The 144,179-nt window shown below is 45.8% G+C and overlaps 2 protein-coding genes across 4 annotated transcripts; one reads left to right on the top strand and one right to left on the bottom strand.

The window, feature by feature from the left end:
* Positions 1-26,756: 26,756 nt before the first annotated feature.
* On the bottom strand, positions 26,757-72,608 carry Rprd1b (regulation of nuclear pre-mRNA domain containing 1B). 2 transcript variants are annotated; one of them, XM_032904643.1, is made up of 7 exons: positions 72,074-72,608; positions 65,494-65,623; positions 58,175-58,308; positions 53,491-53,600; positions 51,781-51,907; positions 46,393-46,568; positions 26,757-29,130 (listed from the first exon to the last, which is right to left on the bottom strand). In XM_032904643.1, exons 1-7 carry the CDS (start codon positions 72,222-72,224, stop codon positions 28,981-28,983), a joined length of 978 nt encoding a protein of 325 aa, XP_032760534.1. In that variant the 5' UTR covers positions 72,225-72,608; the 3' UTR covers positions 26,757-28,980. The 2 variants fall into 2 exon arrangements, with proteins under 2 accessions (XP_032760534.1, XP_032760533.1); XM_032904642.1 differs by having other exon boundaries at positions 53,491-53,603; positions 72,074-72,605.
* Positions 72,609-72,647: 39 nt separating this feature from the next.
* On the top strand, positions 72,648-120,793 carry Tti1 (TELO2 interacting protein 1). Of its 2 annotated transcripts, none has more exons than XM_032904640.1 (8): positions 72,648-72,751; positions 93,246-95,584; positions 100,898-101,086; positions 103,956-104,113; positions 107,165-107,305; positions 109,145-109,349; positions 109,633-109,720; positions 120,100-120,793. In XM_032904640.1, exons 2-8 carry the CDS (start codon positions 93,286-93,288, stop codon positions 120,284-120,286), a joined length of 3,267 nt encoding a protein of 1,088 aa, XP_032760531.1. In that variant the 5' UTR covers positions 72,648-72,751; positions 93,246-93,285; the 3' UTR covers positions 120,287-120,793. The 2 variants fall into 2 exon arrangements, with proteins under 2 accessions (XP_032760531.1, XP_032760532.1); XM_032904641.1 differs by lacking the exon at positions 72,648-72,751 and adding an exon at positions 83,201-83,324 and having other exon boundaries at positions 120,100-120,789.
* The last annotated feature ends 23,386 nt before the right edge of the window (positions 120,794-144,179 follow it).

The raw sequence follows: 144,179 nt of genomic DNA, 5'->3' as shown, positions 1-144,179 counted from the left end.
TAGAAGTTGCTTTAGTCATTGCATTTCATCCCGGCAATAGAAAAGTAACTAATACAGTCCTTAACCCACAGAAGCTTAACGGGGTCCGTTGTCTTCCTTTATGATGGTGTGGCTCTTTTGGAACTGTGACCCACCCAGTCACTGCCCAGGATCTCCGGAAAGGATTACATCCCACATCACTACTCCACAAAATAACAAATTTCAAAGGTCAAAGTATAGTCTACTGTGTTCTGTTTTCACATCATCACAAGGCCAGAAAATTCCAAGTCCAGCTACCATGGGCAGGGGACTGAATACATCTGTTTTACCTCCTGAGAGTAAAGACTCAGTCCTTTGGTGCCCAGTCCTTCCTCCTTTATAGCACTGGTATGTGGTAGGAACTCAAGGAAACTGCCAGGGACGCATTTGTGTGGTGTAGGCAAGCTCTTGTGAACATGTAGGGGTGACCCCTGTGAAAACAGATGACTCCGCATGCATACAAGCAACCATTACCAGAAGAGTTCAGGCGGGGACAGGACCAGCTGCCTTCAGAGTTGATAGATATGGAATTGGGGGCCACCAAGTGAGAAGTTGGTTCTTCCCCAAGCAAGCCCTCAGCTCTTCTTCAGAGGCCACGGGAGGCAGCCTCTGGCTCCTCTCAGAGTCCACTTAATCTCCCTAATGCTGCCAGGAAAATGAGCCAAAATTTATGGCTCTGGGAAGCAGAGGCAGCAACCCCTCATCTTGTCTCTGTCTAAACGGCCTTTAGTTTTAGGGGAAACCGCACCAGATCATTCCTCCACCGTCCCCCAACTCTCACCACAGGGGCTGCCTCCTAGCTCCGGTGTGCACCATTGGAGGTGGCTGTTGAGCTGGAGACCTCTTCACAAGTGTAAGATCAGGGAGGTCTCCATCAAAGCTGCTGCCTCCCTCCCAGAGCAAGACTCTCCATATCACACCCTGTCACAGGGCTTTACAAACAGCAGCACCACTCCAAGCATTTGCCCCATGCCTTGCTTTGCGCTCAGAGTTTATCATGCTTGACTTCCCGGAGTCCCCACCATCACAAATCTCCAGGACTTGGGAATCACTTTAGCTCCCTCGTTACACAGAACATAGAGACCTGAGACTTGGAACATTCTCAGATCAGACCACACACTCTGAAAAAGAGAATCATGCTGCCTGGTTTGGCTTGGGGTTTTGTAGCTGATTCAGATGGAACCTTCCATGACCTGGCGTGGCCCAGTTGGTTTCACAAGAGCAGGTGTGGATGAGGAATCCTGCCTGTACAGCTCTCCAATCTTACCCCAAAGTAGCTCTCCTCAATTGCTTAAAGCACTACTCCTCGCTAGGGAGGAGCTAAGGAGGCTGAACAACTTTGGGTCCAGACTGACAGATGGTCCCAAATTTTGCAGTCTCAAAACCCATGGCCCATCTTCTCCCCTATAAAATGGGTTAGGGCTGTGCCTGCCTCACCAAGGAAAACTGGTGGAGCTGGCCACTATGCAGGCTCCCCATCCCACAGGCTTCCTTCTCTGATGTCCCTCTCCTGACTCATGGCAGAAGACCTTGGGCTGGAGCTGATGCCTGTTGGGGACCTGGGCCAGGCTGCTCCGCTGGCTCTGTTCTCAGCTGGCCCATCATGAACAGATGGAGGGTGGTGAAGCCTCTAATAAATGCCAGCTTTCAGAATGTCCCTTTCCCCAACAAGAGCCCCTCCTCTGACCAGCACCCCCAGAGAGCTGGAACTGGCTCGCTAGGAGTCTCTGAATAATACCTCGTGGCCTCCCTTAAAGTGCAGGCTCTGGGCTTATCCCTTCCATCCCCAGCCTGGAGCCGGGCAAAACCTGAGGAAGATGAGCTGTGGTGGTCTTCTACTGCTGTACAATCAGTCCCTCAGGACACAGCAGTCTGAGCCATGAACTGAACCTGGCTTAGCTGGTGAGTCTGACTCACCAGGGTTCTGAGAGACTGCACTCAAGGCATTAGCCTTACCGACAGTCACCTCAAGGCTTGCCTGGGGCGAGATCATGTTCCACAATTCCTCACTAGCTGCTGACAGGTCTCAGAAGATCCACGTCCAACCCTGTCACATGTCATCGCAACACTGACTTCTCCACGTGGTGCTTCTGCTTGGTTAGTTTCCGGTCAACAAGTGAACTCATGTATCTCAGAAGCTCCAAGGGAGCAGTTGTTGGGACCTGGCACCCATGGACTCACAGAGATTGGAGGGAGATTCACCTTCACGGCACTCTCCAGAGAGTCAGGCATTGGTTTCTAACGTGCCGGTCCAGCTCTTCCCAGACCTTGCTGGCCATACCTTGTATGGCTTTCCTTCACCATGGGAGACGATACAGCCTTTCAGACTTTAACTTAACCTTGTATTCTCCTGATCCAGACTTGCCCACATTGTTGTTCCTTTCCTAGGATGACTTTTCTTGTTCTGACTAACCCCTAATTGCCCTTTGGACCTGAATGTGAGTCACTTCCTCCAAGGAGCTGTCCCTGCCCACCCCATGCCGGGTTTGAGTTACCTGTGAAGAGTTATCTGTCTTGTCACAGTACATTTTGTGAGCATCCATTCTTTGGAGGCCTGGTCATCACATCTGCCTCAAGACTGCTTATGCCAGACAAACAAGGACTGTGGGTTTTGTTTCATTTTTTTGAGATGGGATTTCATGTAGCCCAGGCTGGCCTCAAAGTTGTCATGTAGCCAAGGATGACCTTCAACTTCTGATCCTTCTGCTACTATACCCTGAGTGCTGGGGTTCTAGGCATATACCACCATTTTCTATTTATGGGATGCTAGGCAACACTCCGCTAATAGCTCTGATCTCAACTCCAACCATGTTTAGTTTTGCTAACTGTACCCATCATGCCTCTTGCCTAGTGGCTGATTAAGAAACATGGGCATTACTTTTTATTTTAAATGAGTACAGTGCACATGCCTGCAACCCCAGCACCTGAGAAGCTGAAGTAGAAGGATGACAAGGTCCAGGCTGAGTGTGTTCCACAGGGAGACCTGACTCAGATAGATAAAACAAACAAACAAACAAACAAACAAACAACCCAAACAGGCCTGCAAGGATAGCTCAATCGCCAAAACTCTCCTATTCCAACCATAGTGACTGGAATCTAACACCTAGGCTGGAGTGTCACTTGCAATCTGGGCTCTAGGGAGGCAGAAGCAGGCAGGTCTCTGCAGCTTGAAGGTCACCCAGCTCAGCCTTCTGGGAAAGCTCCAGCCAGTGAGAGACCCTGCCTGAAAGAAAACTGGTGGATTGGAGCTGAGGTGTGACACCCGAGGCTGCCCTGCGCCTTCACATACACCCACATGTAGGTGCTTATGTGTCCATGGACACAAGCACACACTCACACACTAACATGTTCTCTTACACACGGCCACAGTTGAAATCCTGATGATTAAGAACAATTTGGAAAAGGCAAGCCCATTAGAATGGCCCAATTCCTGGGTGAAGAGGGGACTCAGAAGTCAGCTTCATGTTCAGGAGAGGAAACTGAGACCCAGAGAGTGGACGGGGCCACCAGTAACATAGCCAGTAAAACCTCTGTCAAGAAGCCATGGCACTGGTGTGGCTGGCTTCCCTGCCAGTTTCCATGTTACAAGCCCTGCCTCCATCCATTACTGCCCAGCCTTAATGTAGCAGACAAATGCCAGGAGATCACCCTGTCAGCCTTAAGCCTCTGGCACCAGGTCTCTGCAAGCCACCAACAGAGCCTCCTCTTGGCAAACCCTTCAGGTGCCAGCAGTCCCTAAAGACACACAACCAATCAGGACACAGTTGCTTTACCCCAAATCAAGAACCACCTCCATGTTTCTAAACTCTGCCTCTTTGAGGTCCCTTCAGGAAGATTCTAGATCTTTAGAGCGAGTCAGGGCCTGGGATATTGTAGGTCAACTCCAAACAAGGATATGAACCTTAAGAGCAGGGTTAAGCTCCAAGTCTGGGCCCCTTGCACTCAGGTAGGATGGTCTCAGCTCTCCTCAAAGGCTAACAGGTTGTTCCTACAATAGAGTCCTCCCCAGACCACAGCTCACTGTGTGGACCTCTGTCCCTGACCTCCAGAGGAGGGGACCACTTCTAATAAGAGGGGCAAACTGGTAATGTGAAGCCAAGAGCTTTCCCAGGAAAACCCAGGATTTTCCATTAGGAAAATCAGACCCTCTTTCGATGTAGTCCAGCGTGCCGACACTTGGCTGAACTGAGTGTGGCTGGCCGTCCAGCAGCCACATGCTATCCTCTTCTCCAGCCTGCGTGCTTCCTTCTTTCATCTGTTTATTATCATGGATAAAATGGATTTTTTAATATGCATACAAAATAACGGGTCTTGTTAGGACATCCTCACACCAGCACGTCCCCTCCTTGGCTCATGTTCACCCCCATTATCCATTCTTGCTCAACCCCATTTTTCCACTTTTAGCAACAGACCCTCTTCTGCTTTCATGCTTACACGCACACACACACACACACACACACACGCGCGCGCGCGCGCACACGCACACACGCTCATGCACGTGCATACACACATACACACACATACACACATGCACACACACTCATGCACGAGCACACACACATGCACACACACACACACATACACACATGCACACACGCACGCACACACACACACATACACACACACATGCATGTCTAGATCCTGTGCACTAGAGAAAACACTCTATTTGTCTTTTGGATTGGGCATGTTTTACCGAAGATCACACCAACTCCCCTGCCAGTTCCATAATCTCATTCTTCCTCATTGCAGAATAAACTCCAGTGGGGGAGTAACACACTTCCTTTATCTGTCCTTTATCCCCTCTTTGCCTCCCCAGCCGTAGGGCATTTACAGCCTCTCTTCCACCACAGCTGAAACTTTTTTCCTCTGAATCTTCTCCCAGCGAGTTCGGTTGACTGAAGAGGATGCCTCTAGCAACAGGACGATAACTATGTCCCCTTGGGGGAGAGGGTTGGGCAGGTGAGAGACAAACTGGTTTAAGCCATGGCTTATCAAAAACAGATCCTGGCAGAATGTTGTTACAAGCCGCACAAACTTAGATTGCTTCCTTGCCAGTTTCTCTTGCTCGTGTAGGCTGAGGCGGGTGAGAGAGCCAAAGCTGGGGATGGCTTAGGTCATGGCGATGATGTCCAGATGCCACACCAGGGTCACATCTGCTCGGCCCTCTTGAAGCTCCGCAGGCAACCTCGGTGAATATCAAAAGTGTTTGGAGGGCCTCCTCTGGATTCCTGAGTAATCACCAAGTTTCCCATATGGTGTTGATCTGGGTTGACTCCCAACTTTGTCAGAAACGGGCAGATCCTAAGCAGTGTCAGGGCACTGAGAGCTTCATCAGGATGCAGCCTGGGAAATCTGTTAGGACGGCATTTATCAAGTTCTTGGTGAGTATCCAGCTTTAAAATAGAAATGGTCTCATCCCTACCAGGATTATTATTAATTAACCCCATCTCGAGGCCAAAAAAAATGTTAGGAGTCTAGACTATTGGATCTGGGAGGGGGTCTGGTATGTTGTCGTCTATCTAATTCTCTTTGGAAATAAGGGGCCCTGTTAGAGCTCCTGGCTGAGAAGGGCAGCCATCTCAACAGCTCTTCCTCCCAGAACTTCTAGCTCTTGGTCCCAGGTTTATCTTCCACGTAAGAGATATCTGCTTTCTGTAACCCGTGCACACGCATGGGCCCTGAGCACACTCCACTTGCTTTCTCTTCCTCTATGAGCTATGATCTTCCAGATCCTCCAGCCCTTCCTTGGAGGTCTGTCCACCCTCCTGTGACTGGCTGGCGTCCCTTTCCTCATCTTGTCAGAACAGCCGTGACCTTAAAAGCATGGAACTCTTGCAGCAACCTCTGCAGAGGAGAAAGGCTGCATCCAGCCGGAGCTCATCTTAGGCTAGTCTCCTACCCTCAACCCCCCACCCCCACAATCTGCATCAGCAAACAGCTTCCTCAAGAAATACGTAGCTTGGCTTAGGTGAGCAGTATGAATTGAAGCCCCTGCTGCATACACCTCCGTGATAGGACAGACTGTCATTTTTATTGTTTGAATAAAGAAACCCGCTTAAAAGTCGGTTTAAATGATGAAGTTGGAATTTGAGCCCACCAGGGTCCAGACTGAACGATTGCTTCTAACTTCCTGTGTACTTCCTCTCTGCATAGCAGGCAGTGATCACCTCCAGAGAGAGCTTCCAGGGAGGTCTGAAAGAACTTAGTAGCAGATCTGCAGTCATCCTGGTGGGGCTTCCATGGAGGCCAAGGGCAAGGCCCTTTGCCCTAACCTTCTGAGTGGACTAATCTGATTAACGTGAAATGGAAACAAATCCCACAGGGAGGTGGTGTTATTGAGGTCCTTTCTAGGGAAACCAAACACATTTGAACCTGGCTTTAAGCCTAGCGTGTATCTACAGGCTATGTTTCACAGTAGGGACTGTAGTTCCTTAGATCATTGTATTACACAGTAGTTCCCTAAGCCAGAGTACAGAGATGTACCCACTGTAAGTACCTGAGAGTCTGAAAGTTCACGTGTTGGAAAGACATGAAGACCTCATTAATTAACAGCAAGATAATTCAGGGCCATCACAGTCTCTGCTGGTGTGAGGAGCATGTCACTTGAAGGCAGAGCTCAGCAAAGCCTGCCTCATAAAAGGCCCTGCACAGGGGGTTGTGCCACGCTGTAATCCATTGCCCAGAGCTGGTCCCAGGCATAGGTCCTGAGGGAGCAGTTTTTGTTATGGAAGCCGAGTTATTCTCGTGTAAAACACTGTACATCAGTGCCTGCACGGGGCATGTTTCTTGGCGGCCACACAGAGGCTGACATCCTCAGATCACTGCTCTTCACGGCAGGCACCGTGCTAACTGCTGTCATCCACCCTGGGATGTGGCAACAGGACTCATGAGCTAGACAAAGTATTTTAAGGTATGTGGGACATAGTGTCTGCCTAAACTGTCCAGCTAGGCCATTGGGGCAAAACAGCTGTAGCCACATGTGGGCTTCTATTCTTGGAAAACCATACTTACAGAGGCAGGTGAGAGCAGGTTGGCCCATGTGCTGTGCTGTGGAAAAGGCATCACTGAGCAAGTCAGGTCACATAGTAGCTGGGCCTCCTCAGAGCACATGGACCACACACACACATACACAAACCACACACACACACACACACACACACACACACACACACACACACCACATACATACACACACACATATGGGATGATGTCACAAGTGAGGCAGTTACAGGATAGAATGAGGCCTGTCATTGGACGAGAAAGAAGGATGGGCGGGAGAAAAGTTTAAAGGAATAGGAGGAGAGGAAAGGAGACTGCAGAGTAGCTGCATGACAACATGGAAGCTGACGTTAAGATTCCACGCTGTACCTTTATAGGTTGTTATGAATGTTCTTAAGGGATGGATGTGTACAGGGCTTTGTATGTTTAGGTGAGCAATTATATCTTATCAATGGAATCAAGGGTTCTGTGTTGTGTGTTCTTTCGTGTAGTGATTTAAGGGTAAGAAAGTGTGGGGCGGCTGGTCTGGGCCACCGCAGAGTTGGGAATGTGTGTTTCTGTCATGGAAACCTGCCTTGGGAACTAGATAGGTAGAGAGATTGCTGCCAGGCTCAGAGAGAAGCCTTCGGCAGTGTGATATGGGATGGAGCAGAGCGGGTGAGAGGCTTTGCGGACTGAGACTTAAGATAATCAGCAGATATCTTGGGGCACTGTGGTGCTGGATCTAGAGTGGGTAAAAAGATGCTTTATTTTTTTATAATTTTACACAACAGATGGCGAACCAGCGTGATGGGTGAGAATCCACTAGTAATCCTAAGAGTTAAGAGAAAGTCTTATTTTCTAAGTAAAAGGAGGCCAGCGCCATGTTGAATCACATGATGTCTCAAGCGTGGGAACTTTGAACAAACACTGAAGTAAACCGTGCAGGCAGGTTCTAGGTCCCCTGCTGTGTGATAAGCACTGGCAGCTCAGAAAGTTAGAGAAAAAGCTGCTTTATAAAGAAAGTCTTTCAGGATACTCACAATCCTTCTAACGTGGGCTCCACGGGAATTTTGGGTTGAAATTCTAGTTAGACAAACTACTTCTTAATGACAGGTGTTATTAGACAGTGGTTAAGTTTGTTTTTAGAAAGAAGAGAATACAGAGATTACCTGAATCACGTGGTGATTTTCATCCATGGTTCGGAACTTAGATAGGGAAAAATTAGTCACTGACTTCAAGTAGAGTATTGTGATATTTACAAGTTATTAGGTTAAATAAAAATCCGTGGCTCTGGGCAGAGAGCTTAGCAGATGGATATATTTTGGGCTAAAGTCCTGGTTTGATATGTTGCTTATTGGTATTAGAATTGTTAGAAGGTGTTTAGTTTGTTTTATGAATTACCTTGCTAAAGGCCATATGGCTCCTTGATGCCAGCTAGCGAGGGTTTGTGGTTATTTTTGATATTTACCACAACAAGAAGCTCAGATTCTCTTAACGTGGGCTCCACGGGAATTTTGGGTTCATTTCCTGATATCACAGAGTACAAAAGCCTATCAGGCTCATTGTTTAACACTATTGTTCAGCTTACTTCCTTTTTAAAAAATTGTTTAATCTTCATAATGGGTGTGACTTTGAGTTTTATTGTTATATTTACTCTGGAAGAGAGTGCAAGATACAAGCTTTTCTGGTTACAGACTGAGGAACACAGTGTTTTGGGAGAAAGATTTTGCCTTTGTGTTTTTAAGAAGTGTGACTAGCCTCTGGACACCTCACAGAGTCATACTGATCAGATTTGATAGAGGGAGACCACCTGAAAAACTAGATTCAGGAGAATCAAACAAACAGCTATCTCGATTCTAAACTTTTGCCTTGAGAGTTGTATTTTACAGAGTGTGCCTACTTGGATTCCTGGTCTCAAGGACTTTCGGCTGGGTCCAGTCAGGACACATCGGCTACAGCATTTGCTTCATTCTTCTACCCCCTACCCCCAAGGATATCTCAACGCTCATGTACAGCTTGAAGAAGTTATAGAAGAGTAGTTGCCTCAATTCCCTGGACTTTTGGGGGGCTGAAAGTGGTTATTTTAAGGTTGTTTTTATGAGGAACTTAGAAATGGTTGTAATTTAACAGGGAGGAATTAGCTAGATTGAGTTATACAGTCATAATCTCATTTGGTAGCTAAGCTAGAATCATATCTTTGCTTGGTATAGAATTTATTTGTTAAAAAGAATTTAAAAGTACAAGGTTTAGAGCCAGTCCTTCTATTGATGTCATTACAAACTTCTGAGTTGATTACACATGTGAGTTAAGGGCCAAATAGCAAACTCATGGCTCTGACTTTGTGAGAATGCTTTCAAGATAATATTGAGATATAAAGACAGCAGTCCAGATTGCCTTATATAGATAGATGGTTTTCAAAAATGTCAGAAATCGGGAGGGTGGGGAGGGGAACACCCATAAGGAAGGGGGGGAGGGAAGGGGATGTTTGCCCGGAAACCGGGAAAGGGAATAACACTCGAAATGTACATAAGAAATACTCAAGTTAATAAAAAAAAATGTCAGAAATCCACAAAATATGAGATTTAAAGTTATTTATCTTTTGTTGAGACATATCTGCTCCTAACAGTTCCCCTTTGGCGGATTTAATGAAGAATTTAAACATCTCTACCTCCAGGTGAGGCAATACTTTGTGGCTAGGCAGCCACTGGACAAAACTGCCTGCTTCATCTGCAGACTAATACTGTCCAGAAAAGGACAAAATATGCAGAATAGTTGACTGATAAGCTCTGCCAAGGCTGGGTGATCAGCTCTTCAAAAATCTGCATTTCAAGAGTCTGTCAGTTGATTTTGGGCCAGAAGGCTGAAGACTTGTGCTCACATGTTGCTAACAGAGGACTGTGCTAGTGGAGATTTGCCTCTGCAACCTCTCAGTTCTGGAAGCCGTATTAGGCTTCCTATGTGTATAGATATTTGGTCATTCTCAGATTTCTGACGGGGTTGAAGACTGATTATAGTCTCATAGTCTATCAGGCTGTTTAACTCTGAAAATACATATTTTATTAGATAGTTATCAGATTGTATACAAGCTAGCCAGGATATAACATAGATTTTAAGCCTTTCTTAGGCTGGAATGGATAACTAAATGTTCTATTTGACTGATAGAGTGTTGGACTGGGTGTTAGATATATTTTATGCTTTTAATTACAAAATGATAATAGTTGTACTCAGCTTATATTTGAGAGAAAAGTTTTTTTTTTAATTAGACAAAAAGGGTGAAATGTGGGATGATGTCACAAGTGATGCAGGTACAAGATAAAATGGGGCCTGTCATTGGACGAGAAGGAAGGATGGGTGGGAGAAAAGTTTGAAGGAATAGGAGGAGATGGGAACGGAAGAGGAAAGGAGACGAGAGAGTAGCCACGGGACAACATGGAAGCCGACGTTAAGATACAGGTTGTTATGAATGTTCTTAAGGGATGGATGTGTACCAGGCTTTGTATGTTTAGGTGGGCAATTATATCTTATCAATTGGGTCAAAGGTTATTGGGGTGTGTGTTCTTTCTTGTGGCGATTTGAGTTGGGAGAGTGTGTGGTGGCAGAGACACTGGGCCTCCATGGAGTTGGGATGTGTGTTTTTGGCAAGATATCTAGCAGATATCTTGGGGCACTGCGGTGCCAGATCTAGTGGGAGTAAAAGACAGTCTTTTTTTTATAATTTTATACAATACACACACAACATACACATATCACATACATATACACACATACATGCACACACACATATACACAGACCACATACATATACACACACCACATTCATATACATACATACACAGCACATGTACAACATATACACACATAGCACACACATACCACACATACACACACTACATACAAATACACACATACACACAAAACACATATACATACACATACCACACATATACATACACATGCCACATACATATACATACATACACACAAAACACATATACACATAACACACACCATACCACAAACCACAGCCAAAAAGACTACAGCCTGAGTCCTCTCACCATAAAACCGTGTCTGCATGTTCTTTACTCCATCATCCTGAACACATCTTGGACGCTCTGACCTTGCTCTAAGACATGCCCAGAGCACAGCCCTTTCGGGTGAGAGGTGAAGGTTCTGGGGCACAGCAAGGGCACCAGACATAACCCAGGCCCAAGATTGATTGATAATTGTCAGCTGGGCTAGAGATGGGCCTCAGTGGCCCTGAGTTCCATGTCCAGCATATCACACATGTGCAGACACATACCTACACACACCCCTTCACACCCAATACATCCACATACACATTTCTACATATACATACACATCCCTATGCATACATACACATACAAACCCATAAACACACAATAAATCTCTTTACACACATATACACATACACACCCCTGCACACATATACATCTACACACAAAATAAACCTACATGCACGCCCCTACACACACACACACACACACACACACACACACACACACACACGCACACGCACACTGTTGCTCAGCAGCTAACTCTTCTCTCACAATGCTAATAGAAATATGATTATCTGTTTTGGAACAGCAGTTACGTGTCATGGTAACATTACACTACATAAGTCAGTTCTGTCTCTCCGCTCACCTCAGAGTGGCTGTAACAACAGAGCAATAAATCGGGAAGCAAGAAACAGCTGCAGGAGCTCAGAGAATTCTTTGCTTTGGACCTCAGTTTCCTCCTCGTGTAAAACAAAAGGCTGTGTGTTTCCCAAGTCTAGTCTCCATCGATGGAGCGCGGCAAGAGGAGGCTGGAGCCAGGCAGAGCTGGGGATTGGATTCCACCCTTCACACTGTTGGGTGAGCGGTGACCTCTCGGATCTTCTGCTTACCCATCTGTAAAATGGGACTGTTGTGCAGCCACTGAGATGCTCTGAGAGAGGAAGGGGGAACGCCCACCTCCCTAGTGCAGAGGCACACACTGCTCATCTGAACCTTCGTGCGTGTGTGTGTGTGTGTGTGTGTGTGTGTGTGTGTGTGTGTGTGTAGTGCGCTTGCCCATATATGTGTATGTTGTATGTTGAGGCCACAGTTTCTCTCTTAAAATATTTATAGTTGACATTTTGTGTGTGTGCATGAAGGTTCGTATGTGTATAGAGGTGTGTGCACGTGTTATGTGTGCTTGCCCGTATATGTACATGTCCAGGCCAGAGGTCAAGGCTGGGTGACTGCCTCTATTATTCTCCACCTTTAAATTTTCTTTTTCACATTTTTGTTTATTCCTCCGCATGCACGGCCATGCCACTGCATGTGTGTGGCGCTCACTTCTCTCCTCCCACCATGCAGTTTCTGGGGATGGAGCTCACGTCCAGCGGCAGGATGCTCGGCGTGTGCTCCAGTCACAGTCCTGGGTTGTGAGATAGGGACTTTCTCCTGGAGCTCGCTGTACTGCCTAGAGCGGCTGCCAGGGAGCCTCTGGAGCCTGGCTGTCCCTCCCCTGGGCCAGGGCTATAGGTGTACACTGTTGCATCTGGCTTTTCCATGGTGCTGGGAGCCCAAACTTAGGTCTTCGTGCTTACATAGAACGCTCTTTACTAGCTATCTCCATAGCTCTGGTAGTTGGGCATTTTGATGGGGCCGCCCGATGAACCTCAGTGATCTGCCTGTTTCCCGTTTTGCCCACCTCACTGCTGTGCTGGAATTACAGGCCAGCCTCACGGACTTTTTAATTTTCTTTTTTTCCGGAGCTGGGGACCGAACCCAGGGCCTTGCGCTTGCTAGGCAAGAACTCTACCACTGAGCTAAATCCCCAACCCCACAGACTTTTTAAATGTGGGTTCTGGGGATCCAAACCCAGGACCTCATGTTTGCGACACTGAGTTTTCTGCTGCTTTTTCTGAGGCTAGAGACCCGCCTACTCTCAGGAGATGGAGTGTGTCTGTGAATTTGACTTCTAGTTTCCCTTTGATTTCTTCGCGAAGTCATGTATATTTCCAGATATTGGAGGGGGGGGGATTCCTTTTTGGTGCTCGTTTCTAATTAGCTCCCCAATGGTAAGAGAACATACCTCCTAGGGCTTTTACATTTGACTAGATTTGTGGGGCATGGTCGTGCACACCTAACACTTCGGAAGCAGAGGCAGGTGGATCTCCCAGTTTGAGGTTCACAGTGTAAGTTCCAGGACATCCAAAGCCACACAGTAAGACCCTGTCTCAAAACAAACAAACAAACAAACAAACAACTACACAAACAAAATGACTGTATTTGTTTTATGGTCTTTATTGCTACCTCTGACCTGGAGAAGTTTGTATTCTGCAAGTGGTTGGGCGACAGGGCTGGAGAGACATCCCTGGGCCAGATCAGTCGATGTTCCAGTCAGCGTCGGCCCACTCAGGCTGCCACAGAAACAGCACAGGCAGTGTGGCTTGAACAGCAGAAATGTATTACTCTTCGTTTTAGAGGCTGGAAATCCAAGATGGAGGAGGCAGTGCGGCTGGGTTCTGGAGAAAGCTCACTGCGAGGCTTGTAGACAGGCTTTCGTGCTGTGTGAGCCCTCACTGGGAGGCCAGAGAGAGGACACGAGTTCTGTCTAAAAGTGTTTTTCCAGTACAACTGTATCTTGGCAATGGGGGGGGGCAAGGAATACCACAAAATCACACCGCATAACAAACCTCAAACAAGAGAAAAACACGGAATCGCAGCTGTCTCTCTCTGACTGGGAAGAGAACAGCAGAGGGCTGGGTGAAGGAGACGGCCTTCATAGGCTCTTTGGAGCATGCGCAGTGGACTAGTGAGCAGTGCGGTGGGTGGGAAGTATCTCTTGGTCCGTAACTCTGAAACAACATTTGGCTGTTAATGCTGAGTTACGGGGGTGGAGGTGGTGTTGGGGGGTGGGGGAGGGCTGGATTTCCAAGTCTCCAGGGTCAAGCAGGGGGCAGGGCGGTTTTCTTTTGATAACCATTCAGAAGTCGGGAACGAGGGCAACATTATCATTAGACTACTTCCGGCCGTATGGGGACATCAAAGTCCTTGGCAAGCTTGATCTTCACCATCAGGGCATTATGGGGGTTGTAGTCTGATTCCATGGGCAGGGGGCTGATAATCCTGTAATAGCAACTGATTTAAGGTCTGGTTAGACATCTTTCAAATTTATTGAAAAAATCTAGACAAGAAGTGTATAAGGCAGGAAAGAATTAGGATTTGGAAAAGGAGGAGAAGGGATGAAGAAGAACAACACCAACTCCATATTGGATTGTCAAGGATCCATCTGCTGACCAGAGGTAGTGAGCTGTTCCTTATGTTTTTTTGGAGATCTGTCCGGTGTTGTCAGATCTTGTCTTTTTCTGTACCAGAAGCGGCATTCCTCCCTGAGAAAGAGGTAAAGGCCACCCTTCCCCACTGTTAGTGGACCTAATCCTAGCAGGTTCTCTCTAATGGTTACCAAGTGCTTTGTATAGAACAAGGCTTTTTTTTTCCTTAGAGCTACACAATAATCCCCTTGCCCTGCATAAAGCAGGTAGAGTGCCCTATCGTATTGTAGAACTATTTCAGCTAAATAATCTACCTGTTGATAGATTTGGGTCAATTTGGTTTTTTTTGTTTGTTTGTTTGTTTGTTTTTGTTTTTTCGGAGCTGGGGACCGAACCCAGGGCCTTGCGCTTGCTAGGCAAGCGCTCTACCACTGAGCTAAATCTCCTTTTAACAGGTACCTTCCCTGGTATACTGACAGGCACTAGAGGTAGTCATTTTGTCCCCTATGCTGGGAGTTTCCTTTTGACCTAGTACTCCAGCCTGTTAGAAGGGGCGACATGCTCTCTCCTGTAACCACTTCCTACTGAAACTATTGTCAGGGCCCAGGAAGGCTGGAAGGCTAGTCAAAGGCCAGAAGGGGACTCATGCAATGGGGCATCATCTGGTTCGCTGGCCCAGCTGGAGAGACGGGGTAATCACATTGGCTGGACTGGTTCATATCAGCTTTCATCGAGTCCAGGGCTCGAAGCCATTTGGGCACTGGTAGTCCACGGCTGATGGTGTTTACCAGTCGAGTGGAACTTTGCTGAGATAGATACAGACTAGGGACAGAAGTTAAAGTTTAGGAACTTAAAGGAAGAACATATTTTTGGAATGTTCGGGCCCATAAGTCCTGGTAATTGGGGGAGGGAGGTGCCCGCCCTCAGGAATAGGCAGCAGGGAAACTTAGGCTGAATTTATTTTTAGTCCAGTTGACCTATGAGAGGTGAATCCAAGTCTTAGAACTCTCTCAGTTCCCTGAAGCTTACTTTATTGAATTTATTGTTTATAAGAAGAGACATAAGTTTTAGATACATTAACATCGCCACTGTTTGTAACTGTACTGAGATCCACACCGTAGAAAAGGCAGCTAACAGCTGGGGTGGATTCACGCTTTCCAGTCATAATAGAGGCTTCAGGTTAAAAAGCATGAACATTTTTCTTCTGTCTGGAGGGACGGACATAGAAATTGAGCAGAGATCCTTTTAGCACAATGAAAAGGACCTCTAAGTCTATACTTAGAATTCTGACAACCGAAGGAAATGTAAAATCTTGAGTTTGTGATAGCAGTCGGTATGTTATCAGCTTATCAGAACGCCATTGATCAGTATTGAAACTCACCTTCCAATAGAGGGGGAAAGGAATCTGGATATTTTTCATACCTTACATTACTTTCTTATACCGTGACAACTTGCATTTCCGTGTCTCAAAACATCAGCTTCCCCACCCTCAGACGCTTTCTTAGACCTTCAGAACTTATTTAAGCTTCTCCATTGCCATTTGACCACTGACCAGAGGGAGGCATGAGAAGTTATTGCTGACAGCCACAGTGCAAGGCAGGTTCCTTTAAATCCTTTTGTCTTCTTTTGCTCTCCTTCCTCTGTCACAGTCAGGTGGCCCTCCTGACACAGGACAGAGGCTTTGGAGGAAACCCTTAAATAAGCATGCTAGGGTCTAGAGGAGGGGAGCCGTCACCCAACCCCAGAGCCAGCTTTCCAATAAAGTGGAACAAACAGCATAAAGCAACTTTAATATTATCCACAAAATTTGAGGATCTGCATTCTCAAAAGACACTTGAATCCGGCTATACTGAATCCAGAAAGCTGAGAGATAAATTCTGAACCCTGGCTATCAAAGCAGCCACGGTAAGCAGCATCAGTGATGGTGGCTGGTGGCTGGCAGTGACAGAGATAACCGGTAAACACTGAACGCAGAATGCTCACACACCCCAAAGGAGACCAGTCAGAAACAAAACATGCGGCGGCCACTCTCGTTCACGTATTTAGCTGAGCCTGACCTGGTTTTGGCTCGGCTCCCATGTTTGCCACAAGATGGATGGACACACTAGAAAGCACAGAGCCATCTGCACACACAAAACAGACAGACAAAACTTTCCAAACAACCAGAACAGGCGGGAGTGTGGGAGGGTGACATCTTGCTTTTTGCCGTCAACAGGAGTGAAAGGGTTTTGTAGTTGCATGAGAAGTGGGTGATGTTTGGCTATAAAAGGGTTTTGAGTGTCCCAGACTAAGTGCACTTGGAAGTCAGTCTGGCAAAGGAAAAGGTATGTCAGAATGTGTGATTCAGAGGAGAAAGCAGAGGGGAATGGCCGGCGACCCTGGGGTCAAGCAGATGAAGGGAACAAAGGTAACAGAGGCTCCCACTATGGCCCGGAGTTCTTCCCCCTCCCCCAGCAAGGGGATGGGATAGGTTGGTACCACTAGGGGTGGGTAAGTGGAATACCCCTAAAGATACCACTGAGTGGTGTGGTTTGGTGAGGTTGGTAAGACTGTCCCCCACAACCCTGATAACAGGGGAATAAAAAGGGGAGGTGGGTCCTCAAACCTCTGTCAGATCAGAGTAAGTGGCAGAAGGAAGGAGATCGGTCACACGGATACCATGATGCCTACCCATGGCTACCTGTCGGAGTGTGGTGGTTAGGCCTAGGAAGTCCAGGCTCCTTTAGTCATTCATGATCAGGCCTAAGAGATTGGCTAGAGGATGATCTGGGCCTGATGTCTCCACACTCTGAAGGACACAGGGGCAGACAACATGGACACGGGTGAAGTGGTTTACGAGGGCTCCGTGACCTAGGCCTAGACCCAGTGACCACCCTGACCAGATCTAAAGCAGAGACCAGGAGGTTGGTTCTCAGGCCATGGCAGGCAAGGGAACCTGGGCAGTTGCTATGACCAACTGAAAGGCCTTAGCTAGCATCAGGGTTTTTAGTTTGGGGGCCTTTTCATCTCTCCCGTGGTACACCTTGAAGTCCATCGCTAAGACTTTTTGCCTGTGGAGTCAGGGTGCCCCTTTCTACGCATTTAAGTTTGGCTCCAATATCAGGAAACTCTGGGAGAAGGAGGAGACCATGAGGAGTTGTTTCCCATCTGGGGTCTTGGGATCCAGATTGGTTCATTGTAGTGGGGCCTTCGTAAGGTGGTCCAGGATTCTAGATGCGGTTTGTGCTTGTCCTGGATAACATCTTTAGGTTTCGGAGGGGTTTTTTTGTTTGTTGGTTTTTTGGTTTTTTGGGGGTTTTTTTTTTTTTAAATATTTACCTCTTTTGAGACAACCTTACAGTGACCAGCCAGGAGGCAAGCTATGAGTTAAGCTCCAGTTAAAATGCTCCCAAGGCATTGTTCCATTCAGGATCCAGGTCAGGGACTGCCTCAGTCCCGATCGAGTGGACAGCGTTAATTTGGTGGACTCTGCCTGTGCCCTGGCCTACTCCCAGACTCACTAGTGCTCTCAGGGAGAAGGTTGTTGGTGAGAATCATATAACCCTCATGGAAGGTGAGGTTGGCAGATTGGGTATATATTGGAATTCTTTCATAAAGGTGGAGGACTAGTAATATAGGACCCAAATCCTTTCTGTCAGAGAAAGTTTGCTAAGTGAGAAGAGGAAGAGTATACTGATGAAGCCGTCCATCTGAGAAACTTCCTGCAAAGGGAGACAGACCCACAGCCAGGTTAGGCTGGGGAGGGAGAGGGAGCGGGCATCCCATGGTGCAGTGGGAGTCAGCTGTGAGAGGACTAAGGGCTGATGCTAGGTAGAGAGTGAGCCCCAGGGAGATTCCATTAGCATGGCCTGTTGCTGAAGAGGAAGAAGGGGAGACCAGAGAGAGGCCAGAGGAGGAGAAGGAGCTGTGGGCTGATGCAGATAGGGGGAGGCTCATTAGCTGGATCAAAAGTGGTGGGAGGGTCATCTGGTTCAGGATTCATAACTAGGAGGAGCTGCATGGAGGAACGGGAGGAACAGAGAGAGGACTTGGAGAGGTGAGAAGAGAAAGCCTGGGCACAGGGATTCTCTTCCCATTTCTCTGATTGCTTGCAGCAGTTACACAGGTCCTGAATCATACTGGGGTCTAGGGAGCATTAGGTTGCCATTTGGGTGGGTGATCTAAGGGTCATTGAGGCCAAATTTAGGGCTCTTCAGGTCGGGTGCCTGGTGGAGCTGTAGGAAGTTTTCTAGGAGGCATCTCAAGGGGGAATGAAAGGATATGGATGTAACCGTCCAGTGGATTGAGGAGTTGGGGGTATAGGAAAAAGGGTCATAAAAGCCTGTAGTTGAGGGCATCCCCAGCTTTCAGGACCTGAATGAGGACCAGGGCTTTTGACAAGTTCTAAAAGCTTGCCAGGAGGCAAGAGAAAAACCGAACTCCAGGGGATCTAATCCACAGGAAAGGGACAGGGAAGGGGGTCCAATAGTATCATAAAAGCCACGAGAGTATAGAGAAGCTGAGGGAATACAGGCAGCTTGGAGGGTGGGAGTGGGGTGAAAATAGAACTGGAGTGGGGGTCGGGGGCAGGAATGGGCCGCAATAGCCCAGTCAGGTGTAAGGAAGCCGCAGGATTGCTGCTATGGTGGAGGGTTGGGGAGGGCAGAGAGAGGTGCCTCTCGGTAAAGAGGGCCAGCCATAGCCTGAAATACTATGGCTGGGGTACCTCCACTTCAACAGTCACTTCCTGGGACTCAGGAAATTGTTTTACGCTGACTGATGGGAAAACTTCCTGAATTACTGCTGGGGGATGCCTGCCGATAGGTGAGTTCACTGTAAGTGGACTGGAGATGAGGGAGGGATAGGTCTTGGTGTGGCTCACATCTGACACCACAGGCAACAGAAGAACCTGAGTCGAGCCACCAGAAAGCGTTTTTTCTGTTGCAAGGGTATCTTGGCAATCAAGAGCCGAAGAATACCACAAAGTCACACCAAGCAACAAAACTCACAGGAGAGATTTATTTTGGGAAAAACACAGAATGACTGTGACTGGGAAGAGAGACGGCAGAGGGGCGAGTTTTTATAGGGTCTTTGAAGCATGCGCAGTGAGCTATTGGGAAAACACAGGGCAGCCGGAAGTATTTCTTGACCTTTAACTCTGAAACACTGTTTGGCGGATAAATCACAGGGATTCCCAAGTGTCTAAGTTCAGGGTCAAGCCAGGGCCAGGGTGTTTCTCCCTATGCTACACTGTTGCCAGTGAGCTAGTCAGCTCTGTAGGGAGCGGGGTTGGGGGTTGCGGGTGTAGGGAAGCCAGAGGTGAGTAAAGTCCTGGGTAAATGTATATTATTGGCATGGGCACAGCCATGCCCAAGGCCTCGGCCCCATGGGTTCCCCGTATGCCCACACTCAAGAGGCCTGGCAAAGCTTTCCTAGGGGGTCTGGGTGTGAGTGTTTATGAATAGTCGATTTGTGTGTGCAAAGACTGGCAACCCCAGCTCACCCCTCCTGGGTGTTCCCAGCCTGACAGTGCTCCCTTAGAGACCTCCCACCGAGACCTCAAACCTTATTGTCAGATATCGTTCTGGGGACCAGGTTTCTCATCCGAGATGGATGAGTACACAAACCTGTACTCCTCGTCCTGTCAGTCACTGAGAGTAGGTATTGACATGTCTATCACAATCGTATGTTTGCCTATTTGCTTCTCAACGTCAACAGCTTTTGCATTATGCATCTTCAAGCTGTTATTAAATGCACAATTGCTTGCTGAGGATTACACCTTTTTATTACAGATTATCTTTTACTATTACAAAATGAACCGTTCCACCGATAGTAACGTTCTTTCTTTAAATGTCATTTTCCCAATGTTATTACCCAGGCTGGTTTGGTATAAGCATGATATGTATCTGTCATCTTAACTCCTCTAAAGAACCAAAACAGAGACAGTCTCATGTATCTCAGGCTACCCTTGAACTCAGTAAAACAAAACAAAACAAACAAACAACTCAGCTGAGAACGATGTTGAATTTCTGATTCTCCTGCCTCTGTCTTCCCAGGACTGGGACTAGCCACGTGGGGCTTGAACTCGTGGCTTCATGCATGCTAGGCAAGCATCCTACCAAGCGAGCTACATTCCCAGCCCCCATTCTTTACTTTTAAACGGTTTGTGTCTTCTGTAGTTGAAGTCTGTTTCTTCCAGGCAGCCTACAGTTGGGTTTTGCTTCTGTCCCCTGAGATGCTCCGACTACTCACATTTTTTGTGATTGCTGACATGGTTGAGTTTGGAGTCTCCCATAGCAGCTAATTCTTCATTGGTTAGTTATTTTTCATTATTAATTTTTATTCAAAATGCCGTTTAACTATAGATGATGCCCTTACTGAAGATTGGTCGAGATTTTTTTTTTTATTTTTTTGTTTTTTTAGTGTGTCTAGAGTTAGTTCATGACTAGTCTTGAGTTTTACAATTTTACCAGGAAGCAAAGCTTATTATTAAAACATTCTTATTAAATGTTGAGCTGGAAAGAAAATCCTGAAGGTAAACCTGGGTTGATTAAGTCATCACATGACCAAATGAACTTTTAAATTCCCATTTTAAAGTGTTTAGCACCAGATGTGCTGATGCACATCTGTAATCCTAGAACTCAGGACGAGAGAGTTAGAGGCCAGCCTGGGCTAGATAGTAAGACCTTGTCTCCAGGGTCCAGTAGGAGGGAGAGGGTAGCTCTGAGGCAAATAAAACAAGATTGTGAGAAGAAACCCAAACCATTCAAATGGAAAGAATACTTTCTTCCACAAATACTGCCAGGACCAGGAAACAAAACCAAAAATCGACCGATGAGATTATATCAAAGTTAAAAGCAATCAACAAAAGACGACTTAGAGAATGGGGGAAAATATTTGCAAACTATTTTTCCAGCAAGGGATTAGTGTCCAGAACAAACAGAAGTTCAACAGTGAAGCAGTAACAATCCAATTAAAAATTGACAAGTGCTCTGAACAGACATTTCTCAAAAAAAGGACACCAAAGTATTTAACAAGTATATGAAAAAAATATTCACCAGCACGGTAATGTAGACCAAACCCACGAGATGCCACTTTACAGTTAGAATGGCTCTTACAGAGGAAATAAATAATGCATGCTGACAAGGATGTGGGGCAGAGAGCTCTCGTGCACGGTTGCTGGAAACACAAAAATTAGTGCATCCATAATAGAAAACACCGGGGAGAGTTCTCAAGAGTGGGCTGGCTACACAGCTCAGCGTGTAAGGGTGCTTGCCACACAGGCTCGGAGACCCAAGTTCAAGTCCCAGAATCCAGAGAACCAACTCCACAAAAATCATCTTCCAACTTCCACTTGTCCCATGGCATACTCTACCTCTCACAACACACACACACACACACACACACACACACACACACACACACATACACACTATTAAATACAATTGTATAAAAGAAACCAAAGGACGGGAGAGATGTCTTAGAGCCTAAGAGCAATGGCTACTCTTCCAAAGGACTTAGGTCCAATTCCCAGCATCCACATGGTGATTTACAACGCCTCTCTCTCTCTCTCTCTCTCTCTCTCTCTCTCTCTCTCTCTCTCTCACACACACACACACACACACACACACACTAAGTATTTGAGGTCAGGGATATTCAATGCTGGGAGTGGGGGAGACATCTTTAATACCAGCACTCAAGAGACAGAGCCACCCACATGGCAGCTCACAACGATCTGTAACTCCAATTCCAGGAGATGTGATGCCCTTTTCCGACCTCAAAGGGCACCAGACACACATTCTACACAGACACGCATGGGAGCAAAATAATAAATAATAAATAAATATTAAAAACTTTAAGAAACTGTACCAACTTGGTTAGGCCACAGGCTCTGATACTCAGACATCATCCCTGAGAGTTCTGAGAAGGTATTTCTGGACCAAGTAGAGCTGGTTGCCTTCCATAACAGGTGTGGGCCTCACGTGGTCCACGGTGGCCTTAGTAGAAGACTTATGGCCTCCACGCACAAGAAGGAACCAACTACTAATAAAACAGCAGCCTCTGCCATTATCTCTCTCCTCTGTCTCGTGTGTGTGTGTGTGTGTGTGTGTGTGTGTGTGTGTGTGTGTGTGTGTGTGTGTTCATTTATAGTGGTAATGACCACTCTTTATAAAGATTATATCAGGGGTTGGGGATTTAGCTCAGTGGTAGAGCGCTTGCCTAGCAAGCACAAGGCCCTGGGTTTGGTCCCCAGCTCCGAAAAAAAGAAAAAAAAATAAAGATGATATCAAATCACAGTAAGGAATGCTAAGAATCTGGAAGGTGCCAATCGCTGGCACAGATGGACACCGTCAGGTGCTGTGGAAAGCTGCTCATGACGACTAATCTCGTCACCCTGACTGGCTGGAGAGCAGCCTGCATTCTAGATTCTGCGTGAGAACCTCTCAAGAGAATGACGGTTTGTATGAGAACAACTGAAGGTAAACGGTCAGCTTGAAGGTGAATGGTACCGCGCAACGGACCCAAATGGAACCAACGAGGAGAAGGAAGCAGCACGTGCACACACCACGCTCGCTGCTACCGTGGCTACCATCACCCATGAACATCTGACCGCTCTGGATGTGATCAAGCCTGTGACTCCCGGAAGCCTCCAGGTCTTCATTCTCCGACTGGGACTGTTATCAGCTCAGTCCCTCTTTTTCTGAGGCTTCTAGCTTCTTGGGGTGGGCAGATCCGGGGTCTCCGGGCTCTCTAGCATGCATATAGCCAAGGACCAGCCAGCCTCCAAGTGTGTAAGCCAATTTAATAGGTTCCTTTTTACACTACAATTCCTTTCTACAGGTTCTAACCCTCAGAGAACTCAACTCACACCTTCCATGAGAAGTTAAGCAATCGATTATCCTGTGACCAGGCCACTGCGCTCCGAGGCACATACCTGAAGGATTAAGGACAGGTGTGCAAACCAGGACATGAGTTTACAGCAGCTCCATCAACAAAGCCGAGGGGAAATGAAACAAACAAACCCAAAGGTCCACCAGTTGACTGGCAAACACAACGTGGCTCGCCCACACAACAGAATGTCACTCCGTTCTAGAAAGGAATGAGATCTGACACCTGGGACGAAGGCAGATAGAAGAACCAGGAAGCACTGTGCCAAGTGCAGAGAGTCAGGCCCAAAGATCACGTTTGTACAAATCTGTTTATTTTAGATATCTAGATTAAGGGATTCAAAGAAATTAAAAGCAAGTTGTTTGCCAGGGGAGCGAGGGATCGTGGGGGTGACTGCTTCGTGGGTATCTGGTTTCCTAAAGGTGGGTGAGAATGTTCTGGAACTGGAGAGTAGTGCTGGCTTCACATCGGTCACACACGCAGCAAACAGCATTAAAAATGGGCCAGGCGATTAATCCTGTTTTGTGTATCTTATCACAATAAAAAGAAGAATTGACGTAACACACAGAGAAGGGTAGTGTGTGAGCATACTAACAGCTTAGTGCTGTGGAAATGATTCCGGGTAATAAAAATACAGCAGCGAATGGAGAATTGAAGGTCCTAAAATAAACCACCAACTGGATACAAGGAAGGTTGGTCGGACTCCAGTCTCAGCAGCACTGAAATCCACTGAGGGGGCAAGTGCCTCAACCAACGGAAGGCTGAGGACCCCACATTTCCCTATAGAGTATTAACTAAGGTGCAAGCAGCCCCAACCCAACTGTTTACACACAGAGCTAAGCTCCTGGTCCGCTTCAGGTGAGACACTGGCACAGCACAGGGAGACCTCGTTTAAGGCTCTAACCCCTCCAGGACTGAGTGGTGCCAGGGAAGGGGAAAGTGAGAAGCAGCCCTTTCTGAAGGGCCCTGTCACAGCCTGCCTGACCGAGGCTCCTCAGCTTCCTCTGGGGTGTGCTCACCTCGCCGCCCACCACCCAAGCTCACACCATCCCAGTCTTCCAGAGTGATGTCCTCTCCCTGGCTTAGCTCACTATGGCCCTTCCCCAGCATATCCTGACGGACCATGCCAGAATGTGAGCACTGCTCTCGCCCATCTTGCCCTCACAGACTGGAGGAGTGGAGGCCTCACCACCAGGCTGGGCCACACCTTTTCTTGGACTGCTCATCTGTGCACCGACTACTGGCACAGCTGCACTGGACTGGCACACTACAGGGCCTACTCTGAGCTCATGGAGGCCTCATATCTCAGTCTTGGTGGAAGAGGCTGCTGGTACCCATCCCTCGATGTTGGGAGACCCCACGCATTGACCAGTAGTATCTTTGAAAGAATTCTCACTCCACATATCTTCCTTTGGTTCTAATGTGTCACCCTGAGGTGAGGGGGTTAGAGTATGGCTCCCTTTACTAGAAATATCACCTATGACATACAGCCTTCCATTGCCTGTGTATATAAATATCCACATACATTATCTAACAGTCACAGCCATCACTGCACCCCTAGTTTGTCTCAAGAGCTGGTACCAGTCGCACCTAACGGACCTTGTGCTTAAAGTTATCAATAGGTATGTTTGTAACTGTTTCCTAAGCCTTGAACAGCCAGTGTTTAAAACGTGTGAAGGGCATCATGCAGACTCCAAGGTCACTAGTAAGATCCTCACTAGGTAGAAATCTTTAGGAAGTCCAGGGGCTGAACTTCAGACCTTGAAAGGACCTTAGCAGTTACTTGGCCAACCTAATGAAATTCAGCCAAGTGCCTAAGTGGCTGCTGGGAGACCTGCCCAAGGTCATCACAGGAGACAAGACAGCAATTTCCAAAGCCGCCCTTTATTTTTATTTTTGTTAAAGATGAATTGACTCATAATGCTAATTTTAATATTTATCAAACCAGTCGTGGAATGAATTTTTAATGCAAAATAACTATTTTGGTCTAAGAAAAAAATTGAACAAACTGGGCTTTCAACACTACGTCAAGCTATATGAATCCCAACCTACTGGGCCGTGGAATAATGGATTCTTAATTGAATCTGTGCCTGAGAGTGGAAGACTGATTTTTTAAATGGGAAACCTCACAGAGGTGGTGAGAAATAAATTCAGTCAGATAAATTATTCCAGGAGAAAGAACAAAACCAGGCCAGAGAATGGCTTTTTCTAGAAGACCCCAAATAAACCCAGGACAGCTGACAGCTGGCAAACCACAGTGCTCACCCCGTCTTCCTGGCCTCAGCAGACCCTAATCTCCAAGGTGTCACTGAAGCCTGTCTAGCAGTTCAGGACCCTAGTCGTTTGCCACATTTGTATTACTGGCATCCCAGGACATGCTACCCAGAGTTCTCAAAGACCATGGCAGCAGCAACTACCCCTAGCTATCGAGGCTGGCATAGAGCCTGGGAATAATCTAGCATTTCTCAAAGACAGGAAAACGGAGGCCCAGAGGGGCAGGCACCTGCTCCAGCAAGGTCTCCTGGAGTTAAGGGCACTAATCATACAAGGTAGCATTTTGGCAGATTTGGCAGAGTTGCTCCATCTCCAGCTGTGAGGGCCTCAGAGGCATGCGAATGAAAATCAAGAGAGAATTATGGACATAGTATTTATAGGCAGGAGGGAAGGAATTAACAGGGTCATGAAAGCTGGGACACAGGAGATCTTGTTTACTGAGATTCACACTTTACGCTCAACCTTTATTAATGGTTTATTCTGGTAACACTGGGTGGGGGTTGGGAGGAGGGCTGGAGAGATGGCTCAGCAGTAAAGAGTATTTGTGGCTCTTGTAGAAGACACAGGTTTGATCCCAGCACACAACTGTGACTCCAGTTCCAATGGTTCCAATGGCACCTTCTGGCCTCTACGGGCGGCACCAGGCATATACAAGGTGGGCACACACACAAGCAGGTGAAAACTCACTTTCCTGACAGTGGACTTGAACTTTAGCTGCAGATGGTCTTGATGGACCACCATTACTAAGAAGGACGTTCCTTGCATCATGAGAAACAGGTAACCACGCCAGGGAGGTACCACCACCGTAACTTAGTGGGAAGATGACAACCATTTCCAAACACATCAGTTGCTTCAGAGGACACTGTCTCCAGGGCCTTTTCTATTACTTTGAGTTTTAACCAATAATACTCAGTCATGGGGTGTTTCATAGGATGCCAACGCCAAGAGAAGTCCATGAAAACACTTTAAAAAGATGGTGTTCGATTATTTTCTATTTTTCCAAGAGCAGCTTCACCGTACTGCAAATCAAACAATTCCCACGAGGCCGGGTGGTGTGACTGACGATGCTGCAACCAAAGACCTCCCAAGCTATCTTGTGTGTCTGGGGGAAGTCACCAGTCCCCCAGCCCCACCCCAGCCAGTCTTTACTCCTGCACAAGGATGAAACCCAGTTGGCCCTCTCTGTCACAGAGCGTGGACTGCTAACTGGCCAATCAAGCTCCAAGACTTGGAGGGTAAGTTCATCCTGTTGTCGTACGTATGTACCACTACCAGTCCCAAGGGGAAGATTCTGTGTAGACAGCACGCTCCTTTGATGACCACTAAGGTAGGGAGAAGAAACATCACGGAATGTTGTTCAACAACACCATCTTTATTCAAAAATATATATCTATGAGACATTTCAGAATATACTGCTGTCACCAATGGCAGCCTATACTTCTAAATAAAGTCCTAAATTAATATACAAATTTAAGCTTTAAAAATATCCTTTAGGAAAAACAAAACAAAAACAAAGAAAGACTGAAGACTTTCTGAGGAATATGACCCTAAAGGAAAGATCCTTGAGGCCTATGGATCCCCTAAAGAAACACAAAACCAGAAGTCACCCACCCCACCCACCAGATCAACTCTCAGGGACAAAAGTTTCACTTAAGTTAAACAAGGGAAGTAAGCACACAGTTGGGAGACTGAGGGAGGGAGGAAGGAGAGGCAGACAAGAAAGATTAAAAAACTGAAGCATTTCATTAAAACAAAACTAACTTCCTTACAGAAGTCTGCTAGAAACTGGTGTTAAGAGACCAACACATTCATTTACATAATCGCTACTGGTTCGTGTCTTGATCCTGCTCTAAGAGTTACACACTGATTGCTGTCAGACTCCAAAGAATAAAACACAGCACTGAGACGACTCCATCAAGTTGTCATCAGAGCAGAGCCGCTACAATCTTTTGTCTGTCTCGTGGGAAAGCAGTGTCTGGGGGAGGAGTTGAGGATGGTGTGCACGTGACAGTATAGTGGCGCTGTGTGTGGGGAGGTGTTCTGCAGCAGAGACGGGATTTCACCCAAGTCAGTGCTGTCCTGTAGCCTCTGGAGGAAAGGATGCTGACAGAAGAGGCAGAGTGAACAAGCAAACAGCAGCCTGCATTCGATGTGATAACGGTTTCCACAGTGACCAGGCTGGACACAGTGGAACTGAGTCTCACCTCATAGCAGGCAGGGTGGCTTCTCAGACTGAAGCCTGCCTACAATGACACAGGTTTGCTTTAACATGTAAAAAACGATGTGTGCTTTTTTTGGTGATCCTGAAAACAGCAACTTAAAGTAATGAAGCTTCTCAAGGTCCCTTCACTGAATTCCTTCTCACAGCTTTTGGACTTCAGCTCCAGGCAACAATTCCTATTACACTAGGAGGACAAAAGGGTTTCTGCCCTTTCCAATGTCAAACAAGCCTGCCAGATTACAATCACTTCAGGTGCAGGCCCAATCTTTCCGAGACGTAAAAATCTCAACTACATCATTCAGTCACAATGTCAGCTGGCATGATAATGGAATTAAAACCCCAAATCAGTCTCCCTCTGCTCCTTCCTCTGCTGAGGAGAGTTCTTTGTACGAGTTCTCCTCTCTCTGCGTGGGAGCATGGATGCAGAGAGCGGCGGGATGCTGGCAGGCTCAGTGTCCTACCTGTAGAGATGTTCAAGGTCAGTCCCCATGCTGGGGTGTGTGTCCACATGGTGCTCTTACTGTAAGCTCCAGCCCCAATGGGGGGGGAAGGCCCGGACTCCAGCTGTGGGGCTGTGGAGGTGCATCAGCCTGGGGTGCGCTATTCGGGGCGCACTGTCCCAACAGCTCCCTTCCCAGCACCAGGGGCAGGGGCCTGCTTTAGGAAGGTGCTCTGAAACCGGGAACCTTGAGAAGTGTGGCAGGGAAGGCTGTGGAGAGAAGCCAGGTAACGACTCGTGACCCCTGCCTCTCTGTACCTGTATTCTAGGTCTCAGATCAGCCTCGAACCTTATGGCAGATTCTCTAGAACATTCACAGACACACACACCTACCCTCTCTACTAGACGTGCTCAGGTCGGGAGATGTCAGCAATTTGGCAATCTCTTTGTGGCAAGCTGTGCTGCCGACCTTGTGAGCAGAGGGTGGCCAGGAAAGCCAAATCCTGCAGCCCAGTCCTCACTGGAAGCCTGTTCTGAACCTGGTCAAGGCCAGCTCAGACTTCCATGACATGTGCTGTCACCGAGGCAAGCTTCTCTCAAAGGCTTCCAGAAGTACACATGATTTTCATGGCTTGTGGGTGTAAGAGAGCTAAGAATGGAAACGCAGCGGTGGAAGAGAACGTGAGTGGGAGGAAGAGTCTGTATTCTTAGCAAATACGAATCAAAACTGAGTCCATCTGCACGGTTCTGAACCATGCCCAGGAGGGAGCCGGAGGAGAGTGAGAAGTCAGAGTTCCCCGCTTCATTACTGAGGCAGACGCTGGCTGAAGAGAAGGAGCTGGGCGGGGGCTGTCTCCAACAGCGACTCGCTTCTTTTTTCTGGCACACACGGGAACCTGGAGCATGATACCTGTCTTAGTCAGTTGAAAAGAGGTCACCAGCAGAGGGCAGAGGTGCCAGGCCCCCTGTGACATTAGGCAGCAGTGAGAGGTCCGGCAAGCTCTGAATGTGGGACTTGAGTTCCTTGCGGACCTGGGTTACTCGAGCAAGCTTCTGTTTATATTCCTAGAAAAGCCAAAGGAGAAAGAGACCCCAGGTTACACTGCTGCGCTGCCCATGCCACTCACCCACCAGCTTGCTCCACATCCCCCAGCAGACTGGCAGAGCAACTCAGCACCAGTACCACACTGCGGCTGCCAGGCACCCACGGCCCAGCTTTGCCGTAGTGCTGAGAGCCTGTGAAGGGACGCGCAGCCCAGCACATGAAGTTGGGAAGTAAAAGTCCATGATCTATCTGCTGCATGCCTTTACCTGGTCCTCCACAGTTGTACAGATCTACAGGCGCTCACGTGCTGCTGAGATCTTTGAGAGCTTCATCTAGACCAACAGTTTTTAATCTGTGGATTGCGTCCTCTTTGACAAACCTCTATCTCTAAAAATATTTACATTATAATTCATACCAGTATAAAAATTACAACTATAAAAGTAGCAACAAAAATAATTTTTTTTAAAAGATTTATTTATTTATTTTATGTATATGACTACATTGTCGCTGCTTCAGACACACAAGAAGAGGGCATCAGATCTCTTTACAGATGGCTGTGAGCTACCATGTGGTTGCTGGGAATTGAACTCAGGACCTCTGGAAGAGCAGACAGTGCTCTTAACCACTGAGCCATCTCTCCAGCCCAACAAAAATAATTTTATGGTTGGTGTCTCCCACATGAGAAGCTGTATTAAGGGCCACAGTGTTAGGGGGGTGAAAGCACACTTTTTGTGTTAAAAGCTTATAGACCACCCAGATCAACCACTCACAGCAAGTTCTCCACGTGCCCAAACAGCCCCCTGCCACCACCACCTGGGGCTGTAGGTACTTGGAAGAGTTTCTGTGCTACTTTATCTAGGAATGTGGCCAGCCTGACCTAGGGTCTACTCTTCACTGAAAAGGTACAATGTGCCCTGTTATCACTGTGAGTCAGAGCCCAAAGCATTGGAGGGTCTCTTGCTTGTCTCTTGCTTGTCTGGGTCCTAGCAAAGGCTGCTTCTGCCCTTCTACCTACTGGCCGAGCTCACCTGCCTGAGAAAATCCACTTAGTGCTGCCCAAAGAGCAGGCGCCCACCCAGACTGCTGTTCTACTGCTCCCTTGCTGGTTGACTGGAGATCCCAGTAGCTGCTCTAAGGTAACCTCAGTCACATGGACTCCTACATTCCTCAGAGTTTATGACTCCCAATGATAGAAATGGGGTGGGTTTTTCTGTCCTTAGCTCACAAACACTTCTAATAAATCTGTATGAGAAAACACTGGGCGATGTGAGGCCCAAGGCTTAGAAATGCCTTATTTTCCCCCAACAAGGCATTTTGTAAAGATAAGGAAGTTCTCAAGGCTGGACCCATGCTGCTTAAACGTTCTTACAGGAGAGCACCCAAAGCACTGGGAAGACTCAGAGGCTACAGGTTACAATGTTTCTGCCGCTTTCGTCCTATATGAGACACATTTCCTCCTTCCTGCCTGAAGTGTAGAAAGAGCCTTTATCATGAAGACCTGTCTGTCTGTCTGTCTGCCTTCATTCCTTCTTTTCCTTTCTTTTTGGTTTTCTAGACACTTTCTCTGTGTAGCCCTGTCTGTCCTAGAACTTTGCAAAGTAGGCTGGCCTTGAACTCACAGAGATCTGCCTGCCTCTGCCTCCTGAGTGCTCAGATTAAAGTCATTTAGCCACCACCACCACCTGGCATGAAGCCCTGTCTTTAATTCAGTTCTTTTGGGAGACTAGGGAGATCTGAGATCGAATCTCACTACGTAGTCCTGGCTGTCCTGGAGCTCACTATGTAAACCAGGCTGTCCTTGAACTCACAGAGATCCACATGCCTCTGCCTCCAAAGTACTGGAATTAAAGGTGTGCACCATTATACCCAGCAGTAATTTCTTAGTTCTTCAATGCCAAATACCTTGCACACAGGAGACAAGCTTGAGGGTGTATGGAAAACTATATAAACTAATGATGAGGACTCTTCCATCAAACCAGCAAGCTCTGGACATACACACCTCACTCTACATCTGCCACACCCCACAGTGCCCAGAACAGTAGCAGGGTAAAGTAGCAACACAGAGAACAAAAATAGGTATAGAAATCTTCCTCAAACTCAAGTGTTCAGGCAACACTTTCATTCCTGCAATGTAAGCCACATTTAAGCCTGGGTTCTACAAGACCTAGGTCCCCTGCGTCTGCTTGCACCAGTACTTAAGTGGAGCTTATCTAAGTCGTCAGGCCAGTGGTCTCTTTCTAGTTATAATGAATTACTTACTAATCACAGCACTCGGAGGACTGAAGCAGGAAGATCATGAATTAAAGGCCAACCTGGGCTATACAGAGAGATCCTGTCTCAAAAGCAGAACAAATGAAAGCCTTGAAGACCAAAAGGTTTAAGTACTCAACAGGATAACCAGGTATAGCCTCCAAGTTCCTAAACGCAAGTCAAGACTGCCTTAGAACAAGGGTCCCACAGGGCAGCTGAGCGAGCCGACTGAGTGACAGACGGGGACAGGTCAAGCTGCAGCTGCCCTTTTATGGTCACTGAGCAGACTACACCTCTTCCCCTGGTGAAGGGTCAGGTTTTCCAAACGAAATCAACGCTAACTGCTGTCACAGCCTAACGACACACTGAAGAATAAGCCCAACAGAACTACCCTGAGTGTAACGTCAGCTCCCATTTCTAATTCTTCCTGTTTGACACTTCCCAAGGTAGGGGAGTGTATTCCCCACTCCAGCCCCCAGAGAACTTCCCAGTTTTCTGGGTTTAAGGAGAGAAATAAGAGCTCAGGAAAATCAAAGATTCTCCCGTCTTTCCTCTTGGCAGTGTGTGGTCCTCAAGCTGTTGCTGAAATGCTCCCTTGGAGAACAGTGCACTTCACAACTCCGCCCCCTCCACGATGCTACTTGTGATGACTGACACGAATAAACATGGCCCCTCAGGCTCACATATTTGAGTCCTTGGTCACTAGAGAGTGGCACTATTAGAGAAGGATTAGGAGGTATGGCTTTATTATCGGTGTGGCCTTTGCAGGGGAAGTGTGTCACTGGGGGTAGACTTTGAGTTTAGGATGCAGCTCTTAGCTATTGCTCTAGTGCCGTGTGCTGCCATGCTCCTGCCATAATAATGGACTAAGCCGCTGAAACTGTAGGCCAACCCCCAGTTAAATGCTTTCTCTTTAAAGTGTTATCTTGGTCACGACCTCTCTTCACAGCAATGTAACAGTGACTCAGTTCCCGTGGAGAGGCCCACTGGGAGCATTCTGGTGCCCAAAGGCTGCAGCTTTCCTGTATCTTTGGCACACCAAAAGCCACTCACACAGGGCAAGGACAGAATCCATGGGCTATTTGTTTAGAGTCTCCTACGCTTGTGTGTGATCCTGACCCAAGCATGGAATCTACTGCTCGTGCCTCCTTGTTTGGTCCATGCATTTAAGATATTAGGAGTCACACCATGGGCACCCCAGGATGCTGTTGCTACAGTGCTTTGCTGGTCTGTGGTCTGTCTGGCAGCCATCCTCCCAGCCACAATACAAGGTCTTTGTTGCTTTCTTCACGGGTGCCTTCCCTGAGAAGCCAAGGCAAACCCAACAGTCCCACTCCTTTCCTACCTATTTGGCCATACTTCAGCACCCAGCAGTAGCCACCGGCCTGTCCACTGAATAACAGTAGAGAAACCTGAAGCAGGCCAAGTCACATCTGCCCTTCTGCCACCACCACAGTCAAGATGAAGGGGGCTGTGATGAACGTCTGGAGTCTCTGTGGCTGCCAAGTAGTGTTTCAACTGCAGACAGCCTAGGTGTATTCTGAGACAATGTCCAGGATTTATGCTCTTGGCGAAGCTTTGGAGGCTTGCCTCAGTCACAAACTACAGGACAAAGTGCATGACTGAACGCAGGCAGCGCGGCACATGGACAAAGCGCTGGGGGAGCAGGGCCTTCCACATTCTTTGCCTTTTATGGCCAGGGCAGTGAGGCAGACCTGACATGCTGTAGATGAGCTCTGGGATAAGCGGGTTAAAAATGACAGGGCTGACAGCACAGTGACCTTTCCACAGGAATGCCATTTTCGAAACAAACAAAATTGTGTTTCCTCTAGCAGCTCACGTGAGAAACGCTGACCATTCTCAAGCCCACTCTCTCCCTGCTAGAGTATTTACATAAGTATAACACTCAGGTGGCCTGAGAGCTGAAAAGCATCTACGGGGCCCCATACCTTTACCACATTTTGCTGTGCTATGGGACATAGGGCATGACTCCCTCTGGACGAGACTCATGAAGGACTACCATGCACAATGCAGCTCATGAAGGGCCCTGCTTTAAATAATGGTGGTACCACACTGAACGTAACTCCAAGAGCTACTTTATAACGTGGAGAAGCTGGCTTCTGAGCCTCTGTAACAGACCACTTACCTAGCATGCACAAGACCTCAGTTCCAATGGCAGCATCGGGAAGTGGAAAAAGAAAAAAGGAAGTAAACTTTTACCTAGATGTGGTTTAACCTAGCCGAAGCCCTCCCATGCCTCCAGGTTTATCCTCCATGGGGCACAGGACCTGCTCTGTCAATCAGAGCCGCAGGAAGCACATCTGTCCAACCATCTATCGGGCTGAAAGCACAGCACTTACATCTGCATACTGGAAACAAGAATGCTGCTTTACATTTTCTCACAGATCCACGTAGAACAAAAGCCTGTCCCCCTCTCCCTGCCAGCTCCAGGGCAGCTACCACATCTCAAAACGATACACTCTGGGTGTCAGAACAAGGCTGGAGCTGCTGAATACGATGCTGGGGAGATACAAGGAAAAGAAGACACTGTGGCTGCACCCCCAGTTTGAGGACTGGTCAGTTCCATCACTAAAGCCACTGATAAGCATGCACACAGTGCACACAAGGACAAATGGCAAAGGAGCACATGAAATGTCCTCTGAACACCCATCCACGCACAGACACCAGCCATCTGTCACATGGCAGTGGGCTTCTTAAAAACTGGAGCACACACAACCTTTTTCTGGGTGCTTCTTTTTCCTCTGGGGATCCTCAAGTGTATCTATTGCCACGACAAAAACCCCAGTTTTGGGGCTTGAGAGATGGTTTGGAGGTTAAGAGCACCTGCTGCTCTTTCAGAGGATCTGGGTTCAATTCCTAGTACCAACATATTGGCTCACAGCCATCTGTACATAACTACAATTTCAGGGAGTCTGACATACTCTTCTGACCACTGTGGGCACCAGGCATGCACACGATGCACACATGTATATGGAGACAAAGCATGCATACCCATGAAAAAGAAAATAATTAAAACAAACAAACAAATCTGATAAAGATTTTCACAAACAAGGCAAGAATACAAAGTTACCTGTCTATACTGAGAGCAATGTAAAGGTAAAAACAAAATTACTGGGGTTGGGGATTTAGCTCAGTGGTAGACCACTTGCCTAGCAAGCGCAAGGCCCTGGGTTTGGTCCCCAGCTTCGAAAAAAAGAAAAAAGAAAAAAAAAAAGGAAAAAAAAACCCAAAAAACAAAATTGATAATTTAATGTGGTGGAAAAACAAACAAGTTTGAAGTCACGCCTGGTGGTGGCCGCCTGTAATCCCAGCTGCTTAGCTTAAGTCCAAGGCCAGTCTGAACTCCAAAGGAGTTTAAGCCTAGCCTCAACTGCAGAGGGAATTCAAGGTCAGCCTGGGTAACTTAGTAAAACCCTGCTTCAAAATTAAAAAAGGAAAAGGAAAAGAGAGCAGGTCTGTGGTGTCATATTCAAGGTCTCACATTTAACCTCCAGTTCCTCAGAGGTAAAAACAAAAACAAAAACAAAAGCAAGCAAACAAACAAACCTCACATTTAAAATGCACTGTGAAAAGCCTCCTGAGTCCTTCAAATGCAAGTACGTGTGCAATGGGACCCTCACAATACAGAACACCATTTTTTTTTAAAGACAGGGTTTTATGTAGCTCAGGCTAGCCTCCATCTTCCCCTGAAATTATAGGCATGTAACAGGAATGGAAACCATGGCTGTACTGTGGGTGACTAAGTGACTTGGACAGAACTGGTGTGAATGAACAGATCTGAGGCAAAAAGAACACCCAGCCCTCCTAGTTACTATTACGTTATGAGCAATATTTAATCTTTCTGATTTATATGTTAAGAGACACGTAGATTTGAAGAAAAAGAATTATTAATGAAATACAAAATCCTCTTCTCATAAACTATTCGACTGTCCTTACAGTCAAGCAAATTTCTCAGACACTGCCTTGAGTGTATGAAAGGCCCTTTGACTGGAGGCACCCTTTTTCTCTAAAAGCCTACCTCAAAACTAGGAGGGAAAACAAAAACAAAAACAGAATTTTTCAACTAAATGGCACCACATTCCAAATCATTCATCTATAGGCCTGGAGAGAGGAAGAACTGGTCTACAAGGTGATCCCAGAGCACATGGAACAGCCTGAGACTGGAGGACGTTCCTGCTAAAGAGCAGGCTCTTAACCATGCTCGGATCCATCAGGCTGTGACCAGCCCTGACTGCTGAGCTAAGGAGGGCTTCCACTATTGTGAACACACACCAGGACCAAGGCAATGCTTCGAAGGATGTAACTGGGGCCGGCTTACAGGTTCAGAGGGTCAGTCCATTATCATCAAAGCAGAAACATGGCAGTGTCTAGGCAGGCATGGCGTAGGAGGAGCTGAGCTCTACATCTTCATCCAAAGGAAGCCAGGACTGTTTCCGGGCATCTAAGATGAGGGTCTCAAAGCCCATCCCTACAGTGACACACTTTCTCCAACAAGGCCACCCCTCCAAAGAGTGCCTCCCTAGGCCAGGCATGCTCAAACCACCGCAGAGGGCTAGTGGTGTGAGAGTGGTGATACAGACAGGTTTAGACACAGACGGAGTAACTGTGATCCACAAGAGATGGAGAGCTCTGAAGGATAAAGTGGAGGCTGAGGCAACATGCGCAGGGAGGGCACTTGGCTTCACAGGGTGGGCTGGGAAGGCATGCTGCCCAAAGAGTCAGAGAGGTACAGACAGATGATGAGTAGGAGAAGGGAAATGTGAAAACTAAAGGAGAGGCAGGTGGAGGAAACAAGCCACATAAAGCCAGAGAGGAGAAGCCAACAAGGGCAAGCACCAGAGCACAGGCTGGTGGGGATGTGGTGGAGGCAAGCCATGGCTGGAAGAGGCAAGCTCTGGGTTATGAGGAGATATGGGGAAGGCAAGACATGGTGGGGCGGGTGTGGGGATTTGGACCATTTTAGGGGCAATGAGAATGTTTAGGGTAACAGTATGCTTCAAAGCTGCATTTTGAAACATGAGAGGGTTGATGAGTGAAGAATGGATTGTTTCCCAAAAGCCAGTAACTGGCAAGTAAAGCTACAGAGGGAAGGTGACGGCAGAGGTGGAGACAGGCAGTGGAATGGGGAAGATTCAAGAAGAACAGAGTTGGGAGGTCGTCTTAGTTAGGGTTTTACTGCTGTGAACAGATACCATGACCAAGGCAACTCTTATAGAGGACAACATTTTTTTTTTCTTTCTTTTTTTTGGAGCTGGGGACCGAACCCAGGGCCTTGCGGTTGCTAGGCAAGCGCTCTACCACTGAGCTAAATCCCCAACCCCTAGAGGACAACATTTAACTGGGGCTGGCTTACTAGTTCTAAATTTTAGTCCAATATCATCAAAGCAGGAACCACGGCAGCATCCAGACAGATATGGTGCAGGAGGAGCTGAGAGTTCTACATCTTGTTCTGAAGAGAGCTAGAAGACTGACTGGCTTTCGGGCAGCTAGGAGAAGGGTCTTAAAGCCTATGCCAACAATGACACACCTACTCCAAAAAGGCCACACCTCTTAATAGTGCCACTCCCTGGGTTAAGCATATACAATCCATCACAGGTCAATCTGAGAAACCAAGAGGTGCAACAGAGAAACTAGGCGGTTGTGGCAACAGCTGCTGTGAAGACACAGTATTAAATGCTACAGAGAGGGTCAGAATATGGAGTCATGAGACAGACTGGCAACTACCCCAGAACTAAAACTGTTACTTTACAAATAACAAAAATCAAATAACTGGAAAGCGGCTCAGCTGTTGAATGGCCGCTCTTCTAGGACATGGGTTTGGTCCCCAGCACCCATATCAGGTGGCTTACAACGACCTAGAACCAACCCCAGCTCTTAAGATCTGATGCCCTCTCTTTTGGCTTCCAAGGACTCCTGCACACACATACTGCACATAAACTCACGCACACACACACAAATTTTAGTAACAGAAATCACAACAAAGCTAAAAGGCTACAGTAGCCACATGGTAAAGGTAAAGCCTGGAAGTTCAGCCTGAGGAGACCCTGCAGCTCCCACCAAGGTATCATCACAGTGGGGCAGGTCCCACTCTATGGAAACAACTCCCAGCCAGGCTATGCCGGTTAGAAGTAAACACTGAATAAAGTAAGCACAGAAAGCACCAGGGACAGCATGGAGAACTGAACCCGCCCACTCGTAACCACTATGCTGGTCTCAAGGGTACTCAGAGGCCTTCCCTGTTGCTGCGTTGAAATTTACAAAGTTACTGTGTATGCTAAATTTAAAAAAGAAACATAACCACACTTTTCTCCAAATAATACTTCAAGATAAAAAACCCAAAACATGAAACAAATAAACAAGGAGGTGGGCAGAGCCGCAATGGCCTGGCTAGTACCTTATGGTACATGGAGCCATCTTAAGTTTCAGTTTTTCTCCTTGTAGTAACCAGGAAGTTGTCCTGTACAAAAAGACTAGTTCTGGCCTTGTTTTAAGCCCTACCTTCTGTGTAACTATTTCATTTAGTTTTAAAATTGTGTGTCTGGGTGGCAGGAGTGTAAGTGTAGTTGCCCAAGGAAGCCAGAAGAGGGGGTCAGATCCCCTAGAGCAGGAGTTACAGACAGGTTTCATTTAATTTAAAAAAATGATTATTCTTTTAAAAATGATATGTATGCGGGGCAGCGAGGAGTACAAATGAGTGCAGGTATCCTGAGACGCCAGGCTGGGTGTCGGCTGGAACCAGCATCACAGGCACTTCTGAGCTGCCAGACAATGGATGCTAGGAACTGATTTTGGGTCCTCTGAAAGATCAGGAAGTGGTTGTGGACAACCAACCCCATGTAGATGCTGGGTCATGAACTGGGTCCTCTGCAGGAGCAGTGCACACTTGTGACCGCTCAGCCATCTGCTCCACTCCTTACTTGATTTTTTTAGGATAGTCTCATCTTAAGGCTGGCTGGCCCTGAGCTCATATCACAATCCTCCTGCCTCAGCTTTCCGAATTCAGGGATTACAGCTTTGTACACCTGGCATTACAGAAAGAAACAGAGATGTAACTTCTAGACTGCAAAGCATATAACCATGCTGCAATTCCCCTTCCCCAGAGCACCAGCTTCAAGAGTAGAGGCCCAGCTTAACAGCAGGGCATTCACACGACTAAAATAGCACACACAGGGGCAAACAGAGCTAGCCACCACAGCTCAAATGTCTGTTATCTGAACCCTGCTCTTAAAATTATGCTCACTCAAGTCAGTGTTTTAAGTGTCTGCCATTTCCCACAGCTGTCACTAATGCAAACAAGATCACTTAAAAGCCAGAAGCCAGTCCACTCTGCCTAATGAACTCTTCACTATTTACTCCTTAACAAACAAACACTCTTCTTAACTTGGGGCCGAGAGGCTGCATCTGTAAGTTTCAGAAGAGAAAGACAACTCCTAAGACAGGAGTGCAGAGTAGGGGAAGACCCTGAAACATCCTTCAGTATGCAGAAAGACACACAGAAACAGCTCTAGGAATCTTCAGGAAAACCATCCAAACACCCAGAATGTAGCAGAGGAGGTGCAGGATAAAATGGAGAGGCAGAATGAAGAGAGAAACACTCACAAGGGACTAGAGGAACCCAAACTGCTCATAGCTTCTCTTAGCAAGGAAAGTCATTGTGCAAAGAAATCAAGCGAACAAACCCAAATTTAACAGAAAGAAACAGATCAAAATTAAAGCCAATTCTTGGAAGGCAATAAACTAATGAGATTATGATTTTTCCTCTTATATGTATTAACCGGGTTTCCTCTGGTTTATTATTTTATAAAGAAAACAGAATATTTGGAGAGGAAGAATGGCTAAACAGCAGGCAAGAGCTAGGGGAGAGGTAGAGCCGGCTTACAACCTGTGCACACTGTATGTGCCTCAGCAGAATCTCCTGTGCACACTGTATGTGCCTCAGCAGAATCTCCTGTGCACACTGTACGTGCCTCAGCAGAATCTCCTGTGCACACTGTATGTGCCTCAGCAGAATCTCCGAGGGCTGCTCGGAGGGGGGGTCCAAGGCCGCCAACAATGGGTTGAGGTGCAGCTCACCGGCACAGCACTCGCCAAGCACGAGTGAGGTCCTAACCCTGAGCACCGCATGTACCTGCACTCACACGCATAGCACTGCATCCTGCTAGACGTCTTCTCTAGATGTAAATCTGGCCTGAACTATTAGGGTCAAGAGAAAGGATCAAGAGGAATCCAATGCCCCAATGTCCAGCCCCACGACACTCATGGAATCTCAAATACCAACTCAACAAGGAGTCCTCACAGATTGGAGGGAAGCATGAAGAGGGTTGGGGTGGGGAGGTTTCCCTAACAAAGCAGGGATGACAAAGCAGGGAGCAAGCCATGGTCTGTTATGGAAAGGACCCAAGCACCAGACGACATGATCACCTGGCAGGAGTGAGCAGAATCGCCTGCTTCAGAACTGTTCTAACTGCCCTTAGAGCTGATAATGCTGGTTTAGTGAGGTCAGAGCTGTGCACTGCAAGGGCGGATATGCAGGACCGGCTTGTGTTTATCTTGGGCCACTTGACTATCCTGACAAGCTCCATGTGAGGCAGATCTAGGCACAGTCACAAAGGTCAGGAGATCTCGCACTGACACTATGACCTTGAACTCCTCATATAAACCTAGAGATTAATTCTTTTATAAAGGACAGGAAGAATTCTTTTATGACTGCCTGCATTTACTATAAGGGACAGTGACATAAGATACTGATTTTGATCATTCGGGAAAGAGGAAGAATGTATTCCAAAGCTGACAGAGGAATTCTCTATCTCCACCTACTGTTTGTCCCATTGTTGAAACAACCATATCTGAGCATCTACACCCTGAAGAGGAAATGCTGCCAAAGCCAACAGACCATCAGTGTGGTTTAGACATCCCTTGACTGGAGCCAAGAATTTCTCGAGTTGTTAAAACCTGCAGTGCACAGAAATACAAAGAGTTACACAGCAATGCTGGATTCTACATCATTCTGCCCTCCCAGCTGTGTTGTCTCAAGTCAAATTCTTACGGATTCATTACAGGCCAGGAAGAGGTGCCAAGTGCAGAACCAGCAACTGCCCTGAGTTCATCGAGTCATTTCTCCCTCGCCACCAGAGCATGCGCATAGGCAACAGAGGGCAGCAAGGAGCAGAGTAGATTCTCAAACACTCTCAAGTCACTCCGGAACGCTTGTCTGCAGTCACTGCAAACTCCCTGCATAAGGTATCATTGTTTCACAAGATGCTTTGGTAACTGTCTAAGTGACTCAACTCTGGCTACTCTCATAGAAGAATAAGATGTCTTTCTGCGTTTGTCTCATGGAATGAAGTTTCAAGAACAAAACCTTACAAACCTGAATGGAAAGTTACTAGATGCGTGTCCTGTATTCTATTCCTGCTCTGTGACTAGCTTCCTCCTCTAGGTCTGACTTCCTTCACTAATTCAGAATCAAATCACATGACCTCTAAAATTCCTTTAGCTTGATAATTCTGTCACCTGGATATCCAGGCATCTGTGTCACTCTGCTTTGTAATAGGGCACCTGGCAAGCTCACAGAGGGTACATATACATGCCTTCGAAGATGAGGAGTACTACTGACATCTGTACTCTCAGTCTGTGGCCATGGAGACTTTTAGACAGGGCTTTCACAATGCCGCACCAGTAAGTGATGCTCTGCCATGTTTATTATAATTCTGCTGCAGAGATTAAAGTGGGCTTAGCGTAAGGCCATCCAGCTCTTATTCACAGACTAAGAAACAAGATCCCACCACCAACAAGAATTAAATGGAACTACTAGTAAAATTCAAATGGCTTTTTTTTTTTGCAGAAATTGAAAAGGTGATGGCAAATTCTTAAATTCATATGGAAATTTAAGAGTTCTTACACAAAACTACACAACGGGAAAACCAGACTGAAGACATGTGCGTCTCACTTTCAGACTTCCTACAGAGCTGAGCACTTAAGTGAGACGCCATCAGTGGGCGCGCACACATCAGTGGGCACGCAGACATCAGCGGTACACCACTGAGAATGAGCACATCTATGGACAATTATTCCTTGACAAGGGTGTCAGGGTGTCACACATTCAGTTGGAGGAAATAACAGTCACTTCAACAAATCCTGAGGGCGAAAAGACAGCTTCACTCAACAGCTCCTCACATCATATAGAAACTAACTCAGAACTGATGACAACTTAAATAGAAGAGCTCAGACACTAAAGCTCCTAAAACGCACAATGAGAAATCTTCATGTCTTGGAATTGGCCAGTGGTTTCTGAGATGCAACACCCAAAAGAAGAGGAACAGGAAAAGCTGGAGTAAAATTAGAACTCATTGAGATAAAATAACTTTAACAGTAGGAGAAAATATATGCAAATCTGTCTGGTAAGAACATAACTATCCAAACACATAAAGAACACAGAGACTCAAACTGCAAACAAGTCAACCTGAAAGTATACAAAGGGACTTGAACAGACATGTTTCCAACAAGGACAGCAAGGTCCTGGAACAGGCGATGATGCTCATCACCACTGCTATTCTGAGAAACGCCAATCAATCACCACAGGTGAAAGTGCACAGTACCATAAGTGGTGAGTACTGGCAGGAATGTGAAGAACTGAGGCCTGTACATGGGTGGTGGCAGCAGAAAATGAGGCAGTCATTGTGGGCAATAGTTTGAGATGTGGGTGTCAAGAGGTTAAATTCAGAATCACTATTTGATCTAGCAACCTCAACCCTAGTATAACACATACCAAAGAGAAATGAAAATCATGTTTACAAAAACTTGTATGTGGGGCTGGGAGATGGCACAGCAAGCAGTTAGGAACACCCACTGGTCTTCCAGAGGTCCTGAGCTCAATTCCCAGCAACTCACGGTGGCTCACAGTCATCTGTAAAGGGATCAGATGCCCTCTTCTGGTGTGTCTGAAGACAGCTACAGTGTACTCACATACATACAATAAATAAATAACTCTTAAAAAAAAGAAGACAGACTTGTGACTATCTACAGCAACATTATTCATTATCACAGTAACCAAAAGTAGATATAATTCCAATGCTATTCAATAATGATGACCACATTGTGGCAGATCCAGATAATAGATATCAGCTATTACTATTGCAATATTATCAATCTTTCAGTAACATTTATCCTCAATAGGAACAAAGTTCAGGTACATGGAACTTTGTGGATAAATCTCAAATTATTACCTAATTGAAAGAAGAGACACAAGTATGTAAAATCCCCAGGAGCAGCGCTGTCCAGACAAAAGGCATATTAGTGGTTCTCAGGAGCAGAGAGGGGGAGGGCACAGGGAGTCACTGCCTAGTAGGGATGGGGTTTCCCTCTGCAGTGATGACAATGTTTGAGCCTTTACAGATAGCTGCTCTCTACTTGGAAGCACTAAATGCCACTGAAATGTATGTTCTTTCAAATGGTTAACGTTATGTTATGTAATTTCACCTCAGCCTACAAACAAATCTGTAGCCAGGAATTCACCTAGAGCTCTGTCCTGCATGGCGGTCTTTGCCTGCCATAGACAGCCCCTCCAGGAGATCACGGACACACCATGATTTAATGCACGAAGCTGCTGTTCTAGGAGGTGAGACTGCAGGCACCTGACCTTGTGTTTGGTTTTACTTTAAAGCTTGTACAAGCAGCTTCTCTCCTTCACCTTCCCCCACCCCGATCCTGATAGCTCTGAACAACATATGCACACCACATTTCACCAAAATGACAGACAGGAACTCTGTTCAACCTGCTCAGACTACGACTAGTGAGCTTTAAGCACCTGCTTGGCCTGAGAGTCACCTTTGTCAGCAAGAACAAAGTCCCCTTGCTCTACAGTGGTGTCTGGAAGCTGATCTGGCACCCTTGGCTTTACCCTTGTCAGTCCACCTGCCTTAGGCCCCACACTGTAGCCCCACCCTCTGAGCTGTTGGTGACACGGGTCCCCTCCACAGGCTTCTTCTCCCTTTCTAGGTTTTCTCGGATTAGCACACAAAGCAGTGCAGTCCTTCCTCGGCTTTCCCTTTGACCTTGTTTGTAGATTAGGGAAGAGTGCTACAGTAGTGCCAACCATGACACTCAGCACAAAAATGGTTAAAAAGGCATAATTTCTAAATGAATCCTAACTCTACTAAAAGGAAAAAGGAAGGGCGCACAGTGGGGAAACCGTAGAATTTCTACCACAATTACCTTTACTAATACCTTCTCTGCAACCAGACAGTAAATCTCCCAAACCACTGAGTGGACCTAGAAACAGCTCTCTTTATAGGAAAAGGTGGCTTCCCCTAAGGAATCTGCGTCAAGAGCAAGCATTTTCTGAGGAAAAAATATGTCCCTAGTCAAAGAGCATAGTGCCCAACAGACTTCAAGAGGCTAGCTGTAGGCATCTGGCGTTCAGAAAGAACTCGAGCATTTGACACTATGCACATTAACAAACATATGATCAAATCAATGTTGTTAATGTGCTCTTCTTGGTCTGTTTCCATGTCATGAAGGAAAGGAGGCAGGCTTCTGTTCTTCAGGGAAAGCCTTGCTCCTGAGACGCTCCTCCAGCACCTTAACATCTGTGCACATGCATCCATAGGTGAACAGGTGGACTGGTTGTTCTCTGAAGACACAGGCTCTCCAGTGCCTAGGTCCATACACGGTAGTCTCTTCACAAACTGCCAGGCCTCTGGCTGCTCCCTTGCCAGTTCCTCTTACAAAAAGGGTTTACTCTCAGCAGGGATTCTCTTAAACTACAACCAGAACTGTTGTCTTAACCGCATTAGCTAGCCGGTTCCATCTATGCTATTCACACAATTCACTGTGCGATTTCCTTCTGTGAGCCAGAATGGGTCCCCTCCCTTTAGATTCTGATCTAGCATCCCCTTCAAGGTTCAGAAGCCACTGGAAACCCGAAATAAAGTTATCAATGAAAGAGGGAGAGATGCTTGCTATCTGAAGGAAAATACAAAGTTAAAAGAATACAGAAAAACTTGACTGTTACCTAATTAGAGTCGTGGGGAAAGAGTCCCAAGGAAACAACTCTATGTCCAGGATGTGGCATGTACAGTGGGAAGGCAATGAAAGGTTTCCCAACAGCTTTAACTGGCCTTCTGATTTGGTGGTGTTAAGGACTGATTATGTTCTGAAGGAAAGTGGAGGGATATGCAGCACTGAGCCTTCACTCAAACTGTACACTGGGTGTCACCATCCTCCTCAGGACAGAATGGAAGGAACATCTGTCTACTACAAGGAGTGAGAGGAAGCCTTAAATTCAGAAGAGCAGACTTTTCATGTCTGCATGGATGAAGAGCTAATGCCATCCCTCAGCCTTTTATATTTTATCTAGTCATTTGCTTTTTAAATGGAAGCAAACTTCATTTTAGTTTCCCAATGAATGGTCCAGCCCAGCCGGCTGGTTGATATGGTTTGGGACAGGAACCCTGAGCTCTGACTGCCTTGTGGTGCCAGGATCTTCCTCCTCCATCCTCAAGTGCTGGGTTCCAATGTCTCGCCATTTGGTGAACTAGCAACAACTGAGCTGCCAAAGCTACAGAATGACTGACCTCTGATCTTCTGTACCTCAGAACTTCTTGGGGTACCCAGTAAGTTACCTATTCTGCAGAAGCCCCACCCGAACCCACCCCCAACCAACAGACAGTTAATTAGAAATGGGGAAGCGACAGAACAAAGAGTTAACTGGCTCTACAACTGTCTCCTTCTCAAAGACTGTCCTCTATGGTGGCTTGCCACGTTCCACCCAACAACAGCTGCTCATGATAATCAATGTCTGACAGATCAGAGAAAGCCCTTAATGTGTCGCCAAGGGGCAGTTCAACAGATGGCACGATGACTTACAACCAGAATCATTAATTACAATCTCTTATTAGTCCCAGGGTACAGTGAAAATGCTTCCTCAGTGAAAGAGGAGCGCTGCAGATAAATGGCCGTCTGCTCCTGCTGATGAAGTTTCCTTTAGGACTGTGGTCAGTGCTGAATCTACATGAAAGCCACACTACTGTTCATCTGTCTCTTATCTGCCACACCAAGCTGGCCAGGCATTTGAAGTCCCCCGCACCTCTAGCCATTACAACTCCCATAATCACTGTAGGGAAGGGTGAGGTACTGCCTCTCCAGGCAGCTGAACACAGAATGTAGAATGCACATCACTAGAGCTAGCTCAGTGTTCCCCCCCTCCATACAGAACATCCCCACTGGAAGAACGGTGGCCTTCTACTGAGGGGGCTCTTTGAGCTGTTTCCTGTGGTCACTATGACATTCTCCAGCTCAGCCCCATGTCTTCCTCTGCTACTCTTTTCCATGTATCTTTTAAACAAAGAGAAGAAACTAAGAAGAAGCTAAGAAATGCAGTCTACCAAGTGGGACAGGAAACCCCGGACAGCACACAGTGCTGGCTCTGCTCCCCAGGGACAAGGAGCTAAGCTGAATTAAGAAGCCAGACAGCAAGGGGACGACTCTAAACCCCTCCTTGCTGGAGACACTGAGGAACATGGCCTCAACTCAGGAAGAATGGGTTTCTGCCCACCATTGGAGTCAGGCTACACAAGCAGACTAAACTTTCAAACTATGTACAGGCAGGGCTTGCAGGCAGGTGACTTCCTGGCCTTCGCATATGTACATGCCAGAACTAAACTTCAAAACAACTCAGATTCCCAAATACAACCAATAAGTAGTCTTTGGTTTTGCTAACCCTTATGTACCTCAACTTATAATTTCTCAACAATATACTGAGGCAATTCTAAGATCCTAAAAGCAGTGACTGAGAGGCCCCTGTTTTCACAATATGAGTTTTTCTTTCCTGGACATATAAAACCATGACTTCAACTTCTAACAAGGCTCCGGTAATTATGGTTACTGGATGAATGCTCCCGTCTCATTTGTTTTCAGAAGATAAAAAGGTTGATCCAGGAATAACATGGGATGTAGGAAGGGGGGGGGGGTGCGGTGATCAGGCAGTCGGGTCTGCCCTGCAATGTACTCACTTCTAGCTTTTTCTCCTTTTCTGACAAAACCTCCTTTTGGTTCTGGGTGTACTCCACCAGCATCCGAGCCAGCTGGCGCCGGTCTTCCAGTTCCGCTGCCAGGCGCCCGTTATATTCCGCTAGTAACAGACATGCTTCATCTACTGTTTTTGAAAGACGTTCAGCTGCCTCTTTGTCTGAATACAAATAAGAGCAGAAAACAACACACACGAATCACACAGGTATGACTGCAAACATTCCTGAGAGGAGGTTCAGAGTCCAAGAATAAACCAGAACCCGTGAACCAACAGTGCTGGGCTAGCCAAGAATCCAACTGCACCAACTCTGTCAAGAAGACACCCTTCTCAACTGCCTGAAGTGAGGCGACTGGACAGGGCGGGAAAGCTGGCTGGCTGAAGAGCTTCGGCAAAGGCTCTCCAAACAAAACCAGCAGAAAGGCACTCAAGAGTCATCTGTGAAATGATTTCTCTTGCCTCTCAGGGGATGAAGTATGTTTGCTTATATTACTACATTAAGAATGCTTTCCCTACTGTTCCGAAGAAACAGAGCAAGCGCTCATGTCTTAGGTTTACAGAGACTGAGAGAACAGAAGTTCTGTGAGAGCTTTAGAATGTGGTCTCAGAAGCTCATCTGTAGGACTCTGTTTGCCAGAGAAAGAGAAACCTGAGAACAAGCTCATCCTCCCCACTTGCAAAAAGCAGGGCTTTTCAAATGTACGTAAACATGACCCTCGATGGAAAGAGTGAAAACACACAAGCAGCAGCCCCAGGTATGGCGAGCGGCACACCATTCCAGCCCTCATTGGAGGGCTGCCACCAATCCCAGTCAGCCTGGGTTACATAGCAAGATCCAAAGAGAGAAGGAAAGGAGAAAAATTCCTTTTCTTACTATGTGCTGTATTTTCAAAGTATTGGTCATCATGGACTAAACTGACTTCATGTCCAAAAAATGGCTTGTCACCTACCTGTTGGGGGGAGAAAAAGAACAAACCCTGAAGTGTGAGCAAGGGCATCCTTGGAAGGAGGTGGTAAACGAAGGCTGGTGTCACGAGTGAGCAGTGACAAAGAGAACTCAGAACATAAAGAGCTGCTGTAACTGTGCTGCTGGCCGGAGTTTAAACACATGCATCTTGCTTTAAAAGGTCTTTGGGGACTGAAGAGATGGTTTAGTGGCTAAGAGCACTTACTGCTGTTGTAGAGAACATGGGTTCGGTGCCCAGCACCCACATCAGGTAGCTCACAATCCAGAGGGTCCAATGCAATCTCAGCACCTCCATACATGCTATGTGGTACATATAAACGCATGCAGGTATACACATACACACAAATGTTAAAGTAAATAAAATCAAAAGGTCTTCTGGGTAAAAATAGCAGGTTGAAGCTTTGGAACAAACGGCACCAGAGCTGCCAGCAGTTACACAGACAATCCGGTGACACAAATCTGAGAGCCCTTGGCATTTTTCAAGGCAGTGGAATTTAGGAGTTTCTAGCATAGAACAGCCATCTGGTCCTTTCTTGCCTCTGTGAACAGCAGGAAATGAGCTGCTGAGGGCTCCCCAATGGGAACCCACTCCGAAGATCATGCTCTGGCATCAGGGCCGGAGAACAACACTGGGGAGGGAGGGAGCAAGACAAGGTGGGACAAGGGACTGTGCAGAGGGTCGGGAAGCACTACAGTGCTCCAGACTGCAGACAAGCTTGAGTGTGGCTGCTTTCAGCTTGGTCAGTCCTTGACTATTGATCTCTTTATAACAGTAATTACGATGCTAGAGTCCTGTGGCAAAAAAAAAAAAAAAAAAAAAAGAGGCAAGGAACACCAATTCTTAAGAGATAATATTTTTTAAAGAGTCAATTCTCACCCTCAAGAACTTGTATAAGGAAACCAGATCATTTATACAAGTAATTGCAACCCAGAAACATAGTGTTTTTTATCACTCAAGAATTACACAGGGCTGGAGAGATGGCTCGGTGGTTAAGGGCATTGACTGCTCTTCCAGAGGTCCTGAGTTCAAATCCCAGCAACCACATGGTGGCTCACAACCATCTGTAATGAGATCTGGTGCCCTCTTCTAGTGTGTCTGAAGACAACTACGATGTACTTATATATAATAAATAAATCTTTAAAAAATAAAATTACACAAAGCCACAGTGGGCTGGAAATGAGATCATCGAAGCTTCCTGTTGTAGGAGAACATATACAGACCCACAACTGGACAATGTGCTGAGAGCGAGAGACTTTGGAACACCCAGGTCTAAATGGGATATCTTCATCTAATCCCTTCCCTCAGAGCTCAGAGAGTCTTCGGGGATGGAGGACACCAATGCAACAGTGTCTTCCAAACATGGCAGGACCGATGCACATATGAACTCAAAGAGACCGTGACAGCATGCACCAGACATACACAGGTCCAAGCCAGACGGGGGCCCAGTGCTGAGAGAGGAAGTAGACAAGAGCCCCAATGCCTAACTACCTCCAAGTGTCAAATGCTTGCAAAGAAAAATTATTTTCTCCAGTAGATGGCTAATACAAAATGTACTTAATGGTACTTTAGGAGATGTTCTGTCTTGAAATGCTTTGTTTGGGTAACTTATCTATCTTACTGTCCTTTGCTTATATATTATGGTTCCTGACTTTCTAATTTTATGGGTTTTATGTCTGTGTATATATGTGTTTCTTATGTTCTTCCCCCAATTTTTGTTTTCAACCTATTATTATTATTATTATTATTATTATTATTATTATTATTATTATTATTATTATTATTATTATTTTGGCTTTTTGAGACAGGGTTTCTTTATGTAGCCTTGGCTGTCCTGGAATAAGCTCTGTAAGCCAGGCTAGCTTTGACCCCAGAGCTCTATAGTGAGGATTCTGGAATTTTGGTTTTGTTAAAAACAAAACAAAACAAAACAAACAAGATACATGATAAAAACATGTTTTGTTTAGTCCGGCTATGGGGACACAGGACCACATGCAGCAGCTGTGTATGATCTGCCTCGTGCTCTAGCGTGCGTGCCTTTGCCGGCTGCAGACAGTTTCTTCACTGTGTGACACTGGAGTCTGGGAACTCTTCAGAGCCTATAAATGCTGAAGCCCTGCTAGGCGGGGCGGGTGGCTGTTGGGTTTCAGGAGTGTTAGTTCCAGTTCGTTAGTAGTCAGGCTCCGAGAAGAAATTAGAATCAGAGATCTCTCTCCCCTTCACCCTTTCCCTCCTATCTAGTGAAAGATGAAACGGGGGTGGGGGCAGGGAGATAACGGGTGGGAAAAAGAAGAACTCATGCAGTAGACAGCAAAGGCCAGCTACAAAGCTCCGCCTGCCTCTGTCCCAAATTCTAGGATTAAAGGCACACATGCCACCACTGCTCAGTCTGTCTTTTTGTTTGTTTGCTTGCTTAAATTCTGGTTTATTTGTTCTTTTATTTACTGTTTGCTTTCAAAATAGAGAAAGTGTGGAGTTGATTGGTGGAGAGTTGGGGAGGCTCTTGGAGGAGATGAGGGACGGGAACTGTGATCAGAATATAGTGTAGGAAAAAAATTATTTCAATTACAAAGCGGGGTAGGCACTACAAAAAAATGCAGTCCAAATGTAGAAGAGGATCTTGCCTGGGGCCAACAGTGGCTGTGCTTTGGTCTGCCCTCACCATGCCTTGGTGGGCTGGAGAATCCTGCAAACCTGGCTGACTCACTCAAACACCCAGTTTCTGAGAGTCCTCCAAGCTTGCTTTCCCTGTCTCCCTAGCAGCTAGCTCTCCCCAGCTACTAACTCACCTCCTCGCTCCCTTTAACAGCGATCTCAAGAGGCACTTACCTTTAACCAGCCCCTCTCTCCTATGTCAACAAGTTTACCCCAGTGAGCCTTCCAAATTCCCACGCATGACCTTCCTGACACCTACAAAATCCCTGAGCTCTTGCCTCCTGCACTGGTTCTCAGACAGAAGGAGACAAGATCCACCCTCAGCCCCTAAGTCTGTATTCTTAGTAGGAAGGTGTCATTCATAGCGTTGGAATATTCATCAGCTGAAGAGCAGTAGAGGAAAAGTGGAGCTCTGGTTGTGAGATCAGCGTTTTCAATAAGGGGGTTGGGACAGGCTTCACAGATGTGGTAAAATACAAACCCAAAGCAAGGGAGGCTCAAAGACTCCCACAGCAGAAAGCTTTCCCTGATCACCTTGATCCCTTTAGAGATTCACTGCCCACCAACTCTGCCTTCTCCTTAACATTTAATACCAAAAAGGCTATGGGCATGATGCCAGGAACACTATTATATATACAGTGAGCCTCAAAGACATGCCAACTGAAGGGAGTTACTGCATTATGAACGTTGACTTCCTCTAGGTGAACACGGAACAAGCCAAAGAAGCAGCCAGCTCAAGGAGATGGAGGGAAATGACCTATGGAGCAAATGGGATGAAAGGACTGGGCTTTTGCAGTGAGAAGACCGTGTGATCTTGGTCAAGACATCTAGCTTCTTAGAGTCTCAATCCCTTCCTACACATGAGAATACAACTCTTCAAAGACTCATGAGGCATACATAGAGTACCGCACAAGGCATGCTCTTTACAAGATTGGTTCATACTGCACTCCCTTCTTCAACACCTACAACTCTTTACACTGAATCATCTTCAGGCTTGTCAGTGTGCAATACATTAACAACGCAGCCCTCTATCATACATTTCTGTTAGCAGTTCATAGTCTATCCCTTCCTGGCCTCCACTGCTCCACAGATACACAATCTGCACTGGTGCCAAATCATCTTATTCAGAGAGTGATGGGCTATGGCATCCCAGCATTCCTGCTCTAACTTCAAATCACTACTCAACTTATTTAGGAAGCTTCTTTTCTTTGTAGTTTATTTTTGCCTATTTAAGATTTTTGTTTGTTTCTTATTTGTATGAGTGTCTGCCTGCATTATGTAAGCATATCAGCAATGTCTGGTGCTGAAAGAGGTCAGAAGATGGCATCAGATCTCCTGGAACTGATGTCAGAAGCAAATGAGCCACTATGTCGATGCTGGGGCCCAAACCCAGGTCCTATGAAAGGGCAGTAAGAGCTCTTAACCACTTAGCCATCTCTCCGGTCTCAAGATTTATTGTATGATTTTTATTTATATGTATGAGTATATATAAGCATGCTGTATGTGTGTGAGTATTCATGGAGGCCAAAAGAGTACATCAGATGCCCTGAGCTGTGGTTAAAGGTACTGTTAGCTGCCCAGTGTAGGTGTGTGAATGGAGCAGGAACTACTCCTACTGTGGAGCTACCGCCCAGCCCCTCCAGGAGCTTTCACACACACAGACGGCAGAAGACCCAACATCACCCTGTTGTCTCTACCTACAGACTAAGCATGACTTCAGATGGCCCCTTCTTTCTTATTTTTCACCTTCTTACCTGTAATTTTTTCCAGCAGGGACACATCCTGCACTTCCTGGGGCAGGGAAGCAATCTTCTGTCGAACAGTAGCATCCCCTGATGCTGCATTTTCCAGATCCTGCAAAGCTTTGATTAACTCCTCAGTCTATAAAGGGCAAAGGCAAACAATATTATCCATTAAGACATAAAGGGGTTAAAGAGAAACAGCCAGAGGCAAATGACAAAAATCATCATTCTTAGCATTAAAAACAAGCCAAAAGTCACACAAACAACTGTCATTAGTTCCAGAACTTTGTGGATGGAAATGATATGGATTCTAAATGACATAAAATTGTTTTAGGTCTACAAACACATAAATAAGCCTCTATAGAATTCTGTTAAAATTAAAGCGCATACTTTTGGCAACTGAAGAATATGGATTCTAGTTCATGGTACTTAATTGCAAATGAAGCATTATTTACAGTATAAAAGTCTATAATATAGAAAAAAGGCATAAATGCCAGATGCTGAACAGCTGTGTGTTGGCTGATTAAATTCTTTCTAGAGTTTGCTTTACAAAATAAAAATCCCTGCCAATATTAAAACGTCAAATAAATTAACTCATTAGGAATTTAAAACAAGAAAAGTATGTCCTCTCTCTGTGGAGAAAGCCCAGGGTGCTGATGGGTGACAGAGCACAGTGACCTAAGGACGGCTGCTCTGCAGGCAATAATCAGATTACCCTGAAGTGGATCAGCCAAGCTCTTCCTCTTTAAAGGTTTTAGATGAAAAGATCTGACCCGACATTGCCATTATTTAATCCTGTGTAATCCATCGTTTTAACACTACACAGAGCACATGTGCACACACATGCATGCATGCACTCATGTGCCCTATTAATCTATCCTATGTCCTGACCACGCACGACCATGTAGAAAGATTAACACAAGGCAGTCTCAGTCAACAAATGGCACAGACAGCCAAGTGTGACGGACAGCATACAGCTGTCACCAGCAATGGGAAGCTGAGTCAGGTCTCACTACATAGCCAGGCTGATCTTGAACTTATAATCAATCCTCCCGCCTCAGACTCCCTCGTACTAGTAGTACAGGTGTAATCTGGCCATAGCAGGAAGATCTCAAGTTTAAAGCCAGCTGGCATTAAACAGTGAGACTCTACTTTAAATCATTAAAAATAAAACAAACCACAAAAGGACAATGACTTTGAATTACGACAGATCTTAATTCAAATTAAGATACTTGGCAAGTTACTTAAATGCCACTTAATCTGTTTTGTGGGTTTTTTCCTTTGACAATAAACAGATGAACCACATCAAGTTTGTCTCACAAGGAACTGTGTGAGGCAAATGTATCCTCAAAGACTATCCCTGCTGCCTACTTATAACGGAGTGCAGTAAACTTACTATCCATGGCTACAAGACATAGCTTAGATAATGTTATCTGCTTATGAACAAGAATGCTATCAGCAACAGGAACAGCAAAGTGCCTCCGAACATCTTTATTACATCCTATAAGTCTACTTTTAGAGTACTTTTAACTTTTAGAAGACAAAGTAAAACATAAACCCATTGTAAAGTCAAGATGTAAAAGGCAGGGCGAAGTCAGATGTCTGGGAAGCTGAGTGTGCTACTGTGGTTGCTGCCCTTTGACAAGCCACACTACTAGTAACAGCACCACCTTGTGGCCACTCCTTCAGTTAAGGAGTCACTTTGTGCCTGGAGTCACATACCAAGAGGGGGCCTGCAGAAGGATCTTGGGGAGAGTAGCTTCCAGGGTAGTCATCATCTTCCTCCTCCTGTATCTGCTGAAAAGTTCGTTTTAGAGACTTCTTCTCTTCCGCTGCTAGGGAAAACAAAGGAACAAGCGTAAGCTGCATGTCTCACCTAGATAAGCATCTAGTGCTCTGTACAGTGACCACAGGCAAAGGCTGGGGGGACCGGGAGTTGTTTATCCTCAGAATTGGTTTCATGCTAGCTTTCTTGCCAGTTATTTTAAATTGGTGTAGCTCCTTATGTTATTGAAAAGACAAAAAGTTCCCAGTCTGTCATTTCAGATTGACTCTTCGAGTCCAAGGAAATGCTACTGGAAGTGGTATGTCCCAATTATCATAATTAGAACCTTCCTCCCTTCAAAAGAAGTAAACAGTAAAATGCTAAGACGCATAAGGCAACATGATGAAATAAAGCAACATGTATGAGGGAGACAGCGAACACACTGTACCACACACACTGCACGTGAAACAGCTTTACACTTCCAAGGATCATTGCAGAAAATAAATAGGAGGGAGAGATTCATCAATTAAACTGTCAGAGATTTCAAGTACAAGTACCCTGTAAACTCTTTCTTTAAAACCAGAATAAACCTAATTTTATTATAAAAATAAAAAACCCCAAACCTATTACTGAGAAATGTGATTGTACTACTGGAAGAAATTATTTACATTTCCATTCTAGAGTTAACTACTTCTGAGGCTGGCAAGCTGCATTCTTTATTATCTGTCCCCTGTGCCTTTACATGATCATGATAGATGTGCTAATTCTAAAATCATTTCTATGGCATCATATTGGGCAACACAAAACAAGCACAAACAACTGAGGGAAATAAATCTAAATGATAAATCTGCATTTAACAGAAATGTTGGACACCAAATATGTGCAGGGCATTGCAATGGCTTCTTTACCATCATCTTTCCAACAGTTTTAACAGAGCGTTACAAGAGGAACAGGACCCAGGGAGGTTAAACGGCTCTCTGGCGTGACAGCTCCGCCATGACTCTTTGGCTGTACTCAGACGCAGTTCTCTGTTAAAGGGGGGTACCAGGCACCCGCCTTGGAACTTGTTGCATGTAACTCGCCAGGAAGGTGTGCACTCGTTCACTCGCGTCTCACCTGGAACCAAGGATGGAGCTCTTGTTTTCTATCTTACACACGAATTAGCTAAGTTGTGACAGGAAGGCCAGGCCATAGCATCGATTGTTTTTTTTTTTTGTTTGTTTGTTTGTTTGTTTTTTCTTGCCTGTTGGAGAGGAGAAACGAGGCAGCCACATTTACAGTGGAGGCTGCCTTTGTTTCCCACAATGCTACTGCAGAGAACAGCTCTCTCAGGTTCACTCAGCAGCACACTTCAGGTCTCACTGCCAGCTATGTTAACTCTGAACCTGGGATGAAGTGATTTTTCTAATATTTCAGTTCCCAAATCACAAATCAATAACCAATCACTCCCCTTCTGCAATGTCTATCAATGACAGGCACATCGGTTCCTCAGCTGTGCCATCCCATTTCTCAGTGACAGAAACCATCTGACATTTCATAACAATAATAAGTAGAGAATTGGCCATAAAAATGAAAGCACAATAAAGAAGCTATGACAGAAGCCACGGTGGGTCCGAATCTGAAAGGCACGAAGAGGAGCGGAGAGGCAGACGCCGCAGAGGAGCCTGGTGATGCCAAGTTGGCAGCAAAAGTGAAGAGAGAGGATGATGGCGGAAGAAGTGACCCCACAAAAACACTTGACAGCACAGCTACTTTCAGGGTGTGTCTAGTGACAAAAGCTGCATCTCAGCTGGACAGAAGCTGGAGACAATTGAGGGTCTGAGGCTAGTCAGGGCTACACAGCAAGCCCTGCCTCAAAGTGAAGTAAAGAGTAAATAAATAGAAGTAAAAAGAGGATGCTAGCTCACTGGCAGAACACTTGGCTGACACACATGAAGTCCTTTGTAAAAGCCCCAGCCTTCAAAAACTATTAAAAATAAAAAGGAACTCTCTTAGTACTTTAAAACACCGAGGGCAAGCAAGACAGCTCAAATTTCTCTCCATATATTTTGTTACAGGGAAAATTACTTTATTTCAACATTTCTATTTTCTGTTTTTCTCTAGTGCTAAGAACGGCATTTAGGGTCTTGCCCTTCCAGGCTTAGCCTTTTATTCAGCTTCATCCTAGATAATGGTTTATGGTGAGAGGACCTTTCCTCTGCAGCCTAAGCTGGCTCAGGCTGGTCTCAAGCTAGCAATCCTCCTGTCTCTGTCTCCTGAGTCCTAGAACTTCAGGAATGTACCACTGTGCATAAAAGCAACTCTTAGTTTTACTATCTTTTTCTGTTCATTATACATTTGTAACCCGCGTTTTAGCTGACAAAAAAAGGGCGCAGAACTGCGATTTTCTAGATGGAGCAAGTTCTTTTTGCATAGTTTCCATTTACATGTTCACTTTTAGTTCTGAAATGCAAAGATCAGTATATGAAGTAGAAAACCCACTCGCATATGGTCTCCATGTGAACCTCACAGAACTGTGTGCACAGTAGCTGTTTAATGTGGCATGTGGTATGACCCGCACATACTTAGCCACTACAGCAAAACTCACACAAAAGGAGTTTATCAGATATGAACATGAGAGCAAAATAAAACTTACAGTGTGTGGAACTGAAGAGGTAGCTTAGTGGTTAGGAGAACTGGCTGTCCCAGTGAGACCAGAAGGGGCAGTGACTAGGATGTGAAGTGGAAAAAGCACTGGCTACTCTTGCAGAGGACCCAGGCTCTGTTACTATCATCCACGTCGCAGCTCACAACTGTCTATAACTCCAGTTCATATATACGTAATGAAAAATTTAATAAAATAAACAAATAGAAATATTTTTTAAAGTTCCAAAAAATCTCTTATTGTAAAGGCAAACTCTACAAGTTGCCTGAAGATAATGAATTACCCTCGAATCAATACTGCAATATAAAAGAACTATTTAGATTTGGAAATGAACCTTTTGGGAAGTCATAGGTATTTGAAAGAATGGTATAAATGGTTTTGATCATCTAGGTCCTGAGAAGACCAGAGTGAGCTGCCAAGACCAGAATACCCAGGGAGCCTGTTGAGTGTCTGACTTTAAAAGATAAAGGGGAAGAAGAACAGTCTTTAGACAAATGACACCAGCACATGTCACTACTAACCTGCAAACAAAATCCAAACCCCAAAGGAGCCACTTCCAACACTGCCCACATCTGGGACGGCTCCCTGCAGAGCACAGTTGTTTTTACTCCTCTGTACTCTTCCAAAGATCTAGCACAGCCCCACATACACGTGTAGCAATGCCTGAACACACATTCCAACATAGGCTTCAAGCTTCCTTTAAGGCAAGAGATTCCCTGCTTGCCCCAGGCACTACTGAATGAAGTGTAGGGTACAGACAAAAATGTTGGATATTTTCTCAAAACTGTAGAGTGAAATTCCCAAAGGCCACAATGCTGTCACTGGCAGAACCCAAAGCAAGAAACAGCTTGCTTTTCAGGAGCATTTTTTAGCAGCTTTAAGTAAAACAACAATAGCCTGAAGCCTCCAAAGCACTTTCTTAGAAAGCCTCTTCGATTTACTGTAAAGTGTATGCAACATTAGCTCTGTCGGGAACAGACAGTGAAGAGAACAAGCAAAGGCTTGGAAGCAGGCACTGTCACCTGTGCGAGTCCTGGGAGGCTGGACAGCAGAAGTGTGTACACAGTACCAGAGAACACGAGGGGATGGCTGCATGGCCCACAGCAAGGAAGGCGTGGGAGCCAGAGTGGCAACCTTTAAGAATGCACTGCCACGGTGAAAGGGACAGGCCACAAAGACGTGCACATGTGCAGAGAACAAGAACTGGCAAAGCCTCCAGAAGGGCACTGAGAAACAGCCTGGCCGAAGAGCCAGGAGCACCACCAGGGACGGGTTGGAAGAAGAATCTCAAGGTGGCCTAGTTTAAATCAGAAAGGCATCTCAAGATGGTTAGTACTCAGTACTCAGACTCGCTCCCTAGCAGTAAGTAGAGACAGAGTCCGAACAGGGTGACAGTTTAGAAGCATGTCATGTCAGCTAGAAGTAACCCAGGGCTAACCAGAGACTGAAAAACCAAACATTTGAACTTACCCTTTAAAGAAATAAGTAACATAAACTTTAAAATTTACATATGTACTTCACAAAGATACCCTGAGTTCAGTAAAGATGAAAATCAATATAGACAAAAATCTAATAGTCATCAAAGTATATAAAACCAGATTTATTATTAATAAAGCTGAGTTCTAAAAGAGCAAGGGACTTATCCAAGGCCCTGCTGTGGTCAATTTCAGAGCCCGGACGAGGTACTCTTTAGTCAACCACAATTCTAAAGGACTTGGTTATTCCTTTCCCTGCACAAGGACAGTTGCTGAAAGAGCAAGGAGGGCCATGAAAAATACACAGAAAGTGAGGAGTGCGAGCATGGCATCATGAGCAAAAGACCCAGGCCTGGGCGCTTCCAACACTGCATAAGTTCTCACCATCGCTCAGGAGCATCCCTCTGAAGTCATAAAGCGGCTGGTGGATCACAGCAGCCACAGCAGCCCCCACTGCAGCTTTTCACGTGGGGCTGGGAGTAGCAAAGACCAAGAGCTGTAAACATGTGGTGATGTTTCTACCTTTGGGGGGAGGGCTCTTGGAGTCCTCCATAGACAGCTTCAGCTGCTGTATGAACTCGCCGCCATACACACTTCGTTCTTGCCAGATGTTCAGCAATCTTTCTAAAGGTTTTTTACAGCCTTCGTCTGCCTCTCTGCCCAGAAAAGATGAAAAGATATAGATAAATATAAGCTTAATTTTTTTTGTTTTTAATTAAGACAGATTTACTTAAAAACAACAACTGTCAAAATGATTTTCACACTTAAAACAACAATGTGGTACATCCTGTGCTTCTTGGATGCTCAGTCCTGAGAGAAACTACACTCCTCCGGGGGTGAGCCAGGAAGAGGCATCCAATGAACCAAAGAGTCTTTTTCTCCTTTGCAGGGTGGTAGGAACAGGGAAAAGCCGCTATGACTGGTTTTAACGGACAGAAAACAAAACAAAACAAAACAAAATTGACCATATTGATTTTGACAACTTGGCTTTTTAGAAGGCATCAATTTAAATACAATCCTAGACATATACTGGAAGTTTAAATTAGCCAAACCTTAAGATTTTAAAAGCACAAGTGTTTAAATGCACTACAGTAACATTCCACACTTCTACATGCACAAATATGTGCATACAATACGTATGTGCCAAAAGCGTCCCAACCATAACAACTTCACAATGACTTTAACACTGAACTTAGTCTGAGTTCTCTGTTAACACCCATGTATCTAATGGATAATCCTGGAAATCTCTGGAAATAATGCAGCCCTTTGTAATTTTTATCTGAAAGAAAAAGTCAGGTAATCTTTTTCTGGTATATAACACCTGAGGCGGCAGCAGACCTGCAGGACAAGACTTCTGAAGAGAGGCCCTGCCACCTGTGCTCCCAGGCACTGTCTGTTTAGTAAGGCCGTATAACAGCCAACATCTTAACACTGAGCACCTTAAGGAGGGACACCTTGAGGCTCGCAAGATGGCTCAGCTAGTAAATAAGCCGGCCTCCAAGACTGACAACCTGATTTTCATACCTGGACCACATGGTAAAAGAAGAGAACCAATTCCTACAAGTTTTTCAATGACCTCTAAAATAGGCCATTCCTCTTCCCAAATAAATTAAATAATTGAAACGTAACTCTTAAAAAAAGAGAGACCTAAGCTATAGCTCAGTTGGCAAAATACTTGCCCTAGCTCTGGGTTCAATCCCCAACACTGGACCCGAAACACTGGGGAAGTGAAAGTAAGAGTATCAGAAATTCAAGGTCTTGTATCCTCAGCTTCAGTGAGTTGAGGCCAGGCTCAGATATATAAGACTATGCCAAAAATGGAAAGGGAAAAGACCTCCACATTTTAGAGTTGAAGTCAAATATCTTTACTAACAACACCAAGAATACCAAATTGACAGACAGGCACTCTACCCACCCTCAGCACTGACAACACTTCTGTGACACTTATGCTAATACCCAGCCTGGTCTGGTCAAGTGTCCTACTTATAAATTACAAGTAGCAAGTCCACCAAACTGAGATCAAAGTACTAAGCCAGGAAATGCATAAGTTAATTTTTTTCAACTCAGCGGTAAGTCCTAGGGAAACAGGAAACCTTCTGCTATATCTTAAAGAGCTCAGCTATAAGCAAGCACTCTGGGGCTTATGCTAAGACACTCTATCTCTTCACAGTGTGTGCAGAAAGGAGTTACTCTCACCCTCTCCTCTGCCGACAACCTGGCTCAAGGGGCAGCCGTTTCCACTGGCTTCTCCGCTAGCCTCATTACTGCTCCCCCAGCTTCCAGCCTTGCCCTCCTACAGCCTACTCTCCAGTTTGAATAATGTAATTCTAGCTGCTGTGGGAAGGCATCTCGTGTTTCTTTCCACTCTTCTCAGAACAGACAAAGTCCTTACAAAGCCCTCCAGGCTGACCTCACCCATCCACTCTGGTGGCCAGGCCTAGAGCCTGAAGTCAGCTATGCCTCAGGTGGCCCTGTCCTGCCCTCTCTCCAGCAGCAGACCCACAGTCCCTGCACTTCTTGCTCTGCCTTCATTTCGTTTCACACGACGCCTCCCTCAACTTGCTGCACGGAACACTTATCACTCTTCCCATCTGAATGCAACTTCCCGACAGAAGGAGCTTGCTTTCCCCCTACAAATACCCTATCGGCTAAATCAATTTTTTTGAAATAAATTTTTAAAAATTTTATATAAATATACTTGACTTCCAACTTTTCCATATCAAAGTAATTCAAGTCACAAATTAACTAAACTAACCAGTTTTGAAGGAAGGCACTGCGGTGAAGTAGAAGTCACTTTGGCACCTAAAATGAGATGTGGCTAGAGCAGAAAAGCAGTTTGACAAAAGAAGGGTCACTACCTTTTGAGGTTACATGGACTTCATTCTACCTTGAGAGTTCTTAAGGCGGGGAATGTAGATCACTTGGCAGAGTGCTTGCCTAGCATGTACAAAGCCCTGAGTGTGATCCCCAGAACTGCATAAACTGGGCATGGTGCTACATGCCTGTAATCCCAGGACTCAAGGGCTGGGGAGGGCTGGAGAATCCATTCAAAGTCATTCCCGGCCACACAAATTCTTTTAAGGCCAGCCTGGGCTACATAAAAACCTGTCTCCAAAACAAAAAATAAATAAATATGTGAATACGAGAACCGCCTAAATGAAAAAGTATTGCAAAAATATTTACTATTAAGTCATCAAGAGGGCTCCATCACACTCCCTGCTGGGATGCTCCGCCCCCCTGCAGCCCTAAAGAAGGGCAGCTGGCAGCATGAACCTTCACACCCTGCAGCCCAGACAGATCCTTAATCCCCTGTGTCTCTTTGGCATTTCTGTTCTTTCACAGTGACAGAAAGCTAAGACAGGAGCGAACCTGGAGATGGGGTGAGAGTGGGAGTAGGTTCAAGATACTGCTTCATTCCCTAATGATCTGGGTGTCTCACTTGTGTGAACAACATGGCTCCAAGTGAATGCCTACTTACTCTGCAGGAATAGAGGCGGAAGTGCCTTCCACAAATCTCAGAGAAGGCTCTGGGTGCGAGTCTCTTCTCAGCTCCTGTCACAGTTTTTACCCATGCACCTTTCCCCTTTGCTGATTTTTCTGTATCCTTGGGTGCAGTAAATCCTAACAGCCGTGAGTCCTCCTAGGAAGTTACCCACTGGGAGAAGTATGAAGACCCCCAAACAAGGAATTATTATGTATTTGGCAACGACTCCTGGTTTACCGCTCAAGAAATTAAGTCTAGAATCAGAAATTAAGGCCACCAAGCCTGACAACCTGAGTTTAAAACCTGGGGCCCACATGGTGGAAGGAGTGAACTGACTTCTGGAAACTGTCCTCAGATCTGTGTGTTTGCTGTAGCACATGTACATGCACATGAGTGTGTATACACACAAATGAAATTTTAAACTTTTTTAGAAGAAATTAAGGGGGGCGGAGTCCTGGGAATGGCTCAGCAATTACAGCCCTTGCCGCTGCTTCAGAGGACCCAGGTTTGATCCCCAGGACCCACAGTATTCACAACTGCCTGGAACTCTAGTCCAGGAAACCTGACGCCCTCCCTATGTGGTCTCTGTAGGTACTGGGCACACATGTGGTCATAATAGGCACACATGCAGACATAATGCCCATATACATAAAGTAAGAAAAATGAAAGCTTCTGTGAACTTTAAACTAGTTTACCCACGTGTCCATCCATAATTACCCCTTGGAACATCTAACCAACCACCTCAAACATAGCTAAAACAAAACGAAAATCATTTTCTCCATCAAATCTTTTCCCTAGTCTTCAATTGAGATCAGCCATCAGTTATACCAAAATTTTCTCTCTTCCCTCAATACCAGCTCCCATTTCATTTCAAGAAATCATGGACATTTTACAAGGGAGAAGACCCCGACTACAAAAATAAGCATTCAATAAATGGAGAGAGCCTTCTCATGGCAATGTTTTAACCGATCTCATCTTAGCCAACACAACAGCAACACTTCTTCTGAACGTAGGCTTCCCTGCCTTTCACAACCCATTCTCTACACGAGCCTTTCATATATATGGTTTGCGAGTGTGAGTGTGAGTGTGCGTGTGCGTGTGCATGTGCCTGTGCGTGTGCGTGTGCATGTGCCTGTGCATGTGCGTGTGTGTTGTTCTCCACCTTACATACTGAGACAGGGTCTTTCGATTGTACCCTGAGATTGCTGATTCAGCTAGTCTGACCTTTACCCACTGAGTCATCTCTTCAACCTAATAGAAGCCTTTAAAGAATAATAATTTGCTAGGCGGTGGTAGTGCACACCTTTAGACCCAGTACTTGGGAGGCAAAAGCAGGCAGATCTCTGAGTTCCAGGCCAGCCTGTCTACAGAGTTCCAGAACAGCCAGGGCTATACAGAGAAACTCTATCTCCATAAACCACAAACAAACAAAACAAATAAAAATAAAAACTTTCTCTACAATATAATAAAAAGATAATGCTTATCGCCTTATCATACGTTAGAATTGTTGACTAAAAAGAGATAATGCAGCTCACTTTTTTAGGTAATTTTACCAAAAGTGCCTACTCATGACTTTACGAATAGTTAAAGTTTTCATGAACCATCAATGGTAGCACAGTTAGCAAATGGATTGAGGGGAAAATCTGAGTTATGTGGTTAGGTTCTGTTTTCTGTTGTGTTTTCTCTGATTTTACCTGGGCTTTTTATATTGTCTATAGGACTCTTTTCAACCCCTGGCTTACAGTTCTTGACTGGCATCCTGTCAGAATAGAGTCCAGGGAATATGGAACGGCTCCCTTCTGCCTCTCTCTGATCTCATCTGGGGCTGCAGCTCACTATGTTTCCCATATCCATTTCATCCGGCTCCTTTTAAGATGTCCTGATCATTTCTACCTTCGGTTCTCGAATGTCACCTCCTTACTCACGATGCCTGGAGGAGCTCATCCTAGGATACTATTCTTCTTAACTGTGCCATATCATTCAAAAGTGTCTTGTTCACTTCACCGTTCTTATCTGCCTTCTTCCTTGCTGTTCCCAAGCTCCGGATTAGTGTGTGGCATAGGACAAACACATGTTGAATAATGACTATGTAACTACCTTCAAACTTTAAAGAAAACAAGGTACTCGTAAGGATGGTACATTCATAGTCTAGTTATTTAAACCACTACTTAAATCAAATGTGCCCGATGAACACTGTGCTTTCTCTGAATCCAAAGCTTTGGTTTTTTGGCTTGGGGATGAAAGTAGAGAAGCATCATAAAAATATTGATAATCAGGGGTTGGGGATTTAGCTCAGTGGTAAGGCCCTGGGTTAGGTCCTCAGCTCCGGGAAAAAAAAAAAAAAAAAATTTATATATATATATATATATATATATATATATATATATATATATATATATAATCAATTCGAGAATTAATGGGTCAGCTACCTTTGTTCACCATCTGGTCACAGCAAAAGCACACCAAGAACACTTACTAAATTACTTTTGGTTGATGAGGTACAATAGTATTAAAGTAGCTATTGTACTTTCTGTTCTAATGACAGGGTAAAGGGAAGAAACCTAGAAACAAAGCCTCCAAGGTAGACCTCAAACAGACTGGGACACAGGAGATGGGAAACGCCAGGTACAGTGTACCCAGATGTTCCCCCAACGTCTCCTGTTTACATTTCTTTGTTTTCTTTGTGATAAGGTTTTACTACGTAGCCTGGGCTGGCCTGAGTGCTGGAATTACAGGAGTGTGTTACTATGCCTGGCTTCTGTATAGTTTTAAGACGTGCCCACATGCTAGGCGAGCCCTCTGAACCTTGGTATCCACCTTCGAGTCCTTTCTACTTATCCTTTTCTAATTTAGAACAGTGAAGATTATAAAAGTGTCAGTTTAATATCCCTAAAGTGCGGGGTAGTACCCTTAAGTCAGATCTTTTTCCTGTTAGTCACAATTATCCTAATTGAATCAAAGAATCTTTACTAAGCCCTGCTCAGTACCAGAAGAGTCTGCAGTGCTACTACACCTTGGAACACCCTGTGAGAGACTATCTGAGTGCACTCCTTGACCTGGAGGCTGCATGTGAGCACTACATGTGCATGGCCTAAGAGCTAGAAAAAGGCATGCTTTCCCTGCCTGCAGTGTAGGACATGAAAACTAATGAGGAAAACTCCCTGCCTTTTAACTAGATGGGAAGCTTAGGCTTAATAACGTAACTTACACATCCAAGGCTACTCACATGGCGCATGAGACAGAGCAGTGTCTAAGGCACACGGCTAAGCCTTATTGAAACAACAAATCCCAGACTCCAATTTCAGACAGCTGCTCTCAGCTTACCACTGTTTGGAGATTCAGTAATTTTCTTCAAGTTACTAATACGTTCTGCTACTTCAGTGCCCATGTTCATCAGAAGCCAGCACCACAGGTACAAGCAAAAACCTCCAGCTTCAGAAGCTCAATGTGTTTTTAACATTTTGGACTACTAATTTTACTCCTTTAAACATTTCAAATCCTTCGAGGAATACTGACTTCAAATCCTACAGAAGGCCTACCTTTCCACGCATACCTTCTTAGACTCTCGAACATTTTTTTGTTTAATGCACAGTCTCATTTTCACGTTTCATGGTTTCTTTTGCAAAGATCTGTGTATTTTTGTGCATACTTATGAGCATAACAGTCAAAAAAAAAAAAAGACCCAAAACAAAAACGAACAAACAAACAAAAAACAAAGAACAAAACCAACAAACAAAAAGCCCACTAACTTCTCCCGGAACCTAACTCACCTACGACAAGATGGGCAAACAAGCCTGAGTGATATGGAAGTGTAGCAGGCGTGAGCTTTCTACCCAGCTGCCTGTGTGCTCCAAGATGCAGCACTCTGCAGCTTGAGGTGCAGATTTACAACAATGCAGCTCAAACATCTACTTTTCCACACGTTATATGACTATTTTTGTAGTGGTAGTAATGACTACTATTTTTAGCAAACTAGAAGTTGAGGGGGAAATAAAAAGTCTCAGGAACCAATTTCTGCCATTGAAGACACATCACTAAAGCGCTCCTGCGCACTACTCGCTCTGGGTTTTGATCAGGAACTAATGAGACAACTCAGCCACAGAAGATATCCTCGAGAAAGAAATCCAGTGGGTGAATTCAGAGGAAAAAGACGTGTTTCTGGTACCAGAATAAATCTCTTTAGTGTTTCAAAATGTTTACACATCTGACATGATAGTTAAGAGCCTAGAAAAGCATAAAAGCATAATTTGGTCTTCACAGCACTCTGCAGAGTACAACGTTGTCCATTTGCAAAGGATATCACAAGAGCAACATAACAAAAAGATGGAAATGTAAAAGCCCCCAATAGAAAACATACCTGGCAACATGAGAAAAAGCATCCACAAGGACAGATTCAAATTCTCTCGTGAACTCAGGTCCTTTCCTTTTACTGTTTTGGATGACATCATTTGCTAAGTAGAGAAAAGTAAGCTTTCTATTTGATTTGGCTGGGGAAAAAAAGAGAAGAAAGAACAATTTAACTTACAGCAGAAAATTCTAATGAGTGATTGTTAGGATAGTCCTAAAGAGCAGTAGGTGTGAGAAGACGGCTTAGCAGGCAGGTACTTGTCACACAAACATGAAGACTGAAATCTGTGTCCCTAGCACCCAAGTAAAGTGCAAGGTGGAGGTGGCTCCCTGGAGCAAGCTGGCAGCCAGCTCCCCTACATTGGTGAGCTCTAGGTTTACATGAGAGGTCCTACCCTGGTTTATAAGGTGGATAGGGACTAAACATCAACTTCTGGACTCCACACACATATGTACCTGCATACAGCAAGCAAATGCAGACACACACCAATGTGAGTGTACCTCAGAGAGTCAAGTAAGTGTCTGAATAAAACAATGGAATGAAATAAAGGAGTCCTTTCAAGTCTAACTTGCACATGTGGGAATACAATTTTGGAAGAAAAAGTTACTGTGTTACTTTAACCAAGGTAACTAATTGGCATCAAAAATAAAGATAGTTAAAAATGCAAGTCTTAAAGATAAGCTGTCAATCTAAATGCTAAGCCAGGTGCACATTTACTGTACTATGAGGAAGTCATAACACAATCTTCAAACACAATCTTCATCACCGAACACTCTAGAGTGAGCACGGGAGTTAGGATTCAACTTTGAAGGATAATCTTGCAAATGAGGCTCTCAACTGGGAATCTTTCTTTGAGATGCTAATAACCATAGTCAGCCAGTGACACTGCCTTACAGTCCAGAAGATTCTCTAGATACACCAATGAATGTTTATCTCAATCACAAACATGCAGAAATGCTGTATTATTGTTGAAAATTTATATACACTCAAATCAGAATATGCAAAATTACAGCTCCTACAAAACCCATAATTCTTCTTTGTTTCACATACAATATGTACTATTTTCTATTACTCTATATGGTACCATATATTAAACCATAAAAGCTTCGTGTAATACATCTGAATTACAGTTGCTTGGGGGAACATTACTGAATTTTCTGGCTTCTATGCACATAAGTTCTCAGCCCTAAAGTTCTATCACTATCATTTTTTGGTCCCGGTTATCTTTTAAAAGAAATAAATATGAATATAATAAAATGTTTCAAAACATTAAGTTTTCTTCAATGCTATATAGAAAACTCTAGCAGTATTTATGCCAATTTTACACAACTGTGTACCTAGTTCTTGCTCCACTGCTCTCAAAAAAAAAAAGAAAAAGAAAGAAAAGAAAAAAGAAAAAAAAAACTTTTGAAAAGCACAACAGGCAAAAAACTTAGCCAAACTAAAAACAGGGTTTTTAAAGCATATTGTAGTTTTTTGTTTTGTTTTGTTTTGAGCCAGGTCTCAATCTGCCTGGCTGAGTATTTAGACAGGGAGATACTGAACTACATTCATTAGCCATCCAGTAAGAACCTGATTGTGAGAAACTTAATGATTATTCAAAAGCAAGACAATGCCAGGTATGGTGGTGCATGCCTTTGATCCCAACACTGGGAAGGCAGCGGCAGGTAGATATCTATGAGTTTGAGGCTAGCCTAGTCTACATTGTGCTAGCAAGTTCTAAGGCAGTCAGAGCAACATATTAAGACTGTCTCAAAAAAAAAAAAAAAAGTCAAGATAAAAGTATCAATGGTTGATACAGTGTTACAAATTCAGCATTACAGCAAAAAACTGGAGAGATGATTCAGCAGTTAAGAACACTCCTATAGGTGAACATCCTTCTCCAGGGCCTGACAAGTGTAGTCCTCACCCTCCTCAAAAAAAAAAAAAACAACAAAAAAAACCTTTCTTTTGCAATAGATGGAGACCATTACATTACACAAAACCACAACCAATCAAATGTAGTTGTGGAGTCCAGTGTCAACATCTACAAAACAACACTTGCACCCAAGGCTCAGGGATCAGGAGAAAGGGTGGAAAGATTCTAAGAGCTGGAAGCTACACTCACAGTCTCACCAACACGTAGAGCTGACTAAGGACAAAATAGATAGGCTAACCCAGACAGAGGAAAGCCCACCCGTCCTCAACCCTACACAAAGAACTACTGGCAACTAAGGAATGCCATGAGTGGGAGAAACAGTCTTCCCCAGGGAAGAACACACCAATTGTTCATCCAATACCAAATGGTCAGCCTGCTCAGCTGAAAACAGACATTCAAGTAACATTATAGAGACTGTTCAGGTTATATTTAAAAATATATATGTATACACATACAGGTATGTAACAACAATTAATAAAAAAAAAGAGGGAATGAATTTGAAAGAGATAGAAGGGGTATATGGGAAAGATTGAAGGGAGGAAAGAAAAGGGGAAAATCACGATTATATTATAATCTCAAAGAACTAATTTTTAAAATGATGCAATTAAAATGTCACGTGAATTAAAATAAAATGAAGAATGAAAATAGAGAAGAGGAATATAGTACTCTACTTAAACATATTAAAAGGTCTTAGTTCTCATAGGCACCTAATTACATAACCCAAAACTTAGCATGTATGCTGTGGCCACTCATATCAGGTTTACTACAGCTTTTCCTCTCAGAATTTTTAAAGAAATAATAACACACTATTATTTTGATTAAAAAAATAACTCACTCCTACAGCTGGGCTTGACATATGCCTTTGATCACAGCACTTGAGAGGCAGAGGAAGACCTCTCTCTCTCTCTCTCTCTCTCTCTCTCTCTCTCTCTCTCTCTCTCTCTCTCTCGCTGTAGTTCCCAGCCAGCCAGGGCTACATAGTGAGACTCTGTCTCAGAAAAAGAGGAGACTGGCTCTTTTTCCAGAGGACCAAACTGTGGCTCCAAGCACCTACATGGCAGCTCACAATTACCTATTAACTACAGTTCCAAGTGATCCAATGCCTTCTTCTGGCCTAAATTATATTAGGCACCCTAAAATAGAAATTTAAGTACCCTGTGTGTAGACAAACTATGACACAGCCAACATACAGTACACAGGTCTCACTACTCCAACTCTGGGTGATATATGACAAAATGTATCTTCCGGACTCCTGGCTGAGTAAAGTTTAAAAAACTGGCTAATCAAAAATGTTGATGTGAAGAGAAAGACTACAAAGTATTCTGGAAAAGGGAACTATTTATCTACATTGTGGCCACAGTAACAACAAACATTAAAAAAATTCATCTTAGCCACACACACCTTTAATCCTAGCATTTGGGAGGCAAAGACAGGTAGGCCTCTGGGAGTTTGAAGCCAGTATGGTCAATGTAGCAAGTCCCAGGACAGCCAGAGCTACATAGTAAGACCCTGTCTCAAAATAAGATAGATAGATAGATAGATAGATAGATAGATAGATAGATAGATAGATAGATAGAGCAAGCAGCTAATAGCACTGTAATACCCAACTATTCCATAAAGGAAAGAGGTTCTACTTACAATCTAAAAGGACTAATTAATTATTCCTAGAAAGTGGAAAGAAAATAACACATTAAAAAAAGAAGCAACTCCTAAATGAGAGGAAATAATTTTTGTAAGTGTTAGTGATAACTCAAAGACAGGGGTAATGTTTAAGACAAGGAAAACTTCATAGGCACAAATGACCATTTTTAAAAACTCAGGGTAAGCTAAATCGCAAGGGGCTAGTCAGTTTCAGTGTCAGAGTACAAAACCCTTTTCTATTTTAATATAGGGGTACTATCAGTTTACAAGGGAAGCTGGACAGGAAATGAATACGCATCTCAGAGCTTGAGTAAGAACTCTAGTTCTGCGAGATTCAATCTGGTAGCCATCAGCCATGATGGCCAGTCACCACTTAATTGAGATAATAAAACTGGATCTTCAATTATATTTATTCCTTTGCATCATTTTAAATGTCCAATAGCCACATGTAGATAGTGACTGAGGACAGGTTATTTCTCTGCTGGTGAAATGAGTCAGTTTAAGCCAGATGAGAATATATTAAAGGCTGGTTTATTGGAAAGCTGCTGTCCAGTGGACAAATTCACTGGCCCCAAGGAAGGCTGTGGAAGTCGCTATGGATGCAGGGGGTGTGGAGAAAGGGTGCTCAAGCTGAGAGAAGAGGAGAAAGAAACTAAAATGTCTGGATTAATCGGGAAGAGCCTCTAGGGGAAGGGCAGACCAGACCCTGGGCTGGAAAGTTCAGGGTTGGGGGCAGGGTATGCCAGGTAGGGACTAAGGGATGCTGTGAGAATCTGGAGGCCAGGTCTGCTTTGATATGTAAAATATGCATCTCGGTCCCTTGTCCCAGGTCCAAAACCAAATCGCCCAAGAGCAGCTTCCCAATTTAATATGGCTTGAATTGGTTTGTTTCACCAATGGAGAAATAACCTATGAGCTGCCTTGTGGAGAACAGAGGCACAGAACAGCAACTGCCACAGATAGTTAAACCAGTGCCAATAAGGTCCTTCCTCTACTCAAACCTGAAAACATCAGAGGTACAACCACGCTACCAAACTAACTGTTACTTCACGATTGATACAATTCTAGTGCAAAACAAACCTAGAGAGATGTAACTACACTGAGGTAAGGCAAGCGGTGGGATGGGATGGCAGAGAATACAGTGGAAGAAAACGCCTCCAATTAACACCATTAAAGCACCAGGAACTTGAAAAAGCATTAAGTCTGGTATCAGTCCTCCCTGGGTCCAAGTCCCAGTTTAGACCTCTGGACAAGCCACCGGTCTTGCTGCATCTTTATCTACTGTGAAATGAGGATAAGAACGCCACCCTATTTGCTATGTAAGGCCCATGAGACAAGATTATCGATAAAGGAGCCTCTCTAAATGGCTATTTTTCAGGAACTCAAATAGGGTAAGGTGAGGAACTGACAAGGAAGGCTTCACAAAAGAAGTCTGGGATGGGCTAACAATTTCAAGATGATCAAGAGACTCTGCCGAAGGGAATTCAACGAAGGTCACCGATAGTTTTCTCATGTCTCCACATGCTGCAGCTATGCTCTACCTAGCTGCCCCAGAGGGCTGAAGGGATTCCTATGTCAGTAGAGCAAACCAAAACTGGGAGGCTCTGCAAGAAACCTAGAGTGCAGTCTCCTGAATAAACCTGGAGTTTGCTGCCTGCCATGCATCCTCTTCAGTTCGAAGACTTTGACTAAACCATTCTCCACTTCGGTTTCCTCGGTTTCCTCATCTACAACAGAGGGCACAGACACTCATAAAGTTACTTCCACTAAGCTTCGACTCTTCAGTCTTCTGCTAAGGAACCCAGCACAATGTGAGTTTGCACTGTACCTACCCGCTGCTCCACACCAGGATGTAGCAACCTGAAGGCAAAGACCAAGCTGTACACTGGGCATTCAACAGTCTTAACTTACCACTTCTACTGAAAACCTGCACTGTGCCCACAGCACACGAAAATGCTTACTGGATCATCCTGGCTTCTTACCAGAATCTGCTTTGTTGAGCCCTGTGTTTTCCCCATCTGTAAAACTCCTACTTCAAAAGGCCTCAAGAATTAAAAAACAAAACAAAACAAAGCAAAACAAAATAACAAAAAAGAACAACAAAAGAACCACCCAGTATAGTGGTACAAGCTACTAATCCCAGCATTTGGGAGGCAGAAGCAGGTCTGAGTTCGAGGCCAGCCTGGTCTACATAGGGAGTTCCAGGCCAGTAAAGGCTAAATAGTAAGATTCTGTACTGAAGCAAAAACAAAAGCAACCTGCATAAAGACAGTGGCACATGATAAAGCCATAGTAACATAAACTACCATCCTCTCCGTTTTCTATATAAAGAAACATAAAGGACATAAAGGTTAAGCTGTTGGGATAAGTGGCAAAGACAAGCTTAACTTCCAGACAGTGACCAGAAACAACCTGCATCTAACACAGGGCCTGGCAAGAAACAGGTAGAGCTCTGTGAATGTCAGATTCTGAGAGTCTGAATTTAGTGGCAAGTGCAGAAAGCTACCCAATTTACCGGCCTGTTCTGAAGTCTATGGATAGTAACTAACATGGGGTCAAGGCTTTGTAAGGACAGGTAAGTTTGTGTCAGTTTTACAGATTAGAATACACAGGGATATGAAGAAATTAGAACACGTTTGGGCCAGGTCTCAATGTAGGCAGTCTGGCCAGAGACGGCTGGATCTTATTCCAAATGCCCAATACTGGGCTCCCAGCTCCAAGCACAGCCACGATTTAAAACAAAATAAAACAAAAAACAATTGTCGTAAAGTGTGAAGGGGAGCCTGAAGAGGAAAGCAGCTTAATAACTTCAAGTCTGGGCATTTGCACCCTTGGAACCTCAGACGAATATCACATGCCTTACTGGGCCTCAGTTTCCCTCTCCAAGAAATAAAATAACAGTTTCCAATCTCAGAACCTCCATCAGAGACCCAGGCCTGCAAAGCAAGGCTTAATTAAGAAACTAGAGGGGTGTGGGAAAGTGGATGAGAGTGCACACCCATGGGAGAGCCCAGGGGTGGGGGTGATCACCTTTGCGGAGCTCGCGGTGCCACACGGAGACGATGGGTCCTGCGTGCTTGCGGTGGTGGATGAGCCACAGGGATAGGGTCTGCACACTCTGCTGAGAGTTGCTCAGCTCTGAGAGCTTCTTTTCCAGCGCCGACTCTGAGAAGGAGGACATGGTGGCGGTGGTAAGGAACGGCCTGGGCCGCCCGATGAGTCGGGGAAAGCGACCGCACTCGGCCCAGGCCTCCGCTGACAGGCTGCACAGCTCTCCGCCGACTGACAGACAGCTAGGGGTACCAGGTGGGGGGAGGGGACAGGTCTCCGCAGTAACAGCCGCCCGCGCCGCCGCCACAAGATGGCCACCCGACCTCTCACCCCGCCGCCACGGGGTCAAAGGGCAAGGGCCACAGTCGGGCGCCGAGAGGTTCGCAGCCGGAGGAAAACGACCCTTAGGAGGCAGCAGTCTCCTTGGGCCTTGTTGAGGGGACTTCGAACCGAACAGGCCGAGAGAACAAATCCAGGTCCTCGAACACCGAAAAGCGCTTTAACCACTCGCGCCCGCGCGCCGGCGCAGTGAGCCTCACCGGAACCCTTTTTCCCGCTCCCGCAGAACCTTTCTGGCGCGGCGCGACGCACTACTTTTTCGTCATTTCCGTCTAGGGTGCTGGAGGCGGGAGAGTGGGGGAAAGACTGGAAGACGAGGTAAGAGTGGCGGGAGTGAGAGGGAGCTCAGCGGCTTTGGAGCGTCCAGAAGCGAATCCTTAGGGGACACTGAGGCAGGAAGCGCGGGACCTGGGTGTGGGAAGAGCTGCGTCGCTGCTGGCTCGCTTAAGCCACACCTCCCTCCGTGCTTGATCCCTCCCCCCCTTCCCGCGCTCCTCTAGTTCTATTAAAGACACGAACCCTTTGCAGGCCCCCCCCAGCTTGGTTCCTGTTCTGTCTTCAGAAGTGATGCCCCTTTTCTCACCTGATGGAACTGCGCCGTCTACTGGCCTCGACTGAAAACCCCCTTTTTTGAGGGGTGTAATGACTTCAAGAGTAATAGTGCTTGTTATGCAAGAATCAGGATATCTGAGTTCCCATCATTAAATAGCCCAAGTTGGTGGCCTGGTCTGTAACTTCAGTACTCTGGGACTGAGACAGGAAGATCGCTGGAGCTTGCTAGATGCCTGCTTAACTCCAGGTTCAGTGAAAGACTCAGTCTCAAAAGAATAAGCTGGAAAGTGGTTGAGCGGGACACCTGACATCTCTCTGTGCGCTCACCCCCCAAGACACACACCTACAACTTTCCTGACCATTGTTGAACTTCTTAGATGTGGGCCCCTCCTATAGACATTCCTATAGTTGATGCCTGGTTTTCTTCACTTCTCTATTCCTAATATAAGTGCTTTGACCCTTCACCCTTCACATCATGATCATAGATAGTCTAGTGAGAACGTTTCTGTGTGCTAGACACTTTTCAAAGCTTTGAAGTAGGTATTATTTTCTCACGCTTTAACAGTCGAGGAAACAGAAGGTTACAGAGGTGTGGTGATCATCCGAGTTCCCAAGCTCACTTAGCTAAGATCTGAATGAAGAGACTGTATCTCAGTGTTTCCCAGCATCTGGGATCAAAGCTGAGTTCCTAACCGATTGAGTGAATTAATGCACAAGTCAACACCTTGTAATGATATAAGTGTGATGGTGCACACCTTTAATTCTAACTCTTGGGAGGCAGAGGCAGTGGGTTTCTGAGAGTTCCAGGCCAGCCTGGTCTGTGTAGTAAATTCCAGACCAGCTTTTAAGACCCTGCCTTTAAAAAAACAGGTGTGGGGGTATGTGTGTCTGGGGGGCCTAGGGCTTTTGAGACCCATCTAAACAGTTGCTGAGTACTGAGTAACTGTCATGTTCTGAGTACCCTTCCTTGTACTGACTGAGTCTATGTATCCAGCATGTTACTATTTCTAAATTCCAGTGGTGGGCACCATTTGGTAATGAGAACACATGACTGGGAGTGAGTAACCTATCCAGAGCTGCTCAGGCATAGCCAGGAAATGGCAAAACTAGAATTCAGTTAAGGTCTCCTGATCCCAAATTCTTCACGTATTACCCAAAGGTTCCTTCATAATTTCTGAGCATCTGTGTCTGAAGCACTGTTCTGGGCAAACAGACAAGCTGTCCCTGTCCTTGGAAGCTTGCCTTCTAGAGAAGAGAAAAAATGGGCATGCAAGTATAAAATGAATCAAAAGGTGATTTGCATAAAAATCCAGGAAGCCAAGGAGGTAGAGAATGCATGGGCTTGAGAAAATATAAGTTGGTCACATAGGAGTATGTTCTATATGCTATATGCCCTTCCCAGAGGGTAAAGTAACATTTGGTTGCTTGCCATACGCTGTCTTTCCAGGTAGTGAGAAAACCAACTTCAAACCTTTGTTTGCAATTTTGAGGACTTGAAAAGATGGTTTTACCAGAGTGATAGAAATCAGAAGGGTAGTTAGACATAAAGCCAGAAGAGTATGGAGGGACCGTGTCACATGGGCACGGATAGATACAAGTAAGAGTTTAGTGTTCTCTGAACGGGCAGTAGCGAGTGAAGGCGGAGCACTTTATTCTTATTGCGCTGTGCTGTTGTGGCATTTGCATGCAGCCTTTGCTTGCATAGGCAAGGCTGTTATGTAGAAGACAGGACCATGCCTTGTTATGTACAAGAAGGACAGGAAGACCAGTTTGTCAGCTGTTGTAATAACCCAGGTAAAAGGATAACACAGACCAGGATTGTGCCAGTGTAGGAAGCAGGAAGAGGACAGAATATGGAGATACTCTAAAGGAAGAGATAACAGGATTTGCTGATAGACTGGGTTTAGATATGAAAGAAGACAGGGTTGGCCCCAGGAATACTGACTTCAGCAACTAGGAGAATGGAATTTCTGATTACTGAGGACAGACAGACAGATAGACAGGTTTGAGCAATGAAAACGGCAGGGTGGACATGTTTGATTGAAAATGCTTATCTAGGAACAGTCACCAATCACTGCTGAGTGTCTTGGGTATTGGTTCTAGGACACATGCACCCACCACACACACAGGTGCCACATTATGTCTTGGTTACATAAAGTATAATATACTACATATGTAAATGATGTGTAAACATTGCAACTATTTTTTAAGAAATAAGTAACACTAAAGAACAGACTATATATTCAGCACAATCGCAGGGTTTTTTTGGTTTTTTTTTAACCAAATAATTTTGGTCTGTGCTTGGTTGAACTGGTCACAGATACAGAAGGCCATCTATTCAGGTACGTAGGCAACTGGATTTATCAGTCTGGAGCTCAAGGGCAAGTTCTGGGCTACAGAACTTGTAAGAGTCGTAAGAGGAAAGGTGCAGAGAGAGGCTGAGGCTCAGGACAAGTCACAGTTGAGAGGTCTGGGAGATGGAGGTGATACGGTCATGCAACTTAGCCTCTTCACCCTTTCAACAGTAATTCTAGTGGCTGGTTTTCAAATATGGAGCCAACCTTGAGTCTCTGAAGTAACTTCACTTGTAATCTGTAACTTTTTATGTACTGCTAAAGTGTATGTCCTGTTATTTAGTTTAGGACTTAGGTGTCTGTAGACATGAAGGAAATTAGTTTTTAGGTTTTTGTTTTGCTGTGTTTACTAATTCACTTTGTGTGTGAGTTCACACATGTATGCCTAGCACTCTTATGAATGTCAGAGGACAACTTGGAGAAGTGGGTTCTCCCTTCCCACCATGTGGATCCTGGGGGATGGAAATCAGGTTGTTAGGCTTGGTGATAAGCACCTCTACCCACCGAGCCATTTCTTCAGCAACCCTCCCCCCTTAAACACCTTAAAGTGTTTTTGTTTATGTTTGTTTACTTTGTGTGTGCATGGGTATGTGTGTGCACATGTGCATGTGTGTATGCCCATGCTGAGATGAGAAGACAACTTTTCAGTTAGGCTGGCCTCGGACTCACAGAGATCTGCCTGCCTCTGCTTCCCAAGGCTGGGATTAAAATATGTGCCACCAAGCCTGGCCCTGACCTTGGTGTTTAGTTTTGTTACTGTTTTGTGTTGTCTTTGGTTTGGGTATCCGTATCATACTGACTTAAAAAAAAACAAAGAAAGGTGTTTCTTCATCTCTTTCTATATTGTGAGAATAAATGTTGGCTAGAATTGGCCAGTGAATTATTTTTCTCTTTTTTTAATGAAGTTTTAAATAACAAACTCATAGTCTATGAAAGTTGTGAAGCTTTTCCAGTAATCTTTCCTAATATGTTATTGCAGTGACTTGTCTCTGCTCTGGTTTGGATATGGTTTGAGGGTTCTTTAATGCTTCATGTGTTAAAACTTAATCTCAGGTGTGGGGCACTGAGCGAATGGCATTTAGAGATATGGCTTTGGGAAAGCAACTGGGATTACTAACAATTAAGGGTGCTAAAGTGGAGCTCCCTTGATTGCAGTAGCTTTATGATAAGGAGAATACCAAACAAGTGTACACATGCACTCTGTCTCTTGTGTGATCTCCTGCGCCACTTCAGGGCCTCTGCTGGCAAGAAGACCATCATCACCTAGCACAGCCCCTAGACCTTCTACCTCCAGACTAGGTAGTCTGCCTGTGAATGTGCTTGAGCTGTATAGCCTTTTATTGTAAACTGGAATAGAGGTGTCTTTTGAACAGCATGCATGAATGGTTTATCTTCTGTATTCTAAAACAGATTATTTATAAATGGTGTATGTATAGTATGTACATATTCGTGTATGTATGTGTGTGTGTGTGTGTGTGTGTGTGTGTGAGAGAGAGAGAGAGAGAGAGAGAGAGAGAGAGAGAGAGAGAGAGAGAGAGAATAGAGCATATTTGGGTGTCGGATGGCACAGTATACATGTGGAAGTCAGAGGACAATGTCAGTTGACTGTCTTCAGCCTTGATTGAGGTGGAGTCTTTTTGTGGTTTGCAGCAGGATCTGTTAGTTGTTTACCACTGTATGTGGGCCAGGATAGCTAGGCCCAGCGTTTCTGGAGGTTCTCCTGTCTCTACCTCCCATCTTGCTGTCGATCACTAAGACCACATACAGTTGCTGCTACTGTATGCAGCTTTACATGGGTGCTAGAGAGTCAAACTCAGGTTCTCATGCTTGCACAGTGAGGGCTTTACACACTAAGCCTAGTCCTTAATGTAATTTCTTTATTTAAAAGCTTCTTCCGGGGTCCATTGTGCACACCTTTAGTCCCAGCACTCAGGAGGCAGAGGTACTCTTTTGTGAGTTCAAAGCCAGCCTGGTCTACAGAATTCCAAGACAGCCAGAACTACACAATGAAAGTCTGCCTTGAAGAAAAACAAACAAACAAAAAACAATCTTCGTCCATTTTTTTGTGTACAGTTTTTCACAACTTTCCTGAAAGTGGAATTATGTGCACAAGGCCAAAGAGTGTGGTAAATGCTTTCTGAGTTACTATCAAAAAGCTGCCTGCCATGACTGGAATTTAACATTGTTATATTTTTTAAAAAGATTTATTTTTTTTATTTCTGTATATTAGGGGAAAGGGAAATATACACACATCAGTGCAGGTATCCGCAGAAGCCAAAAGAAAGCGTTGGATCCCCTGGAGCTGAAGTTTAAAGTATTTGTAAGCTGCCCGGTGTGGGTGCTGAGAACTGAACTTGGTTCTCTGCAAGAACTGCAAGCTCTCTGAGCTGCGGAGCCATCTCCATCCCCAATACCGGCTTTTTTTTTTTTATTAAAATGTGTTTATGCCAACCTTCCTTCTACGGGCTCAACTGGACTCATACTCGCGTGTTCTTCTGTGGAAGTGTTTAGTAATACTGCCCCATGAGATGTCCTACAGTATTAGGATGTGTCTTTGTTTATAACACTTCCGTTTCACTTTTTTGAGTCCAGAGATCTGTAAATCTTCCCCTGTGATTCTTCATAGTAACTGTAATTAAATCTTAGACTCCAGGAGCAGAAACCAGAAAGGGATGGAAGGAAAAAAAAAAAACAGGAGTTTACTGGAATTCACTAGATAGCGGTAAGAGTTCCAAATCCACATTCAGAGCTCCGCTGGCACAGAAGTAATGGTAATGTGTCCTATGGGTAGCCATAGATAAGGTAAGTGCATTCCAGTACTATGCTCATCCTCAGCTGTCTACAAGGTCATCTCATACTTTCCCATCTACTATAGTTCTCCACAAATTCTTTCTCGATATGCAGGTCATACAGAGATGCTGCGTATCTGTCCACACTGGAAAGCACACATGAGAGAGAGCACAAGATACAGAGGTCCAAGGATAGAAACACCCCCACCTCCATGATAGCTGGACTCATTTGTCCTAAGCATAGGCAACACAGAACCCACAGTGTGCAAACTTGCATGGGTTGCAGCGATGGCTCCAGATCTGGTAAGGAGCATGAGTGATCTTGAAGCAGCGGAGTCACTGCAAAGTCACACCTCATCATGAATGACAGCCTCTTTGGAGCTACAGCAGTTCTCTGCCTTCTGGGATTTTGATATAGTAACAAAAATGAGACAAACACTGTCTGAGTTTTCAGATTAATTTGGAAAGTTGTTTGTGGTGTTCTTGTGTTGTCCTTGTGATGTCTGCAAAGCCTGCCCTACTATTCGATTTTATTGCTATTGTTGATGTGTGATGTTCCTCTCTCATGTTCTCACTCTCTTCCTTTTTGGTCTTGATACAAGTTTGTTTTGTTGATCTTTTCAAAGAACCAGGTTTTGTTTATTGATTGTTTTCTTGATTTTCTTCCTTCTGCTTGTTTTAGGTTAGTTTACCCTTTTTTTCCATAGAATCTTGGGAAATGAGTTAAGAGTTTTGATTTGTTGTAGTTTGAAACTGTTTCCTTTTTTTTTTTTTAAGGTTTGTTTATTTATTATAGATGAGTACACTGTAGCTGTCTTCAGACACACCAGAAGAGGGCATCAGATTCCATTACAGATGGTTGTGAGCCACCGTGTGGTTGCTGGGATTTGAACTCAGGACATCTGGAAGAGCAGTCAGTGCTCTTAACCACTGTTTCCTTTTTCTAATGAATAACAGTATTATAAATTTACCTCTGGGATGGGAATATATAGTTCAGTGGCAAAGTACTTACCTAATTCCCAGCTTCCATAAAATAAATTAAATAAATAAATAATCTGCTTCTTGATGATTATAGATGTTTTCATTTTTGTTAATTTGGGTCCTCTCCCTCCCCCTGACCCCACATGCACTCTCTGGTTTGCCCCCAGCCCTACACAGAGTACTTGAATTTGAACCCTTGTGCATGCTAAGCTAGTGCTTTATCACTGGTCAACAAATATGTAGCTTTGCAGGTCTGGAACTCAGAGAGAGAGACCTGCCTCTTAAGGGCTTCGTTTAAAAGTGTCCACACCACTCCCTGTTGCTGTACTGTCTTGAGTGCTGAGTTACAAGCATGTCCCCACCCTGGGGAAATACCGCATGTTTGTTTCATCCTTGTCCTTGGATTTATTTGTTTCTCTTCCCATATCTTCTTTGTTCCATGTATTGTTTGCTTGTCATGTTTGTGAGGCTTTTCCAAACACCCTCAAGATTTCAGACCTGATCCTGTTATGCTTGGAGAACATCCTCTGTATGGTTTCAATTCTTTTAAATGTGCTGAGGCTGGAGACTGGAGAGATGAGTCTGTAGTTAAAAGGATGCACAGTTCTTGCAGAGGACCTGAGTTAAGTTCCCAGCACTGAACTCCATAAATTCCTTATCCACAAAATGAGGAGCCCAAGCCCCAGGACGGTAAAGTGAGGCCCACACAGAGAACACGTATTTGACAAAGGATTTGTTTCAAGCACCCATTCAACTTTTATGCATGTGAATGTTTTGTCTGCATGCATGTATGTGCACACATGTGCCTGGTGTCCACAGAGGTCAGAAGAGAATGTTGAATCCCTTAAAACTGGAATTGCAGATAGTTTTCAATCACCGTGTGGGTGCTGGGAACTGAACCTAGGTCCTCTGCAAGAGTAACAAGTGCTTTAAACAATTAAACCATTTCTCAGCCCTATCACCTATCTTAACATCATTCTGTGGACTCTTAAAAAGAAAGTATAGGGGTTGGGGATTTGGCTCAGTGGTAGAGTGCTTGCCTAGGAAGCGCAAGGCCCTGGGTTCGGTCCCCAGCTCCGAAAAAAAGAATTTAAAAAAAAAAAAAAAAAAAAAAAGTATAGGGGTTGGGGATTTCCACTCCCATCGGCTGCCGAAAGCGCCCCTTCCTTAACTTCGGGCCCCACCCCTTTCCTTTGTTTTTTTTCCCCCCCAATAAAAATGAGGTGAAATGTATAAAAAAAAAAAAAAAAAAAAAAAAAAAAAAAAGTATATTCTGCTGTCATGGGGTAGAGTATTGTATACCCAGATACCTAGCATCAATCGTGTGTGTGTGTGTGTGTGTGTGTGTGTGTGTGTGTGTGTGTGTGTGTGTGTGTGTGTGTGACTTCTTCAGTGTTCTTGTTGACTTTCTGACTGGTTATTTATTAGTTGTTGACTGAGGAGTGATGATCCCTCCACTGGTTCTTATGCCTACTTTGTAGCTTTTTTATTTTTCACACATTTGTCGGCTGTTGTTTTATGCACGTAATTTGGAAATGGTATTTCTTGGTAGATTCATTCCTTAACTGTTATATAATGTTCCTCTGTCTCAGGTAACCTTGATCTGAAGTCTATATCTAATATTGCTCCTATTCCTTTAATGAACATTTGCATGGTAATATCTTCTCCATCTTTTGGCTCTCATCCTACATGCAACAATAAGTTATATGAAGTAAATTTCTTGTAAACAATCTTATAATTAGACCACAATTTAAAATCCATTCTGGCAGTCTCTGACTTTTAATTAGTATATTTGAACTCTTTACATTTAACATAATTATTGATATGTTAGAACTCAAGTCTGCCTCTTGGTATTGTTTTTATTTTGGTTATCTTTTTTCAACCTTCCTACTGGTTGCGTGAACAACCTTAGAATTTCATTTGAGTTACTTATGATGTTTTTATATCTGTGTGTGTAGCCTTTTCGATGGTTATTGTACCTTACAGGTTTGTAACTTACCAGTTCTAGCTAGGAACAAGACACAACAGTACTTCAGTGTGCTGAGAGTTTGATATCAAGCTTCTTTTGCTCACTTATTGAGTGAGGAGACCTTAGGCAAAGCTGTAATTCTAAATGAATATGGCCTTTAGTGTAGAGACAGACAAATAAGCTTTCATTTGAACCCAAGACAGCATTCCTTCAAACACCTGAACATGACTGTCAGTGGAGGGTTGAACCTTTTTCATTGCAGAATTCCTATTTTTCAGAAGGAGACCCTGCATAGACTACATGTCGCGGGGTTCCTTCCTACTCCTGGCAGACCTTGCAAACTTTTAAAGCCTTAGATCCTTACCATTCTGGCCCCCTCAGGATAGATTGTAATAGATCTAGTATGAAGCCCCCGTAAGCTGAACTGTAGCCCCTTAATTCTGATGAGCAGACAGCCTGGGAACCCCTGGTTTAATACAAAGAATACTGGTATATTCTTTGGAGTCAGGCTTGAGGGCCTGATATCTGTTGTGTGGGCCCCACTTCTCTTTCTGAAGCTTGGGCTCCTCGGTTTGTGGATGAGGAATTTATGGACATAAAATATCTAGCATGACCACATACAAAGGTTCATGAATTTTTTCCCAGTGCTTATGAGGCAGAGGCAGGTGGGTTTGTGTGAGTTTGAAGCCAGCCTGATCTACTTAGTGAGTTCTAGGCCAGCTATGATTACATAGTGAGACCCTGTCTCAAACAAAGCTAGCGTGGGATGCTGGGGAAGTGGCTAAGTAGGTAAGGAGCCTGCTACTAAAGCGGAAGATCCTAAGCCCAATCCCCATCCCCCACTTGGAAATCCACGAACAGGGTACTGTGACCTATGATCTATCCCTAGGGATATTTTCTTTTTCTCCACAGCACTTAGCACCACCTGTCAAACCAGATTACTAACCTATCTTGGAATATGACTATAAGCAGCATAAAATAACCACTTGGTGCCAGGGGGAAGAAATAAGCAAGGCAAAAGTCACACTTTTTAAAGCCTCTATTAGAGTTGGGGGATAGAGACGGGGATATGTCTCAAACTCATTGACCAAGCAGCCTAGCAGAGTTGATGAGCTTCAGATAAGTGAGACGCCCTATTTCAAAAACTCAAAGTGAAAAGCAGTTGAGAAAAGGCATCTGATGTCAACCTCTGCCTTCCACATTCATCAGTTCTTGTATACAAACATGTACACATCCACACTAACAAGTTCAACACACAAATGCCTAGTACAGTGCCTGGTATAGAATGATCTTTTAAACATTATTTCTTTATTTTATTCATACAAGTGCTTGCCTGTATGTATGTCTCTACTATGTATATGCCCAGTGCCTGGGGAGGTCAGAAGAAGTCATCAGATCCCCTGAAACTGAAGTCCTAGGTGTTGTGAGCCACTATGTAGGTGCTAAGAATCGCATCCAGATCCTCTGCAAGAGTAGCAGTGAGGCCTCTTTCGAGCCCCAGTAGGGTGTCAACCTTTAAAAGAAAAGTTAAAAAATATTAATTTTCTTTGTCTTCAGGAATTTGTACTGGAACTTGTTACATGTCTCTATGGTCCACATGTAGTCTTTCTTTCCAACAGCAATTATTAGAGGTTGGAAATTTTACAGACTACCTTATATATCAAATTTAATTCTTTTGAAGGAAGCTAAAACTTATGGAAATCACATAGCCAAGTACTGAGAGAATCTGGACTGTAACCCACATCATAAAAGCTCTGTTTGGGCTTAACATCTAAAAGGGGCCCAAGGAACAGCCACAATCTAAACTTGGTTACCTCAAAAACTGGTACAGAAGTGTTGTCCCACCGTGAATAAGATCAACTGCCGGAAGGAAAACTCCCAGAGAAGAATATGGTAGTTTTTATCCAGAATCCGGTCTGAACATAGCTTCATCAGCATTCCATCAAGTGAGAGAAGCAGACCGTGGGGTCATGACTGTTAGCAACATAAAATCCGTGGTGCCTGAAGCGAGAAACCAGCTAGGCAAAGGTCATGCCCACATTGAGTGAAGGGAGGAGATCCTGGGTGGAATCGAAACTAAGTGCCAAGAAGGGAAATCCAAGGCAGAGAAAGGAGATTGGGAGGGCCAAGGTGGGGAGGAATAAAGTTAAGTTGTAGTTTGAGAGAGTGGTGTTGACAAGACCTCGCTCTGAAGTCACATGTGGAAGAAGCCAGGAGGGAGTACGCTGTGAATTTATTCAGGGACGGTAAGTAGAAAGGCTGACATATGATCTCATCTGTGTCACCACAGTGTGAAGCCTGGCATGTGCCACTATGTCTCTACTTCCATCTGGTCTGTTCTTGTGGCAGGATTTTAGGTGTAGTCCTCCTCAGCATGAGTCCTCTCCTCTGTGAGCACTTCTCTGTTAGCATTCCACTTCCAAGCTCCTTCCTTTAGCAGCGCTTTTCTTTCTTTTCATTGTTTGCTTGTGTAACATGGTGAGTGCCTTGTGATCTGCCTGCCCTCTCCTTCATGTGTCAGTAAAGAAGCTGGACATGGTGGCACACACCTTAATCCCAGCACTGGGAAGCAGAGGCAGGTGGATCTTTGAGTTAAAGATCAGCCTTGTCTACAGAGTGAGTTCCAGGGCAGCCAAGGCTATGTAGAGAGACCCTGTCTCCAAAAAAATGAACAGGAAGTGTCTATAAAGGATAATGTGCTTCCTGTACAGAGTGCGCCATTGGACTCGCCCACTGTGGTATGGCACATCTCTGAGATGATGCAGGAAAGCTTGCAGAGGAGGACGTGATCCATGCCTCCACTGGCAGGTCTCATCTGCCAGCTCTGCAGTGGCACTTCTAGGACCACTAAGGGTACATTAAACTAAGAAGGCTTTAGATGACTAGCAGACGTGGCTGTCCACTCCTGCTTCTGTTTATTCACCTACTGTCTGAACTCCCAATTTACTTGCCCCGCTCAACTGTCCATCCCAGTGTCAGTTTTTGGGCCAGATGCCCCTGTTGTGTTCGTTAAACTGTCAACTGCAGCAGTCCTATGTCAAATAATCAGGGCTGTAGTTTAAAGGAGTAGAATCCAGGACTCTCAGGCTCTAAATCTCTAACTGTTCCTTCTGTAATTGACATATTGTCACACAAGCACGATTTCATGGCTGCCCCATAAAGCTATATGATTGCCTTTTATAGTCATATCAAAGTAGCAATGTGTTATACTGTCTTCCTTACAAAGATCTGCTTTATATTTCTGATCCTTAGCCCATGTTTTAGATGTCTGGCTGTGGTAAACCTTAATCTGGATGGCAGTCCTTTGAGCCATGATAGCACCATTTATCCATAGGTATACATTTGGTAGCTTCCATTCCAGGGTGACAGTGGGTGGTATCACCCTGAACACATCCTTTGGGCCCTTCTATAGGTGTTTCTGCTGGGTGTATATCAGTGTGGAGTGGCTAGATCATGGAACACACCTCTTTCCTGCAGAATTAGCTACTGCCAAAGAGTTTTCCTGAGTGATCGTGTTGCTTCGTATCCTTGCCAGCATCGACTATTTTCCTTTCCTTTACCCCCTGATGTATATACACAGTGATGGTGGTGTTTGTGGTTATTTAAGACAGTGTCTCCCTACATAGTTCCAGCTTGGAACTTGCTTTGTAGACGAGGCTAGCCTCAAAACTCAGAGATTCTTCTTCTTCCTCTGTCTCCTGACTACTGGGATTAAAGGTGTAAACCACTCTAACCAATCTTTATTATTGTTTATTTTATTTTATGTGTATGAGTATTTTGATTTCATGTATATATGTGCATGTATATATGTGCAGGCACCACACATGTGCCTAGTGCCCGAGAGGCCAGAAGGGGGAATAGGGTCCCCTAGAATTGGAGTTTCAGGTAGCTGTGGACCACCATGTGGGTACTAGAACTCAGGGTCCTTTGTGAAAGCTGTAAGTCCTCAACTGCTATGCTGTGCCATCTCTGCATCCTCCCAGCGGTTAGTAGTACATTTTGATGAATATTTCATACTTGTAGTAGTCAACACATCAGGTGTTTTGTTTTATTTTTCTTTTATGTGTCCTGTTTTAATATGCTGGTGTTGGGGAATCATTTTGTTTTATGACAATCTTAGCTGTAGCCCAGGCTAGCCTTAAACTCACTGTACAGTCCATGGTGGCATTGAGCTTGGGACAGTCCTGCCTCAGTCTCCCAAGTGCTGGAATGTAAATGTGAGGCACCATGCTAGGCTTTTCGGTACTGTTTAAGGACCGTTTGCTGATTGGGTGTGTCATGCCTAGAATTCTAGTACTCTGAAAGCTAAAGCAGGAAGGCTAAGGTCCTTCAGGCTACATAGTAAAACCCTGAGGGAGAAAGGACTGGGGGTCCAGAGTTTGCCCACATCAAAGTCACAGAAGTATTGTCATCTGTTTTCTTTGGGAACTTTTCTTTGTTTTGTATTCTACCATTTAAATATAGTAGGAAAGAAAGAAATCACCATAAGCTACAGTTCTGACTTTCTTGGTTCAGAAATATTCTTAGTTTCATTTCTGTTGCTATGATAAAATGTCCTGACAAGAAAGAGTATATTTTAGCTCACAGTTGCAGGTTACAGCCCATCTCTGCAGAGAAGTCACAGTGGCAGGAACTTAAAGCAGCTAGTCACATCATATCCACAGTCAAGAACGAGTAGAAATGAACGCCTGTGTGCTTAGTGCTCAGCCAGCTCTCTCTACTCTTAAAAAGTTCAGGGCACCAAACCAGGGAATGATGCTACCCACTTGTAGGCTGGCTTCCCACATCACTTACAACAATCAAGACAGTCCCCTACAGACATTACTGCAGGCCAACTTCATCTAAACATTCCTCACTGAGACTCTCTTCCCAGCTGAGTCTAGGTTGTGTTAAGTTGGTGATCACAAATGTCTTTCCTTCATCGAGAGAACATTCATAGACTTGTCCACTTACTATAGATTATATTCACACATTTTTACTATTGCTGTTGTTAATCTGGGGTTTTTTGGTTTGTTTTGTTTTTTTTTTTTTTTTTGGTTTTTGGGGGTTTTTTTTGGTTTTTTGGTTTTTTGGTTTTTTGCCTGCTTTATTACCTAAACCTTTTCAGAGTAAATATTTGTAGGAAAAAGAAGAGTATATATGTTTAATATAATCTTGGTCTTAGGAACCTATTGGGGTCTTACAGCACATTCCCATAGATGAGTAGAAATGACTATATATTTTTTCCAGATGGGGAGCCAAGTGATGTGGCATCTTTAGTTGAAAAGGTCATTCTTGAGCAGGTCTGATGGCACTTCAGCACTCTTAAGTAGTAGGGAGGCAGAGGCAGGCTGAGCTCTTGTGTTTGAGGCAAGTCTGGTTTATAAAGCAAGTTCATAACAGCCAGGACTACACAGAGAAGCCTGTCTCTTCCACCACATTTCACTGTCGCCTTTGCTAAGTATGTATGGTGTTGGCAGTATTCTGTATGAGATACTAGCTCTAGACCTTATTCATTTCCAAAAGTCCGTGTGTTTTTCTTTATGGCAGTATGCAGTAAATATACCATTCCAGGTACATTTATCTTAAAGTCAGATACGGTGAGTTCTCCAGTTTCGTTCTTCAGGGTTGTCTTTAACAGTCTAGGTCTTTTACATTCCCATAAGCATTTAGAGCACATTCCTTTCTTATTTGTTGGTGTGTGCTTCTTTACTTGTTTTGGGGCAGAGTCTGATTGTATAATCCAAGCTAGCCTCAAACTCAGAATACTTTGTCTCAGCCTCCCTAGTACTGAGGAGGTAGTGGCATATACCACACTGACTGACATAACTTTCTAGAAAAGTTCTGCTGGGGTTTTGATTGGGATCATGTGGACATTTTTCAGTGGTTCTCAGCCAAGACTGATTTTTGGCCTCCACAGGACAGTTGGCAATACCTGGAGACATTTTTAGTTATCATAGAGTGAGAATGCTAATAGCAGCTAAAATCAAAAGGGCAAGAAAACTGCTAAGTACCCAACAATTCTCAGGGCAGCCCTCCATCAGCAATTATCACCCAGCTAAGACGTCAGTAGCGCTGCTGTAACTCATGTTGGGCCGTGGCTGCCATCTTACTGTTTGTTTTCTAAGTGGCTCGTTGTTGGTTTTATTTTTTTCATACCCTCCCCCCCCCCCTTTCTTTTAATTCAGAGACAGGGTTTTACTGTGTAGCCTGGCTGTCTTGGGACTCACTCTGTAGAACAGGCTGTCCTCAAACTCACAGAAACCTGCCTGCCTTTGCCTCCTGTGTGCTGGGATTACAGGCATGTGCCACCATCATGTAGCCATTTTCACCTTCTTTCAGTCAGAAATATCAGTATCCCATTTCTACTGCCTTTCTAAGGAGGGTATTTGTTGACAGTTCCTCTAAGAGCACAACGTCTAGATTTTGACGTGTGTTTTACATCTCAATACAATGTATCTGATAACAAATTATCTGCCACTTCCTGGTACTTGTAGATTCCCAGAACACTGAACTCCATCCCCATTTTAGTTTCAGACCACGTAAACTGCAAGATTATGACTGACATGTCATTTAACATTGTTTATGTTGACCAGCTCCAGTTTCCTCATTCTCCCTACTTGCCATGCTTCTATCTAGGTTCATTTTTCCACTCTACTTTTTCCTGTAGTGAGTCCTGAGATCAATGAATCCCCTCAGATTTTAATCTAAAACCCAGGGCCTTCAGCCTGCTAGGCAGGCACTTATACCCCCAGGTATGTCTTCGTTTCTGAAAGGCATAAAATTCAAAGTTATTAGTTGTTAGCTGGTGTCACTTCTGGTTTTGGTCATGCCGTTGAGAAGCCATCTGTCAATCTTATTCTACTGCTTTTAAGATTTTCCATGTTGGCTAGCCATGGTGGTACACACCTGTAACCCCAGCACTAAGAGGCAGAAGCAGGAGGACCATAAATTAAAAAGCCTGACTAAGCTGTACAGGAAGACTGTCTCATGCTCCCACACCACTGCAAGAAAAAGTTTGTTTCTTTCCCTTTGGTTTTCATCAAAACTACTGTGATGGGTTTGTCTGCTTGCTCACCCTGGTCAGCTTGGGTTTGCTAGTGTTCTGGATGTGTGCACTGACTACTTTGCTTTGGACCTTTCTGTCATGCTTTGTTTAACGTTCTTCCGTCTGGCCCTCACTTGCCCATGAGAGCTTTCAGTGTCTCCCAGGTTCCTTTACCACCCACTTACCTTTCCTTTTGCTTTTTTGGCTTGAGTTTGGGCAGTTTTTATTGATTTGTCTTCCACTCAATCTTATCTGCTGCTAAATTCATTTGCTGCTAAACCTTACAGTGTGTTCTTAGTGATAGACACTATTTCTTAGCCCTATGTGTCTATTTGATAGGGGAGGGAGACATTTACTCAAAAAAGAAAGATTTTCAAGTTTAAGTTTTGGTTGTGTTTCTTATGGTTAAGGTAAAGTTGGTTATGAGGTCTCACTGTGTGGCCCTGGCTAGACTTGAACTCGTAATTGTTCCTACTCATCGTTCCAAGTGCTAGGATTGAGTCCTCTAAGGATATGCCAGCAGATAATTATTTTCAGTAAAAACAATAGTATTTTAGACAAGCATAATGGACATCTTTAATTCCAGCACTTGGGAGGCAGAGGCAGGTGGATTTTTGTGAGTTCAAGGGCAGCCTGATCTACATAGTGAAACCCTTTCTCAAAACAAACAGAGATTAATAATTTTGTTTAGGGGACAGTTTAGATAGCATAAAATCAAGTTGTGTGAATTAAGAACCAAACTTCTTACTAAGAATTTTAAAAGTCTACCTAGCTAGGTGGTGGTGGCCTTTAATCCCAGCATTAGGGAAGCAGAAGCAAATGGGTCTCTGAGTTCGAGGCCATCCTGGTTTAAAAGTGAGTTCAAGAAAGCCAGGCTGCACAAAAAAACCTTTTCCCAAAAAAAAAAAAAAAAAAAAAAAAAAAAGCTACTTAAAATAAAGTAGAAATAATCCTGGGACCAATAACTGTTCAACCAACTTTTAAGTATAATTATATGAGTTCAGTTTAGCTTTTGTTGAATTCATAGAGCATTCTTAATTCTAATTTTAGCTTTAATATCTTAAAATCACTTATTAAAAAGAAGGCAGCAATAAGTAAGTAATACTTTCAGATAAACAGAGAAGCTACCTCAAGAAAAATAGGACCGGCAAGATGGCTCAGTGGGTGAAAGTGCTTTCTCTGAGAGGTAGAAGGAGGGAGCCAGCTCTCCCAGGTTCCCCCCTGACCTACACACAGTCTGTCCATCCATCCATCTACCTACCTACCTATCTTTTTTAATTAAAAAAGGGGGAAAGGAGTGTTCTTCTGTTTCTTTACAGTGTTAATCTTATTATTTTTAGTTTTTTACTTTTTGGTTTTTACAAGACAGGGTTTCTCTGAGTAGCCTTATTTGCCCTGGATCTCTCACAGCGTAGACCAGGCTAATCTGCCTCTGCCTCCCAAGTGCTGGGGCCACCACTGCCTGGCTAATCTTGTTTTTTTGGTTTTTTTTTTTTTTTTTTTTTTTTTTTCTTTTCTTTTTTTTTTTTTTTTTTTTTTTTTTCCGGAGCTGAGGACCGAACCCAGGGCCTTATGCTTGCTAGGCAAGTGCTCTACCACTGAGCTAAATCCCCAACCCCTCTAATCTTGTTTTTTAAAGACCTCAGCTGTTTCAGTTATCTGTGGGTCTGCTTTTCTTGTCTTTCCTGTGGAGTGTCAGTTATGTGGTCTTGTTTCTTCACAAGTTCAGGGGCATCTTACCTATGAGAGAGTTTATAAAAAGATTATTAGTGGTTCCATATAATATTATCTTCTCAGAGACTCATCATACACAGGAGCCAAGACTGAACTTAAAGAGGGACTGAGCTGGGTCACCAACCACGTATTTAAAGTGTGAGGGCAAACCTCCAGTTTTGTTACTCCAGCTTTAAAGAACACCAAAATATCTCTTGGTATTTCAGCAACAGCGTTTCCAGAATCTTGTATTTTGACGTTTCTCTAAACTAGGTTTGTCTCTAGACCATTGTGTTCTCTCTTTTCTCTAGTGACAGCTCTATTCTGTGCAGGCCTCCAAGATATACCAAGTTAGGGTGGGGAGCTGTAGACCCACTCACTTTGAGCATGCCCCTCCTCTGTGCTATCAGTCCACTTGTCTTCTGTGTTCCCTCAGGTGTTGGATGCTTTAAGAAATGACTTTTGGGTGGATGTAATGACTCCTCTAATCCAAACACTTCAAAGGCTGAGGAAGGTTTGCCATGAATTTGAGGGCACACACACACACACACACACACACACACACTTAATTTGTAATTTGACTTTTCAGTCATCAGTAAGAGTGTTAGTCTGTCATATCCTACTCTACCCTACTTGAGAGCAGGATTTCAAGAATCTGTAGAGATGCTGAATGTCTCCCAGGGCCTTTTCTTACTTCTAGGTATGGGATTGCCGTTATCCTCCCAGACCCCTGGTCTAAAGACATACATGCTCAATGGTAGCCTCTCAGTACTGTAATAGAGGTATGTGCTAGAGGCGGTAGGAAAGGGAGACGTTGTCAGTTGAAGTGTGAATTCAAGAAGGGCCAACACACGGACAAGAGGTGCAAGGGTGAGGTGGGGGCTGTTATAGTTGGCCCAACATGAAGTTGGTTTAGAGAAGCATTGATAGAGTGGAAGTAGCAAAATTGAAGGCATGGTGGGGTTAAGAGGTGAATGAAAGCAAGCAGAGATCCCAAGGCTTCTGGCTTGAGTGAGAGTCATAGATGACAAAGGAAAGCCATTCTGAACATGCCATTCCCTCTTTTTCATTCGGCCTATGTCCATATACAGTCTGATCTTGGGACCCTGAGGCTACCCTGAGGGATCTCCACCCACCCCCTCCCCCAGTTATTTTTCTGAAACTCCTAAGGTCAATTAAGAAAGATGCAGAGCCCCCAGGCCATTCCCCCAACCTCAGCTTTTTCTGAGTTTTACGTGTTATATACTAGACATCCGCATGAGTATTTTATGTGAAGAAAATTTTCTACACTAAAAGAAGAAGAAAAAGTCATTATTTTCTTTTTTCATTCCTTTTTCTTAGGTTTCTATTTTGGTTTTTTGTTTGTTTTTTGTATGTCTGTGCTTATGGTTCTGTATCTGAGGGGAGAGGTGCTCATGCATGTAGGCCTTAGTGTCATCCCTCAGGAACCATCCACCCATTTGTTTCATTTAGACAGAGGCTCTCATTAGGGCCTAGAGCTTACCAATTAGGCTAGACTGACTAGTCAGCCAGTCCCAGGAATCCTTTCCTACCCCAAATGCACGCCATCACACCTGGCTTTCTTCATGTCGTTCTCAGAGAAGATTGAACTAAGGTTGTTGTATTGCACAGCAAGTGCTTACCTGCAGAGCCCCTCACTCAGGTTTAAGCTAGTTTCTGTTTGACCTTCCAGGCCACTCACTGGATCTCAGGAATTAGCCATCATCATTATTATTTCATCAAGTGGACTTTTTGGGTATAGAAAATCATAGTTTTAATGCTAAGAAATATCTTTTGTTGTATACTTGAACTTGTCTAGCTGGTCCTTTTATTTAAAGTCTCATCTGCATCTAGTAGTGGTCCTACTATAGGTAAGCTTCACCACCTTCAAGAGTCTGAAATGTGTTTCCTGTCTCTGACTGCAGTTAGCTTCCTTTCCTACTCACTAATCCAGTGACGAGTACCTCAGGCAAGAGATGCTACAGATAGTGAGAATATTAGCCAGTACCCAGGGGAGTGTCATTGGTCTTCAGCCAAGCCTATGGCACTCACATTTGGCATTTTCCTGATCTAAATGAGGCTTGGAATTCTTTCTTGGCCACAGATGCCAGAAATACCCTTCCTCACAGGGTCTGTGGAACTCCAGCTGCCAGATTCCTAGTGTCTGATTGTGTGCCGGAGCCCTCTCTTCTCGGGTACCACCAGCTCAACTCTGAAACGGCCCAGTCTTGACCCATACACACACCATGCTCCTCTGGCCTGCCAGCCCTGTGGCCACTGGATTTAGGAGTACTCACTCATGCAGATAGAGATGGACAGCCAAGGAGAAAAGTGCAAGGCCACCCACCAGACTAGACGATACTAATCCAGTGAGGGGTGATCTCTTCATTCAGTGCCAGCATTTTACAGTACTAGACATTTACAGTCTGCAGCTTCAGCTCAGTCCTGAGTACCCTTGGGCCACAGGTTTGCATCCTCCCAGCATGCTGCTCTCTTTTCCCAAGGGGAATGTTTAGACTTTTATTTCTCTATTCAAGCTCTGTTTATTCTCTTTTTTGCCCATTATCTGTCTCTGAATTTGAAGAAGAGCTTTCAGGCATCAAGCTGTTCAGCCCCTTCCTTCCTCTACACCTGTTTCCTTTGCTCTCCTGCACTCCATCCAGCCTTCTGTGCTGCAGAAAGCTCTTCCCCCATGACGTCCATGGCAGTGTGCACTCCTGATCTCCTTCTCTCTGCGCACGCTCTTCTTCCTTTTGTGCTGCTGTCAGCCTCACCCAGCCTGATCCTTCCTCCGTATTACCATACACAGAAAGATGATCATAGCCTCCCAACCCCCGACGCTCACTTCACTCACTTAGAGTCTCTCAGTGACAAGTACAGGCAAAAGGAATCTCCAGAGAGGGGGAAGAGGGAGAGAGTGGAGAGGGAGAGGAAAGAGGAATCAATTGTAAAGGACGTAAGAAAGCCTTCTCAGGTGCTAGAAACGCTATCTGTAGGTCTGTACATGCATGAAAACTTACACTGACTTACCACGATGGTCTGTTTTACTGTATGTGCCTCTTTCAGCAGCCCAGGAATTAGAACCCAAACTCGGCCTGGCCCAGGTCATGGTTCAGGCATGCTATTGTGAAACTCAGTAGTTCTGGCTTTCCCTGCTCCCCTCCTCCCTGCTCACTTAGAACCTAAATGTAAGTCTGTCCTAATCCCTAGAGACTGTAGCATATGCTTACATCCCTCACTAAGCTGGGGATACTCCAATAATAGGAGCCAGTTCTTTGCAGTTTCCTTGTTCCTCCTTGCAGTGGCTAGCACATGGGACCCCCATAAATGTTGAATGGATGGTTAGGTGGGTGGGTGGGTGGATGGACCTTAACTTTGTATTTGCTTTGAGCCTAACCCTTTTAACTGAGAAGCTTCTCTCCTCTAGCCTGCAGGATGTTTCCTCAGTAGGGGAAAGCGGTTGTACGATGGCGGTGTTTGACACTCCCGAGGAGGCTTTTGGTGTCTTACGTCCAGTCTGTGTTCAGCTCACAAAGACCCAGACAGTGGAGAACGTGGAACATCTGCAGACACAGTTACAAGCCATAAGTGACACTGCCCTTCAGGAACTACAGCAGTACATTCTCTTCCCCTTGCGATTTGCCCTGAAGACCCCAGGGCCCAAAAGAGAGCGTCTGGTACAGAGTGTGGTGGAATGCCTCACCTTTGTCCTCTCTTCAACATGTGTGAGAGAGCAGGAGCTTCTCCAGGAACTCTTCTCAGAACTTTCAGCTTGTCTGTACTCTCCCAACTCCCAGAAACCCGCAGCTTTGTCAGAGGAGTTGAAATTGGCTGTGATCCAGGGACTTAGCACCTTAATGCACTCAGCTTACAGGGACATCATTCTGACTTTTTATGAGCCCTCCATTCTGCCTCGTTTAGGATTTGCTGTGTCTTTACTGTTGGGCCTGGCAGAGCAGGAGAAGTCAAAACAGATTAAAATTGCTGCCTTACAGTGTCTACAGGTTCTCCTCCTTCAATGTGATTGTCAGGACCATCCAAGGCCTTTGGATGAACTGGAGCAGCAACAGCTGGGGGACTTGTTGGCATCTTTCTTACCTGGAATCTCAACTGCACTGACCAGAGTCATCACAGGAGACTTTAAACAAGGTCACAGCATTGTCGTGTCTTCCCTAAAGGTCTTCTACAAGACCGTGGGCTTCATCATGGCTGATGAACAGCTCACAAGGATCCCAAAGGTGCGAGCAAAGCCCGCAGTTGAGCACAAAGTAGCAGCCCTGATGATTCACAGAGAAGCAGACTGGGTAAAAAGTACTGGTGACAAGTTGGCAATCCTTATTAAAAAGATAATTGACTGTGTCTCTGTTCACCCACACTGGAAGGTGAGGCTGGAACTGGTAGAGTTTGTGGAGGCCCTGCTTTTGAAGTGCAGTCAGTCCCTGGTTGAATCCACAGGTCCCCTCTTGAAGGTGTTAGTTGGCCTAGTGAATGATGAAAGTTCTGAAGTGCAGGCCCAGTGCAATACAGTGCTAAGGCGTCTTGCAGATCAGAAGGTAGTAGTGGGCAGCAGAGCCTTGGCTGATATCTTGTCAGAAAGCCTGCATTCATTGGCCACATCTCTTCCCCGCCTGATGAACACACAAGATGATCAGGGCAAGTTCTCTACCCTTTCCCTGTTACTTGGGTATCTGAAACTGTTGGGTCCCAAAGTACATGTAATTCTCAATTCTGTGGCCCATGTGCAGCGCCTTTCCAGGGCACTCATCCAAGTACTGGAGCTAGAGGTGGCTGATGTCAAAATGGTGGAAGAGCGGCGATGGAATTCTGACAACCTCAGTGCTTCTGCAGAGGCCTCAGCTGCACGGCCATGGAGCAGAGTCCAGAGGCGATATTTCCGATGCTTCACTGACGAGAGGGTGTTCCTGCTCCTTCGAAAGATCTGTCAGCTTCTGGGTTATTATGGGGACCTGTATTTGCTTGTGGATCACTTTATGGAACTGTATCATACATCTATAGTTTATCGGAAGCAAGCTGCCATGATCCTTAATGAACTGGTTGTAGGGGCTGCTGGACTGGATGTGGAAGATATTCATAATGAATGTGCAAACACGAGCCCAGAGGAATTGAGAGAGATTGTGAAATCTATACTAGAGGAATACACGAGCCAAGAAAACTGGTACTTGATTACCTGTATTGAAGCTGAGGAGGAGGAGGAGGTGATGATGAAGCAGCAAGGCCTCCAGGCTGTCACATCTGGTGTCCACACCTGCCAAGTTGTAGCCTTTCCAGCCCTGTCAAAGCCGAGTCCCACTATCTGCTCCATGAACAGTAACATCTGGCAGATATGCATTCAGTTGGAAGGGATTGGCCAGTTTGCTTATGCATTAGGAAAAGACTTTCGTTTGCTTTTGATGTCAGCTCTCTATCCAGTACTAGAGAAGGCTGGAGACCAAACCTTGCTCATTAGTCAAGTGGCTGCTAGCACCATGGTAGATATTTGCCATGCTTGTGGCTATAACTCTGTACAGCACCTGATCAATCAAAATTCAGACTATTTGGTGAATGGAATCTCTTTAAATCTGCGTCACCTTACTCTACACCCTCATACCCCAAAAGTCCTGGAAGTCATGCTTCGGAACTCAGATGCTAGCCTACTTCCTTTGGTAGCAGATGTGGTTCAAGATGTCTTGGCCACCCTGGACCAATTTTATGATAAGAGAGCTGCATCCTTTGTCAGCGTTCTACATGCTCTACTGGCAGCATTGGGTATGTTGAAAGCCCTTTTTGATGCCAATTGAGATAGCCAGGGTCCTGGTTTTCCTATTCTTATTTTATTCCATGTTCATGAATGTGCGTGCTATGGAGAACATTGGAAAGGTTGTCTCTCCAACCCCACAGGGGATTGTTGGGCTCCACTGTTTATTTTTATACTTTGAATATCTCTGCCATTTATTGAGCCCTGCTCTATAACCGGAATATAAACCATACAGGCTAGCATTTTTTATTTTACAAATAAGAAACCAAGGCTCAGTGAGACCCTGATAAGGGATAAAGTTAGATTTGTGGCAAGTTTATTCTTCCCAGTATACTATGCTTCCCAGTATACAGGTGCTTCTTAGAGCTGGCAGCACCTGTGCTAGTAGAGACCAGGAGCAGCCGGAAATGCTCAGCCACAGAGAGCTGGAACAGTACATAGAGCCTTTCTTTTCTTTTCCTTTTCTTTCTTTGAGTAGTGGTTGGCTCTGGGGATTGAACTTAGGACTTACATGTGCTAAGCAGGTATTCTACTACTGAGCTCCATCCCTAACCCTCCAGTAGAATTCTCTGATGATGGTAATATTCTGGCTCCTCTACCCAGCTATGTGTGGGTACTACTGGGGAATTGAATATTTTGGTTCAGTTCCCTTTTTAAAGACAGGGTCTCACTCTGCAACCCAGGCTCCCTGGGAACTCATTATAAAGCCTAAACTTGGAACTTGCAGCATTCCTCCTGCCTCAGCCTCTCTAGTGCTGAAATTACAGGGGTGAACCATTACATCCAGTAGGGAATTGAAATTTTAATTCTGTTTAGTTTTTATAGCCATGTGGACCATACTGGACAGCAGTAATCTAAAAACTTTAAAAAAAAACATTTATTTTGATTTCAGGCGTGTAAGTATTCTGCCTGCATGTATGCCTGCCCGTGTGCACTTGGTACCTGAAGAAGGCAGGAGAGGGCGCTATCTCCTAGCACTGGAGTTAGCGTATGAGACAGCATGTGAGTGCTGGGGATTAGACCTGGGTCTTCTAGAGGAGCAGCCAGTGTTCTTAACTGCTGTGCCATCCCTGCCTCTTAAGTGCTGGCATTAAAGCACTGTAACCATCCTTAACTTTTCTTTTAAGATTTGTTTGGGGTTTTGCGGAGGGAGAGAAATGGGGGGTCTGTATCACATATATGCAGTGTCCTCAGAGGCCAGAAGTGGGCATCAGATCCCCTGGAACTGGATTTACAGGTATGTGTAAGCTACCATATTGTGCTAGGAATTGAACCCATGTCCTTTGGAAAAGTAGCCAGTATTCTTAACCACTAAGCCATCTCTCCAGCCTTTCCTTTTAACCTTTTAGTTGTACAAGTTGACTTAATTGTCTCTTCTCTATTTTGATTCTGTTGTGCAACCATTAACATGGCACAATTTGTACCATGAAAAACAGACTTGGAATGATACCTGTAATCCCAGCTGCCAGGAAACTCAGGCAGGAGGATCATGAGTTCAAGGCAAGCCGGAGCTGTATAGCACGAGCATGTCTAATCAATAAACAAATCCCTCAGCTGGATAGTTAATCATTGAATGAAAAACACTGAGCTGTATTCTGGTGCCTTTATCCAAAGAGCACATCTCCAGTGCTGTTAGTAGGACAGAGAAATTTTCGCCTCTCTGTCAGGTTAAAACCATGTGAGAAACTTCCTCAGGAGAAGCAGCTGCTCTGAGGTGATGTTTGCGGTGTTCATTCATTCATTCATGAACATTCCCAGACAGTGTGAATGCTTGTTTCACTCATAAAGAATGCCTGCTATATGTCAGATGCTACACTAAGTAGTGAGGATAGAGCAGGGAACAAGATAAACAAACTCATGGAGCTTCCCTGATACTGAGAGGAATGATAAACAAGTAATGAAAGCATTAAGCAAGCTCAGGAAGCCTCTGATAAGCGCTTTGAAGGAAATGAAAACCTTATGCAGGGGACAAACAGGGATAGGCTGCTCTAAGTTGCATGGTCAGGGAGGGCCTCTCTGGGAAGTACCACTAAGGCTGTGACCTAAAGATAGAGGGGGCTGCCAAGCTGTATGTACATGGCTATGGCACTTTTCCTATGATTCTAAGAACACTATCAGCAGAATGGTGTGAATACTATTCACACGCAGGGATGAAGTGTTTGGAGAAAATGTTGGAGAGAGTATAATACAGGGTTAAACAGGAAATACGGAGATCCTACTGGGCACACAGGCCAAGAGAAGAAGTTTGATCTGGACTACAGTCTCTCAAACACCATGACAAAGTAGCTGAGGCTAAAACACCCTAAAGGAGGGAAGGTTTATCTGGTTTCAGAAGTTTAGTCCAAAGCCCGTTCTGTTGCATTTTAGAGTGTGATAAGGTAGAAGCATTTGGTCAAGGGCCATGATGGAGAAAAGCTGTTTGTGCCATGGCCACCAGGACTTCCTAGGCTTGCCTATTACTTCTTCCATCCAGGTCCCATCTTTTACAGTTGCCACCAGCTTTCAAAGAGTACCACTAGCTAAGGGCCATGGCCTTTGGGAGGCATTTCAGATCCTAACTGTAACTCCTGTCTGTGGTAATAGTCACTAGCGAAGCAGCTGATAAACCCACACAGGTCTAGACTGGCTTGATCGTGGACTGAGACCCCTAACTACCTAGGCATTACAGGCTGAGACCAGCTCTGTGGCCCACATGCCCATCTCTGCTACACTGGGGAACTAGATTATATGTCAGCTTAAAATGTAAACATTTTACAAAAAGGCTTAGGAAGCTGGAGGGATTTTTCAGTGGTTGAGAGCACTTTTGCTCTTGCAGAAGACCCAAGTTCAACTCCCAGCACCCACATGGTGGGTCACAAATATCTGTAACTCCAGTCCCAGAGTACCTGATGCCCTCCTCTTACTACCTCAGGCACCCGGAACACAAATGGTGTACAGACACATACATGCAAGCAAAACACCCATACATAAAAATATGGACAAAAGTGAAAGCATAAGAAATGCGTCTTTTTAGGAGGGTAACACATTTGGATTTTGGAATTTGAATTTTCTTAGATTCCTGATGTCTTTGGTAATCTGAAGGTATAGCACTTTCTAAAATTGAAGTAGAAGGGTGGGGTCTACATTACAGAAAGGAAAATGCAGACTGTTGAGGCATCTGGGACATTGTGTGTTGAGGTGGGGGTGTAAAACAAAATTGGAGATGGATTTTCCACAAGTTTTGAAGCAAACCAATATGTAATTGCATTTTAAATAGTAAGTCATAAAATTAATGCTCACTCAAAGATCACAGCAGCACTTGATGCTGCCATTCCTACTTGTCATCTATTGCCTAACAGATGGCCTTTCTTTTAAGATGAGAATGGAAGTTTGCTTTCAAAGAACTTCTGGAAAGTCATGGAAGAACCAAGCACATGTTTTAGGGCATTGAGTTACTGAACATGCATGCTTCATAGGCATTGACTAAAAAGCAACAGGTGCCCCAGTGAGAACAGAAGCATTCACAGCAGGGATGAACCAGGAAGTCGTCCTGTCACAATCCGCACTGGGGGTGGGGGTTCCCCATTGACACAGGACTGGGGTGCTCTTACAGCTGCATCACTCCCTACTGTGTCATAGCACTAAGTCTAACCAGCCCTTTCTGGGTTGGCATTTCAGCCTTTTCTCAGCCTTGCCACAAATTACATCTGCTGCACTCTCTTTTGCCTTCAGTGTATCAGTAGTATAAATTCCTAAAAGAAAAACCTGTTGAAGAGTTTTACATTTAAATGTTTGATTGAGAGTATCAAATTGTTCTCCTAAGAGGTTGTACCAATTTAAGCTCCTTCAGCAATGTAAAAGTGCCAATTTTGCCACACCTTCACCCATACTTCCTTATTACTGAGCTTTTGATCTTTGCTAATCCAATAGGAGAAAATAGCACCTTATTATAGTTGTACTTTGCATTAAGAATGAGGTTGAGCTTCTTTTCATATGCTTAAAACCCATTTGTGAGCAAAGATGTTCCAATCTGACATGGCTTTGAATGTAGAAAGAATCTGCAGTGTGAACTCCCAGCAGTGGAAGTGCTGTGGCTGGACTTTAACCCTTTGGGACCAGCACCTTAGAGTGTACCCAGAGCCTAATTACACCTGGGAATGGGGCACTGAAGAAACAGCACACTTAGCACAACTTTACTCCCTGCATTCAGCAGGTTCAGGCAGACAGGTCTCTGCCTTTTCTTCAAAATTAAATTAAATTTTAAAAGGCTGCTTAACTCTATGTGTAAGAACTTCCAGATAGTGGCCAGGACACTGGCATCTCAAGCATCTGGTAAATGTCTCAGGTGCCTGACCCTGTCACCTCCCTTTCGCTATTCTGGTGCTGGGCAATGGCTCCTTAATGAAGAGGAGATTAGCAGGTGCAAAACGTGACAGGTCTTTGTCCTGTTGTCTGCAGAGGGAGCGCATGGACCAGCGGCTGTAAGATTGGAGATGTTGATGCTTCATGTTTAAGTATTCAGAATCTTCTTAAAGGGAAGACTGTGAAGGGCCTCAGTATCCAGGAATGGCTGAGATTAGAACTGCTGTAGTCAAATAAGGAGTTTAGTCCCTGGTGGACACTGCACATTCACCCTGACCTGCTGCCTCCTGGTTTCCTGTCATGATCTCTGCAGAGGCCTACAGCCTCTCAGAGCACAACTGAAAACCTCGGGAATGGCTTAAAGTTTTATTCTGTGGTGACATGTGAGAGGCACTGGAGCATTTTCTGTTAGAGTCCCGCGTGAGAAAAGAGATGTCTTCTACCAAGGAGCACATCTTGTCCTCAGAGTTACATCATTTGTCTTCCTTCTCCTGCCTTGTGGTTTTCATTCTGCCTGTTTGAGTTCCCACCCTATGCTGTGGGCATATTAGAGTCAAGAGTTCCTTGGTGAAGATTCACATACCAGACAGTACACACAAAATAAACACAGTACAAAATACATGGGGAACGGCATTGTGCTGTGTAAGGGATGGCTTTACTGGGAACTGTTTGGTTGTTCTAAAATGTAAAGTGATTTGGAATTAGCCAGATGTAAAGAAAGTGTTCTGGACACTCAAGAGCGATGTATATATGAGTTCTGAGGCAGGAAAATGCCTCACATACTGAAGCCACTGAAAGACAGCAAGTTGTCGGGCACCCAACTGGAGTGGTGGTTGGGGGCAGGGGGCGGGGGTGGGCAAGGAAGTAGTCAGTGTCTGGATAGTTCAGAGCCATGCCAGTCTTGCCAAAGAGCTTAATCTACTTATAAAGTGGGAGTGCCTGTCATCAGTGACCCAGGTCATCATGATGATGTTTTCTTTCAGCACATTGGTTCCCAGACTCAGGTTCTACTGGGCAACTCCAACAGCACAGTTTAGAAGAAGTGGCGAGGCAAACGCCAGCAGCTAGCAAGGCTAGCACCACAGCTGAGGACATCGAGCGGTTTGTGCTGAGCTATCTCCAGGAGAAGGATATGGCAGAGGGGAATGTTTCTGACCTTGAAGCTGAAGAAGGTAATTGCTATTTATTTTGTTTTCAGTGGTTCCTTCTTAAAACAGATCATTGCGAAAACAGCAAAATCATTGCAAAAAGTGAAAGAGAAGAAAAGTTGCCCCCAAACTTGTGCTGTGCACACAAACGTGTGTGTGAACTGATTCTACTTTCCATTTTTTTAACAAAGTTTTTTACCTGGTTGCTTCTGTTTTACATGGTTGCAAATAGTTTTTGTTTTGTGCTGATGAGGACTGAACCTAGGACTTACCACCACTAGGCTCTGCCGTGTGCCCACTGCACCAGAGTCTAACTGGACCACATCCTTTCTGGGTCTCATTAAAAGGACACACACTCCAGGGTTTCATGATCAGTGTTGGAGTGGCAGCTGCCAAGCGTCCATGTCCCGTGTGAAGTGGAGGTTGCCTCTAGCCTTGCTGTGGTGAAGAGTGTGGCAAGGGTGATTCTGTGTGTGAGCTTCCCCACCTACATGCATCTCCAAAACGCTACAAGTGGGGTTTCTTGGTCCAAGGTAAGAACAACATCCGATGCTGACCAGATTGCCTTCCAGACAGTCAGATCAATCTACACCTTCCTAACAGTGGCAGGGGTGCAGAAATTACTTGGTTCACTTCTTTCTATTTTGACAAGTTAAGAATGGCTTGTTATTGCATTTTGCATGCCTTTGATTAATGCCCAAGTTGGACATGTTTCTTTATGCTTTTTCCTGTTATTCCCTCCCCCCAGTTCCACTGTCTATTCATAAGCTTCATCTTTATTGGTAGAGAAAGATTGCAGTGTTTTTCTTGCTTATTTATATGAGAGGAGGGAAAAAGAGAGTTCAAGCCAGTATCAGCTCTGGCCTCTTGTTTTATTCACAAACTCAATCTGGAGCTTCAGGTCACGGAAGGATTAATAAATTATTAGAATCGCCTCTGCAAATATAAAATGCCAAGTCATAATGAGCTTGGTGGTCTCAGGACTGTCCTAAATCGAACTGAGTCCCAAATTAGTTTGTTAGGTTGGAAGTGAGCAGATTTCTTTTTTTCTTTTTCATTTTCCCATCTGTGCTCTGATTCTAGTAAGTTGGAGCCAACACATTCATCCAGGATAACAGGAGAGTTTAGTGCCCAGGATAACAGGAGAGCACAGCTTGCCACAGTGAATGCAACAGAGCAGTGGAAACAGCACAGGTCCAAACAAGGCTCATGCAGAGCGGAGCTGGTATGGCCCCTATGACAGAGTGCTTGCTCTGTTGTAGCCTGCCAGGCTCTGTCTTCCGTTTCTTTGCTGAGCCAACCCAAACCTTTCTATGAACCACACTCAGACCTCACACAAACCTGCAGTTGTGAAGAGGGGGTGACAGGGTCTGTCATGATCAAAGTTGTCCTTCTAGTCCAAAATTCAAGTTCCATCAATGAATCTGTTCTTCTGTGACTAAGTACTCTGGTTCTTGGGCTGGTAAGATAATTCAGTCAGTAAAATGCTTGCTGTGCAAGCATAAGGACCTAGGTTTGATCCTCAGAATTCACGTAAAAAGCCTGGCATGAGCTTGTAATCCCAGTACTTAGGATGTGAAGGCAGGCAGGTCCCTGGGCTCTCTGGCCAGCTAACCTAGTCTATTCAGCAAGACCAAATGAGAAATACTGTTTCAAAAAACAGGGTAGATAACTTTTGAGGAACAAAGCCCAAGTTTGACTTCCAGCCTTTATATACATGCATGTGCACACGTGTGCGCACACATAAACACACACACACAATCACACAAAGATCTTGTTCTAATGGATAGTTCTGGGATCAGTTGGAATGAATCAAACCTTCCTCCAGAAACAGAAGCTCACATACCTGAAACAGCACTCCACATCAGGCAAATTTCAAACAGCAGATCTCCTCTATCCCACTCCTCCGAAGAAGAGCAGGCCAGCCCTGTCACTCTTGAAATTCCCAGTCTTCATGAGTGTTTGATTTCCTTGATTTCACCTTCTCAGCTTCTATGGAGACTGGTACAGGCTGTATTATAAGTTTCAGGTTTTCCAACAAAGGAATCTGAACCAAGAAAAAGTTATGGACGCAGTGCCCAGCCCAGTGGGAATGCTTACAGCTGCTGATGGGACAGTGGAACAGGCTGGGGCCTCTAAGTAGACAGAAGAGTCCTGTAGGGTGGGGATGGGGCTGGGTTTCAGGCAGAGAGATGATGAGAGCTGTGACATCCTCCTCAGTCTCTCTTTGTTAGCAAACGGATATATGCCTTATCCCTTTGGTGCAGGTGAGGTGATGTACAGTGGAAGGATGTATTAACAGGGTGTGGAGTGCTCCAGTCCAAGCCCCATATCTGTGTATTGCACCAGACTGCCTTATAATGTCAGCTCAAACCAAAAGATAAAGAAGGGTAGGCGTTGCCATCCAAAGACCCTAGTAACAATGATAAGCTTCAGCCCTCTGTGGTCAAAGGATGAATCAAACAGAAGAGAACAGAGAAAAGGCCACACCAGACACTGCCCAGCCCAGGGCTTCAAATTAGAACTGTGCCCTTAAAAGAGTTTTAAGTCATCTACTATCCTGCTTCCTATCCCTCCCAATATATTGTTATTCTTCCTCCCGTGCAGAAGTTCATATCACAGAGCCTGTGTTGCATCTGCAGGCTATAAGGTGGGGTGCCGCTTACTGAGCAGCTTTGGCTGACCTTAGACTCTGATACCCACCTGCCTCTGCCTCTGCCTCTGCCTCTTGTGACTGTAGGTGTGTGCTCCACACCCAGCGAACTTCTTCACTTGTGTAACTTAGCCTAAATTCTTTACAGTGCTTCTCTGGATTTTCCTCTTAAGTCCTATTCTGGAGGCTGAAGCTGGCCGTCACATTGGCCACCTTTCTAAAGCACTCTCACCAATTCAGTTCTTTCAGAGGAGCAGTCTGTCCCTCCCAGAGTGGATGAGAGGGACGCCCTTCCAGACGTGGAGCCACCACTGCCAGTGCACATCCAGATAGCCAAGGACGTGATGGAGCGCTGTATCCACCTGTTATCAGATAAAAACCTGAAAGTCCGCCTCAAGGTCAGTGTGTGGCCCTTCTCTTCATGGGTAGGGCAGCAAGTCTGAGGTGTGTTGTGGTCCGTGGTAATTGGGTGAACAAGCAGATGCCCTCACTTCCTGGTCCATGCTTGATGTTTATAGGAAGCATCAAGAGGAGATTTTCTGTGGGATGACAATTTTAACATCTTTCTCTGTCAGCTCAAATGCCAAGAGGGGGCTGAGTCCCCAAGGCAAAGAATGTCATGTGCTTCGAAAGGCTCTCATTTCTGTGCTGACTTGATGCAGGATGCAGCTTCTAGTGACTTCAGGTAGCTGTTCTAAGCCTGGCCTTTATTTCTCTCCCTATCTTCATCATGGGAAAAATCCAACACTCTCTACAATCTGACTTCCTCCTGTGTCAGCAATTCCCAGGCAAGCCCCCATCACGAGGACTGAGTCACACGGGTGACTCAGCAAAAGGACAATGGGGAAGGGGACCGCATAATCACACCAGAAAAGTTCTGAAGCCAAAGAGAAGCATCACTTCTCCTGACCCTAAGCGAGAGGGAGAACAGCGGCCTTGTTGCTCTGCATCAGTGGCCTGGTTAAATGACAGGGTAGGCAGGGAACCCTGATCCTTGTGTTATGGCCAGGGTCAGCGTCTGTGTTAGCCTTTTCAGTCTTCATGAGACCTCTGTCCATCCACATTCCACAAGCATTTGGAGCTAGGTATATGTGGCTTGCAAGGACTCAATTTTAGTGTCTAGGCACTGTTTGGGCTTCTGAATACTCGTCATCTTTGAGGCAGCTGTGTACACACTGCAGTCATTAACAGTGTCAGTTGGTGACAGGTGTGGTGGCACGTGCCTTTAGTCCCAGCACTTGCGAGGTAGAGGCAGGTGGATCACATGAGCTCAAGGGCAACCTCATCTACCATCCACAAAGCAACCTCTGGGACTGCTAATACTACACAGAAAAACCCTGCTTCAAAAATGAATGAATGGATGAATGGATGGATGGATGACATTTAGGCTAGCTAGACATTAGACCAATTCCCAAGACCTCTACAGTAATGTTGTAGCACACATACTCTGATTCATGTGCACACACGCGTACTCTAATAATAATAATTAATACATTTTTTAAAAGCCTGTCAGTGTAGGAGTTAGACCCACATAGCTGAGTTAACATGATGCCCCTGCCTTTTACCAGGAGGACCTTGAGTGAGGGAAAATGAGGACAGGAGGTCACCCTCACAAGATGTTCATATAAAGATAGGGAGCGTGAGGAGAGGCGTGTACACTCATTCATCCCCTCCCTCTTTGAGCCCTTTGCAGGGCATGCAGAGGGCATGCAGAAGGCAGTGGAACAGATGAGAGCTCTGTCTTCACAGAGTTGTGTATCTGTTGTGGGGTGGGGGCAATACACTCACGTATCCAAATGTAGGTGGTGCTATGGAGGTAACGAGCAGGCACTGTGGTAGAGAGGGGTAATCTAGAGATGGAGCTTACTTTCTGACTAGCCAGCTAAGCAGGCCTCTGAGGCAGCAACATTTCTAAAGGTTGAAGGGCTATGTGCAAAGGGACAAAGGCAAGGAGAACACTCCAGGCAGAGGTGGGAAATAGACAGTTTTGAGTCCACTAAAAAAGATGAAGCTTGTCCAGACAGTGACAGTGGCAGCCAGTCCGACCACCCTTGTCCTGCACTCTTGCCCCTTCTGTCCTGCTAAGCTTTGTCTTCCTCCTGCCAACTCTGTCTCCTCCAGGGGCATGTCCTCTCTTATTCTGTGACTTTGCTGTGGGGCAGCTGGTTTTAGGAGCTCCTAGTAAGACCCATTGGCCACCTTCACTCTGCCTATCTGACTCAAGGGCACACGGCCTGTACACTTGTGTTGGGGCACCCATCCTTGCAAAGCCAGTGTATGTTGCTGTCCTGACCACTACCTACAATTGATGCTGGCTGTCAGTATTCAGTAGTAGACTAAAAGGTCAGGGTGTCTAGGCTAACCCAAACCTCTCTGGTAAAGCTGGCTGGCCCTCAGCTTCCTGCCTACTTCTGATAGCAGCAATAAGACTCGACCCCACCAGCTTCTCAGCCTGCTCCACCTGCCTGCTTTCTGTCCTTCAGTGGTTCTGATGCTCATTTCCTCACCCAACTCTGAGAAGTTCTGTTGATGTCACACAGTACTGCTGAAGTCAAACGGTTCAAATCCTTTCCAGAGCAGGTTCAAGTCCTTTCATGGTTCTGCCAAGATCATGTGACCACACATCTTTGCTGTGGTCTCCTAAGGGCCATATCACCTCTTCCTACACCCTTCAAATGCCTTCTTCCCTCAGCAGCTGGGATGACCTTCAGAAACATGGCTATGTTGGGTCATTTCCCTGCTAAGACCCTTGGAAATGCCTCAGCATACTTGGGACAAAATGAAAGATTCTTAACATGCCCTTTTATGGTTCACCTCCATCTCGTTCTCCTATTGTGGCTGCCCTCGTTTCTTAACCAGGACACGCTTTGGGTCTTTTTTGGTTTGCTGGGGTTTTGGGGCTAGGTATGGACCCCATGGCACTGCACATGCTCAGTAAGCACTTTACCCCAAGGTCCGTCCTGGCCTCAGGGTCTTCTTTGTTCTGATCCAGCGATAGTGACCCGCACTGTGAGCTGACCTAGTGCCTACTCACTCACCATTTATGTCTCCTTTTAGAAGCCATTCCTCAGAAATACAGTCCCAAGTCTGTGCTTTAAAGGTTTCTGTTTGTTTCTTTACATTTATCCTTTACAGTCTTTCCTGGTACAGTAGCTAGCTTTTTCTCTATTGAATGGTATCTAAGGTCTTTCCCAGCTGACCCTAAATTCCACGAAGGCAAGGAAGTATACATTTTGTCCTTGTATACTGTGTGGCCCTTGTTTACTGTGGACTGAGGTAAACAGGAGTAGCCAAAACCGGGAAAAGAGGTTCATTTTGGAACCAAAAGGTCTATCAAGTTTCTGTTACTCTCTCAATGCACTTCTCAGGCTCACGCTGTTGAACTGTGACTTGGTCCCGGCATACGGTTTCACGCTCTACTGCCTGTTGAAATTCTGTCTTTCCTTCAGGTCTTGGACGTGCTGGGATTGTGTGTGGAAGTTCTACAGACCCACAAGAACCAGCTTCTTCCCCTGGCTCATCGGGCCTGGCCTTCACTCGTGCACCGACTCACAAGTGATGACCCCCTGGCGGTGCTCAGAGCTTTCAAGGTACTGACAGCCCTAGTTGTCATGGGATGCAGAGCTGAAGAACAGAGGCTGCCCCCTTCTTCTGCATCACTTCTCTTCCTCTGACCTCTGGACACAGAACTTGAAGAAAGTGCAGAAAAATAAGAAAAGCACAGGAGAAACTACATGGCAGTCTTTAGACTTTAAAGCTGAGTGAACCCGTAAAGGGAGGGCCACCAGTGTTCATGTTCACTGTGCATCTCTTGTGTGCCAGGCAGTAAGCTTGGCATTGCATTGCCCACATGGAAGCTTACTTCATAAGTTCAGAGACAGTAACACATCTTAGGACTGCACAGCTGGTAAGGGATAGAACCCAGGTTAGACTCATGCTTCGTGAACTGCTTGAGAGTCAAGGTGATCGGCCCATCTGCTCAGCCCAAGCCCACGGTCACCCATTTTCAGGTGGGGCTTGGGTATAGTTCTGTCAGGGATGAGTAGAACTCTGGGGAAACCTTTGAAAAGCTTTAGCCTGTACAGATATCGTTCTCCTGGTTAGTTTGGCTTATATTAGCACATGAATTTTCACTTATTTATTTATATCCTTCCTTGTTCTAAAAAGCACTTAACGGCGTCCTACAGAGATACATTTACCATGCAAGACAGCACGGATTGGAAGTGGATGAGCAAGATGAAGCAGAGGGAAGAGATGGGGAGGGCTGGCAGTCGGGAGCTGGAACGCAGTCAGTGTGCCGGCATCTCCAGCAGCCAGAACACCCGCTTATATTTAAAGGGCATAATTGATCATGTTAATTCCATAGCAAAATGCATGAAATGGTGTGTGTATGTGTCTGTCTGTCTGCGTCTATGTGTTAAGAGGGAAGGAGGAGAGAAAAGAGAGCCTGGGGGAGGCAGAGCAGAAAGGAGTATTACTAAATCTTATTCAGATGTACTGTTTCCCTTTATGAAAATTAATAGATTATTTAAAGTGACAGCCAGTGTAGAAAAATGAAAACCTAGAAAGATGTGTGCACTGTAGGCAAGGCTGCTTTCTCCACGCAGACACATTAATAGTGCGTTACCTGAGGTCACGTGATACAGCTAAAGGTCCTAGCTGGGGGCCTTGCTTTGCACACTGGACGGATGCCGGTGCCCATTATGCCTTGCTTACTGATTCTTAAAAAAATGCCTGTCCTCCTGTTTGCTCAGTCTTGTGCAGCGGGGCACGACATTTCAATATGTTCTGCTACAGAAAGTTTAAACGACACATGCAAAGAGACTGCCTGTTGTGAAAGATAGAAAAAGGCTGATGTACATGAGAGATTATGCAGTCAGACACACAGAACACAGTGACGGCTCCTGCCACGAGAGCTAGCCTGGCTTAGCCAGGGACTGTAGTCTGGTCACCATCCTCCACATGCCTTCACATGGCAGCTCCTGAGCCTCGAGTGTGTGTCTGCCCAGCTAGCAAGAGTTAAAAGCCGCACTTAACACCCTGAAGGGGTGTTAGAGAGATTCTAGAGATACCTAGATCTACATGAACTGCTTTAAATTCTCTCTCTCTCTCTCTCTCTCTCTCTCTCTCTCTCTCTCTCTCTCTCTCTCTCCATAAAAGGAAAGGAAATCAAGATATTAATCATATTATCCATCCAACCAAAGCTCCCTCGGAATTACTCTCCATGTAATCTGTATTTATGGATAGAAGCTTGGAAGCAGAGACCTCCAAATTCATAACTGTCAGAATCACAAACCATGGGCAAGGATTATCAGCAGCAATTCCATTCTTTCCTAAGTAGAGACCTAGATAGAACTGAATTACCACGCATGCCCAGCCCGCTCGCTGCTTTAGCAGTGTAGTCACCAGGTTGGGAACTGTTTCTGCAGGTTTTGCAGACCCTTGGAAGCAGATGTGGCGATTTTCTCCGGAGCCGGTTCTGCAAAGATGTCCTGCCAAAATTGGCCAGCTCCTTAGTCACCCAGGCCCCCATCAGTGCCCGGGCTGGACCAGTTTATTCTCACACACTGGCCTTCAAGCTACAGCTGGCTGTCCTGCAGGGCTTGGGCCCCCTCTGTGAAAGTCTGGACTTAGGTAGGTACCACATGGGTCTCCCAGCCACAGAACCTGCACATGGCTCGATGCCCCTTTGCACCCTCTGACTAGTGGAGCTTGTGTTCCTCACCTCCCTTCTTGGGCACCTCCTTCATTCTCTCCTGCTCCCCCCTGTCCTTGTACTTTAGGGTATTCCTGGTATGCTGGAAAGGGTAAAGAGTTCTAAGGCCTTGCCTGGCTAATCTTGAGTCCCTAGACAGTGATTGCTTGTCCCAAATGCAGTCTGAGAGCCTGAGGCTTGTTTTGTATTTCTATCCTGCAGGTGAGGGTGACCTGAATAAAGTGGCTGATGCCTGCTTGATTTACCTCAGCACCAAACAGCCCGTGAAATTACAAGAGGCTGCCAGGAGGTATGTCTGCTTCATCACCTGCATCTCTTTACGTCTGTTCTAAATTATAGATGATTTGCTAATGGTGGGCAGAGTTGAGGCAGTCTCTGCTCCCTTTTCTCCTTGCCAGGTTAAGAGGATTTCTTTAGCTGTGCCAACTCCAAGGATGGTATTTTGACTCAGTGCTTTCTCTTTGCAGAAGACCTTTTCTGTGCTGCAGTGTCAGCAACAATTCTAGAGGGGCACAAAACAGGAAGCCTGGGTGCTGGAGGGAACCCAAACCCTCCTGGGTGGAAGGCTTCCAACTCTCTACTTTGTTTCTTGTGATCAGTGATCCAACACCTTACTGTGCCTCTGTTCCCTCCATAGCAAAGCCAAAGGAGAGCACTAGGTGTGCCGTGACTAACTCCCAGAAAGTCTCACATAGTAGATAGAAGACTGTGCAAAACTGGGTGTCGTGCAGGCAGACACGTGCCTGTGTCTAGAGCCCAGACCACTCAACTGCTTCCCAAAGAACAACTTGAGAGATCTTTGGATTCCAAAATTACATGGACCTAATATCCCAGAGTTTTGGTCATGCCTGTTAGAGAAGAGCAGTGCCTCTTGTGCAGGCTGTTTTGGTTCCTTGAGGACTAAGCGATTTTTCTTGTAAGTTGAAACTAAGCACAGCGGCATCCTTACCTTGAGGCCCAGCGTGCACCCTGGCCTCAGCCCAGCACTCCAGCCTACTGGGAACAGGCTGTGTGTGTGCTCTGCAGCTGCCTGCCCTGGGCATCTCTGCCAGGGCTGCCCGGCCTGCCAGCTTCATCTGGGCAGAGCCCCTCCTCCCTAGGTGTTTGGAGTTAGATCTGATCATCCTTGCTGGGGTGGGAGTCAGATGACTCCTCCATTCCACCCAAGGAGCTGGACAGCCGCTCTGACTGTGGAATAAGGAGAGGTGCCCCCTTATAAACCTCGCATCCCTACAAGTGAGGGGAATATCTTTTGGAATTGATTTATTGTCTTTGCAATCTTTGCTTTTGATTTCCTTGGTAGCTTTATTTCCTTCTTTCCCTTTCCTGTCAAATCTCTTAGACTCAGAATGGACCATGGTTTCTGGAGCATAGGGGTAGATCCCAAGGGGCTTCTTATTCTCCAGCACCCCTGGTTTCCTCTCACCAGCATGAGGTAAAAGTGGTCCTCCCTGGGCTGAGCCATAGCTGGTTGCCCTGTGACATAAGGTGCAACCCCAGCACATGATGCCATTATCTTGGAATAAATTCTTTTGACTTATAAAAATCTGATTTTTTTTTTCTTTTCTTTTTTTCGGAGCTGGGGACTGAACCCAGGGCCTGCGCTTGCTAGGCAAGCGCTCTACCACTGAGTTAAATCCCCAACCCCTAAAAATCTGATTTTCATACTTCCCATTCCAGTCTGCTTTTCCTCCATTGCTGCATCCCATCCTTTAAGTTAGAATCATCAAATAAGCTAATATTCATAATACATTTATCTTTTCATTTCTCATTCTTTTTTGCCACTGAAAGCAATTAAACCCAGAATCAGACCTTGCTGAGTCTTAAATTGGTGCTCAGGGTGGCTGGAGGAAGGGGATAGGCTAGACCACTTGAGAGCTGCAGCTCCCTGTTTTCAGCACCTACCCTTCCACTGTATGTTGGGTCGAGTCAGATGGTCTGTCTCTGCCTGCAGGGAGGGGGATCAAGTGCAAGGCTGGTCGCTTTACCCACAGCTCATCTGCAGACTTATTTTGAAGGGGGTGAGGGAGTTGGGAATTAGTGTGCTTGATCAGGAGCTGAATTGGCATCTTGGTTCAGAAATGAATGAGCTTTCTAAATAGGAGGAGTCATGGAAGCAATAGGCGGGCCTGGTGTCCTGAGCCACACACCATGTGGAATGAGTGGCCTGGTGGGGCTGACTGTACTGAAGCAGTCATGGTGGTCCTGAGGAGAGAATAAGATGGAGACCCCAGCCGGTTTGTCCTTGTTCTCTTTCCTTAACCCCTGTGTCCCTTACTAAGAGAATGCCTATCTGCCCACTTGGAAAACTCATTGTTCCTCTTCTACTCCAAGTACCAATGTAGTCAGGGCACTGTGACCTATGCCCTGGACCACCACAGAAGCCTCTACCTCTGCCCCTCAGTAATCACCACATAGCAGTCAGAATAACACAACACACACTCTCATGTTTAGGGAGCTTATAGCAGGTTTTATAAAAAGACAGACCTCAGTGTTGACTCCAGAAGTAACAGGGTAAGTCAGAAGGGTCCCTGGATGTGGCCCAGCTCCCTTCAGAACAGTGAGCTCCCCACCCTGCTCCTCTGTCTGCCAGAGAACTAGTGAGAGAAGCTTTGAGGGCCAGGGACTGCTCTGAGCGCCCTGCCTTCTACAAGACATGCCTGGTAGTAGGTGTCTCTGGGCCTCAGAGCCATCATGATGTGGAATACCAAGTCGGCAACTGGTGAAGATGCCTTTCATCCACATCACAGCTGAGTTTTTCTTCCTTCCTCTTGTTTGCTTTCCCTGCCTTCAAAGAATGGCCGAGCCTCTGTTTGCTATTTTAATTTGTCATATTAAATATAGCCTTTGTGGCAGGCTTTTACATCTGGGTTGTAAACTCTGGAAATGGAAATTGATCAGGGGATGGTTGATATAACCAAGGCTGTAAATGCTAAGAGTGGAGATGCCATTCCAGTTTAATGCTTTTATCTGGCAAATGTGCCTTATAAGGAGGGGCATAAATCTTACAATGTGGGGGAGGGGTGGGGGCAGGAGATGACCTTGCTGCTTATTACCACCAGGTGTCACTGTTAACTGGTGATGGGGGTGGGGAGCGCCTTCAGATCCCATGTAGTTAAGTAACTTTAATGGATGTCAGATAAGTAAATCATATTTAAGAGTGTGGGAAGAGTGGCCCACAAACCAAGGGCTGTAAAGAAGACAGTGTCAGTAAGAGTAAGCCCTGGATCAGCTGGCCCACTCCTAAGCAGAAGGCAGAGGCAAACAACTGATTTAGATTTCCAGGTGGCCCGGACACCCCAGGATATCTCCCAGCATGCAGTTCTGTGCCCTTTTGACCACTGGAGCTTTGCAATTTCAAATTGAAAAGAATTCCAGAGGAGGGCAACACCCCTGCCCACCGCTCGCCACCCCATCCCAATTTCAGTTTTCCCTTGAGTCTGTGTACTCGTGAGCCAATCTCCTACTAGCCTCTGAGACTCTGTCCTGCAGTGAGGTCTTATATCATATGCACCTTCACTCTGGACCAAAAGCAAATAAAACCAGGCAATATCTACTGGTAAAAACATGAAGCCCGTGCCCAATAAGTTTCACGATAGACAGAGCTCCCAGGCTCCATCAACTCCTGCCCCATCTGCCAACCCTAGACCCTAACTAGGGGTGCCAACCACACAAGTGTGGATGCTCTTAGTCCCTAAGAGTGGGGGCTGGGGAGTGGGAGGGCGGCACGGTGCTCCTTCCCTCCTTCACCTGGCCCCTGTGTGAGAGTGCAGCAGCACCAGTTGATGGCGATGCCCTCCTCACAGGGTCTTTGTACAGATGAGTTCTTTTTAAGTAGTCAGAAAGTCAACTCTGAAAATTGTGTAGTGAACTCTGTGTGCCAAGTACTGTCTGGTTTCTGAAAATGGAGAAAATGCATGTGTGTGTGTATACACTGACCAATGTATGGCATGCTGTACTTGTGTCACGTGTATACATTTAGATGCATCCTTTCTAAATCTACTTGTCACTGATGTCTGAACTGGGCTTTCTTCTCAAAAAGGTCTTTTTTATGTTAATTGGGGCATCCCTCCCCACCTCCATTTGTGGGGAAGTCAGGAGCAGGTTTGAACTGACTTCCCTGCTCTCTTTCTAGCAGTAGGATCCCAGCCCATCAAAGAACCAGCCGGTGCCTTCAAACCCTGGACAATGCAGACTAGCACAGGCTCCTTCATTTCATCCCTGCCAGAGCCCAACTCCTCTCTATGCCACACACAGGACTGTCTGTTTGAACAGATCAGGAGCCACAGAGGTGATCCACTAGTTAGGCTAGCTCATAATGAGTATCTGGTCACCTGAATGGGGAAGGGGCAGCTCGTTTGAGGCCTGCCTACAAAGCAGTTTCCCCTGGACTGCACCCAGCATGGAAATGAGCACTCCTCATGTTTTTCCTTTTGACATTTGATTAATAGTTGACAAATCCAGACCCAAGTAGTTAGCTTTCCTATTATCCATCTTTGATAGCCACTGCTGCTTTTCTTCTCAAGGCCCATTGTTCTAAAAATACACTCAGATCTGAAGCTGTTCACTGTGCACACAGAGGCATGATTTTATGGTGTCAGAGATAAGAGACATCTGCCACGCAGATTACAAACAGAGCAGGTTACTGGGTTTCTGAAATGAAGGCGGGGATATCGCACTACGGAAACCACATGTGTTGCCCGTACTTTCCTGATGCCATAGTATGTCATGAGATTGCTAACCTGCTAGTTTGCCATTGTGTGTGATGCTTGCCTCTATATGTGCATGCAGAGGTCAAGTGCCAAGATCACAGGCATGTGCCATCATACCCCAACAGAAATACATTTCTAAAAGTCTTTCTTATGTTGCTCATAAGTGGGAGTTGCTGGCCTAGTGCCAAAGCATGGGCCATAGAAAAATAATTTGAGTAAAAGAGGGCAAGTCACATAGATTGCCACAAAAAACATCGTCTTTCTGGTAGGGGCAGGAAATACTGCCTCTGAGTATGCCGGCGAGTGCTTAGGCCAGCTTTGAAGCCAGTGGCCAGCAGCACTGTCATGGGACCTTAGCCTGGAGATCGGAAGAGCCAGCCAGATGGAAGGGGCTACATTAAAACCACCCAATAGGACTTACAGCCCACCAGGTCCTGGCTTCCTTTTGAATTGTGTCTAACAGATTGAGCCTCTCCATGTCAGGTCCTTTTAAATATGCATGAAGCAGTGGAAGCATTCTACTGCGTTTATGATACTCTGTCTTGTGGTATTTTAGGGGCGTGATTAGCATCATACGCTGCTACTGGTGTTTATGGTTTTAAATCCTGTCCTCGCTGCATTTAAATATTTTTAATAAGAGTCTCTGTGCGTGTTGGAGGTCGATTGATGGATGAATGGTTTTGAACAGGTAAATATAGTTAGGTCTAACAAGTAAGTGTAGCTGCAAAGGTAATTGGTAGCATGTATTTGGAGAGTAAATTGTTGCTTCCAGTCATAATCCCCCATTCCCAGCATTTAGAAACAAAAAACAGCCTCGGTGCAGAGGAAGATAGCGAAATTGAATAGCAGGAAGGACAGGCTTGAAATACTGGTTAACCAATGAACCGAGACCCATTAGAGTAAATTACTGAGTATGGGAACATAGCCCCACTGCTCGCTGGCTGGGACAATTCGACACCCTGGCATCCATTTGTTTAAAAGGCAGCACACAGCCTCATTTGCAGTATTGACATGCTCCGAGTAATGGAAGAAGAGATGGCCAGAGAAAGAGGAGTATGGAGGCTATTCTGCCAGAGAGGAAACAACAGGCCTGCTTGCCAGGAAGTAGGTTTGCTTTTTGGTAACATTTGCCCAGGCCATGTGAAAAGAATATGTAACATGCTACTGAGGAGATATCCCGAAGCCACTTCCTTAGACATCCCAAACAAACAGACAAAGAGATCACAAAGCCACAAGTTCTTTACCTCTGGCATCTGCCCGACAACTCCTGAGAGCATGTTATATATCTGGAAAGAGAAAAGGAACACCAGGTCCCTCAAGCAAGTAATTGACAAGAGAAAGAATAGTCTGCCGCCTAAGAGAGCTGGGAGCCCCGCACTTCAGCTACAGTTGATTTAACCATGCTGGACCCTGATTGGCTGACGGCTTTCTAGAGTCTAGTTTGAGCAGATGTTATCTAGACAAAGATGCCGATACTGGGAATGGGGGTAGATAATCCAGTGCTCACACTGCAGATCTGTGGTGGCCTGTGGAAGCCAGGCAGCACGTTACAACTGTCTGCCTGCCCCTGGAGTCACCTCTCCATGTGCTCGCCTTAGGAACCTTCCCTGGCTGCATCCGCAGAGGGCCTCTAGGATGAGACCCTGAAACCACAGCCTTCCTCTACCACCTTTTCAGCATCCCAGAGACCCAGCACAGTGTCTGGGCCAGTGGGATACTTGTAGATGTCTCAGCCACAGAGAGAAGACCCTGGTTCAGCTAGCTAGATTCCATCCACACACTTCCTGCCTCCCCAGGCCACCGCACCCCAGGTGGCTCACTGGAGTGCCACAGTGCGTCCTGAAGGGATGCTTTTCTTCTGTTGGTTTGGTGTCTGGAGTTTATCAGGTACTTACTGATACTGTCAATGGTAGATAGAGCTGAAGTGCAGGGAAATGGCTGCCTGCATGAAGTAAAATTCAATAAAACCGCATTTTAAGTGAAAAATCAGTATAAACACCAGGCTTCTTTGCCATGGAAACAGAGGTTGCTTAGAAACTGCCTAACGGCGAGTTCTAAATTTTTTAAAGTCAAGTTATCATTTAAGCTACACAGCCCCACAGGTTATTGAGAGATAATCACCTGCCTCGGGACATGTGGAGGCATGAGGCACAGCTGAGTGCCTCCCGCGCTCTGAGGACCAGGTAATCTCTTGATAACTCTGCTCCCTGGAGCCACCAATTTGGGCCTGGGGGAAGGAGAAAGGAGTTTCATTTAGGAGTTAAATAGTGTATGTATATTTTTCAGAAATTGTTTCTCTTTGGGGTTTGAAAAAAGATGAAAGTGGCCATTTAGCGTGTTCAGCATCCGTCCCCGCCATGTCTGACGGTAACTGGGAATGCGTTCCGGCAGTTGCCTTGGTCACTCACAGCAGAGGGCTTGCCTTTGTCTTCTGGCTTGATTTTGTAGGAAGGCTGGGTGGGAAGAGGCCCCAAGCAAGGCGCTGCAGAGCTGGGGATCAAAGCCAAGGCTCTGGAGCCTGACACAGCCTACCAGGCCTCAGGCTCCGCTCCCAGTGGTAAAGCCAACAGGGCTCAGGTTAAGAGTTTGTCAGTGTTTAGGGTTCAGCAGACCGCATGGCTCCCACCCAGCAAGAGTGCAGTGCGCCTGCCCGCCATCTGCTTACATGGCACTGGGTTCATTTCCCACCTCAGCCGTGCAGAAGGTAAAGTACCCTGCACTTTGTTGTCCCTGATATAACAGCCAAAAATAGAAAGAACCCTGTGACTGAGAACCGGGCCCCATGGAGGCCCTGGAGTTGAGTGAGACAAAAGACTAATGTCGTTCCCTTCTCTGACTGAGCATATCCATAGTGGGTCATAGTGGTGTTTATTCCTCAGTCCCTCCTGCTCTCTGTTCTCCCCACCTCTCTCTGTGCATTCATGTGTGCGTGTGTTCATGCATGTGTGCATGTGTGGTGTGTGTGCGCGCATGCGTGCGCGCTCCAGTGTCTCCCTCTCCCCTCTTTCTGTCCTATCACTCAGTCTCTAGAGCAGTGTTTTCATTAGACACTCATGGAGAGTGTCTCCCTGCGACCCCACCCTCCCACACACCCCGCAGAACAATCCCAGTGGGAGACTAGGCTGCCTGTGATCATCTCTGGAAGAAAGCGGAAGCAGGGTCAGGAGGCGGGAGGGTGATTCGTTCGGGCAGCTGAGGCAGGAGGACGTCGCTTGCTGTTTGCCCTGCCGAGGCGTTTTCCCTTTTAGGAGTGAAGCGCTGACGACACCCAGATGATCCCTGAGGGTTTGGCTCTGCTTAGTGAAAGCAGTGAACTTGCACGCTCGCTCTTTCTTCCCTGTTAGCATTTGATTTGGAGATCTTTGAGGGTGAGCACAGATCCCATTCAGCCTGCTGTAGGCAAAGCAGAGCTTTGGGCCACGGTGCCCTCTGCTGCCTGCTGCCCAGAGACAAGTGTTCCTTGAAGGAAGCACAGCTGCGGCTGGAGAAATCGGCCCAGTTCTTGAGGTAGAGAAAAAACCAAATGAAATCATTTGCATTCTAACAGTCTTTGGCACCGAGGAAAAACTGTCAACAGTGTCACATGTAAACAGAAATGTGCTTCCTGGGTTTTGGTGTTTTTATCATTTCCCTCACCACTCTAATTATCAAAGATATTTTTGTTTTTAAACAAAAATTGTCTCCCACGCAGGCCCCATCTCTTTTATGCAGTGAAGTGGAAACGATGAATTAGAATATTCTAGTCACTTCTTCAGCAACCACTGCATAGGTTATAAACACAAGATTATTCTAAGCCAAGAAACTTAAAATAGTTTAGGCACAGCAGCCCAGGCCCAGTACATTTTTCCAAGCCTCCCTACACACATGCACACATGCACACATGCACACATGCACACATGCACCCACCCCTACCTGTCTCCCTCCCCCAGCATAAGTCTACCACACACAAAGAAGAGAGCAAAACTGGATTCACAGAGTAAGGCCCAGCTCTTCCAAGAGCACTGGTTTTTCAGATTAATAAAATTAAAAACCAAAAATTGTTTTATTTAGCAATCACTTTATTCTCATTTGACACTCAAAAGAGCACTGACAGCATTCCGTTGAGAATGAGATCTGATTCATCAGGTAGGCGCTGTATTGTACGCTGTGGTGCTGTTCCTCGTCCCCAGGAGGAATCAGCTCCGGGGCCCATAGGTACCAAGTCCTTTGTGAAATGGCCGCTGGTCTGCCGAGCCTGTGATCACCTGACGAATGTAAACAGTAAGCGGTTGGTATGTCGTGTTCAGGGAGTGCGGACAAAGGCAGAGCTGTGTCTGTTCAGGACAGAGGGAATTTGGTTTTGGGTATTTTAATTCACTGGTTAAATCTGGGGTGGAGTCACTAATACAGAGGTGGTACTTTTAGCTGGTAAATGGGAATCACATGGAGATCAGCATAAACAACAAACACATACTGGCATGTATGTGTGAAAACTGTAACAAAACCCATTACTGTGTATGCTGATTTCAAAAATGGCTGTAAAGCACGCTTGGAGGTTAGAGAGAGCTCATGAAGACACCTGCCGTGCAGCCTGAGTTCACTCCCAGGTCCTCTGTGTAGAAGAAGAACCCACTCCTGAAGTTGTCCCCTGACCTCTGCACGTGCTGTGGCAGGCACATGTTCAAGCACACACACAAAAATACATAAATGTGTAAAAGCAATGTTTAAATGGAGTTGGTGGGGACTGGTATGTATTTTAAACCTTAGCAAAACCCTAAAGAATGAGCAAACTGAAAACCGGGTGTGACCGGTTGTACTCACCAGCACTCAGGCTGTGGAGGCAGGAAAATCAGGTTCAAGGTCAGTACTGGCTACTCAGCAAGCTTGAAGCCAGTCTGGCTACACGAGACCCTCTCTCAGGGGGGGGAAGGGAAAGCAATGGCGAAACTGAGGCAAGATCACGCGACCATTTTCCAAGGCTGCATAGCTGTGATGCCTGTTCTTCCTTGATGACCGCAGGACCTTTCACACACTGTGAAGATTCCTGGAAGGGCATCCCCAACGGCTTTAACCAGCCTCCAGATGAGTCACTCAGGCCTCAGGCAAGTGAGAGCCTGTTAGTCAGCAGTACTCATTGACTGCATGCAGTGTGCTGAGCAGGGAAACACAGCAGCCACATCCAGGCTGCTGAGAAAGGGAGACCTGAGAGAGATGGGGGATCGCCTGGACAGAGTGGGAACGAAGCCCCTTGCACAGGTGATGCCCTGTGTGTGCTGATGGGGCCAGCATAGGAAGAAGGGCTTCACCCATCCCGGGAGTGGACAGCCAGGTGTGTGGGGGTTACAGGACCCTGTCTACTCTGGTGGCCCTGGTTCAGAAATAGGAGGTGAGCAGACAGTAGCCAAAAGTTCAGGTCAAGATGAAGGATTTCATTTCTGGCAACATACCATGGCCCTGGCGCTTGAGCTCTGGGTTAGGTTTGTACAGGACATCAGTCCTGCCTCAAGAGTCCTTGGCCAACCTCTGATGAGTTCAGATTCTGTTGGCCCTTGTACCCAGGCCTCTAAGAAGCCATGGCTTTGAGTGACCAGAATGGGGTTACCCAGAGGCACATGAGGACCGTAAAGAGAAGGTAAGGGCCTGCCCAGGTCCCAAGGCAGAGCTGCTGATGCAGGGGTCAGCCTGTCAGTCCTTCAGACGCCAGCTTTACAGTTAGCAGCTCCTTTGTGTCAGCACCGCTCTCTTTGGACTAATTACTGGCTTACTCCAGGTCAGTGGATCAGAAGCTGTTAGCCTGGTTTTTTAGGCTTTGGAATCATTCTAATGGTCCTGTCTTAGGATCTAAAGTGTGGTCCCTCTGCTGTTTGAAATGACCTGGTCTTACGATCAGTTCCTTCTGATCGGCTCTGAATGAGCAATAACCTCCCCCCTTCTCTTGCCCTCCTGCCTCCCTTACTCATGAATTCTCTCTCCACAGCGTCTTCCTCCACCTGATGCAGGTGGACCCCGACTCCACCTGGCTCCTCCTGCACCAGCTGCACTGCCCTGTGCAGCAGTTCACAGCCCCGCACCCGAGCCTTCACCCAGTGCAGTGGCAGGGGGCCACTAAGCCACAGAACCCCTATGCCACCAATGTTTGCCACCTGCTTCTTCAACTGCAGTGATACTGCCAGAACCTGCCAGCTAGGAGCTGAGCTGAGCCACCCCTGCTGGATACAGTTGCGGCAACACAGAGAGCGGTGAAGGTGGATTAGACAACCACCAATATATAAATCGATCGATCACACAACTGCTTAGAAATTGGGTTGAAGGAAAAGTCGCTTACTGTTACTTATGTTTCACTCTTTGTGTCATCAGACGACATTGACTGGTGGCTGTAAGAGTTCAACTCTTTAGCCTGCTGTCTGCACAGCCCCTCTGCCTCACAAGTCCTTCAAACACACACACACACACACACACACACACACACACACACACACACACACAGACCTTGTGCTCTAAGCCCAAGTTCGATTCTCAGCACCCATTAGTAGCTCTCAACCGTCCATGACTCCAGTTTCAAGGGATCCAACCCCCTCCTCTGACCTCAAGCACCAGACTTGCACATGGTGCACAGACACTCATGAGCCAAACACATATAAGATAAATAAATCTTTTCAAAAATGTCTTAATGAGAGAGTGATTTCTTTGTTTTTGGAGCTTTCTTTCTTGCCTTTCTTTGCTTTGGGCATGGGACATGCCGTGTTGCTTCTCTCCTTCCGTCGTGTGGTTCCCAGGGACTGAACCCAGGTCAGCATGCTTGGTGGAGGCACCTTTACCTGTTGAGCGGTCTTTCCAGCTCCCTCACCCCCACTTTTTTAAAGGCAGTGTTACTCTATAGCATTGGCTGTTCTGGAACTTACAACATAGCTAAGACTGGCCTTGAACTTGTGACAGTTCTCCCTCATGTTGCTGAGTACCCTGATGACAGTCATGAACTGTCACATCCAGCTTGACTTCATTTTTTTCAGGTGTGAACCTTTTGCCTGCATGTATTATATATGTGTGGCTGCCATTGTGTACTGGGTGCTGGAAGAGGTCAAAAGAAAGTGTCAGGTCTCCCCGGAACGAGAGTATTAATGGTGAGCCAGCATGTAGGTACTAAGACCCAAACTTGGGTCCACTGGAGTAGCAGCCAGGTGCTCTTAACCTCTGAACAGCCTCCCTACTCCTGTCAGCTTGGTTTGTCGTTGTGTTGTGTTTTGTTTTTTTAACTCCTGGTACTAGCGTACCTTACAAGGGCAGGAATGGATTGGCTAAGTTTAAAATGTGCTCAAGGCCTTGGGCGTCATTCTAGCACCACACACAAAATGTACTCACCTGTGTGGTAAGGCCGGGCCCCAGGCTCTCTGGCCAGCCTCGCTCGCTTGCTGACCTAGGCTCTGTTCTCAGATCCTAGCTGTCTTACACAAGCTTGTAAATGCCTACCGTGGCTGCATCTAAAAAGCCCAGCGGGGGATTCTTTAGTGATGTCAAATGTTCAGTGTCTTCATTTCCCCATCACGTCAGAATTAAGGTAAGCTGTGTGCACTGGGGTATTGTGACCCCTAATACTTCTTTACAGCTTCCCCTGCACCTCTCTTTCCTTGGCGGGTTTGCCCTCTCCTCTGTAGCCACCTATTTCTGCTGCATGGATTTACTAATTACATCCACACAGGCACAGCTCAGTCCCTTCCAGGACTTTTGTAAACTGGAAAACAGCAGGAGCGCTGGGTCAGGTGTGACCCTTTTGGGGGGCATCCCTGGCTTTGCACCATCCCTCACAGGCGTGTTGTTCACTTCTATCAGGAGCTAGGACTTTCCTTGTATCAGCAGCCATTAATGTGCCCGACTGTCACCACTCACTATTAAGTTGCCAAATACCACTTTGCCAAGTCCTCCTTCAGGCTCGCCTTTGCCTGGGTACCTGAGAACCAGGGCTTTTCCCTTCCTCAAGCATTGTAAAAAGGCAGGAAAAAACCCTTAGTTTTCTTTCCCATCTGAGGAGTCTGGCGCCAGACAGTGCACAGGATCCCAAGCTTCAGCGACTCATGGCATGCGGGAACCCTGGAGTTGGTCCACTGGTTGCTGTCTGCCCTGCTAGGGCAGGAGGATGTCCAGTCCCCCAGGACTTGGTGGCCACCACTCTGCAGCTGAGTCTTCATGGGCTTTCTCTCTGACCTCAACAGCCCATTACAAGGCTGGAAGGGTCAGGGGACCCAGAGATATGCCCCTCCTCTGCCACCATGGAGGGCACTACACTGTCTCACACGCCATTTAGCTGATGTCACAGAACTCTGAACAACTCCAAAGACGTCACCCAAGTCAAGAGTTGGCTCTCTTCCAGTTGAGTTCTGGGGTAGCTTTGTTCCCAACCCTACCAGGACAAAATGATAGGCTAATTCACTCTCTAGCCTCTGACAAATGAGAAAACAGGTCAGCAAGGTGCCTTATACAGCATCGCATAGCTGGTTAATGTGTGGCTTATGTTCCCAGGGTGACGATGTGGGGGCAGGTGACAGGGGGCACAGGAGGGATTGTCACCATGCTCCAAACCCACTCTTGCTCCACAAATAGTTAAAATAGACTAAGCTGCTTTCAGTCCAGCAGGCAGAATGTTATACTTGATTTAAAAAGCTAATTAGTGTGCCTCTGTTATTACATTCAGACAACTTTAATTTTGAGCCTGCTCATCTGACTCAGGGTAGCCCTTGTTAGCATGGGTGTCACACAGTGGGCCTTTCCTCACTTCCAGCTTGCTGAGGCCGAAGGAGCTTCTTCCTTTCAGTATGCAGTAGCACCAATACACCATGGGCAGACAGAGTGATGCCAGGCCTTCAGAGAGGCAGGATCAGGAGAGCAAGGCCATCCTTGGCTATGCTGAGTTTTGAGGCCAGCCTGAGATACATTAAGACCCTATCGCAAAAACAGGAAAAGGACCGGCATGATGGCCCAGCTGTTTAAGGCTCTTGCCACACATGCCTGGCAATTTAAATTCTATCCCAGATCCCATGTAAGGGTAGGAGAAGACAGAACACACAGGCACAGGCACACACACAGAAAAGCCAAGGATAAGAATGTGGAATTGATGCCAGGCCGTGGTGGTGCACACCTTTAATCGCAGCCCTCGGAGGCAGGGCAGGCAGAACAGGCAGACTTCTGAGTTGGAAGCCAGCTGGTCTACAGATGGAGTTCGAGGACAGCCAGAGCTACGCGGAGAAACCCTCTCTCAAGAAAGAAAGAAATGGAGGACTGAGTAGACAGTTGAGTTAATAAAATGCTTGCCTTCTAAGCATAAGGAACCAAATTCAATCCTCAGAACCCACATAGAAAAGCCAGGTATGATGGCACTGGCCAGCTAGCTTTGCCTACTCGGTAAGTTCCACCAGGCCTGTCCCAAGGTAGAGCCTGGAATGGTGGCTCACCAGTGTCTTGCAGGAGGCCCATGTGGTAGCTCACGACCACCACTAACTCTAGTTCCAGGACACCCTGTGTCCTTTAACACCCCCCTTGGTGTTACACACATATATGTAAGCAAAACACTCATACACATCATTTTTTTTTCGGAGCTGGGGACCGAACCCAGGGCCTTACAGTTGCTAGGCAAGCGCTCTACCACTGAGCTAAATCCCCAACCCCTCATCATCATTTTTTTTTTAATTATTTTTCTAAAAAGGTGGATGGCAAATTTAAAAACTGGGCTAGAGATGGCTCAGCGATTGAGAATACTGGCCTGTGCTTCTAGAGGACTCAGGTTCAATTCCCAGCACCTACGCCGCAGCTCACAACTGTCTGTAACTCCAGGTCCAGGGGATCTGACGTCTTCACACACACATACACACAAGCAAACAGCACTGCACAATAAATAAATAAATAAATAAATAAATAAATAAATAAATAAATAAATAAATAAATGGTGGTGGCTCCTGAGGAAAACACTGGAGGCTGAGCTCTTCTCTACATGTGCACCAACACACGTGAAGAAATATGAGTGGGCGGAAACACAGTTTTGAGTGTATCTGAGCAACTGTAGTCAGTAAAGGGCTCTGTCAAGCAGGAACACGTAGAACTTGACCTAGAGCATCCTCTGAAGGGGACTAGAGGTGCCATATTGTGGAAAGAGCATCAGAACCCTGCCTCTGAGTGACTGATCATTTAAACTTTCCAAGCCTCGTTTCCATCACTCAGGTGCAGTGTCTGCTTCAGCCTCTTCCAATAGCTGTGTGAGGAGGAGTCCATCCTGTAAACTAGTATCAGGTGCACTGACTGGGCCTCTACCAGGGTTTCCTGCTTTCTAACCTGCTGCCCGGTGGCCATTGCATAGCCTCCAGAACAGTGCTGGCTCAGGCAGCTGGCCCCTGGTTAGCCCTCAGTATGAGGCTAGAGAAAGACTCACTCAAGAATGCAGACATCAGGACTTGGCCGGACCTGTAGGAAGGAGATGTGCAATATCCTGGGTGATAAACTGGGAAAGGGGTTGTCTGGAAAGGGCGCTGCTGCTGTTTTCCATTCTGTGGAGAAGAGCTCCAGGAAGGTGAAGACTGGGGAAAGCACAGTGTCCCAGCCAGGGACTGGAAATGCAGTGACTTCTCCGAAGGGGGATGAGGGCTGTGCTCGCACCCCTGCACATGTCTACACCCATGCTACCTGCTGTGGCAGTGCTAGGAGCCTCTGAGCTAGCATGAGCATCAAGAGGCCAGAACACTCCGCATGCCTCCTCCGGCCTTTGACTGCTGTTTCCCTCCTCCAACCTTTGTTCGCCCGCAGCCTCTATCCCTCAGAAATGTCTGCAGCCTTTCCAGGTAGCCATTCTTTCTCTTCCACACTCTTAGAGATCCACCTCCTTCAGACAGTGCCAGATGAGGTCAGGTTTCCTGCTGGTCAGTCAGCCTTCTGAGTGCTGGGATTAAAGACCTATGCTGCCGCCACCTAGCCTGATACACACACCAACACACATGCTGTGTGTGCACACACACACACACCACACACATGCTACACACACACACACACATGCCACGCACACACATACACACACACCATACATGCCACACATACCACATACACAACACACACATACACACTACACACACATATGCCACACATACACACACACACCATACATGCCACACATACCACACACACATGCCACACACACCACACACACACATACACACCACACACACACACATCACACAGGATTTCTGTATAACAGCTCTGATTGTCCTGAACTCACTCTGTAGAGCAGGCTAGCCTCAAACTCACAAAGCTCTGTCTGCCCCTACCTCCCAAGCACTGGGAGGCCTGACTTCTTTTTCAAATACCCTTTTCTAATGTTCATTTGTGCTGGGCAGTGGAGGCAGAGGCAGGTGAATCTCTGAGTAGAACTCAGCCTGCTCTACAGAGTGAGTTCCAGGACAGCCAGGGCCACTACACAGGGAAACCCTGTCTCTAACCACCCCCCCAAATATTCTTAAATCGATTTGTGTGAATGTGCATGTGTGTTAATTATGGGTACATGTGGGGGGGGAAGGCACATGCGTGCAGGTGTACATGTTAATGCACACATGTATGCCAGGGAGGCCAAAAGTCAACCATGGTGTCCTTCCTTAGGAGCCATTCAACCTGTTTTATTTCAAACAAGGTCTCTCACTTGGCCCAGAACTCACCTCGTAAGTTGACTGGACAGTGAACCCCCGGGGATCTACCTGTCTCAACCTCCCCAGCTCTGGGATAGCAAGCTTTGCCACCACACCTGGCTTTCCTGTCAGGTGGGCATTGAACTCGGGTCCTCATCCTTACAAGACAAGCACTTTACCCACTGGCTTCTTTACATTCTTTTAGAAAAATATGAAAATCATTTTATATCAAAAGGTCTCATTAAAATAAGCAAATGGGTTGGGTTTTTTCCTTCCAGCCATAATTGGACAACCCCTGATCTACATCTTCACAGACAGGCTGGAGCACAAGTTCAGGTCGGTTCACCCTACCATATGGAGAAGGAATTGGGGTGGTGTCGGTTCCCTTAAAGCAAGAGCTGTGTTTAGTTGCCTGCAGACACCGAAATGGGGAGGAGGAAAATGACAGCCATTTATCACCTTGCGTTTACAGCCTGTCACAGAGACAACCTGCTGGAAGGGGGGCTGGGAAGGGGTTTGTGGCAAAGCTGAGGCCACACCTACAGAGAGCTTTGCCAAGCCTAGGGCTCAGCCTTGGGGGATCCGCCCCATCATCTTGGAAAATACTCCAGCAGGATGTGTCGAGAGCATCTTAGGAATATTCATGTCCTGGCAGCACACGGAAGAAACGGGAAGGGGAGAGGGGCCAGCAACGAAACTGTGTTTCCGAAAGTCCCAGGACGAGAGCATGCACCGCTTCCATCAGCCCCGAACTGTGTGACATGCGGCGGTTCACGAGCGACTTGAGGCACATAAATATGTGCTTTAAAGTTTAAAAGTACGGAGTGAGATGAATGGGGCCTCTGATGAGGCCTCCTCGGGCTCCGTCGAGCAGCGTGGAGGAGTCCTGGAAATGATTTTCCTGCGCTCCAGCTGTGCGGAACAATGCAGGAGCCCCTCTCCCTTTGTGTGGCTCGCCCCAGTGCTCCCCATCCGCTTGATTGCAAGCCGAGCGCCCGGATTGCCTTTCCTCCAGAGTGAGGAACAGAGGCCAAATTTCAGAAAATAATTCTGAGTGATGGGGGACTCTTGCGAAGCGCTGATTGCTTTATAAATGGCATCCCCCCCACGCCCCCACCCCACCACCGCCGACTTTGGGAGGCAGCCGCTTTTCAAATCATGCCTGGAACGCAGCCTGATTTCCCTCAGGAATCATCTCTGACATTAGGAGCTCGGCTACCTTTTCCTACAGTTTTACCCAGAGCCGAAGCCTGTCTGCAGAGCACAAAGAGGGAGTGGGCCCTCCTCACTTCAAAGCACCTACCATTTGTGGAAAGGCCCCTCAAGGCAGCCATGGCCGGGCACCAAGGGCTGCCTGCTCTTGCTGCAGGAAAGGGTTAAACGGCGCCGATGAAGGGCTGCCTGCACCACCCGCTTCTGGTTCCAGTCCTTAGGTAATTTGCCATTCTTCCTGCACAACGGCAGGCGGGCGCTAGGTCCCAACCTTCTCTCAGTCAGTACCCTCACGTCCTCAGCTTCCTCCCACACAGGCTTCAGAAGTAAGGAACGCATCTTCAGAGTCTAAGGCTGTTTCTAAGGGAAGAGATGGGGGGCTGGAGGGGGAGGGAGAGAAGGGAATCGAGAGAAGAGCCACAAGTTCCTTCTGGAAATATAAAATCCGTCACATCTCCCACTGAGCTGGTGAGTAGTCGAGAGAGACCTGAGAGTGCCCCACCTCCCATGGGTCCATCTTCTCACCCAGGGACCTCACCCAGGGTCTTCATTCTGCCCCAGGGCACCAGAGATAGGAACCAAACCGGTACCAGCTGTAAGTGACCCTGGGTGTTCCTTCCGTCTCCATGAGCCTCTGTTGTCCCACCTGCTCCATGAAGAAGGGTTTGGATCGGTCTCCAAGCATCGTCCCACCTCTTAAAACATCTGCTTTGAGACAGTGTTGGCAATATGGAAGATGGGTTTGTAACTGGCACCAGGTTCCTTGGAGGTTGGCTGGGCAGTATACACAACACATGAAAATGTGTGTGCACGACCACTCACCTCGCAGTGTTCTTTTTAGGGATTCCACAAAGCTCATCGACTGACTCGAACCTACCTGATTGTAGGGAGTTGGAATGTTGCTGCTCTGGAGCCGAGTTAGCCTGGGCTATTTTTAGCCCCTTCATAGCCATTCTCAGCCTACTCTGTGTCGGAGCTGACACCCTCCTGCCTATTAGATCAATCCTTTCAGACCCTTAGCTTCCAGCAGCCCAAGGGCTAAACACATCGTTAAAGACTGAGGACTACAGCACAGGGTTCCCTGCTTGGCTGTTACCTTCCTATTCGGCATTGAAGTATTCACAACGCTTACCGCGTAGGAACATGGTGTTTGGGGCAACATAGCGCACTCCCAGGCAGTGGGCACTCATATTTGACTCCAGAGTCATCCTATTATTGGTTTTTTTTTTTTAATCTCCTTTGAGGTGAGCATTGGTTTGTGTGTTGGCTTTCCTTATTTATAAAAAACAACCACGAATCAGATGCCCTGTGTGTTGAAGCGAAAGACAGAAAGAACACAATGGTGGAGTCGAACCATCTGGAGCAGATGAGACACTCCACACCCGTGCCCAACACAGAAACTCTACCGAGCATTCGTGCCAATGTTGCTGTACATTATTCCTAAAACAAACAGAATGAGAGGCTGGAGACGGGCCAGCAGTAAAGAGAACTTAACCGCTCCTGTAGAGGACCTGGGTTCGGTTCCCAGGACCCGACGGACGCTCACAACTGTAACTCCACATGCAAGGGACCCATGCTGTCTGCTAGCCTCTGTGAGCACTGTGCATGGGTAGTACAAACACACACTGAGCTGTGCACTTCTTTAGAACCATGCTAGGCCACGGGTTTCAAAAGGAACAGTAGAGGTGTGTTTCAGATTCATTTTCAATTGCATGCGTGTGTGTGTGTGTGCACATGCATGTGTGTATGGTGCATATGTGTGTGTGGGTACACATGAGTGTTGGTACCCCACCCCACCCACACACATACACATGCATCCTCTGGAGCTAAGGTGCAGGCAGCTGTGAGCTACACAACCTGGTGGGTGCTGGGGTCGATCCCTGATTTTCCGATAGATGCTCTTTAACGGCTGAGCCACCCTCCCGCCCCTTGAGAACTCTTGAGTTGTAAGCATATGTACCCTTAGATTTAGATTTAGCAATCCTGTTATTCAGAATTTTCTTCTAGGACTGGAGAGATGGTTCAGCACTTAAGAGCACTGCCTGTTCTTCCAGAGGACCCAGTTTCAAATCCCAGCTCTCATCTGTATGTAACTCCAAGATCTGACATTCTCACACAAACGTACATGCAGGATGACTGCTTTTCCAGAATTTTGTCTTATGTTTTTAAGATTCATTTTTATGAGTTTGAATGTTTTTCCTACATACATGCAGTGTCTGCATGCATAGGACCCACAGAAATCAGGAGGCGGCTTTGGCTCCCCTGGGATTGGAGTTACAGGTGGTTGTGAGCTGCCATGTAGGTACTGGGAATTGAACCCAGGTCCTCTGAAAGAGCAACAACCGCTCTTAACTACTGAGCCAGCTCTCCAGCCCTCAGAGCTTTCCTACCCCGTGTACAGGGACAATGAGCGGTATATTCGCTGGTACATGTTTGCATTAATAAAAAATCTACAGTAACCTAAGAGTCTAGCCAAAATCACCGGCTAATGAGTGCCTGGTGAATGTGTGTGGAGCATCCCATGGCTTTCCAGAAAGAGACAGCTCGTGTATAGCTCCGAGATGGGTATTGAAGAACATAGCTGCTGTTCACAGTAGGGGAGATCCTGACTGAAAGCTTTCTTCGAGGATTCCCAAGTGCAGCCTCTAAAAAGGGGAACAGGGCAGCGGATAAGATGTCCTCAGAAAGTGTTCTTAGCTGAGCATGGTGCCACTGTCCTTAGATCTCAGGCAGAGGCAGGCAGATCTCTGTGAGTTTGAGGCCAGCCTGGTCTACAAAGTGAGCTCCAGAACAGCGAGGGCTCAAGAGAAGCCATGTCTTGAAAACTCAAACATAAATAAATAAATGAACAAATAAACATTAGGTTGTTTTTTTTTTAAAGCACTCTTTACAGTTTTCTTTTTAAGAATTATTTATTTTCTATGAATACACGATAGCTGTCTTCAGACACACCAGAAGAGGGCATCAGATCCCATTACAGATGGTTGTGAGCCACCATGTGGTTGCTGGGAATTGAACTCAGGACCTCTGGAAGAGCAGTCAGTGCTCTTAACCGCTGAGCCATCTCTCCAGCCCCCTCTTATTTTTTAAAGCATGTATAACCTATAAAAACATTTATCATTAAAACAGAACGCTCCAGCCTGGAGAGCTGGCTGCTCCTCCAGAGGACGCGAGTTCAGCTTCCAGCACCCACTTTGGGTGGCTCGCAATCATCTGGAATCCAGGGGTAGCCAGGGGATTTCATCTTCTTCTGGCCTCACAAAGCAACTTCAGATACATGACATACATACATACACACACACACACACACACACACACACACACACACACACACACAATACTTTTTAAATTGAAGGTGCTAAGGGTTTACAGTTCTGTAGGTAGCTGATATGGTAATGGGGGGGGGCACCATGTGGACCCCTCTCTGCAGGTAGGGTGGTTATACGACACCTACTTCCTCCGTGCACACAAGAGGCAGACCAGGCCGCATAGGGTTTCCTGACTGCCCAGGCTGAATTCGGGGTTCTGGGCTACTGCTCTTGGGACACTGCCTGTCACCTTGTGTTTCCTGATCTTTCCCCTTTTCCTCTCTGAGGGACTAGAGGTGGGTCCGCTCTTTCAGCACCGTGGACAGAAACACACAGCTTCCTTCCTTAGATAGCGTCACACACAGCTGAACACCTATTAGCCCAAAGACTTAAAGAGCCACCACTGGGTTTTAACCCAAAGCTGCTAATGTCACATGATCAGATACATCAGGGCTCACAGAACAGGACCCTAAACCTGCCGGTTGGAAACATCAAAAAACATTGTTTGAGACTCAGAGACAAAGATTCAAAATGTTACCTCCCAGGGGCTAGGCCCAGCGGAGAGCTAACCTCTAACGGATTGACCAGCTAGAGTGGGAAGATGCAGTAAATTTGCAGCAGGCAGGGTCGCAGCATCTCCCCGAGAGGGCTCTGCATGCTGCAGCTTGGGGTTTAAAGCCCTCTGTGGCGAATGAACGCCACAGTGAGGACCACAGTGCTGGAATGTCTTAGTAGAGCAACAGTGGGGCTGAAGTGGATGGGAGATCAGGGGAGACCTTCCAGCAGGCAAGCAGGGGGAGCCTCAAGCAGGAGAGCCAAGCCCTAGACATTCAGTGCAGCACTCTAGTTGTGGGACGGGCCTGAGAGCAGTAGGCAGTGAAATACTCACAGGGCGAGGCTTGAAGGAGGCTGCTGCTCAGGGGCTCCCTGAGGAATGGTGGGTTACACTGCCTCAGAGAAGTTGATTTTGAATCTCTTCTCCAGGCTCTGTTTGGCTCTGGCTTAGAGCCCTGGCGTTGTTATGTATCGTACAGGCCAGCCATGCGCCCTTTTAAAAGATCTTTTATTTATTCTCTGATAATCCCATACGTGTAAACATTGTATCTTAATCATTCTACCTCCAGTCTGTTTTCCCTTCTATTCCACCCCCATACTCTCCCCGCCATGCCCCCTTTCCACCTCTGTGTGTGCTGTGTGTGCATTTGGCCATGCATGCATATATGTGTGCCTGCAAGTGTGTGTGCATATGCATGTGCGTATGTGTGTGCATGCAGTGTACATGCATACAAGTGTGTGTATGTGTGTGAAGTCATGCATGCACACATGTGCAAGCATGTGTGTGAATGTGTATGCATACATGTGTACATGCTGTGTGTGAGGGGATACGTGTGTTCTTTTGAGTGTGTGTGTGCATGCAATGTACAATGCATACAAGTGTGTATATGTGTGTGAGGTCATGCATGCATACATGTGCAAGCATGTGTATGAAGGTGTAGACATACATGTGTATATGTTATATGTGAGGGGATGTGTGTGCATTCAAATGTGTGTGTGTGTATGTGTGCATGCATATGTATGTGTGTTACATGCCTGCTTGCATGCATGAGGTACAGATGCCCCATTTAAGGCTGAGCTTTCAACTGTCGCTTATTGTTTGCATTCTGGTCAGTTATGAGTCTCCAGCAGTGCAACCTTGACAAATCAGCTTTCTCCTTAGTAGAATGATCAGTAGCTTTTCCCAGCGGAACTCGATGATTTTTTTTTCCTATATAACCTGGACCCTACTATGTAGACCCTGCTGGCCTTGAACTCAGAGATCAGCCTGCCTTTGTCTCCCCAGTGCTGAAATTAAAGATGCACAGCCCCACACCCAGCCTCAAGGACCTGAGATAACGCATGCCAAGTCTGAGGCCAGTAGCATTCAGAGACAGCTGAAGGCCCCTGGGAACAGGAGGGTGTGTGAGACCCAGAAGGAGGCCCTCACCTAATGGTGCTCAGCTTTCGGGAGGCAAGCAAGAGACAGCTTCCTGGACATGACTCAGCACGCAGAGGCACGAGGCAACATAGAACAGTTGGGAAATTGGGCAGGCAAGGCGACTCAGTGGGTAAAGGCACTTGCTACCAAGCCTGACAACCCGAGTTCAATCCCTATGGTGGAAGGAGAGAACCAACTCCCTCAAAGTGTCATCTAACCTCACCATGTGTGCCCTGAAAGAGAGGAGAAGGGGGGAGGGGAAAGGAGGGGGGAGGGGGAGAGAATATAAATAAATTAATAATTTCTTTTCGAAAGATGGACAATTAGCCAGGTGGTGGTAGGGCACACCTTTAATCCCAGCACTATGGAGGCAGAGGCAGGTGGATCTCTATGAGTTCGAGGCTAACCTGGTCTACAAAGTGAGTTCTAGGACAGCCAGGGCTATACAGAGAAACCCTGTCTCAAAATAAAACAAACAGCAACAAACAGCAACATGGGAATAAGGGATCCTTCTGCCAGTTATGAGTTAGGAACCGCAGCACAATCAGCCTTGGCTGTGGAGTCTGCCTGTATGAAGACAGTGTCCTTTTAATAGAAAGACAGATATTAAGATAGCAATGAACCTCAGTCCTCCTCAGCAGGCAGAACACTGTGAGCATGAAGCCAGCCTGGTCTACATAGTAAGTTCCAGAACAGCCAGGACTTAAAAAAGCAATGGACCACCCTTGATGCTCAAGCATTGGAAGACCGAGCAGGGCCTCTCTCCTTTCTGGCAGTCCTGGCCTCACGGTGTCCTCTGATGAGCTAAGATTCTGTGGTCTTCACATCCATCTGAGGGAGAAGGCTGGGGAAGCCCGGGATCAACCTAGGTGTTCCCCGCCCATAGTACCTGCTTTGCTGAATCCTGGGAAGCCTAAGTGAAAGGGGCTACAGCCTTGCGTTTACACTCCAGTGTGGGAGGCCAGACTTCCCCAGAAACATTTTCACTTACTAATGGGTTTAATGAGTACAGAACTTCCTGTTTTAAACAAACAAGTCATTAGCATTGACTGTAGACTTGGAAATGGATCCTAATGAATTGCTAATTAGCCTCCTCCTCTTCCCAGCTCCTTAGCTGGTAGAGTCTGTCTCTGGCCACTGGAGCCTTAATTCAGCTAGACCTGGGTCTGTACACACACACACACACACACACACACACACACACACACACACACACACACACACACACACACACACGCTTTCAGTCACTCGGTCAGTATACATTCATTGAACACCTACTATGTGTTACTGATCATGACAACCATGAACTCTTCCTCACAGCTCGATGGGGAAGACAGAACTAATCCACTAGCCTCAGAGAGTTGGCACGCTGTGGGGCAGGGATGGGGCAATATGAGAAGACTAGATCTTGTCCTGCTGGGGACGTCCCTCAGAGGAGCCTAACAAGAGAAAGGCACAAGGAGCAATAGAGCCAATAGCTAAAGATTGGTACTGGACACAGTGGGGAAGGGGAATGTCTCAGATTTCAAGAGTAGTCTATGGAAAGGCCTTGCAGTGAGGGGAACAGGAAGACACCCACTGGCCCTGGGAGCCACTATGATGAACGAGTAAGGGTGGGTGGAGACATGGAAGAGAAAGAGAAGCAGACTGCTGTGTGCACATGAGGAGGAGTGGAAGTGCCTCAAGGCGAGTGAGGAGCTGCCTGACGTGCGAAGCCTGCAAAGCCACCTGAGGCCACCGTGAGGTCCTGGCCTGTGTGGCAGTGTGCATCTGTGTTGATGCCCATGGCCCAGGCAGGTGTCCCTGGACTGGGCTGCTCTCTGGGGCCATGTTGACGTCTGTAGGCTGTGCAGACGGGCCCCATCCTTTGCCTGTGCAATGTGAGATAGCTGGCCCTGACGGTGTGAGCATGGGAGAGCTGTCAGGCTGACCAACCTCAGCTACCACCCAGGCCCAGGTCCAGGGCTTTGAGTTGGCCACCCCAACATCTACCTCATGTATGACCTGCTGGAGCATGTGAAGGGGCTAATCCTCCAGCACCAAACTGAAGGATCGCCATGACACCAGGCAACCACAGGGTATCCTAGAGGAGTTCCCATGAGGATCCAGTACTGAGAGCGTAGCAGGAGCCAGAGGCCTCAAACCAGACCAATGACTCACTGCCATGAACATTTGCAAGAAAGGCTGGGCAAACGGGTATAATAGTTTCCATGGCGAGATGTTTGGTTTGGTTTGGATTTTTGTTTGTTTTGGGTGGGAGGTTGCAAGGGCAGAGGGGGATGACGTGAAATTCACAAAGAATCAATAAAAAATTTTAAAACAGAGGAAACAGGATGAATCTGAACATGTGCGTGAGTGTGTGTGTGAATATGAGTGTGAATGTGTGTGTGCGTGTGTGTGTGAGAGTGTGTGAGTGTGTTTGAGTGTGTGTGAGTGTGTAAGAGTGTGTGTGTTTGAGTGTGTGTGAGCGTGTGTGAGTGTGTGTAAGAGAGTGTGTGTGAGTGTGTGTGAGTGTGTAAGAGAGTGTGTGTGAGTGTGTGTGAGTGTGTAAAAGGTGTTGATCTTCATCCTTTGGAACACACACCGCAAGGTGCTCGCTCACAGCCCTCAGCCTTAACTCCTTCAGGTAGGTGTACCAGCCACCTTCCAATTGCCTCCTATTTGGTTTCTTTGCCCAAGGTCATCCTGCGGTGGGGGAGGCCTTCCATCTGTAGCTCAACAGGCCAGAATGCTTGATGAATTAAGCAGGAATTGAGAACAGATCAACGGAGGAGAGTCCTATCTCTGAGCTCTATCCCTCACCTCCTTGGGCAGAATAGCTCTGAGTTTCAAGTTCTGAATAACTTCCCAGGGTTCCTGGAGGGACCGAACCCCATTTGTGCACTGTGTTTAAACTATCTGCCTACTGCCCATTTTCTGGGTTGCTCCCTGTGATGGAAGCTGGTTGCTCCCTGCCTGGGACAATCCTACAATCTCTGGTTCCCATTCTGCTTCAGTGAGACCCCCTTGACACAAGACACACACCATAAGACACACGCGTGCCTCTGACCTCCCATTCTCATCAGCCTTGATGATCTATCTCACTTTGCTCTCTCATGTAGGGTGGGGACCGACCATTTTATTTCATTGATTTGAACTTAAATTGATATATGTGAAGTGTAACATTTCAGACACATAGCTCTGGGAGACAGCCTACCCCTTGAAGCTGCCAATTCATGAATATTAAGCTTGGTGAACTCTGGGAAGGGTGGCGGACTGACTAGGTCACCTATCCCCTTCTTTGAATTCAGTCCTTCAGCTGTTGTGCATGCTCAGTAGCAGGCAACCTCCAAGGAGTCCCCTACGAGGACCCAGAGGGTTAGGGCGAGAGGTACTGGCAGATCTCTCCATCAACCTGGCTTTCTCGGTATGCACAGAAGTGTACGTATCAGAATCAGGCTTCAGGTAAACTATTAGGAATCTCTCCTAACCTTCATGTAAATGAAAGAGTCCTGGTTAGGGGCTGGAGAGATGGCTCAGTGGTTAAGAGCACTGACTGCCCTTCCAGAGGTCCTGAGTTCAATTCCCAGCCACCACATGGTGGTTCACAACCATCTGTAATGGGATCTGGTGCCCTCTTCTGGTGTGTCTGAAGACAGCTACAGTGTTCTCATATACATGTATATAAAATAAATAATTTTTTTTTAAAAAAAGAAAGAGTCCTGGTATCTATCCCCACACACACACTCCCCACCCCCATACTCAACTGGTCGGATTGAAGGCCTCGTCACTCAGCTTCCCTTGCAGCTAGGTGTGGCGATGGGAGAAAGCACAAATGGCCTGTGGCCTCAGGAAGGTATACTTTGGTTTTTTTTGTTTCATTTTCTGTTGGTGGTGGCTTCTTCTTGTCTGTTTTAGTTCTTTGAGTTCTGGATTCTCTGTGTAACCCTGGCTGTCCTGGAACTCACTCAAGATCATCTGCCTCTCCCTCGCGAGTGCTGGGATTAAGGGTGTACACCACCACTGCCCAGCACAGGCCAGTACACTTGAAGGGAGACTGTGTGCTTTTCTCTCTCTCCCTTTTCCTCCCTCCTGCTGGCTGAAACAGGACCCTTGGAGAGCAAATCAACCCTCCCGGATGAGAGTCAGGGGAGATACTGTAATAACAGGATGGAAATGCCAACTAGCTCCCAGCAAAGCATCTTATAACATTTGGGAAGGAGCAAACAGGGACTCCCCCCACCCCCAACTTCCTTCAATTGGATGAAATGCAGGAGATCCAAAGTTTGAACCAGCTCTCAGCCGTTCATGCCTGAGTGACACATCTTTTATTCATGTGGGCACCAGAAGCTGAGGGGTCAGGGCTGGGATGGGATTGGGGGTGGGGTACTGGGGATGCAGCAGGAAGTGGTTGCTTGGAGACTGTCCTCAATGCCTTCATCGCTGACATTTCATTCAAAAGTGTTTCTAAAGTCACCCGCGGTGACGAAGGCACTGCGCTCATGCTTTAGAAATGCCCTCTGTTCCTCCCTCAGAATGCCAGGGCGCACAGGCAGCAGCCGCTTTGGGAAGGAGCTGCACAGTTCTTTTCTCTTTCCCTTTTGTTGTTGTCGATGATGGTTTGTTTCTCCAGGGCCTCGTGTAGCCCAGGCTGGCCTCAAACTCCTACACAGTCAAAGCTGGCCTTGAACTGCTGATCCTCCTGCCCGTGAGTTCCCCCACGTCCAGCTAACCTAGAAGTTTCTGTGAAGTTAGGCATAGACATACCACACTGCCCAGGAACCCCAGTCTTCAGTAGTCACCCAAGAGAAATGAAAAGATCCTTACAAGGGCTTCCGTGTGGGTCCATTGTGTCCAAACCAGACACGACTCAAGTGTTTATGGAGAAAGAGTGGAGGACCACATCCTCGTGTGACAGAACACCATTCCAAAGCCAGGAAGTATGGTAGCCCTCACTAGGGGCTCAGTGAAAGAAGCCACACAGAGCCCATCCGGCCTGGTTCCACTGACATGGAATTATGGCAAATGCAAAGTGATCTAGAGGGCGGGCACCAGCGATGTCTGGGCCAGGGCTGGCGAAGTGGGCTATAGTGGGAACGAACAACCAACCTTTCAGGGGTAAAGAGGCAATGGCAATGTTACTGTGGACTCATCAAACTCCACTGGAGTGTGCACTCCAGTTGGTGGTTTTATTGAATATAAGTTATACTTCAGTAGTTAAGATAAGGAAAAAAATCCACCCATGAACTAATCTGCTACTTATATCCTGAAATAACGATTTTTTTTTCTTTTTCATCAAAGACAGGGTTTCTTTTTTTTTTTAAAGATTTATTTATTTATTTCATGCATATAAATACACTGTCTCTGTCCTCAGACACACCAGAAGAGGGCATCAGATCCCGTTACAGATGGTTGTGAGCCACCATGTGGTTGCTGGGATTGAACTCAGGACCTCTGGAAGAGCAGTCGGTGCTCTTAACCACTGAGCCATTTCTCCAGCCCAAAGACAGGGTTTCTTTGTGTAGCCCTGGCTGTCCTAGAACTAGCTCTGTAGACAGGCTGGCCTTGAACTCACAGATTTACCTGCTTCTGCCTCCCAAATGCTGTGATTAAAGATGTACACCATGATGTCCTGCTAATTTTATCTTAAATTTTAAAAAAAAAAATCACACTCAGAAACAAGATATTTTTCCTTTTGGAATAAAAACAAACTGAGGCAGAACACAAATGGAGCTTGCCAGCTTAGGACAGGCTGTGACACAGACAGAGAGCAGTGACCAGGAGTTCAAGTCCTATAGAGCAAAGTGGGATAAAATTGGCCTCGGGGCTGGAAACCATCCTGTAGGTCACCAGCAGGAGCAATGGCAACCTGAGGCAAGCCACCCAGACTTAGTCACCAGGCTTGTGACCTATCCATTCTCACCAGAGGCTAAGAACCCTGAGCTGTTAATAGGAAACTTGGCTTGGAACTGGGGTCATGAGGGACTGGCCTTATCCGAGTTCAGAGAGAGAACATGGACAGAACTATTCTTCAGAATCAAGTTGCAAAAATGATTCTAAAGGCCATGAAAAGAACCTGACACTGAGGGAAATCCAGGTGAGCAAGGAGGCTCCATGGATAAAGGTGCTTGCTGTTAAGCCTGAGGACCAGAGTTCAAGCCCTGAGACTCTCAACTTCTTCAGGTCTGACCTCTATATATGCTGCAGCACAGAGGCTCATATACGCATACAGAAAATAAATAAATAAATAAATAAATAAATAAATAAATAAATAACTTTAAAAAAAGACGAAAGCCAACAAACTCAACACAAACAATAAATTTAATTGTGGTAAGTATACATAATAAATATTCTGAAAGTTACTTTAGAACAGATTTAAGATCCTAGCAAAGGTAAAAGAAGTGACCCATAAAAAGAAGTTATTAAACAAACCAGGTGTAATTCCCTGTCTGCGTGAAAAAGAATGAGAAACTAAAAGACAAAACACAAGATTGTTGAAACGCAGATGGGCGAACTCAACAACAATTAGACACAGTTGAAGGAGCAATTAGTGAACTGAAAGTCCAGAGGAATTCACCTAGAAAGTGTCACAGAGAGATAAAAATAAAGGATAAGTGGACACACACACATAAGTCTCAAAGACTACAAGAAAATAAATACATAGTTTCTGAAGCAGTGTCAAGAAAGATGGCAGGGGTATCGTTGTTGTCGATGTCTTAGGTTTTGAGACAGGGTCTTACCACGCAGCCCTGGCTGACCTCGAAGCCTCACAGTTCCTTCTGCTTCTGTTTCCCAAGGCTGCGATCACAGATGTGCAGCACCACACAAGGCTCAGGAACTTTTTCCTGGGCAGCACTGAATGACCTACAGGAAAGTTATAGTCTGAGCATGCCCAGTGTGGAGAGTCACTCATTCTCTACTAATTGAACTTTTAAGAAGGAGAGCTAGTTACAAGCACTTTCAGCTCATAGACCAGTTCATCACCCATGGCTTTACTGACAAGATTACAGAAGGTCTCCAAATACACTGGTAAATCTAATTTTTTATTTATTTTTTATTTATTTGTGTAAGGCTGGGGATCAGGGTCAAGCTCTCGAACACTGTAGACACACACTCCCCCTAAATTCCGGAATAATATATATTCTAGGGGTGTGGGTATAGCTCAGTAGGCAGAGTACGTTCCCAGCATGCCCTTGGCTTCATCTCCAGTTCAATATAAGCCGGGTGTGCTGGGTCACACTCGAGAGCTGGAAGCAAGAAGATCAACAGATCAAAGTTGCCAGGTGTGGTGGCACACGCCTTTGATTCTGGTACTCCAGAGGCCGAGGCAGGCAAATCTCTGTGAGTTCTAGCCCAGCCTGGTCTACAAAAAGAGTTCCAGGACAGCCAGGTCTTCACAGAGAAACCCTATCTCAAAATCTCAAAAAGAAATAAAACAAACAAACAAAGCAAAAAGAAGAGTTTCGAGTCATCCACAGCTACACAGCAAGCCAAGTCTGCGCTATATGACCCTGTCATACGTAAAGAAAAAAAATAATTAATTGAGACAGGATTTCCTTGTACCCCTAGCTGACCTAGAACTTGCTCTGTAGACCAGGCTAACTTTGAACCCAGAGATCCACCTGCCCCTCCCTCCCAAGTGCTGACATTAAAGTCATGTGCCACCATGCCGAGCAACACATTAAATATTTTAATGATAAATGTTAAAACTAAAATTCTAGACGAATGGTTCTCAACCTTTGGGTCGTGACCCCCTTGGGGTTGAATGACCCTTTTATGGGGGTTGCCTAACACAACTGGGACCTTTACATTGTGATTCATAACAGTAGCAAAATTACAGTTATAAAGTAGCAATGAAAATGATTTTATGGTTGGGGTCACCAGGTCATGAGGAACTGTATTAAAGGGTCCAAGCATTAGGAAAGTTTAGAACTACTGCTCTAGACAGTAATGAAGAAGATGAGGGGGGGGCACTTCATTCAGTGGCTATATTATATTAAAGAGATTGTCTCTTCTGGAGAAATAATACATTGTTAGAAAAATTTATACCGGGCTGGAGAGATAGCTCAGTGGTTAAGAGCACTGATTGCTCTTCCAGAGGTTCTGAGTTCAATTCCCAGCAACCACATGGTGGCTCACAACCATCTGTAATGGGATCTGATGCCCTCTTCTGGTTGGTGTGTCTGAAGAAAGTAACAGCACACTCATATAAATAAATCTTTTTTAAAAAAAAAAAAAAGAAAAATTTATACTTAAGCAACTGTCTTAGGTTTTTACTGCTATGAACAGACACCATGACCAAGGTAACTCCTGTAAGGACAACATTTAATCAGGGTTAACTTACAGGTTCAGAGGTTCAGTCCATTATCATCAAGGCAGGAGCATGGCAACATCCAGGCAGGCCTGGTGCAGGAGGAGCTGAGGGTTCTACATCTTCATCTGAAGGCTGCTAGGAGAAGACTGACTTCCAGGCAGCTAGGATGAGGGTCTTAAGCCACACCCACAGCGACACACCTATTCCAACAAGGCCACACCTTCTAAAAGTGCCACTCTCTGGGCTAAGCATATACAAGCCACCACAGCAACTGTGTCAAAAGTAAGCAAGCTGGACAGATGGCTCAGAGTGAAGAGCACTAGCCGTTCTTTCAGAGGCTATCTACATGATGGCTCACGACAATTTATAACTCTGGTTTCAGGGGATGCAACACCCTATTCTGCTCTCCATGGGGAGCAGGCCACAAAAGACACAGAGGCAAAACAGCTGTGCACATAAAATGATGATGATGATGATGATGATGATGATGATGATAGTGGTGGTGGTGGTAATAATAATAATAATAATAATAATAATAATAATAATAACAGTTTTTCTTTAAAACAAGTGTCTAGAGAGATAGTTTAGTGCTTAAGAGCCCTTGCTGTTCTTGCACAGACTTGGAATTTGGTTCCTAGAACCCACACTAGGTGGCTCATAATTGCCTATAACTTCAGATCCAGAGGATCCAATGCCCCCTTATGGCCTCCAAAGACACATGAATACACATACACATACTAACATACCAGCACATACACATGCACATAAATAATAAGAAGTCTTTCTTGGTGTTGGTTTTAAAAACAAACAAACAAACAAACAAACCAGGGTCTCACTATGTATGTAGCTCTGGCTGTCCCGCAACTTACTATGTAGACCAGGCTGGCCTTGAACTTACAGCTATCAGCCTACCTCTGCCTCCCAAGTGCAGGAATTAGAGGTTGGGAGGTGTATGCCACTACATCCACCTTATTTGTTGTTTCTTATTTGTTTTGAGACAGGGTTTCTCTATGTTGCCCTTGCTTGCCTTCAACTTGCATTGTAGACCAGGCTGGCCTTGAACTCAGAGATTCACTGCCTCTGCCTCCTAAGTGCTGGAATTAAAGGCGTACACCACCACTGCCTGGTGCAAGTTTTCTTAAGAACTCAGAATCTAGCTAAAAATTTCCTATAAATTAATACCCAACAGGGCCGGAGAGATGGCTCAGCGGTTAAGAGCACTGACTGCTCTTCCAGAGGTCCTGAGTTCAATCCCCCACAACCACATGGTGGCTCACAACCATCTGTAATGAGATCTGATGCCCTCTTCTGGTGTGTCTGAAGACAGCTACAGTGTACTCATATGAATAAAATAAATCTTTGAAAAAAAATTATACCCAACATTCTGACAGAGCCAATGTTGAAAACAGGCAGAGAAGATACCCAGGCAAAGGTCTGCATGGAGTTGTAAGTCAACCAGGGCTACATAGAGAGACCCTATCACACACACACACACACACACACACACACACACACGATAATATCAGGCAAAGACGATTATATAACAGAAAGCAGACCTTGGGTTAAAGTAAGTCAATATATTCACAGTAAAAGAAACAATCCCAGAATGACGGTGGCAGACCCAGAACTGAATAGCTCCCTAGCATTTGGATAGAGTTCTTATCCAAGAATTGTTTGTTCATTAAAACAAAACTTCACGCAGCCCTGAGTCCCTTAATGTGGAGAAGGATGAGATTCGAGGACCAAGGAGATTAAAAAATAAGGTTGCTTACTAAATTATTAACCATCAAGCTACGGACTAAATCAACATAACAGCAGCTGGAACAATACAGGCCCAGGGCACCCGAAATCACCAGCAGTGCATTTGCATATTAAATTGGAACATTTATATAGACACAGCCTAGGAAAAGGCCTATATTAAAACCTGCCCACAGTTAACACTTTCAGACACCTCTGCAGCTGAGGAGCAAAGCCGCCTACACGGTCACGGTGAAGGACAGGGGAAAGTGGCCTCAGAACCCCAGGGTGTGGGGCAAAAACACGTGCAGTGACCTTGCAGTCGTGAGAGAGAAGAGTCTGCAGGCGGTCCTGAGCCTCCTAGCAAGAGTGCTGTGAACCAGACCCAAACCCTAGGCCTGTAATTATTTACTGACTGTGTTACCTTGATAAGGTCCTACCAATCATTACACACAAAGACACGGCATGCGTGTGGAAGGCATCAGACAACTTGTAGGAGTCAGTGCTCTCCTACTGTATGGGTTTGAGGACTCGAACTCAGATCATCAAGCTTGTCAGCAAGTTCCCTTATATATAAAGAATATATACACACACACACACACACACACACATATATATATATATACACACACACATATATTCTTGTCTTTATATATATCTTGTGTGTGTGTGTGCATGCTTGCATGTATAATGCATGGATGCATGTGAGAAGCATGGGTGCCTGTGTGATTTACATATGTATGCACGTGTGTGTAGACCCATGTCTGTGAGTGTGGGCATGCACGTGCTATGGCACACATGTGGAAATCAGAGGACAACCTTGAGTGTGAGTTCTTCTTACCTTCCTCTTTGTTGTTTGTCAGCTGTGACCAGGCTAGCTGGAGGCCAAGCTTCCTGCCCCTGCCTGCCATCTCACCATATAAGCACCGAGACTCCACATACAGCTTTTCCTAGGTGCTGGGATCCAGAATCAGGTGGTCCTGCTTGCATGGCGAGCACTCTGCCACTGAACCGTCCTCCCAACCCTTCCTCGCCTTACTTCTATTCCTCTGACTATCAGTCTCTCCAGAACAGTTGCCTATTTCAAGGCAAAATGCTGATTAAATGGCGTCCATCACAGAGACGCTTAGCATGCAGTAAGCCTGCTTGTGCTTCCCACTTACAGAACAGGAAGAGAGCTCAGGAGCCACGGAGCGGAAACGGGATTTAGAGTTCTGGTTGAGATACGGTTGGACGGTATGAGAACTGTCTGTGGTAATAGGAACATACTGTCAAAGTTAAGGGCAGCCATAACTCAGCTTACCTCAAGTTGTGATTGCAGGTTTAGAAGCTGAGTGTGTACACACTTGTGTCACCACCCTAGACCCAAGACCACTGATTCTGAAAAGGTGACGGTCACAGCCAGCACCAGGATCAGCAGCTGCAACAGGTTTTCTTTTTTTTTTTTTAGGAAATGCAAATTTTTATGACCTGCTCCAATCCTGCTGGATGGAGCCCAGTAATTTGCATTTTAACATACTGTTCACCAGTGTTAGCGTGATTCTGACACATGCTGTAATTTGAGAACCAGTGACCTAGCTTGACACACAGTAGGGAGGGATCAAGGTTTCAAACCAGGTCTACTGAGTTCATTGGAAGAGAGATCAGACTAATCTAAATGACAGAAGGGCTGGCTGGTTTCTCTTTCACCACAGAAATAGGGTTGGGGATTTAGCTCAGTGGTAGAGCGCTTGCCTAGGAAGCGCAAGGCCCTGGGTTCGATCCCCAGCTCAAAAAAAAGAACCAAAAAAAAAAAAAAAAAAAAAAAAAAAAAATAGCGAGGATCATAGGTAGGGGAGAGTAATGTGGTGGGTGACTTAGAACAGCAGCGTGGCCAAG

This window comes from Rattus rattus, chromosome 5 (genome assembly GCF_011064425.1).
Source record: "Rattus rattus isolate New Zealand chromosome 5, Rrattus_CSIRO_v1, whole genome shotgun sequence".
Lineage (NCBI taxonomy): Eukaryota > Metazoa > Chordata > Mammalia > Rodentia > Muridae > Rattus > Rattus rattus.
This window is presented reverse-complemented; position numbering and strand designations above follow the sequence as displayed.

Excerpts from the sequence above, each read along its gene's own strand:
- Rprd1b (XM_032904642.1), bottom strand. The coding sequence starts at position 72,224 with ATGTCCTCCTTCTCAGAGTCGGCGCTGGAAAAGAAGCTCTCAGAGCTG. Across the intron at positions 65,624-72,073 it reads GCACCGCGAGCTCCGCAAAG|CCAAATCAAATAGAAAGCTT; the intron begins GTGATCACCCCC and ends TTTTTTCCCCAG. Across the intron at positions 53,604-58,174 it reads CAAGAGCCCTCCCCCCAAAG|CAGCGGAAGAGAAGAAGTCT; the intron begins GTAGAAACATCA and ends TGTTTTCCCTAG.
- Tti1 (XM_032904640.1), top strand. The coding sequence starts at position 93,286 with ATGGCGGTGTTTGACACTCCCGAGGAGGCTTTTGGTGTCTTACGTCCA. Across the intron at positions 101,087-103,955 it reads TGACCTTGAAGCTGAAGAAG|TTCTTTCAGAGGAGCAGTCT; the intron begins GTAATTGCTATT and ends TCACCAATTCAG. Across the intron at positions 104,114-107,164 it reads ACCTGAAAGTCCGCCTCAAG|GTCTTGGACGTGCTGGGATT; the intron begins GTCAGTGTGTGG and ends TCTTTCCTTCAG.